This window comes from Anopheles nili, chromosome 3 (genome assembly GCF_943737925.1).
Source record: "Anopheles nili chromosome 3, idAnoNiliSN_F5_01, whole genome shotgun sequence".
NCBI classification, from domain to species: Eukaryota; Metazoa; Arthropoda; class Insecta; order Diptera; family Culicidae; genus Anopheles; species Anopheles nili.
The window spans coordinates 13930487-14046371 of NC_071292.1; the positions used below are offsets into that span (position 1 = coordinate 13930487).

Consider the following 115885-nt stretch of genomic DNA (forward strand, 5'->3'; position numbering starts at 1 on the left):
CTTTCCTTTGATGCAAAGTACAACATCATACATTTGAAACTATACGAATTTCTACTGTCACTCTCGTCACGTGGCACGTGGTAAAAGTTGTTTATTGTTTTTATCGCGTCAATTACAGATGCTTGCAGGTTTTTATATTCGATTATGTATTAATTTGCTGTTTAACCTACCTATACTGGTTATTTTATGTTCACTGGTCGTCTATTGTCAAATAGAAAGCCTCGGCTCTGTCAACTTTGTGCTGTTTGTTTTCATTCGCCGTGTTGTGACTTTTCGACACGTCGATCGAAATTGTCAACAGTGGAAAAGAGGAAAACAATCCTCTCGTGCTCGCTTTCAGTATTTTGTGATATAGAACAGTGATTTTGGCGTAAATCTTGAACAAAAACAACAGAAATTACGAACCACTCCAGGCGCCATGGTTGATGAAGGAACGCGAAAGGCCCTCAGTGGCATTCCCCTTCTGAAAACAAAAGCTGGCCCCCGTGATAAAGACCTGTGGGTGCAACGGTTAAAGGAGGAATATCAGGCACTAATTAAGGTGAGTTCATTTCTCGAATGGAAACAGCTGGTGCAAAAATTATATGTATTTTGTTCCTTTTAGTATGTGCAAAATAACAAAGCATCAGACATGGACTGGTTCCGGTTAGAGTCAAACAAGGAGGGAACGAAGTGGTTTGGCAAATGTTGGTACATGCACAACTTGCACAAGTACGAGTTCGATGTGGAGTTTGACGTACGTGGCAGCCCATTCTGCAATATGTTTCGAGCTTCAGTAATATTTAAGAATTCCTTACCATCCAACAGATTGCCGTGACGTACCCTGCAACATCGCCGGAAATAGCGCTGCCTGAACTGGACGGAAAGACGGCGAAAATGTACCGTGGCGGTAAAATTTGCCTCACGGATCACTTCAAGCCTCTGTGGGCGAGAAATGTGCCCAAATTTGGAATTGCGCATGCAATGGCCCTAGGGGTATGTACAAGAAAACTATAAACATTTCACAGAACGATAATTTTTTTTAAATTACTTACTGTGTTTCCTTTAGTTAGCACCATGGCTGGCAGTTGAGATCCCGGATCTAATAGAGAAAGGCATCGTATCGTACCATGAAAAGGGCACATCCTCGGGCTAGGAGACGCCGCATCCGTTCCACTACTATTTAACGCCTATCGTTGCATTGTTATCCCTGTTTTACTCATTTGTCTATCTGCTGAAGAAGTAAAAGCATTGAAACACTTTCTCGGTACATATGGTTCTGTTTTATTCCTTTCACTACACTTTGCTAATTAGTTGGTATATCTGTGTAGAATTTAGTAATATTAATAATAATATAATAATAACTATAGTAATTTTATTCTCTTTTACTGATAGTAACCCTTCCGCTAATGCACTGATTCTGTACAAGTTTGTAATGATAAACGTGCCGTTCTCGCCCGAACGAATCCCAGCCGCAGTTATGCCGCGTCCCTGCCTTTATCACTGCTTTCCTCGCAATCCAACAATTAAGATTGCTCTAACGCTAATACTTGCTGCAACAGCGGTCTCCTCTGCGCGCCCCCTCTCGACGGGCAGTCAGCCGGAAGAGTTGCTAAGTCCGATCGATCGACGCGGACCGCAATGAGTATACCGCAAGACTGAAAAGCCCTGAAATAGCTCCTCCTTAGACGCCCACATCATTCCTTATCAAGTGATGGAAGATTTGCATAATTTTTCAATACGTTCTATACGTTAGACAGCCTTTCTAAGAAGTAGTTTGATATACACCTTCTATCGATTTTGCCTACAAAAAAACTAAATAAAAATTTTGAAAAATGTGCCTCTCAATATCGAACACGTCTGCCTCCTTGCAAGGCGCTCCAATCGTGCCCGTGTGGTTATTATAGGTGCAATGTGTAAAATGGGGTTTCTTTTAACGCTTTGTTAATGCTGCCGGCAGAGTAACAGACATACCGTTTTGTTAGGGTCAACAGTAGCTAAAAACATCAACATTTTCCTGTCTTACTGTATATTTATATAGACTGTGACCTGTTGTGGTTTTTTCTTCCTAGGGTTGCTTAAAATGCGAAAAAACGTACCCTAAGTGTCAATCCGATGCCGTTTTACTGCACCATTCCCGACTCGCCATCCCATATTGCCAAGAAACCGTTCCGTTAAACGAGCGAAGCTTAGCTTTTTAAGGGGTTAACGCTGAGAAAGACATCCCCCAACCACTTTTGGGGACTTACCCCTAAACGTCTGCTGGATACATTTTTTTAAAACTGTAGTTTAAAGTTTTTAATGCTTTCTACTCTTTTCCCTCCACTCGGGCTGCAGCATGACTGTCGAGTTTGTTAAGCTATTTATTGGTTCAACAATGCTTCACATTTGGTTATCTGATGATGCTGGGTATAGTCGCCTTGTAACGCTAAATCGCACCTGCGCTATTGCACGGGTTTAAATATCGGTTCTATTTTTTTCAACACATTATCTTTCAAGCTTCAGAACGTATAATTTTGCATTGCTATTACTGTGTGCTGTTGTTTTTTTTATATCCAAAAACACGTGAACATATCGAAATACGGCAATCGTTAAACATCGACCGCTGATGGTGGTTAGTATCTGCTTGCGTCCACTAATCTAACATTCTCCTCAAATTCAATCTCAGTTTGTTCGCTGGAGGCAGCTGTTTGCGCGGAGCTAATTTTATTGCAACATATACATACATTTACAAATGGCACACGGGCGCCTTTTTCGCCCGCTGCCAGTAGATAACAAAAGAAAAAAAAGGATTAACCTCTCGATCGAGGCGGATCAACCTTGCTCACTAAATTCTATACTCGTACCTTACGTCGGCGCTGGCGAGGAACGAGGGAACATCAATGGGCTGCAGTGGTACATTTTTCACACTCTTTCATCACCTCTTACTCCTTCTCTCTTCACTTTCACACACTCTCGCTTTGTCGATCACTTCCGGCTTGCCAAACACGAATCCTCGTTTGAAAGGAAATCGCTCGGGCGAGGCTTTCCTTTGCGAATGCTAAACGTGTGAACACGTGGAGTAATAGTAACCTGAATTCAAATATTTTACAAAATAAAACAATCTTTCAGGCGATAGTGTTTAGCCACAGGAAAGCCCCACTGTCCGGTTTAAAAACGACCGCGCGTGAGCGACCGGGCATGCCGGAGGTCGTAGCCTTGCGATTTATACATAAATTTTAAAAAAGGAACGAAAAGGATTAACAAATTTTGGGAACCCATTCAAATGCGTGTTTGTATTTGTGCCACGCTGCGGTGGGTGTGTTTCCGCCATTCCATTCCCGCGCCAAGAGCCAATTTCTTGGGTGTCTAAAACTCATTTTCTTCAAATAAAACCAAAAAAATGGCGCGTAAATAACAGAAAAAAAACCGTTGAAGGTTAGTGAACGCCGGTGACGGCAAAAGAGGATGAAAAAAAGTGTATATACACCCAATGGTAATAATAATCACGATGCCATGGAAGAGAATGGACCAGTCTTTCCATCCGGTCCCGTACTAGGGGCGGAAGAATTCGAGGATCTCGTTTCGTCGATCGCAACCCGGATCGACCCATCGCGGCGCGGTTGGTTTCACGTCGTGGAGCAGCCTCCACTCACCAACGTTGCCAACCTGATGTCAACGGGTTGTGGTTTCGGTTTTTAATAAATAAGCATAATAAATACGACGTCATAAGCGCACGTGCCGTCAAAACTCCTCGGATGCTTCTCTTTTTCTCTCTATCGCGCGCCCGTGTGTGCCTGTGTGCGGAGATTATTTTGGGGTCAACAAAGCTGTCCTCTCTCACACTGCATCCGGTTCCGGGAGTTGCTGAACAAGCGCGCGCGTGCGCTGGATGATGATCCTCCCGCCGCGAGGATACGTATGGTGTGTATGTGTACGTGTGCGTTTTGTTTCGTCACTTCTCATCGATCACCAGCAGCGTCGTGTCCTGCGACCATCCGTCTACTGTCTCCTGTGCGGAGAGCAGCCCCAACTTACTTATAAACCGGTGAGATATCAAGCGTCAGATGGCGCAGCACCTGATTGCGAGCCGTCGTTCGGGTTTGTCGCGAGGATCGAATGATTTCCAGCACCAGACTGCGACAGTCATTGCACACGGCCATCAGCTCCCCGGTGAGCCGCTCCTTCTGCGGGTCAAGCCCACCACCCTGCCCACCGGAAGCCGTCAGCGTGAACGCTTTCGCGAACCGATTCCTACAACGGAAGAAGCGTGGTTGTTAATCCAACCCGGTGATCATTCGTGAAACCGAGGTCCTTACTTCCTGTCGAGCGTGCTGCAGTTCGAGTGCGGCCGCGCTGGACTCTGCGGTGGAAGACTGTTTGGGCCCTCCATGCTGCGGGACATTAGCGAACACCGTTGGGCGGTGGCTGACGTGATGGCGCTTGCTGGCATCATGTCCTTGGCGGTTGGAGCACCCGACACGTGGTGTGAAAGCGAGAGCGCAAGCGTTTCCGTGCCATGAAGGGTGCTACCCGGCGTGCTGGAGGCAGACCGTTGGTTCTTTGGTGAGGACGGAGCACTTCCGACCGTATTTCGAGTCTGTTTCCAGGATGGGTATAGAGACGAACACACACACACACATTAGCACCGGAAAAGCGGGAACATTACCATGTAACCCACGTGCTTACCTTACGATCTAACTCGGGCCGTAACAGTCGCTCCATCAGAGACCGGGGAAAGGATTCGTCCACCATGCTTGTTGGACCGGAACCGGCACCGTGCGCGTGATGACTCGGCGAGGGTGTGTTGGAGGTGCACGGGCTGTTCATAAGCGAGGGCGATAGCAGCACCACGGGAACATTGCGGAAATGTTCGGTAGGTATTCGCATCTGAAAGTGAACCGAAAAAGGAATAGTAAAACAAGCTCTCCATAAAGCTCTCTGTGTCCCTTCTCAAGGATCAAGGATCAACGCACCTTCGTGTTGCATTTATTGCAGACCGTTCGCTGGCAGAGCTTGCAGAGGATGCCTCGAGCAAACAGCGTAAAGCGGGTGCGCAGGCACAGGAAGCACACCTTCCGTTTCTCGACGTCCTCCTTGATGTGTACGTCCACCGGGAGTCCCTCGAGCTCGGCTTTCGTCATTACCGAGCGGATATGTACGATCTCCTCCAGCGTCAGCGACAGCCGATCGTTCAGGTTGAACGCGTCCTTCCACTGGTGCTCGTCGAGCGAGTTTTTGGTCCAAGTGTCGCCAAGTGACGACAGATTGCTCGTGCCACCATCCGCGCTACCGATCGGTGCTGGTCGAATAAGGGCCGGAGCTCCATTTACGACGTGTGGCATCACCACGGCAGAGGGTTTTTCCTTAGGGTTTGTGGCAGCCACACTCGTCGGTACCGTTCCAGATGGGAGTGGGTCCTGTTTGGAGGGTGCATCGCGATCGGATTGGCGTGAAACAGGACGAGATGGGGGCACCGAGTGGCTCGCCAGTGGGTCAAGCTTGTAGTTTTGATTGCACCCGATGATGGTGTGCCGACGCATGGATGCCCGGCGTGATTCGCACTGCGTTGCCAGGTCGTACGCTTTGGTGGAAACGTAAAGAAAAGGATATTAATCCTTTGAATTTGGGGAGGGGTAACACTTTGAGTTGCGTAAAAACCGTTATAAAGCATGTTAAGAAAACTCAATATTAGCCGGTGGGTGGAATGGAAGTCTTTGAAAAACAACAAAAAAGAAACACACACAAAAATGAAAACATAAAAGTAAATCAAAAATAGACAAAAACAACCGAAATGTTAGCGGGCTGTTAGAAAGAAGTCAATAATTCCAATTGAATATGAATACAAAGGAAATGGTTAACGAACGAACTACCCAAACAAAAGAAAACATACAAAAGTTGCTAACCGAACACCTACTTCTTATGCAACAACGGCGATGGTCGAAAACTCGAAACATGTAAAATTAAACCAGTTCTTTAAACAAAGGAACGGAACAACAATTGACATCGGAACGTGACATTTTCAAATAAGCGTTTGTAAACCGGCTTCGGTTACCGACGAAGCCCATCGAAACCAAAGCATTATAAAATGTGCAAAATCGGAGGAAAAACAAAACCGAAACGAAAACCAACCACGTTACGTGAAAAAATGCAAATAGACAAGCGCGTGGATATCGAAAAAGAAGCGAAGGAAAATCTATTCCGGAGAAGATTTTAGGGCTTCCAATCCGCGCGCGCTCAGCTTCGTGTTTTCGTGACAAAATGGAGAAACACCCCACAAGGTGGTTGATGTAATTCAGTGAGAAAAGGCCCATTGGAACGCTAAAACAAAAGAGGCACACGTTGCGCATGGCTCAAAACGCAAGCGCGGCAGTTTAGTACGATCACACTAGCAAAACGAATTAAAACGGGGTGGAAAAATTAATAGCAATCTATGTCGATGAAAAAAGAGCGTTGGAAAACCAAAAAAAAAGAGGCACACAAACACACACGCACACACAAAACACAACGAATCGGAATGGGTCAATAGTTACTTTCGAGCGCCTTATCACAGAACCGATGGTACTCGTCGTGGGTGATGATGTTTTCTGTAATCGAGGCAGAATCCGTGTGCAAGCCGTGACGACGTCGACGATGGTGGATTAGTGACGAAACGAAATAGGTAGAAGAGAGATGGGTCATTGCGTGGGTTAGAAAGGACCATCTTGGGACCGTCCCAAGGATACAAGCAATGTTGTGTATGTCGTTGATATCGTTAGTAACTAACCGATGGAAGTCTAGTTGGCATCCTACGGTACCATACGTCTAGAGAAGCATGTTTCTGAATCTCCCAGCCCCCTACTAGAGGTCTAAGCCCCTCGCGGTTCCTTTACTTACTTGTTCGCCGCAGCACCGTGTTGATGTTGTTCTGATTGTTCTCGTTGTTGACGATCATCAGGCGGTTTGTACTGTTGCTGGCGTTGGCGCTACCACGGTCATCGGTGTTGCCACGCTTAGCCCCCACAATCCCGGACGCTATCCGATGTCCACCGTTCAGTTGAACTCGCTGGCCACTGGAGGCACTGCACGTGCTCGGATCCGTGCCGTCGGTCGCTGCGCCATCGATGAAATCATCATCCTGCACGGGGGATGAAAAACGAAACAATTCGAGGTTTGTATTTGAGTTGTTTTTGGAGCATTTTCTGCTCGTGTTCTTGCCCGCCCCACAACCGGGGTCGGTCTCTTCTGCCCTTCGCAGGCACCCGCCGTTGTTGGCCATGGCAACAATGGAATGGAGCGGACATGAAATTAAATTAGCACTCCGTAAACCGGGGGGTGAGCTATTTCTTTGGGACAGCGTATCCGCCAGTGTTTAGCATAATTCCACCACGCGAAGGTCACCGTGGTCGAGATTTGGAGCAACATGGAGCCACATTCACCCGCTGGTGGGAAAAAAAAATATGTACGCACCCTTTCCCCCCTTCAAGCACCCCCCAGTGGTCCCGTTTCAGGAAGCGAATGAAGTGGGGTGACGTTCGAAGGAGTTTGCTTTAGAATACGGTCACGCATTTTGAAAGTTTCCCCCCACTACGCCGGCGAGTTGGCAGAAGTTGCAGATCACGTTTTGGACGCAACGCAGCCCGCGTGTGCGTTACGAAAGCCCGGTTCCGTACGCACAAAGGTTAAAACCCTTGTCAGGGCTCGCTGGCCTCAGCATTTCGTGAAATCGCTGCAAGTTGCTCGCGGTGCGCCGTTGTCCGGTACCGTCGTAGTTTACCCTTTCGTGGCTCGATGCAAACGGAACCGCAATCTGCGAGACCTCTGGTGAACGGGACATGAGCTTAAACGCACGGGAACCGGGTCTCACGGGCGTGTAGTTGGGTGAGGTTGGTTTTTTTTGCGAAACACATGCCGCCTTACATTTTCCACGCTCTCATTTACCCTCACGCAATTGACCAAGCTCAGGTGCGAATGTTCGCGCTAGGGAGCTGGAAAGTGTAACCGTTCTTGGGAAAAGGAAAACCTAGCAGTATGAATCGTGCCAGAACGAAGATTGAAGCCTACTTTGATCTCGAACGATACGCAGCATTCGAAGAAATCTGGCACCCGGAGTCAACTTTCAACAATATGCAACCCAGCAGACCAGGCAACCTTGGCTTCATACTCCAGTTTCCCCGATCGCGGCCCGGTTAAAACTGGCTGACGGAAGGGAGCACAAAGATTATGCAAACCACCCCCTAACGCGGTGGCGCAGTATTGTGGCGAAGCCGCAAGAAAACCCACCGTCCCTACCAACGTGCAACAACTGCTGCGACTTCGGTTGCTCCATTCAATGCTCCCATGCTTCCGTCATCACGCGCTGAGAAAAATCGCCATCGGCACGCCGTTGTAATGGATGCCCGGTTGCACCACCACGATTTGTAGCACCCAAATCTCGTACCGGTGATCGGCATTTCATGAGCTTTTCATTTTCCTGCAAACCGTCCAAAGTTTTCTCTGCCCCCCAGGGAGGTGTTCTCGGGAATTATCATAAGCACCGAATGCCCGATCCTTCCCAGGAGAGCGACACATTGTAGATCCAACCCAGCCTCTGGATATCAGTGATCATCACTTTTGAAACGTGCACTACCGGCAAGGCATAATCATTGGCTTTGGGTGAGCGAAAATCGCTTCCCCCTTCGTGACCGGGACGTGGACGCAGTTATCTAACGGCGTTCGGTCAACAGAATGGCCACCCACTCGCGCCAAAATGGAACCTGCAGCCACGATGTACTTACGTTGAACAGCGAAAAGTCTACTGGTATCAGTCTTAGGGTGTTTCGGGGCGTGCCGCTGGTGTGCGAAAAAGTCGACCGACCCAGCGTCATCGTTTTGTTGCTTGTGCTGCAGCTGCTACTGCTGCTGATGTAGCCGATGCTGCCGATGCTGCTGCTGGTACCGCTGACCCCGTCGAGGCTGCTCGGAGCACCACCGCTGCTGGAGTCGATTTCATCATCACATGGTTTCTTTACGCTATCTAGTTGGGTTGTGGTAGGTAAAACTGAAAGTAAAAGTACACACCAATCGCGAGGGATGGAGGAAGATGAACAAAGAGGGAAGAAAGAAAAAAATATAGAGCACAATTAGCAACGGTGGGTGGATTTTGAGCGGCGGAATTTAAGTCATTTTTCATTGCAAATGGAGCAAACGAAGAACAAAAACGTAACCTACAACAGACCCCAAATCCAACATATATCGAACAGTTGGTTAACCCCCCATTCTCTCTAGCTACAGGACGATTGTGTTAACGTGTTTCTAATCGACTACGTAACGCAATGAACGAAGACAAGGTTAGACACATTTCACCACACACATAAATAGACAAAAAAAAAACCGCACAGACTAAACAGAAGCAGAAAAGTGTTCTCTAATGTTTTTTATCACTCCCCGAAAGCGAGTACGGTTGTTGGCCTCGATCAGGGCACGGTTATGTCACGGACGACTGATGTCCTAAGCCCCTCGCGTGCTCATCAATACGGTGCTGTAAATGTCAGGCCGTTTTTATCACCTCCAACATGACGACGGGTGTTATGTCTGCGGGTTGCAGGTTTTATCTAGCCGCGTGTACTCACAAACCTCCAGCTATGGAACGGACCCCCCTTTTTTGGGGAGCTTTCGGGCAACCGTTCTCGACAACCGCCAGGTGGTAAGACCCTGGCCCAGAACGAGAACGTGGCGTATAGGGCCCTCCAGTTCTGCCCTTGAACAGCAACCGGAGAACAGGGTCACCTGTGCGAACGTGTGTCACTTTACAAAGGGCAGCGTTCTGGCACGAATTGGCGGTGAAAAATGGCTTCCCGTTGATAAGGGGTTCATACCCAGAGGGGATGTTTCGAGGGGTTTCCCTTCGTTAAGGGCACCATCGATCAGAGACATCGTCCTCGAGCACACCGACAGCAGCAACAAGTGTGATCGGTCACGGGAGCTGAAGTAGAAGCCGCACGACAAGGTTAAATCGAAACGGAAACGATCCATTACTTAACGGTCAAGTCAATAAAACAATGCGCCATTACCACCCACCCGTGATGTGGGCTTTATTTTTTCCCTCCCACGACGAAATTCACGGCTTTACCAAATTCACCGAGAGAGCTTTTTATGACTCCTGACGTCCATACGTCAGTTTGGCCTTCGTGTAAGTTTTTGGTTGGGATGTTAGCGTTCTGATGCCCACCTTACCCATTTGCGCAGTTCAACAATTTCAACGGCCCAAAAGAGGTGCTCGAGTGCCCTTTGCTGTGAGGCTGTGTAAGAGAGCTTTCGGGAGCTTCGGTGTTCGAAGGTAATGAAAAGACGACGCTACGTTAGCAGCGAAATAACTCTTACTCAACGCCGAACGCTGTGTGAAGCGCCATAAAATGGCCCTCCGTCCACAGTTCCCAATGTTGGTCAGCGAGTTTTCATAAAGAAAAAGGACTCCTTACTCCAAGAAGCACATCACAGCGGTGTTTTGGGTCGGGCAGGTTTAAGAAATTCATGAGCTGGCTGTACCGGAATTGGGTTTGTGTGCAAAGGATCCCGAAGCCAACCTAAGGAATGAGTTTATGCCACCCTTAGGAGGACCCTCAATGTTGGGTGGATTACGTGAAGCTTCCCGGAAGCGCCTCGTAACATGAAGGCTCCCAGTTTTAGCACCAAAGACGACCAACGTTTGGGGAAGGAGCCGACGCTCAATTCCCTAATGGGTTACATTTTTGTGAAATTGCATCTTTTTATTCCACCAACCGAACGAAGGGCCAGCTGACGATGCAGCGATGGGGCGAGACTTTTGGAACGTGAGCGTTGGAGCGAATTTATAATGCCACAACCCCAACCCAAAGGCAAGTGTCAGTTACACAAACCGACACCACGGCAAGGTTTGGGCATGTTCCGTGTTTGAGAAGAAAAATCGACAGACAAACAAATGCAATTTTCCGATTCCAGCGAATTACGTACTTCCGATTGGTTCGCTTTTTTTGGGCCACCGCCAGCACCGGCATCGATCTGGGCGTCATAAATTGAATTTCTTTATTTGCCTCAAGCATATGGTGTGGGTGTTTTGGATGCGGTCGCGTTCTTCCGCTCAAGCAACAGCTACCGATGGATTCAATTTCTTGCCGTGTGTGTTTCTGCTGCCACTGCAATGTTTGCTGATCTTGCGCTTGGACGAAGTCGCTCATACGTCGCCTATACGTCAACAAGTCCCCGGGCTCGATATTCCCACACGGATGCTCCGGGGAAGCTCAGACCGAGATGCTTTCCTCAGCGGTATCATTATGTCTCATCCATAACGTCCATTATATCATCATATTCATTACCGTTTCGCCATCGAGCCGGTCGCTCCACCGAGAGTTTCGGTTCGGTTTTCTCCGTCACTCGAAGCGTCCGTCCATTTGGCTCGGCTAAAAGTGCGATCAATAATCGAGCGCAGAATAAACATGACCTCATTGGACCGGACACTCTTCCGACTGGGAAAACATTCATTTTCTTCGCGCTTGTGCGGCTGACGAAGGGTCGAAGCAGACGCTGGAATCATTTTCAAACGACAGAACGACCGTTCTGCGGTTGTTTGACCGTTTGTGCCGTTGCCAAACGCCATGAGTGCGTGATTTGATTTCGATTGGAAATCCCGGGGAATGCATATTTAATGCTCCAAATCTGAGGCTCGAATGGGGACAAATCTCGTCACCGTCACCGTTGGGGAGCTGATTTTTGGTGCGTCCAAATTGACACGTCTGAAGCTTGATGCGACTCGACGTGCCAAAGCGGAACATCCCATCCCCAATTCGAGATGGACGCGAGCGAATGTCAACGGTTTTGTCGCATAGCGGGAGTAACCCAGCTAAAGCCCACGAATGTTGCTTCACTGCTGCTTTTCTTTTGAGTATTCTTTTTTCGAGCAACCCTCAAAGGAAACAATGCTCGGTCACGCCAGCCGTTTGCCAAACAAGACACGTTTTGTGATTCTGACGGGCTTCTTCGCAAAGCCCGGCAAAGGTTCGGCAGAAAGGCCAACGAACTGCGATGCGAACGGGGCGACAATTGCTTCCACATACGCCGGTTTAGTGGGCTGATTAGCATCAACACCATGCGGCTTCACCTGCACACGCCCTACCATATGGAAGCGATGGTTGAAGCGTAAAGATGAGCCCGGAATGTGCGATCACACACAAGGCAGGGAAGATCAAGAACCTGCGTACATCCGTCTAGTTATTTTAGCTTCCAACCGTAACGAACACGGGAAAAAGCTTCCACCCCTGTAGCGGACACGGCACCGGAAAAGTTTCCAGAACCGCGCAGTCATTCGCTAATGGAAAGCGCACACCTCGCTTTCTAAGCGAAGGTTTTCCATAATTGTGAGTCCCCCCTGTTTTCGAAGCGCGGTTGTCGTCTTTTTAAAGAGTTTGGGCAAACGAACACCCACCCCCGAGGGAGGCGCTCAAGTTCGCTTTTCCCTTGAGGTTGGGCCCAACCCCGTGGCTGTCACGGGCGGGAGTTATAAATTGTTTGCCAGCTATTAAGGCTGATTGCCCACTCCCTAGGCCGGGCAATTTAGTTAATCGGTTTGACAATCTTTACTATCCTCCGCAGAACCGGAAGGGCTTTAGTTTGTTCGCCAAACGTGCCGTCGTTGTCGGGGGGTTTTTCTTGCCTTTGTTCCGTGGAAATGCTAGCATATGTTGGTCGGGATTTTAATGACCCGAACACCAAATGATACACCTTTCGGTTCGACGCATTCTACCTACGGTAGTACCTGATCTCGGTTTCGGTGTTGGAGGTTGCGGTGTCGAACGTGGGGCCGCCTTAGGTACCCGATTGATCGGGGGAAGGCCTGCTCCACACGCGGTCAGGCTGTTGCTGCAGTTCTTGGCCACAGCGGGAGGTTTGCGCGGCGATGGAGCCATCGGACCCGTGGAAGAAGCTCCGTCATCTGCCGGACAGTAGGCTAGATCTCGGACAGCATCAACACACGGGTCACCGTCGGGTGATTCGCAGTCAGCCGTCGCCGTAACAAACATGCTGCTGTGTTGCACTTAAGCACCAAAGTTTATAACACACACGCCACACAAAACAAACACGTTACGGGGTTTAGTAAACAAAAATGTCTTTGAACTTAAACTGTGAAATTGAGGAGTTGATTAATAAGCGATTCTTTATCGGTCCGGTGGAATATACCGAGAAAAAAACAACCCCTAAGGTGCACTTCCTTAACGGCTCGTTTTGCGCGAGCCAGACGTGGAAAAAGGAAACCCGAACACCACAAGGATCGCGAAGGAACTGACGATGACATCACCGGCAGGCGAGACCTACAACAAAACCACCCAACGCCAAGCCCAAGAGGGGTTCCGTGGTTTGAGATAGGTCTCGAAGCGGGAAGGACCTCGTCAAGGTGCTTTGTTTCCGTCTTTTCGGTCAGCACTTTCCAGCCGTGTCCACACAGTGTGTTGGTGTGACGAACCGTTGCATAAACGTGCACACACCACCTGAATAGTGGGGGGAAAAAGGCGAGCGTATCCTTGCGCTCGGTACGTTTAGTATATGCAGCGACATATACAGCCACTAACACGATGGTAGGAAAATGAGTCACCAAACAAACGAACCCGCTATCAGATGCTTCCCGCTTGGGGTCAGCTGCTGGGGGGGGGGGGGGGTGGTAATCAAGGATCGGGATCAAGGTGGAAAAACGGCGGGTGGCTATAAAAATAGTCTCCCTCCACACAAGGTCCTGCTGTACGGAAGGAGGCATCCTTGGGGAACTCATAAAACGCGCTCAACACAACCAAGGATACGGATGTGAACACTCTCTCTCTCTCTTTCTCTTTGAAACGCACACACAAACACTCGCACACACAGGCGTGAAAACAAACAAGCCTGGCAGGCTCACAGGACATCCACACACACACACACACGCACGCACGAATGGCACACGCAGAATGCAGCAGATTTTCCCTCTACGCAAGGACCACGTGAGAAGCGACAAGGCAGCATGGCCTCGGAATCGGCACAATGTTGCGTTGGTTCGGAATCGTCACTAACCCACTTATCGATTAGTTCGAAAGTCTACGCTTTTAGCACGACAAAAATGCGAACCATCTGGTTTTTACATGTTCGTCCTTCGCAGACTTTGCCGCCAGTTGACGGGTGACACCGCAAACAGATGGTACGGCAACATTTCCCACAAGTCGAAGGAAAAACCGAACTCCGCGGAAGCTATACATTACAATTCGGGCACTTGAGGGCGCTAAAAATTGCTGCAGCTATATCAGAAGCAAGCAACGGAACACCGCACTTGGCACTTAAAACATGCAGCTAATTAAATACGCGCTCGCATCGAGCGACCGTCGAGCTGACGGGCACGTCACTAACAACCGCCACCATTATCGCAGCACTGCAAATACACCGGAGTGCTGTGTGTTTTCCGTTCTGCCTTTGGCCGAGCTGCGAGCGGCGTGACTCCGCGAACGACTGAGACAGCGTTTTTCGGTGGCCTGGGCTCCCGCGGTTTCCTACGCGGACTGGAACCGCGAGTTGGAGAGTGAATGGCATATTGTGACACCCTTTCGAACCGAACGCGGAGAGAACCACGGTGGCGAGAGTCAACCACCACACGCTGGTGTTGGTGCTTCGTGGATGCTGCCCTTCGAGGCGCATGCGTAGCCTTTCCCGTGGGTTGTAGAGCGAAGGAGCCTTCGCCGTCGCTAGTAGTAACGGCAGCACGACTGCGTGTGTTGGTGAAGTGCAACAATGACACTCGGTCTCGCGCATAAGCGGAACATAAACAAAACATGTCTCGCGCGGTAAGGGCCGCTCCACTAATGCTGCATGTCTCGTGCCGCGTAGTGGTAGTGGAGGCGCCCAACATAAACAACCAGCGCTAGGTGGGGGGGTTGAATATGAGCATATCTCAAACGGTGAAGCGCCGGCGCTGGGCTACAGTCAGGGCCAAACTTTGATCAGCACGGGGGTGGTTGAGATTTTTTTTAATCATCAAACCCTGCACCGATATGTTTCGGAAAAAAGGGTACATAAAAAGTTTCCATTTCCCACGCTGTCGATCGTTACGAGTTTGAGGAGAGTACCCATCCAACCAAAGGGGAAACGAACCCACTGTTATCGGGAAGCTTTATACCATTCGTAAGAAACGCATGATGTATGCTATCTTTACTGATATTTGTTTCGTGTCGCATTACATTAACATATTTTTTTTTACTTATCAAAATAACAACGTTACACGCTACTAGTACTTGCAGTGATAAAAGTATATTCATTTTACATTACGGAGGTTGTGTTATTTCTTTTTTTCGTTCACTTTGTCCCCCGGTTGGGTCCGCTTGTTCTTTTTGAGCTCAGCCCGGGTCCGCTTCGTATCGGCAGCTACTGCTGTTACACGAAAGAGCTTTCATGACAATCGCAAACGAATCTTTTTTTTTTAGATAAATGATAAGGATCATTGCCATTTGGCAAATTCTTGGCTCGAGACGCCTTTATCTGGCCCGGATATGGTCTTGGGGATTGCGTCGCACAAGCTGGTCCCGAATTCTTTTCGTTGGTGTGTGAGTTGCTGGCTTCGTGGGGATTGGCCGACGTGTGGTCGTCATCCTGGTAGTCCTCGGGGGTTTAACGGTTTTCCTTGTTGGTTTGCGATTTATCGTGCTTGAACTCCAAGAAGGAGTAGATCCTGTAGGGAACCACGTGGCATTCGTATCAGGAGTAGTCCAGTTTAGTGAAGGTTCTGTTGCATTCCAAGAAGGAGTTGAGCCTGTAGGGAACCACGTGGCATTCGAATCAGGAGTCGTCCAGTTTAATGGAGGTTCCGTTACATTCCAAGAAGGAGTAGAGCCTGTAGGGTTCCACGTTGAATTCGTATCAGGAGTAGTCCAGTTTAGTGGAGGCTCCGTTGCATTCCAAGAAGGAGTAGATCCTGTAGGGAACCACGTGGCATTCGAATCAGGAGTCGTCCAGTTTAATGGAGGTCCCGTTACATTCCAAGAAGGAGTAGATCCTGTAGGGTTCCACGTTGAATTCATATCAGGAGTAGTCCAGTTAAGCGGAGGCTCCGTTGCATTCCAAGAAGGAGTAGAACCTGTGGGGTTCCACGTGGCATTCGTGTCAGGAGTAGTCCAGTTTAGTGGAGGCTCCGTTGCATTCCAAGAAGGAGTAGATCCTGTAGGGAACCACGTGGCATTTGTATCAGGAGTCGTCCAGTTTAATGGAGGTTCCGTTGCATTCCAAGAAGGAGTAGAGCCTGTAGGGTTCCATGTTGAATTCGTATCTGGAGTAGTCCAGTTTAGTGAAGGCTCCGTTGCATTCCAAGAAGGAGAAGATCCTGTAGGGAACCACGTGGCATTCGAATCAGGAGTCGTCCAGTTTAATGGAGGTTCCGTTACATTCCAAGAAGGAGTAGAGCCTGTAGGGTTCCACGTTGAATTCGTATCAGGAGTAGTCCAGTTTAGTGGAGGCTCCGTTGCATTCCAAGAAGGAGTAGAACCTGTGGGGTTCCACGTGGCATTCGTGTCAGGAGTAGTCCAGTTTAGTGGAGGCTCCGTTGCATTCCAAGAAGGAGTAGATCCTGTAGGGAACCACGTGGCATTTGTATCAGGAGTAGTCCAATTTAGTGGAGGCTCCGTTGCATTCCAAGAAGGAGTAGATCCTGTGGGGTTCCACGTTGAATTCGTATCAGGAGTGGTCCAGTTTAGTGGAGGCTCCGTTGCATTCCAAGAAGGATTAGAACCTGTGGGGATCCACGTGGCATTCGAATCAGGAGTAGTCCAGTTTAGTGAAGGTTCCATTGCATTCCAAGAAGGAGTTGAGCCTGTAGGGAACCACGTGGCATTCGAATCAGGAGTCGTCCAGTTTAATGGAGGTTCCGTTACATTCCAAGAAGGAGTAGATCCTGTAGGGTTCCACGTTGAATTCATATCAGGAGTGGTCCAGTTTAGTGGAGGCTCCGTTGCATTCCAAGAAGGAGTAGAACCTGTGGGGTTCCACGTGGCATTCGTGTCAGGAGTGGTCCAGTTTAGTGGAGGCTCCGTTGCATTCCAAGAAGGAGTAGATCCTGTAGGGAACCACGTGGCATTCGTATCAGGAGTAGTCCAGTTTAGTGAAGGTTCCGTTGCATTCCAAGAAGGAGTAGAACCTGTGGGGATCCACGTGGCATTCGTATCAGGAGTAGTCCAGTTTAGTGGAGGCTCCGTTGCATTCCAAACAGGAGTAGATCCTGTAGGGAACCACGTGGCATTCGTATCAGGAGTAGTCCAGTTTAATGGAGGCTCCGTTGCATTCCAAGAAGGAGTAGAACCTGTGGGGTTCCACGTGGCATTCGTGTCAGGAGTAGTCCAGTTTAGTGGAGGTTCCGTTGCATTCCAAGAAGGAGAAGATCCTGTAGGGAACCACGTGGCATTCGAATCAGGAGTAGTCCAGTTTAATGAAGGTTCCGTTGCGTTCCATGAAGGAGTTGAGCCTGTGGGGTTCCACGTTGAATTCGTATCAGGAGTGGTCCAGTTTAGTGGAGGCTCCGTTGCATTCCAAGAAGGAGTAGATCCTGTAGGGAACCACGTGGCATTCGAATCAGGAGTAGTCCAGTTTAATGAAGGTTCCGTTGCGTTCCAAGAAGGAGTTGAGCCTGTGGGGTTCCACGTTGAATTCGTATCAGGAGTGGTCCAGTTTGGTGGAGGCTCCGTTGCATTCCAAGAAGGTGTAGAGCCTGTAGGGATCCACGTGGCATTTGTATCAGGAGTGGTCCAGTTTAGTGTAGGTTCCGTTGCTTTCCAAGAAGGAGTAGAACTTGTAGGGTTCCATGTTGAATTTGAATCAGGAGTAGTCCAGTTTTGTGAAGGCTCCGTTATATTCGATGAAATAGTTGATCCGTTCCAATAAAGCGTAGAGTCCGTTGAATTCTCAGACGAAGTGGACAGATTCCAAGTTGTATCATGATGTGGTTCATCCCATTTTCCAGACGAAACAGTCTGCACTGTGTTGTCGGTTGCTAACGTTAAATTATGAACTGCATCAGAACTAACAGACACCACTTGGCACAATAATATCACCCACAATAGAACTCGCACTTTACTCACTGATATTTTGTACCACTTAAAATGCCCCATGATAGGACGTACCTTTACGAAGTGACAATCGAAGGCAATCTGTTGGCATAGACCACGTTCCTGCCTTCTTTTTATACCTGTATGCATAATCTGGAACTTTATCGACATGAAATCAATATGAACAACTTCCCAGCGCAATCAGTTGTTATCATAATTGCTTTTTTCCATGATAACTAAGTAAACGATTCTTGTTTCTTTCGTCTGTCGTTTTCGATCTTAGACACAATATACCTCAGTATAGTAGCATGCATGACAGAGTGTTATACTGGTTGATTTAACGCAGCCAAAATAACAGCCCCCATAGTGGCCATTAAACGACCAACTTGCATAACACTAGATAGCTAATAATAACCACTGGAAACACGAGAGACGACATTGTAAAGTTTACAAGTGTGCTGAAATTAATGCTATGACGTCATTGCCATTGGCCACGGTGCCAACAAATCAATAGTGAGAAACTGTGCATACATAAGCGTTGGGCTCCCGCAGGAGCAGAGCAAGGATGCGCTTTTCGTACCGTGATCGCAATAGTTCGTGACCTTGGCATTCAGCAGCATTGGCGTCGGGTCAAATATGCGATTCCTTGCCAACTGTAATCGTCTCTTTCTCTCTCTTATTACTGTTTGGAAGAAAAGTTGCACTTACATGGAAAAGTGAACCAGTTCCAGCCAAACTAGTAAAGGTTGTGGGCATGGTACCCAAATGCTGCACCACTAAAGCTGCACATATACTCCCGGAGCACTATCGGGCGAGCGAAAGTGCCAAATAAAAAAACCGAACGACACACATCAAGATGAAAACCCCAACGAAAGAGTGATAAAATATGCATTTGTGTGAGTTCCCACTCTCCGCCGGGATGAAAAAGGACGAACCCCACGCAGTGCGGCACCGATGCTGGTTTGACCGATGAATAATTGAGTGAGAGTAACCCGCACACGAACGACGACGATGGTGGCGGTTATTCCAAATTGAAACTGATACCTCACGCTCTGAAGACTGCAAATACATGTCGGCACACAGTACGTGATTCAAGTTCGGCGTGATTCACGGTGAGATCCCGCGGAAACGTCATTTCGTTATCAACACCTAGCCACCGGAAGAAACACCACGTAAACCACCGATCGATTGGGACTGTAACAAAGCAATTGATTTGTGAATGGAGCATATTGTTGAACCAGCCGCGAATATCAGCCAGTTATCTCGACAATCGAATGGCAAAAGACTTTGTTTGTAATTTATTTCCGGCTAACGGCCGCCAGGAGAAACAAAGCAGCTTGTTTGTCTCATATACGAGTACGATCGTTCTTGAAGATGGGTTTCTGGTTCTTGATTTAACTCGTGATTCTCATTACGCTATGAATGCCACTGTGATAAATTTTTAATTACACTGTTGACAGTTTAAAAATAACCGTTAGGACGTTAGAGGTTCTTGTCGCCGTAGTGTCATTACGTGTTCCTGCTACGAGAGGTTAATGCACTTGCGATGTGATATTCTTCTGAGTCGCTAGATTTAACGATAAAACACGAGCCAAATTGACGTTGATAGCTCTTGTTGGGCTTTAAGTTACCATTCTCACCGATTATTATCATCCCCACCGTATCGTTTGCATGCCTTCTGCAACACCCATCAACCCGGACCCTGGCAGAACTAAAATCCATTGCGTCACTGCACACCCACCTCACAGCAGGTCATTCTCGCAATGCCCACGCCTAGTGGGTCAGTCCAATCCGGTTTATGCCATCGAATCCGATGGATATATTTACCGTATCATTCAGCTCGCTATAAATGCGCATTCTTTCCCTCGCAAGCTCGGCAGGAACAGGCTGCGTAAATGGGAGAAAGTTTGCTCCGATGTCTCGAAACATTTTGATTCGTTTTCGGTCCCTCTCCGATGGGTTATCGCTGGGTGCACGCAAGGTTGGGCCGCTGGTCCTGCTCGACGAGAGCTGAACGGTTATTATTTCGGTTGATGTCTGGCTTCACCGAACAGGTACGGTAATTCACAATACGACCTGGATGGTAGTGAAACCACCCACTAGTTTTCGATCGGTGGTTTTATGGTACAACTCTGGCACGCAACAATGCCATCCGTTATGTACAATGTCACACTAGATACGAAATTTAGATAGCATGAAGGTCGAACTTTCTTTGTTTTTCTATCATTTCTGATCGTTTCTTTTTTGCCTTAAGCCCACCAAATTAATTCGATTCGGGTTTGTTCAGTGATTTGGGTTAAATATTTTGATAGCACAAAACATGCACACTTTGTCTGAAGTGATCGGAAATGCGTGTTTGTATAAGTAGCACTCGAGGTAAGTAAAAAGAACATCGCATTTAATCCACTTAGAACGCTGTGGGTCCATACCTGACCATGGGGAAGCTCTCAGTTTCGTTGGCTTCAACACCACGGCCTTACGATAAATCATTCGCATTATCAACGGGCAATCAATTTAGCAGCTACTCGAGCGGTGCCAATGGCGAGCTTCTGATACTTTCGCCAATCAATCAGCCAAACACGCTTCGAGAGTCAAGCACGGTCGATTGTCACTTTTGCAGTGTGGTAATTAAACGCACGGCGTGAAAAATTTCCAAGTGCATCCAAACGCGTGACAGCTGGAACTGGTTTGAGAAATCAAGCCTAGCCGGCTGTTTGATTCGTTCGCCTCTAACAAAGCGTTATGAGATTTACTGGGCCCGAGGAAACGGGTTTCATCATTTTCCTCCCCAGGATCGAGTGCATCGACATAGAGCCGAAGGCACCAGGTTCCGAGAGCACGTGCCGACTCCTAATCTCAAGAAAGCTGCGAGAAAAGCAGCAACAAAAGAAGCCCCCACAAGCAGTACGGTAGGCACGAGAATTCCAACCATCCCAACTATCTCAAAGACAAGCGTTGCTGCCTCGGCGTCACTTTCACTTCGAAGAAGAGCTGAACAGCGGACTGGACACCTGCATCTTTTCGACCATTCGAGGTTCACGACGAATTTTGGAAGCCTGCAAAATCTGTACCTCGTCGGCACGATCGAGCCTTCATCCCACGAGATGCCGAATTTAAATACCCCAAAAGCATTAAAAAAGGGGCCTTGCCGATCGCACGATAAAAGCCTCCAGGCGTGCGATGGAGGCATGCCGCCCATAAAACCGCTCTTTTGCGTCGTATCTCAACATTAGCCTGCCGAGGCGATTCTATCTGCCTCGGTTCCGAAAGAGTGAAAGGCTCGCTTCAGGCCTTCCGTCCGGTGGGTCTACTACCATCAAGTTTGTTACTTTTTCGCTTTCGGGAACCATCTCTCTCCGGTGAGGAAAGGTCTGGATATCCTCCCGCGAAGTGTTTCGTGACCCAATTCCGGGTTTCGCCGTACTCCGGCAGTATGGAGCGACAACCTTCCTGTGCTTGTGTCGTGATAGTGCTTCCTTCGCGTAACGTCCGTTTCGAAGCAATCAAACGGGGAAAAGCACAATCAACGTGGTGTACTCACGTGACATTTAAGCCGCTTAACCCTTCTGCCGACCGCACGTTCTCGCATCGGCGCCCTTTTTACATTGTCCACGGTTCAGCAACGCTATCGACCGTCTCGATTTGCGGAGCTGAACGGAAGAACATACGGAGTGGCATTACCTGTCATTCCCATGGCCAGCTGGCGGAGTTTAGCGTTCAGGTTTATATAATCCATCGTTGCTTCCGGCCACAACACAACTGGAACAAAGGGTGCACTGCACACTGCGTCTGTTATCACATCACAAACCCTAGCATTCGTTCAAACAAGTGCACGTATCTCGCGTTTGTCAACATTCGTATGCAGTCAAATTTCACTAAAACAATGCAGCAAGGATAGCTATCAGTAAGGAGTGCTGTGGTTCATAAAACACACGCTACATTCCTTCCCCATTCAGTAGTATGTTGGAAATCTCCACCGGTGTACGGACGATAACGAAACGGACGCACGGTCGTCGAAATCTCAGCGCCAACTGAAGTCCAAACGGTACCGGCATGCGGTGGGAAGCATAAATTTCTTTCCATCCCTAAAAGCCCGCGAAGCATACGTGCTTGCATACCGCCATACCGCCAGGCGTGTCAAAGTAGCGGTTCAGTGTATTTCGTATTCATTTATTCCGCATTAATTGATTTCATCGGATTTTGAATTAAATCTTGATAGATGTAACATAGCAAAAATGAAAACTGAATCGATTAATAGTATGCCCTTGCATCATATAATTTATAGGTAAAATGTATGCAATATATAGTTTTATTAATATAAAAAAGCTTAGAATACGATAGACTTCATTTCAAAATGAAGTTGAATATTATAGAAAATTTGTTTGAAACATAAATTTATATGCTGTTTCGACATATGAGTTTGACAGTTCTGATTTATGCTATACCTCCCTATTGTGGTACAGCAAGCATCGAGTGAGCACCGGCACAGAAAAGCTCGCGGTTGGTATTTGTGCTTGCGCTCTATTGCTTTCCGTAAGCTTACAGGTTCGAGGGTTTTTCCAAGAAAAAAAACCATCACCAGCCCACTGACGTGCGAGATTCATTCTTCATTTCATAATACTTTCCTGATTTATTTCGAAAGGAGCAGAATAAAAAAACCTGCTAGCTCGCAAAACGCGACCGGTGGCAAACGGGACGATATTACACAATCGTTCTGTCAAACCGTTGATTCGTAGCTGCCAATTAACGTTATTCGAGAGTAGGCGAAATGCCGGTTACGGACCGTCTGAGCTTCCGGCGCCCCAACCAAAGGTGGGCGTTATAAAGGCGTCATTTCGTCCTTTTGCTGTTTCCACATGTTTTCTTTGCCGCTTTGAATCGATATGCTCAACACGGAAAGTCAATCCGATGTGGTTAGGAACGCGGAACCGTCCGAGCGGCCGCGCAAACCAACCGGCAAACGGGAATAATTTATTCAATTCGTTTTTGCGGTCGCCCTGTAATGAGGTTCCCATTTCGCTCGCGCTGATTTCCACCCCCACCGGGGTTAGCTAAGGGTTTTGGAGCTCGAGCAGACGTCCGCCGACGTTAATCCAATGAGCGTTGCGGGTGAAAAGATTAAGGATACGCACGTACCCCACCGGGAAAGGCTACCCACGCTTGTGGGGGGTATAATTGAATTTTATTGTCCATAGCCAGCGGGTCAGGTCAAACACTAGCTACGAATCGAGATGTAGCGCTTGGTTGAAATTAAGTCCGCCTGAAGAGAGTAAGTAAATTTTCCGTACGGCCACTTGTTGGATGGATGAAAATAATGAAATTCATAAATAAAATAAAATGGTAAAAGAAACAAAAATAAACACAATCAAGCGCGCTAATTTTTCCAACACGGACCAGGCGTCACCATTGGCGAGCTTTCGAAAAAGCTTCGTCAAAACAACCCTCGCTTAGTACGCTGTTTTACCGTAGAGGGCGCTAGCGCTCGTAAGGAGGAAATATACCCGTTTTGAAGCGTGCATCATTGTAAGCTTATTTGGAGCTTTAACGTCGACGATGGTGACGATCTTCGTCAGTGTAAAACGCCCTTTGATCGCTCGCGAGCATTTTCCCGAGTGAAAAAGAAGGTAAAGGAGACTGTTCGATTATTTTTAACAACCGGCCACATTAATCGCTGATGTCAGCTTCAGCCGTTTGCAAATTTCCCACCCATATCTCAGAGATTAGGCTCTTCTCCGTTGTAAACGGTCCATTTCGCCGGGGTCAATAAGGGCCACGCTTTGTGCATCTATTCAGCGTCCCGGTTTCGGTGGGCATGGTAGTCCTACTTCCCTTTCGCTTTCCGGGAACACTGCGTGTCGCTTCAGTTTGTGTTTCCATTTCATCACGCTCGCCACCGCTGCGACAATTTACGATCGTGCACCGAAGTGCGGCGCTACATAACATCTGCAGTTAAGCGTCCCATTGCGAAACTGGGCACTACGAAAGAAAAGTAAGCCCTTTCCTGACGGCGGGCCGGAAGATTGGTCCGTTCCTGGCCGCGGTCTTCGGAACAAATGAGCAGCCCCGTGACATCCGCGAACGCAATGAGCAAAAGTCTTTGACATGTTTATGAGACATTGTTCCCGCGCTTTGGATGCGCACTTCGCGAGTGCAAAAAAAAACTTGCCCCCTAGGGACATCATCCCGTCGCGAGCGAAACGTCGATCTGCTCCGTACGATAAGCCGTTGCTGGAACGGCCAAGCGAGCTTTTTAATGGGAGGTGGTACGAGTTGGTTTGCTTTATCCACCCATCACTCGAAGCCCGCGAGTTTCGTAACTTGCGATGACACTTCTTCAGCGGCGAAGCTCAAACACTGCACCAGCCAGGTATGGTAATGAAGGTAAGCTGATGGAGATCATTATTATTATGATCATTTTTTTTTCCTTCAGTTTAACAAACATCAAATCATCGCCCGGCTGCACCGAGCGAATGCAACGCGCTCCCGCGCGGCCATCATCGTAAAGGGCTCTCGGGCGGAACGACATTAAACGACGGCCAAGAATGGGACATTTTCGGTCACAAACCTGCCATTCATCATGATGCTTCGCGCACGATAACGGTGCACGCGATGCTGGCGTGGAAAGCAAGAATTTGCATACCAATTTTGTCCGCCCGAGATAGACCACGCGGCGCATCGCGGGCGAAAGTAATAGAAAGAAAATTAAATTAAAAATTCAACCTTCCAGCCTAATAAAAAGCAAATTTCGGCGTTATTTTTACTTTTTTTCATTCCAACACAATCGATGTGGCGTTCTTTGCGTAGGACTCACCGGCGTCTTCGAGAACGCAGCTTTTTCCCATAATTTTCATACGCACAGCCGTAACAATGTGCTGCGACGTTGGACCGGCATCGGTACGATGCCGGCTAATTTAATTTAACAATCAAAACGCACCAGACCGGCCGCCTGGACAATCAGGCGTCCGATGGAGCGCCCGCCGGACTCTCCATAAATGTCACAGTCTATGATTTTTATGATAAAACGCATCCTCTCCCCTGAAGCTTCAGTCGACTCGTACGTTGCATGCTGGATCGTTATCACCTCCGGATGGATTCGGTAGGCTTGGAGCCGTCTGAACGAGAAAATTTCGAAACACTCCCTTACATGGCCAAGCTTCTGTGACGGATCGAAAACCCAAGCGAACGCACGATCAGTCGATTGATGGTCGTAAAAATCTGGACCCTCCGGTGTACGACCTCAGTTTATCGATGAATGTGGACCCGTAAAAAAGCCGGCCGCGCACATCCATAATCAACTCGAATATTTTAGGAGCGTAATATAATAATGGTGGTCGTAAAAAACTGACACTGTGTGGTTGGCTTCGAACAAAGAATAATGTATCGCTTGATCTAGAATGGATACTGAAGGGATCGAAAAAGTCAATCGATTGATTGGATTAAGAGTGTATCTATAAAATGGATTCCAGCTGCCTTTTTCTATTAAATACATGTGCTGTAGCTGTATGAGCGAAAGAATTGTAAAATAATTGGAAAAATCCACATAGAAGCTCAATTTCCTCAGCTAACTTCATTTGTATTAGATTTACGAAAGTAAACCCGAATCTTTTCACTTGAATTGTGTATTGGAGAAACCTTCACTATGCAACATCTGGTGATAGGAAACAGGACGATTCATACACCACAATCTCCTCTGCTTACAGCTGCATTGAGCATCGTCAGCAAATAAAATACCCCACAGTTGTCAACCTCCATCGACGATATTGACAAATGGGCTCGAGATGCAAAGCTCATAACCGCTGGTGGCAATCGTTCCCGTCCTGATTGTGGGTCAAGTTTCTGCCCGCGACAGTTGAAGCTGTTTGCACGGCGCTTAGAAACAGAAAGTGAGCCACTATCGCACCATCCATCGTCCATCGAAAAATGCCTTTTTCTACTCGTTTCGATCCGCGAATGATTGGCAGCGGATGATGGACGGGGTGGCATATTTTAGCATGCACTTAAGCATCATGATGAATTGTTTTTTTTTTGCTCGCTTCCTCTCAAATAACCAACCGAAGTTTATTGGCTTCTCAACAAGCCGTGGCCGGTGAAAGTTGTTCTACCGAGTCGGTTGCATTTTCCCACGTGCACGCTCCTTGTGAGAAACATTGAGACATCTTTCGAGCCTGTTTCCGGCAGAAAACCATGATTTAAAGTCTTAATCATCAACGCGGTGCTCGTACGCTCGCGGTAAATGGACATAATTAATTATCGTCCCCCAGCGTCGGTATTTGTGCCGCACACAATCAATCGCGACATGCGATACGTGACGAGGAACAAGCTTCAATCGTGCGTTTTTTTGCCTTCTTCGGTCTCCCAAAGAAGACAGGGGCACCTCCTTAAAGCTCGCTCCGGCAAAAAGAGCTCGAGGAGGTTCATTTCTCCACCGAAGAAACCGCCGCACTTTAATCGGCTATCATCGATCAGCCGAAGATTCTCGCCGTTGGCAAGCGATGTGCAATGAGAGGGCGCAATTCTTCACCCTGCCGGAAAGAGGCGGCCATTTTCCTTATACGACACACTCACACAAGCCGCTCACACGTCCACCCGGACCGCCCGTGATGCTTTTTGATGGAAGCCTCAATAGAACGGCCCGGACGCAGCGCTGAATATGATTGACAAGCGCTTCGGCGTGTGAAAAGTGCTGCAAAGATGAAGAAATGAACGACATGGGACATGGGGCATCCCGTGCAAGGCATTTGCTAGAAAACGCTTAGATCAGGGGAGGATCGATAAGGCAACATTGTATGCGGTGGCTCTTTCGTGCATGGGAACGAGCTTGTGCGAACATGCTATTTATTCTGAACCGAATACAGGATGGGATGTTTTTCCAAAGCTTTGTCCCGTTGAAGCTGATTTAAACGAGCTGATTTTTAAAGCTAATCATGACAAGCCTTTAAATCAGCTTCTTTAATAGAATACTAAGGACGCCATTTCTTAACGAATCAAACATGCTTGCTGTATTTATCTGTTTTCCTTTTAAAAAACACACATTCTTGTCGAAAAACCCCATCAAAACCCCCGATAGAACATTATAGACGAATCTGCTTTAATTTACACCACAAACTCGACAGCTAAAATTGACCAAAATTAAGACGTTCTGACGTGCACAGGCTCCAGCTCGAATCACGATCCACAGTCGCCAGCGGGTTCGGTTTCGCTCCAAATTGGCGCCCGGATAGAACGACATTTACATACCGGTGCGGTGGTCTCAACTCTACCGCCGTGCCGCACGTCAATTAGCAACCTGCGGTGGTGCCATCGTAACATTAATCAGATTAGCGTCCCGCTCGGGGCGACGCCCGGGAGCTCATCTCCCTTCAGGGATGGGCTTGGGGTTTTTCGAGGCCACATTCCGAAACGCCATCGCGCGCATAAGGGCTATAGCCATAGCCATAAGGGCCGGTTGATCTTGACTCGCATCTCCCGAAATCCCACCCGGTTGCTGAGCCTCCTCTAGCTCGTCGGATGGGCGCGTGGCGCACCGATCCTAGCGCCGAACCCCTTTTTTTACGTTCCACGGAGAAAACCCGTCTCAGCAGACGCTCGTTAGAAGTGTGTTAATCCAATCCAGCGTAAGGAGGTGAAGGAGAAAAAAGAGCAAAGGAAGAGGGAGAGAAAGAAAAGGAATTCAATTTTGTTATGATCAATAATTTCAGATAAAATTATTAGCTGTAAACAAAGCGGAGCTTGCGAGGCACGCTGCCCGAAGAGCCCATCACAAGCAGATGCAGATGCACCGCCCGAAGGGCGAAAAGGGCGAATACGAAAAGGGGAAACCGCGCAACAAGCGACAACCCTCGAAAGGGTTGGGCAGGATCGGGCGCGGCGTGATGGGTGGAATTCGGCCCACGTCTTTGCTTCGAGGAGCCGTTGATTTATCTTATCGCAATGGGCTCGCGGAGACCCAGTAACACAGTGCCACGGCGGTCGTCTTAGATCGTGTGCCTGGTGATATGGGTTTTGGGTGCAATTCGAACGATCTGCCAGCTCTGGAAGGCTCGGATGAGCTTTAGAGAGGTGCGAGAGACGAATCCGAGCCCGAACGGTGGGCTTGCGAGACGGACATGTTAAGGGCGCGCTTTCATTCGCTCGCCCAAATAGCATAATCATTAGCGACGGTGTTTATGGTAATGATGTTGTTGATGCTGAATTGTAGCTGCTTTTCTCCTTCGTTCTCTTAGTTTTTCCCTTTTTTTGTTGAGAAAAAGAAGGCGTAGAGAGAAGAACCCTTTTTCCCTGGGTCAGCCGGCAGATGATTCCCGCTGATTACGCGTTGATTATGATGCAGATGATGCGCGCCTGCAGTGCACCGGGCGGCCCAGACATTCCCTTTGGGCCCCACGTACCGGTAACCTAAAATCCCCGATTCGTTCCCTTTCGAAACGACGACGGTGGCAGGGCTATTGGAGCTGTTGGAAAGTGACGGTGATATCCCAACGGTGCACCTGCCTGCTTGGGGTTCCCCAAAAGGGCATCGAAGGGCAAACGATGCACACGAGCGCATCGCAAACTGCAACCTTCAAGCGGCGAGCACACTAGCGGCCGTACGTCAATTTTCACGATCCTGCGCGATGTTTTGCAACGTGCGCGAAATTGGTCAAGGTGGCTCGAGAAGAGCTTAAGGTTAAGGGTGCGATAAAAAACAACAACAGCCGCTGGAGGCCAGCATGGAAGATGAATGTTAAAATCATACATGCAACAGCATAAAAAATGCGGTAAAGCACAACTGACGCTAATCCTGATGCAATTACAAGACAAGTAAAGGGAGGAAAAAACACTCCCACACACACACACACACATACACATGTGTGTGTGCAACGAAACGAAAGCCATTTTCAATTACAACACACTGCAAGAAACGATGATTGATCGGTCCTTAAAGGCTTAGGAAAAACACCAATCCCCGCCGGAGCACATCGGAAGAAAAACATCATCGAACAAAGGGCCTTTGGTAATCGATTCGAGCGGTGTCAAGATCGTGCTCCTCTCCACAATGCACTGCCTTGCATGCGGCACTCTCTCCCCCACCCCAAGCCCACCTGATAATCGATAAGATGATTCAGGAATGCACCCTGCGAACCCAAGGGTGGGCGATAATCAGCGTCGCGAACACACAGTCGGGCTTCCCAGCGCGCCCGGATGGAAGTGAAAATATAATAAGGAAAGGGCTTTTTTTGTCTGCCTCCTCAGCCGAGAGCCTCCTAGGGCTATCTCGATAGATCTCGCACCACCACCACCACCACCATCACCACCGCTTCGAGATGATAATGAATCATAACCCCACGGAACGCCATTGAAAGCAAAGCTAGACGAAGGAGATCACGCGAGTCGAGCCCTTTTTGTGGTTGGCATCAGGCACCGGGTGCGAACGAACGATCCCACCACCCTCCGGTGGACGCGCGGATGACACGGAAATGTAGGTTAGTCGTGTCGTTTGGAGTGTGTAATAGTTTTCTCCTCACACTCGGTGACCTGCGGCTGGTGGGCTCGTGTGCATGTGTGTCGCGCGCGCGTCTCGTGCCGATGCACCTCGCATGTATGCACCGTCGTGCATTGTGCACCGGTGTGACCCTTTGCTCTTGCTTCTATCCATGCTCACAGTTTATTTTTTATTTCGCTTTCGAGTGTGTGGGCAGACGATGCGGTTGAGACGATCCAACGGAGATGCAGCACAGTGCAGGAACGAATTTACACAAAGCGACTGCATTCCCGGGGTGTTCTATTGGACATGAAAGCCTTTGAGTTTTTACTAAATATAAAACTTTTAAAAAAAGATTCACTGATATGTTGTTACAAGAAATCTATCTGGCGAAAATGGCGTGAATTCTACTGTATATTATACAAGTTGACACAAAAGGGCACCCACTGTATGAAGGCAAATTCCTCTCGGAATAATCTAGTCGTACAAAGCACACCTTTGAACAAAAGGATTTCGCTCTTTTTCTTCTTCTTCTGAACCCCCTGCAAAGTGGCAAGGTGAAATTCCACCTTACGCCCATGATGTCACGGAGGTTCACGCATTCAACACAAAAAAAAGACCGCCCTGCATGCATTATGACAGCCGCGTGCACGTTCCCGCAAGCCTGCAGGCGCGTAATAATAGCACTTTTTTATGCTAATGAAACCCATCGCCAAACGAGACAAAAAAAAAGCTGCCACCGGAGTGAAGGGACCCAAGAAGACAGCTTGAGAATGGGGTGCCTCTTTTCGGCTTCATCATTAAGCCCGACACCGTGTATGAGCCCGGTGATAACGGTGGGGTTGCGACTCGGTCACGAGCGCCAACATAAAAATCAATGACCATTTATTTCGAACATCCAACGAAACTTTCCGTGAACGAGGATGGGGGGCTATGTTATCGCTCGTCCCGAACATAATCGTCAGGTCAGCGCTGATTACGATGCACCGCGCAGCCCTTATCGCGCCACTTGACACGCACACGAGAGAACGCGCGTGCCATCATCATTAAGCGAAGGATTCGTCGTCGATGGGGCGCTGGGTTGGATTTGGGCCACCCTTACGGGTTACCCTTCGCTTTCGTTTTCAAAGCACGCTTGAAGGGTGCTTCGAAAAAGGGAAACACGCGAACATCAATTACACTTCATCAGCGGAAACCCGCCAACAGAGCGGGTGCTTTCGATTAGTTCAAAACACAGCAGGATTCTCGCCTACTCTCTCTCTCTCTCTCTCTCTCTCTCTCTCTCTCTCCTACCTCTGGGTTTGGTTTTTTCTTGAAACCAACGCCATGACCACCTTGCCGAGGCACTTTCGAGTTGATGAAACCGTTCGATTACGATGCAAAACGACCATCCACGACACACCGGGACCAGGTGAGGAAAAAATTAAAAATCATAACTCGTGCACCTCCACACCCGGCGGTGGAGCTAATTTTCATACCAATCCACCCTCCTGCGCATGGCGCGGCCCATAACATCGGGAAGATTATGATAGCGTCCTCACGAACGAGCTCACAACTCGTCGTTGTGCCTGTACCGTTTCCTACCGGTTTTCACTCGAAATGGCCACTAAAGCGCCGAATTTATGCGCCGCCTTTTCGGCCGGCCAGGATGAGTGCAAGGAATTTTCGCTAACAACGTGTGGAGAAGGCTCAAACGAAACGAGGAGGAAAAAGTCCTCTTCGAAGCGGATCATGTAAAATTGCCGCACGAACCGCACACCGAAGGGACACGAAAGACCTCCATCGGCGACAAGCGACGAACAGCATCGAGCGAGTCAATAAACTTTATCTTTCTAATGCTGCTGCGGCTGCTCGACTGTGAATGTTTTAATTAAGACTCATGCACGAGAGCAAGCTGAGACCGGAGCCGGTGCCGTTTATATTGATTAGATTTTAGTCGTTATTCCCCACTCAGTTGCCAGGCATATAACGATGAATTTTTATTCCCCTCTAAGCTTGCTCTAAGCATGCTTGATCTAAGGGTAGCTTTACTGGTGGATTTAAAGTTTAAGATCATTTTGAAAAGGTTCTTCATATTGTTTGTTGCATAAGATGTTTTATTTAAAGTTTTTTTTATTCAAATTGGCACCGCTTCCGTTGCGATAAAAGAGAGTATAAAAAAGATCAAAATAGCCCGTACAGCAATTGTATGTCCCGCCAGATCAAAGCTACCGAAATGGGGTCCGGAATGGCCACGCTACCGGTTCGGTCAATTGAAAATGAAGATCCCTGAGAAAAAATTTCTTCCATAATTTGATCATCACCCCCGCGAGCGCTTTCTTCCTCATGATGCGCTTTTTCTTTTCTTTTCGCACAGCCTGCCTTCTTCCTGTCTCGCCAGCGCTAACTTAATTGATCATTTCCAATCGCCAGCCATACGGCCTTTTCGCTCAAAATGCAGCTCACCTTACATAATGCAGCCACCGTTTCTCTTTCGCGCGCGCGCGCGAACATTCGGATCCGTCAACCTTGACGCAGATCCTCCACTCAAAGAGCGGAGAACAAGACAAAGAAAAACAGAAGCAACCGGCACGAAGCCTGGCCACACAAAAAGCGGTGAGTTATGAGCGTATGGAAAGGCGAACGGAAGACAGTCGAGTGGAGTTCCAGTCGTGGTTTCCAGTCTCGCGGTTGATGATTTTCCCACAGTTTCCCGAACCCCGTTCCCATCCGAAACTGAAATGAGGATGCGCCGGGCATCGTACAGAACAACCTTACGTCATGCGGCAGTCGGTTGTCGGAAGGGTTGGTTTTGCGATCACGATGTCAGTAGCACCCCAGTGACCTAGACACGGGTTGTTGAGGCTGAGAAGCTACGATAAGCAGCATAATAATTTCGATCCCAAAGATGGTGTGGAAAATTTCTACAATCTCCGGTCAAAACGCTTCTCCTGATGAACTTTCCTATCCCATAAACTTTATGGCTGCCAGCCATCATACAGCAGAGCCTTCCTGTTTGCAATTCTCTTCCATCGTAGCGTGCTGCAGAAATGCTTAGCTCGTCAATTCATGACCAAAAGAAAACACGACCAAGCTGCCCAAGGGCTCCCCATCACCAGACGGCATCGATTGGGCATTGGCGGCTCAAAACACGCTCCGGCCACTACTCGAGGGCCACATTCCTTAGCTGACATAAACCGACAATATGTAGCATACCCTCTCGATGTCCGATCAACCCTACCGGCCTGTGCGGAAGCAACCGGGAAAAGAAATTTCTGACAGTTCTCCCTGCAAACTCCCCTTTTTTCTCCAGTAGAGCAACAGTAATAGATTGACGACAGGCCAGCAACCTGGGATACAGCCGAGGTACGTAACAAGCGCGCATGTCGATCGTGATTTCCTGCGGCCGAAGATTCCATCGGATCTTTTCCGGATGCTTTCGACGAAAGGCGGCATCCGGAGAGGGATGCGCGCGTAGGGAAAGCCGCTGTCCGGTACGATAATTAATCTTCGATGCTCCCGATGTTCGCTCGGGACGATCGAGAAGTGAAAACATCACACGGAAGTAGGTTTCGAGCCGGGGTGTGGGAGCTCTGGTGAGCCAGCCGTGCACGCATGGGCCGGAAGAAACGCTGAGGATGTTTAGCACCGGAAGAAGGCTGTTCACCGAGCGCCCAATGCCACCGAAGACGTACTAGCTGAGTTTCCCTACTGCACGATTTATAATTGATTGGTTTGACGTTTCATTTCTTCCCTCGATGATTGGTGAGCTGTCCGCTTTCTAGCGGGACCGTTTTGACCTCCACAGGGTTGAGAGTTTTGTTTTTGTATTTTACTTATTTTTTTTGTTTCCCTTCAAACGTCAATCGCACGCCCCTCCGGTGCAATGAGCCGCACACGAATGCAATTCCAAACAACAACATTCTACGGATCACATTTGCATACCACAGGTCACCAAAAATAAGGTGTGTATTCTTTTAGCGGCTTACGCAAGGGATCGTTGTTCGAGAAAAAAAGGCTCCCGCCGAGGGAGAAGGTTTCACTGCAGAACAAGCCCTTCCACATGTTCAATAGACCCCAGTATGGACCGGTGTCCGATGGGCGCGTGTGCTGACAGGTAGCCCCGGTGCGAATCAACACGCCACGATCTAGGTCACCGCAGGGTGCCTGTCCCGAGCGAACTCTGATCGACATTCGCCGTCAAAGTCACCGACTTCGATGGGTGCATCCAGTGAATGCAAACAAACGACCGTCGACGGTTTCGGAACAATCGACACACGGCGAACAGGTTCAACGAGGTTGCAATAGAGCACCAGAACACGACGGGCACGCGGTGGAATGTTTCGATTCCGATAGCCTACCGCTAGATGGGAACACGATCGCCGAGGACAATAAATCATGTGATGTTGGACGGAACAGAATGCACTAAGCTAAGGACACTCAAACGAGCTACTGGACATGGACACGGACACGGAGCTACTTCGCTGGGTACTTACTGATATCGATGTAATGAAATGGATGGAGTGGGTTTATGATGGTAAATGTTAGCACACTGCATCCTAGAGATGAAACATGTAGAATAATGAAGGTGAATAGTGGAAATGATGGTGACTTTTTTTTGTCACTGTCCCGTAAAACATTGCCACTGCAAAAAAAAATCATATCCATTTGTTAACACACCCAACCGCTGGCTTCGAGTGTTACGAGTTTCTGCCTGTTTACATTTCATCCACTTGAACACAACATTAATCATGCTAATCCGGGTAGTGCGTACGAAAATAATTCACAAAACCTAAAAGAAGCCTTTCACATTTGGCCTACTGCTCGCATGGGCATTAAGCGTTGCCGAGCGGCATACACGTCCGATGTTAAGGCGTTGGGAAAAGAGTAGAAAGAGTCGAGGAAATCCACAAGCGAAAAAGTGGAAAAAATCCATACAGCCACCACATAAAAATCCACACCAGATCGGTGCGTATGAAAATATGCTAATAATATTACATTGTATGAATTGCGTGGTGAACAAGTAGGTACAGGGATGCAGCGGAGGGCCTCAGAGAAGTGGCTGCTTAATGAAGTCATTACGTCGCCATCGCTCGACACTTTATCCCGGAGCCCACACGAACATGCGCGGGAACAGCTTCACCTGCGAACGACGCATTCGCCCGGTGTTGGTCCGCAAATTTCTTTTCAATGAGCCCGACCATCATAATCGCCTTCCGCCAGGTTGCGATCATGGGGTGATTAGCTAATGTGCAACAATGTAGTCGGCTTCAACGCCATCAACGCCGCATCATGCACCGTCCGATCGTTTTATTCTGGCACTTGTCTGCGATGAAAGACATCGGAAAGCTAACGTCTGCAGATTTTTGCTGAGATTTAAATGCACCTCGACTTGCGTGAGCACTTTTGCATTAATTTTATTTTCCCACGCATTTCGGTGCATCTTTCTATCACCTTGGAGCTTGGGGGAAAACGAATGAAAGGGTTGATGGATAGAAAGTGCAAGTTTGGGAAATGCAATTACAAATGCGAGCACGCATATGTACCGGTGCTTAGGCTGCCACAACTAACACACTCTGCTCTGGGGTTTTGCGTGGGAAATATGCAAAGCAAGCGCACGAGGCACTGCTTTATTATGACGTTTCATTTTCGCAACGTCAAGTGAAAGTGAAAAGGCTTTTTTTACATCAACCTCTTTTGCCTAATCACTTTCCTCTGCACTAGTCAAGTATGGGAAAACTTCTTTTCGAAAAATACTACTTAACCTACAGTTGCAATACTACCCTATTTTTGGGGTTCGTTTTTAATAGGACGCATTTTTAGCATTTTCCAATACCCACCACGAATACTAAACTGGGAATCCTTTCACGAATCTTCCCACCTCCGATCGGAAGTCAAATCAGCAACGCTATCGGACACTAATTACTCGCAACGCATGAACCACGCACACGACCGAGGAAAAATATGCGCCAAGCGTTTTGCACCGTAAAATGAAGCGCCGAACGGCACATATTACAAAAGCCCCACGAATCGGCTTAGGCCGGAACGGGATTAGCACAATCGGGTAGGGGGAGACAAAAAAAAAGAAAATGGGAAAACTCCAGCACCGGCGACGGGAAACGGGAAGGCGACTGTAAAACGTCAGGTCGAAGCCGTGGGCCGGATAAAAACAGGAAACAAGTTTCAGTGCTGCTAAGTGACTGCCGACCAATTACCCTAAGGCGGTGGTGGTGTTGTAAAACTTCCAAGACTGCGAAAGAGCACACGAGCAAGAGAGGAACAGAGATGGAGCAGAAGGCAATGGAAAACAGTGGAAAGGATGGATGGGTGGTGCGTGGTAGGAATGCAAAAAAAAACCGAAACAGCAATAGCGACGAAAATGTTGAAAAATAAAACTGGTTCCCTTCCGTTCAACAACCTGCCACAGGCCGAGACACTGAACGGTACTACTGGCGCAACTTCAGGCTCACTGCCCTTCTCTTCCAGCTAGTCCACCTACCCAACCATACCCGCACGGAGCCCGCGGGTCAGATAAAGTGAGACAATTAATCATCGGGAAATTGTTGACGGTTTGCTATTAATTTAATAAATCCCTGCCGCGTCCGCATCGGTTCGCTCACGTGCGAACGAGCGCGCGCACGCCCGGTTCGTGAGTGCGTGCCTTGATTGACACGTTCGATGCATGTGCGTGCGCTGCATACGACGAGCAGCAGTTTTGTCGTGCATCTCCGATGGCTCTGGCACCTTTGCGTAAAACGCAACGCAAAATACCACCGGTGGATGAGGGATGGCATAGAGGGAAACCTGTTCGTGCCCTTCGCCCTGTTCCGCGCTCGGAATGGTGGCGCTTGGCACGGGTGCCACGCTTGATGATGGAATTAAATTATTAAACATCAATTAAAGCCCTCCACGCTTGCGGGCGGCATCTTCAGCCCTTCAATTCCCGGCCGAAGGGAACCGAGCGCGTTACCTGCAATTAATGCTTCAATGACGGTCGTAGATATTTTTACATTTTGTTTGCGTTAACATCAAGGTCGTGTAATTAGCGTTTGTAAGTAGGTCGCGCCTTGGAACGGTACTGAGTGTTACAATCGATAGCAAAAAAATAATACGAGATGAAATTTTAATGTGCAATAATAATCTAGCAAAAGCCAAGATGAGCTGCCGAAATAATGCGAATTAGTTTGTGTTACATACGTCTTGACTTCAGCTTCGGATGCACCGGCTTCAGTACGCGTCCTTTCCGGATCGAATCCAGCAACTGCTCCCGTGGACAGGACACTCGCTTCAGCGGCGCTGGTGCAAGTTTCCTCTCCGATGCCTGTGAATGAAGCGCATTTTTATCCATGTTAATTCACGCTTCGCTCGGCAATTCGAAGGCTCCATTTACCTTTCGCAGAGGTGGTCTCGAACGGATGAACTCCAGTATGACGGCGTGTGCGTCCTTCTTGACCCGCGGCGGAATGTCGCCGTTCACCATAACCTTGCGGAGATTGTACTTTCTGTAACGGGAGGAGAGCAAATGCGCGACATCAAATGCTTGCGCAGCCAGATGAAGGTCACAAAGGAAAAGGGCCCATTACGAGTGCTACCGATCGATATGATTACCGCCGTCGTGTCGTGATTGAAGTGGCGTAGGAATTTGGCTCCCATTCCAATAACGGTTGGCGAAAGTCGACAACAATGAACTAGCACAATGGGCTAGCTAGCATCTCCTTTGTGCGGTTGGACTCGCTCTTGACCCCGACCCAAATCCCGGCCCCGGGCACTCACCTGGAGCGGATATCCTCCATCAGGATTTCGTAAGGTGTCAGCTCGTACTCGATCGGTGTACGTGAGAAGTTGATTTTTTTCAGCCGCACGCCACGCCGCAGCTCGTCCACGACCTGCATCCAAAAGCGAGCCTGCAATAGAGAGTACATAAGTTAGAAAACTATAAATGGAACCGTTTCGCCAAGTGATCTTCAACTAATTAAACAAACAAATAAGATTAAGCAAATACAAATGAAAAAAAAACATCCAAAAAACGACTGAAATCAGAGCGAAATAAGATGAAACGAACGACAAAGTAAGAGTTGAGCACGCGAGAGCGCATTACAACAGAGGCCGAATGACAACACCTCGCCCCGGCGCATTATACTGCGATGACAAAGTGGCGCCTAACCGCCACAGTGGCCTCAGCGGGTCTCATGTTTCATTGGTCACATATTTGCTGGGGAATGCGTAGCGAAACGTTCCATCACGATCAGAGCAGGCGATGGAAGCTGCTGCGCTGGCCGCAGGCACAGCAGCAGTAAAAGGGCGAACCATCGATCGTTCGATCGATCGATCGATGCGAGACAGTGTATCAGAATTTATGGAATCCGTGATAGTTATGAAACCTAGACCGAGCTACCGCCCAAGCCCTCCGATGACAAATCGAAGCAATTTCAATCGGGAGGCGATTCATACTGTCAATCGTGACCAGCGGGAGTCCAAAACGGGGTGGTTATGTTTGATAAACCGCTAAGCATCCATGTGTGAGCAAAAAGCGTGCTGGTGGCCATTGATGAATCCGAGCGACGATAAAAAATGGAATTTTAGGTGCTTGTAAGCCTTTTTAAATTTTTTTTTAACTAATTGCAAAGCACACAGCATCCATTAGTTTTGAAATTCTTCATCAAAACAGGTTTGCGATGTTAAAGAAAAACGAAAACAGCTTAATGGCATTTAAGCCCAAAGGCTTTCGGAAACTAAAGTAGCCGATCTCGATCCTCATATTTCACATCCATAAGTCCGCATGAATCACTAGCCAAACCGCGTACACATGCGATCCTTTTGCGGGTTCATTCTGTAGTGGAACGAAAAAGACTGAACGCAAAACGCACGGTTTGCAAATCATCAGGTTTGCCCACCGGGTGGAACGGGCGGTTTTGCCAAAGTGAACGTAACATCTAGAACCCACCACCCGAGAAGCGGGAGCTTCCAAAAACGGGCGCACATTCTTCAAGCTTGGGTCGGTCCACGCTTAAAGTGCCTTTTTAGCTTAAGCTGCTTATGAAAAATGTTACCGATCGGTGCCGGTAGCGATGAAACCAAGCGAACCAACCGAAGCCGGTCGATCAAACGGGAGCGATTTCAACACACCAAATCGTTTAGCATGCGACAACCGATAGTTGCCGGTGAAGGGTAGAGTTTCCTCGTGGCCAAAAGGAGCAAGCGGTTTTTGCCCCAGGTGTGTGATTAAGCAATAGAAAAACAAAACGTATGCTACTTTTTTGTAGCATCGTTTTTCCTAGAACTCCTTCACATGGGGTTAGAATATTGGGGCGTAATAATTGCAAAACAAACAAGAAGCCATTGAACTGATCAACCGAACGGCAATCGTCGCTATTTCCGTTCGGCACGCCAAGCTCGGCATCGCTTAATCCAGTGGTAATTCATTTATTTACTGCCCGCCCCATCCGGTGGCGTGCGAGATCAAAGTGAAGCATCACAAAGCACCATTCCAGGAGCAGTGCGAGAGCATTGCCATCATCGCCATCTCATAATCCATCGCTTCCCGGTCGGACGAACGGTTCGCGACCGTGATCGACCCCGTTTCCCGGGCGATGGAAGGAAAAACGGAAATAGATCACTTCTCACCGCCAGCGGATGGAGAGGATTTTCATCGTCATCATCATGGTCGGCAGCAGCACCGGTGCGGCCATTCGCCATTCGCTGGAAGGTTGTCATTTTTTAATCAAATAAAACACAAGCCACGATCCACGACGGGGGCAGCAATAAATCAACAACTAGCAACGGTTCCAATTCGCCCAAGGGCTCCGCCGTTCGTACGCGGTCACATTCTGCTCTCCCGTTATGTGCCCGGATGGTGGATCCATTCGGCGGAGGAAATTGCAGCGCCACGGCGTACTGATGATGATAAATGGCGGCCGGAACCCGCGAGCGCAGGAGGGCGGGATAAAAGGAAAATATCAAAATCACTAACATTCTACGGCATGCGTCAACAACCGCGCGATGAGCAGGATGCGAAAAATAATGGCTCTAACAAAACCAAAGACAGGACGCTACGAAGCTAGAACTAATATTTACCGAAGCATTGAAATACATTTGATCATAAATTCAAACGCTCATACTTGCAGTGCCTGCCAGATGCGCTGATCGTCCGACTGCGTCCAATGGGCGACGGAGAAAATCAAAATATTTAAGCAAACAAAACCAAAACGAGCAACAAACACACGCATAATGATGACCGAAGCGATACAAAGTATCCGCACGGTGCCGTTGTTGACACATAGTTTGCGGTCCGCCAATTGGTTCATTTCGTCGATAAGTCGAAAAGTAACGGCCAGCGACAAGAAGCGAACGTATCATTACGCGACAGGTCCAGATCCAGGCGGCAGTCCCGGGAGCAGCGAAATTGAAAAATAAAAAGGAAACGATCGGTTTGGCGCAGACGTGAAGCACAGCGAAATATGTAAACTGAACCGTTGATTTTTAACGATCGTCTCCCATTGCCGGATCGAAAGGGACCTGCATAAAGTGCATCAACGGGAACGAGAGACAGGAAGTGGGTTTGAGTGGCAGGAAAAAAAAACTGCATTATTCGAAGATTAATTAAAGTACATTCTTTCGCATCGTTGAACGCCAATTTCGACCGGCACCTTATCGTTCGACAGCGGCGTTGTTTGCTACGTTTCTGCTTTTGCTCGTTCCGTCGCCCGATAACGCGTGGTGGATTCGCGTGTCGGAAAGGTGAACGATGCAGTTGGACGTGCAATTGGGATGCAGAAGGAAATCAAGAAAACGTTTCGTACCAAAGTCGACCCCATCTCGTCTGCGCAGCGTCTGAATGCAAGTGAATGCTGTTAACGGTGCGTCTACCTCTTTCCCATTTCTTCCAGCTTGTGTGCTGTTTTGTCTGCGGCAGACAAGTTTTCCCTAGAAAGCACACATGACAACGGGTTGATTCGCTTTTTTCCGTCTCCCTTGCTAAAGTTTTCCTCTTTTCTACCCCACGACGGAGGGTTCGGCGACGAAATGAAATCCTTTAATTACCGGACGCAGCATTTGCTGCTTGCCGGCGGATGCAAAAATGGAAGCCGACTTTCACCTTCACCCGCGTCGACAAAACAATGACGCTCGACAGGATGACGGTGGAATCGGTGGTACACTGGCAACTTTCCGGTTGCAATTGTATTGCTTTATGCAACGCGTTACGCGCTGATATGCGTCCTGAAGCACCCGAACGGACAGAAGAATAGAGCCATCAGCAACACCATCGAAACCAGCAGCAGCATTTTGGCTAGGCGCCGGAATTCGATTCAGGCAGGGACGAAACGTAAACGGCCTTTCCGATCGACGCGGCAAGAATTCCGTACCGTTTGCAGTACTTTCCCAAAAACTAACCAGAAAAGGATGAGAAGGAAAAACGAACCCCTGGAGATCGCATCCGGATTGGAAAGGAAATGGAAAGTAGAAGAGAATCAAGTTTTATATTTTTTGCCACCGATCAACCTGACACATTCATTTTCGTTGAAAAGACCTTAATTTATGCCAATCTAGGGCTGGTCAGCTGTCATCGGTTTTTTTCTTCTTTTTCACTTGCTCTTTACTACTCTCTTTTCCTCTTTCTCTCTTTCTCTCTCTCTCTCTCTCTTCCTTTCTTCTTTTTCTTTTTAGTCCCAATTGCATTGGTAAATATTTGTAACATGAAGCAAAAGAAAGGTTCGTCGCTTGAATTTGTACTAGCCACTCATTGAAGTCTTTCGATATAAAGCGTTCAAACCCACGAGGGCCATGGACGATTCGAATCGCTTGTGTCATAGTTTTAAATTGATAGAAACAATATATTAAGTTTCAAGCATTTCACATTCCATTTATACGCTTCGTCTTCTCCAGCATACCTTAAATGTAGGCAATAAACGACGCAAGTGCACGTTCGTTACACATTTCATCCGCTCATCGCTCACTTTCCAAAATAATCTTCCAAGCTAGAAACGCGTCCAACAAGCCGTAAAATGCAGTTTATCGAGCGACAAACGACCCACAAGCGCTTCTGTACAGGAATCGCGGAGAAGCACACAACATCAGACAAAAAAAAACGAAACCACCACAATCTTTGTCGTGATGATGCTCAATGCTAATTGAGCATAATGCTGCAAAACTAGTGCGATGCGAGTTGTCGGCACTTTCTCGAAGCTTAAACTTTAGCTAGACATACTAGAGTAGACAGGAAATCGTTAGGCAAATTGGACGTTTAACCTCCACTTGGTTGCCCATGGCCGGCTTAGGGTGCATCTACCAAAAATACGCTAAACAAATGGAGGTCATTTGTGAACGGAATGTACGCGCTTATGTTATCCACCGACCCTAACCTTTGTTTCGGTGAAATTTCTCCGGTATGTGAGTAACCGCAATACGCAAAGGCCTTTAAAATTTAACCTCGAATTCAGCACAGGCAGCAAAAAAGCCAAAATTAATTTTGCTATGCTAGTCTGCCTGACTATTTTGTTTAATTTTTTATCCATTTTCCAGTGTAAGTTAACGAAATTGGTTTACATAGCATTACACGCTCTGGTGTAGAAAGAAATCAGGCAGATTGAGTCTCTCACGTAGCGTGTGCAAATGACGTTGCTGATCATATGCTGATATAGTGACATATCCATGAATAAAATGAAATAATATATTAATTTCCACCCCCCTTATTTGCCTTGCAAATGATCCTTACGGCAAATCTTGACCATCTTTCCCCACTTGTTCGAACAATGTCAAAGCACAGGCAACAAGATAATTTCATTGCTTTTGGCCATCTCAACCAAAATTAGATGACGTGCACACCAACCCAATGGTGACGGTTTTATGTGCGCTGTATATTTTCTGACCCATACGAGCGATGAAAAATGAGCCCCAAAAGGCATATGGCGCGTTCGGTGATGGCTTATTTGCATGATGTATGGTTTGTTATTCACATTTTAATACTGTGACGACCGTTGCGAATAGTTCCGTTTGCACAGATTATCTCCCTCTGCCGTGAGCAAGCTTTTTCTCTATTGATGTTTCGCTTCGCTATGCCTGCCGGCCGTGGAAGTGATCGCACGAGGAGCTGAAATGACCCTTTTTTTTCTCTTCTTAGCTTTACATTTATGTCGCCCAAATTCCCGAGCCGCGCCGGAGAAAGGAGAATAAAAGTGCCAGCAAAAAGGGCAGTAAAACATATTTTTATGGGTCTCGCGTTTATCAACTCGGAGCTATGATTTCGTTCACATCCACATGCCACCGGCACCAATGCGAGATTGTTCGATCGTCCGCGCTGTATGGATCCGTTCCGTCGAAAGTACCTCCCCGAAACGAAATGCCGCTGCGTAGGGTGGAATTTTTAATAAGGACTCACGTAATGAGCAGCCCTCTTTTCGCCGCAACCGAACGAAGCTCCCCCTTTATATTGGTTCCTTTCTTCGTCATAAATTTCCAAAGCGGCAGCGTTCGCTTGCTCAGCCTGCGAAAGATAGCCAGGTTGCTCCGTTTCAAATGCAACCGGCGTAGTACAAAAGTTTTCATTTTTGCAGCCATTATACCCATGGGTTTCGGTTTTTCGAATATTCACAAAAGTAACCGACCACCCTTGGCTGACGCGTGATGGTTTGGGAGCTTGCTTTGGTTCGCTTTTTTTGTGGTGCGGCTTCCCTTGCGTGAATTTCGCCTTTAGGTTATTATTTTTTACGCCTCAGCATCGAGATATTGCACCGATGCGGAAACAAAGCTGCGAAAGGGTATACTCCCTTGCTATTTTATTTTCACGGTCCGCTACTCTGATTGGTGTGTTTGTTTAGCGATATTACTTAACCCGTTTGCCGGCCGATTATGTCATATGTTTTCCCAAAAGTGAATGTTTTGTAAAACATGCATAGCTTTAACGCTGATGCCAAATTCCATGCTCGAAAGAACTTTCGGTATGTGGCTTATTTAACGACAACAGACCAACACTCCAAATCCTAATCGAGGGCACAAGCTCCGCCAAAGATTAAGCAATCATACAAAAAAGAGATCGTGTTAACTTGAAACGATTTTGCTAAGCATTGGAAAGCCACGATTGCTAATTGTAGGGCTCTGATCGAACGGCATAACCAATTCGCATGCAGCAGACGACGAGAAGTAACAGTTCTAATTATTTTGCTATCATCGCTAGGCAAACGACCTCTTAGAAAGCGAATCGAAAACGGTGATGGAAAAGCGATCCTTAAACATCTCCTTTCAATCGATCGATCGCTTGGCCAATTCACAGCCGACACCAGCGAGGGCAATTAAAGTAATTGAATTAAATTAAATTAATCTAAAACAAACCCAAGCAAACAAACGTCGACCGGGGCAATCGCTCCGCAAAGGGAAAGGCCAAAATCACCGTACAACAGCCGCTTTGCTCTGCAATCAAACGATTTCGTGGGCTTTTCCTGCGCCCCAAGACTGTGCCAGTTTCCCAAGCAAATCCAGTGCAAGATCACTTCAAACGACACAGAGCGCTTGTACGGACGCGCGGCTGGTCTCTCCCTGAAAGGCACTAATTGTACGTTTTCTCATTTCCATGCCCGTGTGAGGACTCGCACGGCGAACGGATTTGAGCCCGGCGAAACATCTTCTTTTGAATGGCCCATCACACGAAACCGGACAGCCGGGGCTCTCACTTTCCACGTTACCATTCAAACGAAACGATAATTCAATTAAACGTGCCCCTTCCGGCTGGTAAACAGATCGTTAGCCGAAGGAAAGCAGACGAGGCGGTTCGGTTGTCAAATTTCCCTCGTGGAAATTGTACGTGCTTTTCGATGCGGCATCACAATTTTCAGTGGCCGCAAACAAGATCCAGGAAAATTAATTCGTTTGCAATTTGGTTACCCTACGTGGGCAATTCGTTTGATTACTCTGCACACGAACCACCAGTAGCTGAAACCGTACAGGCACGCTTGATACGCTTTCACGAGTGGTGAATAAACGCGAGGACCTACACGATGAAGATGTTAAATATGGTTGTTGCAAAACTCCATCGCCCCAGCGGGGGTTCAGTCTTTCTAACGACAACGAAAATGATCGATAACTTACCCAATCGTTGAAGTGGATCTTCTCCAGCTCCTTGCCAGTCGTTTCCGTCTGGGCTTTTAATCGGAGCACCTCGGCCTCACCCTGGCAAACCCGCTGCAGGAACGTGCGTAGCTCGAGCGTTTCCGTAACGAGTGCGCGGCACACCGCCCGATAGTGATCTTCCGGTTTCGAGGGTGACACTCGCGATGAACAGTACTATTGGAAAGAGAAAAAGCAAAAAACAAGAAAAGTTTAACATTAGCGTAAATGCGTGGGAAGAAGGCTATTAATGTTGGGTAGTTTAAACACCAGAAATAGAATCAATAACCGCGAATAGTATGTTTGGCGGGTGAAATTGATTCTCATTGCATCTCTACGCCTGCATCGAAGAGGGCAATAAATTGTCAGCAATCGAAATCGATCTACCGAAAACTAAAAGCCGTTCCCGTTTCTCACGAGCGGAAGGTATTGCTTTCAACCTTCATTAAGACGAGCAATAAACTTGCGAGTGTGTGAAAATGTTACACGCTGCTTCCTTCGTTTCCTGAGTAGCTACGATATGATGGAGCCAAAGAGCTCCCTCGTGGAATGGAATCGAAATGGCATTTCCACTGGTTCGTCAAAGGAAAAATAAGCAGCTGCATCAATTCGACTTTAGCGTTCCCAACCTCCCGTGTATCGGTGATCTTTATGAGTAAAGCGAAAAGTGACAGTAATTTCGGAGCATGCGTACATTTCATGTGTCCGTTCCGTTACAATTTCGAGCCCTTATCGTTTACATCGTATACGCTTACTTCACCTTACATTTCGTTTTTCGTTAACCACGCACATGTCTTTGTCTCGTAAAAAGATAAACGCACATGCACGTGCACCAGACATTTTCATGGGATTGGGTTTTGTTTTCATTTGCCGTCACTTTTGAACGCACGAAAGAAAACTGTCCCATTTCTCTTCTGTGGCCGCGTGGTATCGATGACGGTGCTGCTACCTTTCACTCTGAACCGAACCGGGTGTAATCAGAAACCAACCCTTCTCGATGGCGTCAGGATAGAGCCTCGGCACCACTTAAGAAGCTCATTTCCGAGCATTTCACACGGGAGGTCGCGCCACGTCAAACGCGCAACATGAGCAGCGGTTTGTTTTCCCTTTCCGGCCGGTCAGTTTCCATTTCCCTTGGCGACCCTTGGCGTTGCGGTGGAGTGGCTTCCAGCACCGTCTATCTGGCTGCGGGGAAAAGTGACAAAATCCCGGTCCTAATCTCAAAGCAGATCCACACTTCACCCGGTAACTGACACCGAATGCGCTAGTCCTCGTTAAGCTCGTGCCGAAGAGGACGCAGGGAAAATTAGTTTAACGACTCCATTTTACGGCACGTAGAATCCGCTCCATTATCCAGCGTGCCTAATGATATCGCCCCATTTTGTTCCCCACGAGCAACCTTGAGTGGCCTTCCGCACGGTCAATCGCAAAGATGTGCCGGAAAAAGTGAGTCAAAGCGGATATATTCTTTTTTTGTCATGTTATTTCGGGTACGCCCTTTACTTTCTCGCACCACACGCAAAAGGAACCGTGGGGATTAGGTAGCACCCACGTGGAAGATTCGGACAACTCGAGCCCGATAAGACGCCAACGAAAAAGCGGATCCCATCCACCGAGCGCATCCGCTTCCGCGTGGTAGTGCGAGGGAAACTATTCACGGTATGTGCATACAACCACGTGACGGGTCGAAGTAGGTTACGGCTTAGCGATGGCGATGGTTTATCTCCGACACCGAGAGTGGATGCGTTCGTCGCATCAGGTTGTAAAATAAAAATAATGATACCCACCGAAACGAGCCGTATGTAAACGACATGATTTATCGCTCTCGAACGATTCCATCCTGGGCGCGTGTTTTGATAAGTCCTTCTCCGGAATCATGTTACCGTTCCGTTGCATACATGACGCTCGGAAGTAGTACTAGTGCCCTTTCTGGATCACTAGCAAGTCTATCTTTTTTCATTACCAAGGGCAAAACAGTTAGCGTGAAAATATAAAATGCAACCCTCCCCCTGTTTGGTGACGGGAAACGATAATGAAAACGGCGTGGAAAACGGGCAGCATTAACGATCGCATTAAAATGCATCAGAAACGCAACCTAATTTTGGACAACGAACTATTAAAAATCTCACACCCAGCGGTGAGGGGTTTGCGTTTCGTTTCGGTTGTATCTTCAAAAACAAAAAGAAGAAAGAAACGAGTGTAATGACCTCACGACGCAGGGAGGGCTATTTTTAACCATCGAAAAAACATTGCGGTTGGAACATAGCGTTAATTATTTAAAAGCACGCATCGAACGTGCGCCAGCGACTCGCTCATTTACGATATCAGGTTCCAGGCGCAATAAAACGACAATTGCTAGTGACAAATGGATCCTCGAAAAAAAAACGTCCTTTCAAAATAAAGCTATAAAACATTCCCATAAAATACCGTACCGGGTCGGTAGAAATGTTGAAATTTTTACAAAAATCTCCAATCACTTCGCAGCGTTCCCCTGCGGATCGCAGTTATGCGGCACCAATTTTTACGCAACGAATCATAAAATCGAATCGGCAGCAACCAACGCCGGGCACGCCGGGGCACCGTCGTATTAAATTTCCATAACCCGCCACTGCCGGCAAACTCCCATCCAATGCCGATCGAAGCGTGCGTGCGTGCGTGCGTAAACGATGCAATTTATTTATCGCATACCGCCGCCCCATCTAAAACAAAACTCAACTCCCTATGAGCCCCGGTACAGGAGAGCTAGAGAGAACCCTTCTCCCTTCGGGTGCCCAGACTGGGCCACCGATGCCATAACCGCGCGGTCGTAAGGTCTGCATAAAATATTATGCTATAATTCGATACGGCCGCGCGACGGTTCCCGCTTCAGTCACGTTCCGTTGACCCAATTTTCGCTCGCACAACCCGGCAAAGGAGCACACCGGTTGACCAGGGATTGACTCCGTCTATTATCGTACCAACCGGCCGAACTGGCACATCTTGCTCTCCGCCATGCTCAAGGCCGCAAGACCGGTGCGATGGGCTTCAAAAATTTATTGCATCCATCAGCTGATTGCGATCGGTAATGGATTTCAACTGTTGTGTAGAGAGGATGAAGAAAAAGAAAATCATAACAATCCGCTTGTGCTCATGTCCGCGCGCGCATGTAGGCGTATGAGACCGCATTCCCTGGCCGCGCGTATCGTGCTGGATTATTTAAATTGACCGTTAAAAGCGGCATCGGTGACGGCAGCTCATCGGCGCGAGCCATTTGCCGACGCCATCATCGTCACCGGGAAGCAGATAAGCCCGATCGATGCAAGGTGGCGTAATACGCACTCCGCTAACGATCGGCATCGCACCAAATAGAGAAAAAACAGCCGCTTCTGCGTGAGGCATATGCACGGAAGGAATTCCGAGGCACACATCTTTTATCTAAAAGCATCACGATGCGAGACCCTGTTTTTTTTTTGCGCGATTCTGTATGTGTAAATTGCATAAAAAGCGCACTTCTCCTACGAGTGAGTGTTACACAGCCAGATCATTTATGATTTCCTTATGAAAAGCCTTTCAAGATTATTTCATAAACGATATAAAAAAAGCGACATACCGCTCGTGCGAGGGTGCAGTCGGTTCGAATATTTCTGTCTCCTGCTTTAAAGCGCCTTGAACAGTTTGTAAGCGTCGGACCACCCCGTCCGGTTGCGGAGGATGGATGTCGTCCCTGCTTACTTAAAGGGCTGGCTGGCTTGTTTTCCCCACGTGCGTCCACTGTAGGGCATTAGGTTACGAAACTGGGCAGGTTTGAGCTAAAAACCGATCGCCACCACCACGACGGCGACCTCGCTAGGTCGAATTCCTCGCGCGTAGGACAATTCGGAGTTGCATCCTGCCTGTCGCCCCGCTTCACCGAGATTACGAAGGTGGACAGCCATCCTGCCACGCACCCTTCGTTATGGCTCCAACGCGCGATCAGAAATGTGTCACGTGTTGGGCCAGGTTCGAAGGTTATGTCAGCGATACCGCGTGGCCATACGGAACGCCGACGAAAGCAAAAGCGAATGTGAAGCTGAGCGGGAAACAAAAACAGCCCAAAAAAAAATCAGGTATATTGTCAACCTCGTGGGGGGAAAAATCGGACACCAGCACCAAATCGGGAGAGGTCCGACATTATAGAAGAAATGGTGGCTTCGGTAGCATGTGCCTTTGTTTTCCAAAGGTGCGAGAGCAACTGGGCAGTTCGGACGGCGCATAGGCGTTAGGCGGTGGTTTCTTGAACTGGGCAGGAAATGACCATCATAATTCACAGCCTCCCGCTGCTGGTGGGACTGCGCCTCTCGGAATTCCTTTCAAGGCTGTATTTTTTCCCTCTCTTTCACCTAATCACCTGGCTCCGGGAGCATTTTCGGCTTAGCTAATCGACGGCTGATAGTATTGAAACTACCGCCGACTAGCAACCCGGCTAGAAAACAAACTTTCGCTTTTACCAAAGCGCGAGGGAAACATTTTAAAATACAGTTTCCATGACAAACAAACATTCTGGCGGGCTCGACGAAAAAATGGCCGAGATGTTCGCCGCTGATTGCAGCTATTTATTACACTGCGCTGAGTGAATTTTTATCTTGAAAACAAAACGAGCCTGCTGTGGTTAGACAACAATGGAAATTACAACAAAAAACTCGGAAAACAATATTTTGATCTAACATGATGGATGTGATTTTAGTTGGTTTTATAATTTTATCGCTTACGACAATTATGCGTAGTATAAAAAACTGATCAATTGTAACACTAACCAAATACACATTGTTTTCCAAAAGCAAAGTGCAATTCACGTCAATCCATAGCTACAAAATAGAAACGTTTTACAATGACAACGTGTACAAAAATTAAGAGAGCACACGAAAAGCAACGCGGTGAAACAAAAAGTCTCCCCATTCCATTGTGACACCAAAAATTAAACCGAACCGTTACCATTACCGGTAACCTCCCCAGAAGGAAACCGTTCTTTTACAAACTGAAAACGGTTCCAGATAGGGGGCGAGCATTAAACCGAACAAATTACAAGCACCGCCGCTGTCGGACAAAAAAGCCATTCCGTCGGATGAATCACGAGTAACCGCGACCCCATCGAAGTGGAGCGGTTCTGATCGCGCGAGAACCGGGAGAAAAGTCGCAAACAATACTACGGCCGTCCAGCTGTCGGCCGTTGCCGCAAACGATCGCAAACGGGCAATCGAAACCACATCAATGGTAAGCCAAAGAGGCCGCCGCAAGCGTCGGTTGAGTTCAGCCGCCCAGAACAGCGCCGGTGCCGCCCGAAAAATGCCCAAAAACGGAATCTCCTGCCCCCGGGTTGGATGGTTTTGAATTACGGTTCGAAGACGCCGGGTTTGGTGGGTGGCAAGACTCGAAGGGTGGATGTAACGACCGCTAGGGTGTGCAAGTTCAATCCGTCAAAACCAGGAAGTGCACCAGAAGGTGTTGTTTCACAACGAGACCTTGACGACCAAACTAGGCCTCTGGCCACGACGTTGATGTCTTTTGAGTAAGAAAGGCAACAAAAAAAAACAAGAAAGAGGAAAAAAAGAGACACGTGGACGTGGAAGGTGGTACACTCGGCGAGTGGGAGGGCGCCGACAGCGATTGAGTAATTTAAATCAAAACCAGGTAATTTCCCATTTTCGGTTACGTTTGTGGCGCGCGGCACGAGTCAAACAGGAAAAAAAAAGAATCCGTTTGTAAAATCAACATCAAAAAAAAAGAAAAGAGAAGAAAACAACTCACCCTCTGGGGTTGCAGGAAACAACAAAAGACGCGCAAAAAACGGAAATTTGAATGGCTTCCCACCCACCATCGTCATGCTCCAAGATGGGAAGCGATTCCTTCCATCGAGGGGCGTTTCATCGACCCGCGTTCGACATAGTTTGTAGCGGCACCGTAAGAAAAAGGCTTGGAATTTTCGGCAAAATTGTCTCCGAACAAAAGATTCCACCATTCACCCCACCGGCGCCAGCTTGTGAACACTGATTTCGCCCACTTTTCGTCCGTACTTCTTTCCACGCTTTCAGTACAACAGTTTGGGAACGTTATCGGAACGGAACCGACCGGAGTTTGGTTTATTTTGTTTTTTTCTTTGAGTGGAAAATTGTTTTTCCGCACCCGCGAGTTCCGGCAGACTGGAGGATGGGTTAGCAGTTCCGTTATGAAATGTTTCATCCATGCAAATGAAGCACGTTTTATGAGCTTCAGGTTGGAGAGAGATGGAACACACGAAAATAAATAACACATTGGTCTGATAGGAAACCCCATGCGGTGCCAATGCGGTTCAGCCGTGCGTAAAATTTCTTCACCATCCTAATGTGTCTAAAACTAGAACCACTTGAGCAGTGTCCATATGATTTCAAGTTTTTTTATATACATTTAAGCTTCAAAAAAATGTAATGACATTTGAAATCTCTTTCAGAAAGGTCATTCATTCTCAAAATAACCTTCAAAAAGCCCAAAATCAATCAATGTGTTTGATTAATCTGTGTCTCGTTAGTACGTCGAACACGGATGCGGGCTGCCACCGAGAACAAATTTCCATAAGTCGCAGACAATCCTTCCGAAATGTCGAATCCCGACGAACCGATCACATTTATGCAAAAGGCAAAATCCCTCAAACACCTAAATGCCGCCCAAAATCCCTCTCAATAAGTTCCAGCTCAATAAGTTGTCATGTTTTGAACAAACCTAAACTCTTACCAAGGCTCCCGTTGAACAGCCCAATATGAAATCTCCTTTGGCTGTGTGTTCGGCAACTTCTCTTCCGTACAGCTTCTCGCATACCCGAGAGCATCCGGTCCGGTTCGGACCCGCCAGCAAAGTCGTAAATCTCCGGAAAATAACTCCCAGGCGGGATGAAAGCATAATAACATTGGACGTCGACCAACCAACCAAAAAAAAATACACAGCCAACTGGAACTAAGCATCTACTCTTAAGCCATCCTCGATCACGCTCGATCGCCGGTGTGATCCATGGATTCGCTTTCCGAAACACGGCGACTCAACCGACCGCAGTCTACCGCGCGAGTTCGATCATTAAATTATGCTAATTTTAAATTATTACCCATAAAAATCCGATCCGATCAGCTACCGGACTTTTCGCTCATTTGCTGCCACGGCGAGGAGTAAGCGAACCACATCTTAGAGGCGGATTTCGACCGACCCGGCGGGTGAACCGATGCATTCGCGGGAGGCACCGAACTAGGCCAAACCTCGAACGCTAAGCGCTTAAATTCAGATAATCACCAACGGCTCATGGTTGACCTCCGGAAGCGGTGCGCGCTTCTGTGCCGAGAAGTTGTTCTACTTTTTGTTGCGCCGCCCATCCCGCAAAGGTGGAGAAGATGGCTTCATTATGGTTCACCGCGGTTCACCCGAATTCACGCAGCTGCGAACCCTAATGAGCCATAAAATATTCTGCCCTCACAGACCTATTTTTGATCAGCCATCCATCATCGGTCGATCGGATGAGGTGAAATCTGCACACCACGCATACCGCCGCGATGGCACGCTGTGCGGTGTACGGCCGAATTAGGAGAAAGTTTATGACTTAATCCACACGCTACCGGGGCGGAGATGACTGCAAAAACGACCCTTAACACGAAACCAAAATTCATCCAGCTGGGAATGAATGATTTGCAACTGGCCTGTGATGGTTGCATGCAACCATGTACCATACATTCCCGAATGTGATGGCCGCAATGTTCGACAAGCATGATCATCAATCCCAAAAAATAGCTATAAAATAGTTAACCTACTTCTTTATCCCTTTACTGATACAGCCATAAGGTCCATCGTAAATTCTGAGCTAATTAATTTTGCATGATGATTTCGGAGCATCGCTAGCAAGACATCGATCCTCGACTTCGGCACGGTGACCTCACAAGAGCCCGGAAGAGGTCAACATGCGCTTAGGCCGGATCGGGTTTCGCATGATTGATGCGCCTGATCCGGACGTCGATGGGAAATTTATGAGTAATTTATTCTCATTAAGCACTTAAGCGGCAACGGCATTGCGCGATAGCTAGCTCTCTTCCACTAGCTCAGGCTCATTAGAATGATGATGATTTCCCTTCAGCTTTCACTACGTGGATCTAACGGGAGTTACAATGGGTGGATCAATTGTTTTTTTATTGATGCCGTAAGGTTAATTGCTACCATATGTAGGTCAACCATCTGGCGATCATTTGAAGGCTTGAAAACTATCCTCTATTGCAATTTTCGCGAACATAAACAATTCCGCAATCACGCAAAACATGATCCTCGATGCTCCACTAGGTTTTTTCATATTACTTGACATTTTTTTGCCTTATTACTACTGCCACGGGATATACATTCCTGAAATCGAAATCATTCTTTTCCCTTACGTTTGCGAGTGAAAACCACTGAAATGGTTCATGAATTCTTGCCAGAATCTAGAAATAGAAAGTAATTCCCACCGGCCGGCTCCAACGATGCGGCTTCTCCGACACAATAAATCACTGTCGTTACATTCACCGCGCGGTTTCCGCATGCCGCGAATAATCGCTGGTACCGGCTAGCGAGCAAAACGACGTGCTAACCGCAAGTCTGCCAACTAGTGCGGTCGGTGGCGCCACCACGCTCCGGCGTACTTTCCCGCGTTCTAGCGGTCTTCATGCGCGACCAAGGAGTGGCCCAGCGCACGGTGGTTGATAGATGTAATTAATACGGGCTTCATCCACGGTCGCGCAAGCCCTGAAGCATAGGTCACCGTCGCAACAACGATAAGCCATACTGACAGGTTTCTGACATGTGGAGAAATATGCCGTATTGTACACAACAATTTAACCCGATAATAGTACTGACCTTCTATCATAGAAATGAGTCGCTACAAAACTTTTAAGCACGATGTGTAGTGGGACACAGCGTTGCACATATGAAGGTACCTCTAATATGCAGAACAGTTAGCAATGTCATGTACGTGTGAAGTCAATAAAATGGCTCAAAAAACATACTAGCTCTTGTTCCGTTCTATCATGTACGCTGAAAGCCATCGCGAAAGCCCCACAATGAGCGCATCATCGTAAATTTGTAACCAAACGACCGGAGCAAAGTTAGCATTGGGAACATCTAAATCAACACCGCAACAGTGGAGATGAAGCGGCAAACAATTCCTCCACGCATGGGCGACTTCTCGAGCTTCCGCGGCAAGCAATTGCAGCTTTCCAGTGAGTCAACAGCATACGGCGTCTCGTTCTCGAAACGGTTACCCCAAGATCCGGAATGGTGACCTGATGTTGCGGTCTTGGGGTTCGTGGCGGTTGTTTGCCATTACAATATTGCCATCACCCATCACCCACGACCCACCGTCCAGGAAGAACTCGTGCGCCGGCGTCTTGAGGTGTCACTGGGTGTTATAATAAACAATGCGTACGCGTACGGTACTTTACCGCTGCCAACTGCTTCAAAGATGCAGCACGCCATTCTGCAGCAATGTTCACTCGCAAAATGGACGCCCTCAGGCACACACTGGGGCCACCCACCCTCACGGAAAAGAGGCCACCCCCGCACGGGCAGAGAACGCTATTTACAGCCCCAATGCGGACGGCGTTCGCTGCATTCGGACCAGCGTAGGGTAGGTGTTACACGTAACTTACTTTATGTCATTCCAGCTTCGTTCGCGAAATCCAAGGCCACACATCGGAGGCGATGAATCGGTTCCGCTCACGTAATGGACGGGACCGGCGTCTGCGGCTGCATGGAAATGGATAAGAGCATCTTAAAGCAAACGCCTCGAAAACGCCCCTTCTTCAGACCGTGCTGGAGGATTCACAAAACGTGGAGGAGATTTTTCTCTCCGTTGCGGCTTTTCTTTCGGTGAAGAAAAAACTAACAGACCAGCCGGCCGCGATTTTTCGCTTTCACTTTGGTTTTGTTTCCCCAAACCAAGCCGCATCGGGTTGCTTGATTTGATTTCATTGTTGTGTCGGCCAGGGAAGAACCAACATGCCGTTTCGGTAGCCCACCCGTCGTGGCTCATTATCAGAACCGGTGTTGGTGTTTGGCCTGTGGCCAAGATGGAGGCGTGGGTGTACTCTGTAGCTTATTCACCTTCGACGATAGGCACCGAATGTAATTCAACCCGAAACACAAAGGTGCTTCCTTTTTATCTGACCGTATTACAGCCGATTCGATTATTTGCACGGGGGTTGCATAAATTATGCTGCATGCTACCCTACAGTTGAGGATTGTTTAGGTGTTAAATACCAAAGAAATAAGACAACTTCAAAGCAGTTGGTGACGCGATGACCGGAACTACATCATCAAACCGTGTGTCTTTCTCTTTTGAACAATGATCGAATGAAACAAGTTAAGGCAAGGCAATTGAAAAGTATTAGAAATGAATTAAACGAAAAAACAATCTACAGGTAAAAAAGTTTTTCCGGCTTCCACTTATGCTTTTTCTTATTCCTATTTGCATCGTTTTTCCATCTCATTTCAACTGAAGCATAAAATAAGCCATGAAGCTTATTTTAAGACGCAACTCGATTGTCTTAAGAAAGAAAACTTCAGTTGCAGTATTCGAACTCGTTCGATGCAGTATAAGAGATATTTTACAAATATTAGCCCACAAAGGTAATTTACTGAAATACCAAAGTAGCAAAGCATGTCAATGCACCCGGCCTCAAAGTTTGGAGTTGAATTCAGCTCACTCTCGTTTTGTTGTACTAACGCTACGTAAATAAAGTTCTCTTTCAGGCTAAGTACATATAAACATACACATACTATGTATATTTAACAGTAATGACCTTCCAAGGACAATTTTCAGACAACAACTCGACGATCAAGAAAACGTTTCTAACAAAAAACGTCTTTTTGAGGAGGTGTACTTTTTAAATCCACTTCGTCTTCCCGGCCGCTTCTCGGACGCCCAAAATTTCCCACGAGTACGAGGCAAAATTACCTTCGTGCTCCCTTCCATGTCTGTGGAATGAAATACGATGTCTCCTTGAACGGAGGAAATTGACAGCAAGCGGTTGTTTTTTTTCCTCCTCCTCAGTACATGTGAAACTAACTGCACTCATCAGCTTAAAACACGGAAAGGGGCGACTACGGGAAGTAACTGCATCTTCTACCATCCATGCTCGATTTCTGAGCACACCGCCCGGCTGAAATTAGTTGCCTCCGACCAAAACTTCATCTACGGGTGGTTCGGCCTCCTTTTTCTTGCCAGAGACGAGACAAACCCATGCAAACCGTTCACTTTCCATCGGGTCTCGAAACGCGACGAAGGAGGGAAAATTGTCCGCGCTTAGAAATGGAAACTTTGTGCGAAGGGAACATCCCACCACGGTTCGAGAGCGAAACCCAATTAGCAGGCTACGGACGTGTGGTTGTTGAATAGAAGGACTCTTGCTCTGCTTCCCATCCCTTTGTGTCGAGCTTTTCCCGTCGCGAGCGCCCGTTGACATACCGGTGAGTGATGGCGGGTCGAGAAAATGGTGTTTAGAGCGAAAGAGGAAAAAAAGCCCATCGTTAAACAGGGGTACGTTCGATTTTAATCACTTCCGCGAAAATTTTACCACTTTAACGAAGATCAAACACATGCGATAGGGATGGTGCTTGCGGAAAACGTCAAACGAGCTACGGGATCGCAGGAAGAAGCTGTTTTCCACGCTGCTTTTCGTCTAAATCGATAACGATGCCGTTATCGAACACTTCGATACAGATGGCGTGGAATAACTGAGAAAGACCTGACTTTTTCTTTATCACGAGATTCTCGTAACGTCTGCTTCCAAACCATAATCTCGGACTACTATCAATGATCAAGTTCACCAGTATTTCTCCACCATGGCAAGCTAACACGTGACCGAGAATGATTCAGCATTTATGGCACAAAAAATGACACACGGCAAAAGCGAAGTGAAGTGAACGAGAAAAGTATCTTCAGCAAACTGTATATCTTCATTTAGGATCGTTTGAACATCAGTTCTCTTCAATCCACCTACCAAGCACTCCCGAACAAAATCAACTTGAAACATAAAAGCCCAGCAGGCGACATGACCCCCGCACGAGTGGCACAGCTCTCCAAATTAGATTAGCAACCGGCGTAAGGAGGTAGATGCTCAACCCAAGAAGTACGCCCCCAAGCCACCCCAGGGCCATCCAGGCTTAGCGATGAAGAGAAAGGACAATTCAACCCCGGTGCGCGACTTAGTGCGCGTAATTAATCGTGCATACGATGCGTAGAGCCCGAGAGAACCAACCCATCTCATCCGAGAGGCTGTGCGGGAAGAAAAACACTTTCCTTTCCAGAGCTCCACCACCAAGCCAGGTCCACCTGGGACTTCAATAGAGCTTTCACCAGACGGCTAAATCCAGCGACGCGTTCAGGACGCGCACAATTTCCATACAATTTAGAGCGCTCCTTTTGTGTCCGCGCCTTCTCCCGAAGGGGTTGAGTAGGCAAGCCCGCAAGTTTCGGACGCCCATCCGACGGAAGACGTACGCGTTCGCTCTTTGAAATGATCACCAAATCGCTTACCGACGAGCCATCGATAACAAAGACGCCGAGAGAAAGGCATTCATCGACCAATCAGCCGAAATCAACCTCCGAAATAATAATAATACAATAAATGCCGCCGCCATCACCATCGTACCGGCATCCAGAGATGTTAATGCGTGATGCGTAAGACGCGGCACATGATGTTCGGTGGAGCCACAGATCCACTTACCTCCAGCACATGATCCAGTTCTTTGGTTTCGAGATGCTTTCGGTCACCGCCACCGCAACCGTTGGCAGTGACGCTCCCGGCATCCACTTTCGTCATCACACCACCCAGCGGCCCGTTGCCAGGGCAGCCATCGTCACTGTCGACCGTCACCAGGTCCTCTTCGACTTCTTCCGAGTCACGCTCGATGCCTTCGTCATCGTTATCTGAAAGAGAGGAGGGAACGCAACAAAAAAATAGGGGTGAGTCTGGGTGTAGATCAACATGAATCAGGGCTCATGAATCAAAGCAGGCAAACGGGATTCAGAACGCGGCTAGTGATACCTAATGTTCGATAGGCAATTGAGCCTTTTGTGCGTTTTGAAGCACACACATCTTGTGCTCAGATACAAAACATGTGAGATTGGAGCATGGATTAGCATGTCTTGATCACGCGGGGAGCTTTATTCACGATCCAGAATCTTCAACATTCAAACCCACCGCTGATGGATAGATAGAACTTCACTGACGTTTACATCGTGTAATGATTAATCGTTGCCCGTACAACTCCATTGGGTGTTCATGTCGGTATTAGTTTGGGAAATATCCAGGTCACGGTTGAACATCTTCCAAACAACTCGTACGATTTATTGTCATGTGTGTTGTAGGTGAAGATTGTTGTAAAAAAAAAACCACAGTTTGGCACTTTAATAAACTTGTCCATTCATCCCATGATTATTTATGTCTTCAACTGAGATGTGTCGCAAAAAAATTACCGTTTGAAAAAACAGCCTCCACCCCTCGAAAACATCGTAACCCTTGTGGACCAAAACCTTAGCCCCGTAGAGTGAGAAGAAAGTTCTCATTCAACAACGGCTATCAACGCTTATCGCCACGAAGCAATCGCTAACGTCGCGTTTATTGGTTGGATTAGATCGAATTTATTATGCCACCCCCTGCGCAGAAACGCAAGCCAACAGGCCCGCCTTTCTCCGAACCGATATCAGCTCTAATGGTGCAGTAATATCAGCCGTGTGCGAGACAGAGAAATGGGAAAAAAGCAAACAACTGCGGAGATCTTCACCGGTTGCTGTTCGATCGTATCCCAACCGCGGCACTATCTGCCGTGCGTCGGACCAACGGGTTGCAGCGCACAGGTTGCAGATAGCTGGAAGGATGTCCGCAAAAGCAACACCCCACGTTTCCGCCGGTCAGGCTCACGCAAAACGAAGGAATAAATGACCACCGCTCGGGCACTGGGAGACGAAAGAAAACCGTTTTTCACCGCGTGTTGAGAGATAATGTTAATAAATGATCCCATAACTTGTGCCGCGATGCTCATGCTCGCTATACACCGTCATGGATTATATTCCGCTATCGCCATTGACCGCTGGACGTTGATTCGAAAATAGGCAGATAAACGACGTCCTAGCGTTCCTGCGGCAGTTCCCGACACCGGCTCGCTAGCCTCATCGAACGACGTGCGATCTCCATTCAGGACGGCGGTATGCGCGGAGCTTGGAGATTAGAAATTGCTACGAAAAATCTCTTGATAGCCATGAGTGTTTCGGAACGCGGCGTCGTTTAGACCATTTTTCTGGTTTCAATTCACCCGCCCGACTGCGTCGTTTTTTCACCTCACTGAGAGAAGGCCAATTGGCTAATGGGGGAATGGTATGAACTAACAGCACTAATGCATTATTTATGTTTCACCGCAACTGCGGCAGAGGATCGGCAGCCAAAACTAAACAAGTGCGACGCATTAAAAAAACAAAGGACTAAACAAACAGCACCCATTCAAGCTCGCCTTGAGATAGCGAACAAACAAATACTCACTGTCCCAGACGGCATAAATAAGCAGATATTAAAGTTAATCAACAGGGGATGTATTTATTTTCACCTTCTTGCAACAAGCGCAACGCATGCCCGGGGATAGAACGTTGCGTTCAAAACTGAGTTGTTTGAGCTTGCGTACAGTTAGATTCAAGTCTATTTATCTGCCTAACTAGAGCCAAAGGTGTAACCGTTCATGGTTGGGTAAAGGGCTAAGCTGCATTCACAAGTGGAAAGATTCCTGCGTCTAGATAAAACTCGCTCAGCAGGAATGTCTATTCACCTCTACTGAAATCACTAAAGAAACAATTGGTATTACGATCAGAACCAAGAAGGCCTTTCTGGGCTCCTTATACGCATTGCATCATTGTAAAGGGGTCACTTGTAAGCTAACGGCAGCATTAGCTCCCAATTAAATTCATTGTAATGCCAGTAATGAACTGTTCTCGGCGAGATTTCTTTAAATATTTATTAAATGATAATTGAATGAAAATGTGGCAGGAAAATTGACTGGCACTGTCATTCATTTTCCCTAGAATAAAGCGTTCGCAATGAAACAAACTCATCTTCTATAAATTAAAAAAGGTTCAAACAAATACTTAAACTCGTCGTATATGTGCAATGACTCTAAACCTGCTAGACCTGCTGGCCATGATGAGAAAAATATTCAATTACATGCACTTTAACGAGTAATATACATGTCCAACTAGTGACACCAGGGACGTCAAACATCAAATTCATTACAATAGTCTATTTAACGCCATTACAAATAATGGGCGTCGTACAATCATGACACACAATATCTATCAATTACCACGCTCCGCAATAACCGTTGCCACAACGATTTCTTCTGCGCCCTCTGATCTGCGGATCAATTTTATGCCAGTGTAAACTGTATTCCAAGCACCGTGCCGTGCCAATCGCCGTTGGGAAGGTGTCGCTTTCCACCATCTAGCCCCGTGCATCCCCTTCCAAATGATCAATCAATCCCTCCTACACAGAGAACGTTTCCACGCGCTTGCGGGTTTTCGATTGCAACATGCGCGAAACCATTATCATGCAGCACAGCGCCGCACGTTCTTGTCTTGTTCAGCAGAACCTGCCAAAATCGATAAATCTCTAACGTGTGGGTACGTGTGTCTGTGTTAGACCGCGTGTTCTAACGCGTAAAGGGGTTGGTAAATCGTGTTTTCGTGGCCCGAAGGTTGTTCCCTCGCACCGCAAACCACACTTGCACTCGTCCTTTGCCAATATCCACCGCTCTCAGCGGCCGAAGTTAAGCGAGCGTTGTGCAATGTATGCAAATTGTCCTCAAACACCGCTCCAAATTCCAGTGAATCATACCACCGGGCAACCACCGAGCGGTGACACGAATTGTACGGTCTCTGCAGTCAGAGCCATACAACATGTGCTATGGGTGCTGCTGTTGGAGTTGCTGCTGGGTTACTGACCCCTGAGTAAAAATCCCTCGCTCTCGCTCACTACAAGTACGGCAATTATTTTCGTGTTTTGATTCCCTTCTGATACAATTGATAAACTCAATCATAAAAAAGCGTTAAGGCACGAAAAGAAAAACAAACAATATGATATACAATGAACTTTTGCTTTTATTTTCGTCCGACATTCGACGGATAGGTTGTAATTACCACCAGAGAAAACAAGAGACTTCAACGGTAGCACAAGAAACGAACTTCTTGCATTCACACCCAGCGTGAGCCATTTTTAAGAAGCACCACTAGTTCATCCTGTTGAGTCCGTCGGTAGAATGCAACGCCGTTTCGCCCCACTATATTTCAAAAGGAAAACCCTGCGTCGTTTTGTAGAACGTTTTATATCAAGATAGATTTTTTTTGTTGTTTTGTACCTCTTTGACCATAACTGGGTCTTTGCCATTCTGTCGTGCCTCATGCAACGCGAAGCCAAAACTGCAACTATCGCACATTTCATCTGCACACACATTCGAACGCAACACGAAAACTACGAACGAAAATGCTCGCACGGTTGCCGGTGAACTTGCGCAGGGAACGCAACCTGCCGGCATCGTGGCGTGGGGACCTCTCACATGGTGATGATGGGCTTGCCCATATGTCGTGCAGGGCATTGCTGCATTGCAGTTCGTTCTCCTTCCCTCGCTTTTGCAGTGCGCATGATGGAGTGGCTGTTGGAACCGAGCGCGAACCGGTGTGACGCGGGCGCGATGCAATGGCATATTTATTTTCTCGGTCAGTCAGCCAGACAGCGTGATGTATTTATTATTGTTACAATTTTCATTAGACTTTTTATTCTCCCCACCCAGTGCGATGCTACGCGAGCTCGTACTGCACCTTGAACGCGTCATTTTTTGCTCACATCCGCTCGTTTGCGTGCAGCCATGTTTCGTATGTGTTGCGCATAGGATGTGGGATTTATTTTTACTCGGTTTTGCGTGGAATTGTGTCTTTTTCTCTCTTCGTTCTGGTTTCCAAAGACACAATCCTGCAATCGGAACGGGTTGGAATGAAGTCACCGCGAGATTACCGCAAAAAAAACGTTGATTACCTTAACATATAAGGAAGGAAACCTTCCAGAACATAATGAAATAAAATGTTACGCCACCAGAATGGAAATACCAAGCCTAACCTTCGATCTTTAAAAGCATTAAATAATTAATATATCGGTATAATAACAAGCGAGAAAAAATTATCAACATCTACCAAATATGGCAAAGGTCGCGCAGAAGGATACGCACACCCTACACATTCAACATTCACAATCACATGCAAGGCGTCGTATAAAATAAAATATCGATCTTACCCTGAGGGATCCATTATCGTGAAGGTTAGCTCAATTTACTTTTGAGCTCGCGTATGCACCAGACGCCTCGCTGGTGATTTTTATTGCCTGTCCGTGATTGAAAGTGCGAAATTATTCCTCTAAATTTCAACCCCACTCGGTCCCTCGATAGGGCCCGAACAAGATCAAGCCACACCCTGGTGAAAAAAAAGAATAAAAAAGGCAAACCAAGCTGACTTGCGCCGGCACCAAACCGGCCGAATTGATCGTGACCATTGATCGAAATATTTCCTCGTCCATGCTGAACGGGCACTGCTGCAGGTACTGTAATTTACGAAGCCCTGCATAAGCTGCATAAGCAACACATCGAAATTGTGACCATATGAATCAAATATCGATCCGAACGGCTAACAATGTGCTCAAAATATGAGCTCGAACAAGACCGAACCAAACCATCAAGCTTGCTTTAATTTCTTTTCTGTGTACTAACACAATGCTATCTGAGCACTTTTGCGAGCTTTTAAAATTCATACATGTTTCATGTAGGAAGGACCGCCATTTTGAGGTTGATAAAACAGATTGTTCTTTCGCCGAACGACCTCACATTGGGTGCCTTTTCAATGCTGAACCGTACCCGATCGAAGGACAGCCAGTTAGCAACTGTGCTTTTAGTTCGCCTTCCTGTAGATGGTATAACGAGCCATTTTTGTTTTCTTCTTTTCATTAAGGTACACTTGCGGCGGTTAATATTTTGAAGGTGACGAAATGGACCAAAGGTTTTACCACACGGTTACAGGGCCAGCGTAGTAAGATTTCCGAGCATTTTAAAATTAATTGATTAGCTGAACTAAGTGAAGGCGCAAAGCTACTGCATTAATGTTCTGGTGGGATGAAAAGGCATTCATTTCGTGCGATAAAGCTACGTTCTTCAGGCGTACTGTCGAAAAGATTTGCTGCCAACATAACGGCCAAACGTAGCGAAAGGAAAGCTAACGGCTTAAGGCGACAGTGGTTCGAAACGGCATTTTAAACCGTCAAAATGCGAAAGTTTGCGACAAATGTTTCTCTCCATTACATAACTCAAAGCATAATAATCAATTCAAAGAATGTAGGCGCTCATTCATAGTCCTTTTTTTGTATAAAGTTGTAGTGCATTTTTCCCACCTCACGGTTGGGAGTTGCATTTAAAACTCCTTTAAACAACACTTCACTCAAGGTAGGTTGCCGACCTTAACCGTGCGGCGGGGAGAAAATTTCTACTCAGCATGAAAATTTCATGCCATTCACGAGGCAGTATTTTCTTCGCCAGCGATGGCATTGAATTTCACGCCCGCATACCACCCGCAGTGAGTTAATGTTTTATGCACGAAATTATAATGAAAAAACAGCGGCATGAAATTTTTCGCGCCACACGCCACCAAACCTGGGGTCGAAAACTATGAAAATCACGGAAAACCTCCACGACACCTGTCGAACCAGCGCGTGCTCTTGGTTTCTTGCTGCCCATGCAGGGGTTCAACCTCGCATCTGCCTTTGTCTTGTAAGCGAATGCCACAACCCACCGCCATTTCGTTTCTCCGAATTGCCCCACGGTCTTGGTGGGGGTGAAAATCAAGGCGAATGTGCGGTACCCACCGTAAAAGTGCAAGAGGAGGTGCATACACGCTTTTCTTCTTCTTTTCATTCGCTCAGTTTCTTGAACGTTGCGGCGCAAGGTGCACACAAAACGAAATGGACTGGTGAAACGCTGCTTTGGCGGTTTCCCGAGCAGCGCTTTATACTAGAGACTGGTTTAAATTAGATCCATCCTCAGTGGTGTGAGAAGATACATTATCAGCAGAGCCATAAAGTTCAAATAATTTGCACATAATAATTTCCCACCCACCGAGAAGCCACCAAGATGCACGCGTGTCACGTAATGAACTCGAATGTCATCTCGGGGAAGTACGTTAGAAGGTGTTGGGGAACGATGTACAAGCAATATACCACGCGGTAATTACCACCGAACCGGGAGTTGCAAACAGCACACGCCACCAGAAGAATAATGGCCGTGCAGTTAAGAAAAGATTAGAAGAACTCGGTGCCGGAAATAACAGAACTGAACCGTTCGGACGATCCCGATCACCTTTGCTCTTCTCTGCACGAGAAAAAAAAAACAACCAAACACACGCCCGTTCTTTTAGGTTTTCCCACGATTTTCATACACAAAATGAATAATGAACGTATTAGGCCCGACCGGGGAAAAGGGAGAAATGAAAGCGTCGTCCAAATGATAACCAACAAAGAAATCACGCAAGAAAGACTTCAACGCACGGTAAGCGATGAACCCGAGCGGGCGTGGAAACGAAACATAAGCGCCCTCGCTCGAACACACACATGCACGCACGCACGCACGCACATTGGCGAGAAAAATCTTATTCTTCCCCATGGTGCTGGTGACTGCCTTCTGTGCCTTCTCCATTATCATTTTCATCATGTTGATCATTAACGAAAGCTAATGTGTGCCTCGTCGTCGAGCGAAACGAACCCAGTTCCTTGGGGCTGTTCCTGACCTCCACCAACCACGAGCACGACCATGGGCAGGGCCACTGCATTCTCATTCCACAGGATGGCCTGGGAACGACGCAAGCGAGCATTTTCGAGCCCAAGACACCTCACCACCGCAAATGCAGCCCCAAGTTTGTGGGTGCGTCTCGGTACGTCTAGTGGTTATAAAGGGATGCTTCTTATGCTGCTGCCCTCGAAACTCGTGTCCTCTCGTTTGCTGCGTGGAGCAAGGTACCGTCTGGATATTCTGCGGAACCTGACCCAAGCTCTTTCGCCTACTTCTGCATTATGTTTTGACAATGTTTCGCTTCGGAACTAAAGTGCCTCCGGCACACGGGGCACGTCATGTTGGACGCTCCGCTTCTCATGTTGGGTGAATGGGGGAGAGAAAAAATGGCCTCGACATCGATTAACCCGTTGCTGATGAGTTGGGATAAAAATATCTCACGCTTGCCGGTGCGTGCGTGTCACGGTGCCCATCGTCAGTCTACAACCGCGAACCACAATTAGGTCATCGCACGACATCCATTACCGTACTTACCTTCGGACGTCATGAAGTCGATCAGCTCCTCCAGCTCGTGCGAGATCTGACAGTCTTCACCCGTGGGCAGGTTGTAATCGAGCGCCCGGTATACGACGATGCCCAGCTTGAGCAGGATCTGGAAGTGAACGAAACGGGAAACGGGAACGGTTAGCCAAGCGGTAAATGACCAGCAAAAGGAGCGTAAACAAACAAGCATCGTGATAGCGTACAGGGCGTCGGTGGGTCAGTGGGTAAGCATGGTCCACCGTAAAACCGATCCAAGTAAACCGAATCAAACTAACGTGTCATGGGAAGACTGGAAGAAAATGCCCTGTAACCACCAAATGACTTCAACGGGCTTCGAGCTGCAGTAACCAGGAATGGCACAGCACCGTAGCCCCACAAGCAGACAGGTGAAAGCGTATCGCAAGCCACCGAAAGCCCAACGAAACTTCCGAGTGTAGTCGGCTCAATGGAAGCTGTGGCGGCTGTTTTTTTTTTGCCTCTCCCAACGCAACCGATTTCCGAACCATTCCATTCCCAAAACAGGGTGTTTTGAGGTCCGCCTGAGCTCGTTAGCAAAATCGGCAAACATCAGTTGGGAAGGAGGTAAAAGAGAGGCTTCGCAGCCAATAAAGTGCGTATCGGGAACAGAGCTTGTTAGGGTTTGAATTTCACCGGGCTGAGGTCGCTTGCGATACTCGACTCAAGGTTGCGTTTTCTATGCGATTATCGTAAAATTGATCGTTCCAAATTGATCATCGAAAACATGGCATCTAACTAGAACGGGTAGACCTTCGCATTGGTTTCGCCCTTTTGCGATCTACTTCACACCCTTAGACGAAATTAGGGCTTTTCACATTCACCAGCATGCGCTAGTGAATGTTGAGATGAGATATTTGAATGCTTTAGTATACTTTCATCAACATTAAATATCAAAAGTTTCAAACTATCAAGCAATCTCTTCACACTAAATTATGCTACCCCCTAGATAGATGTACCCCCTCGATCAGAGCATCTGTTGAACACTGTTCATGCCAATTATTGATTCATAACACTTCCCTTGAACAATCCATGACGGCATAACCTTGAATTGGTGTGATAGAAACCAGCTTTCCTTCCGACACGATCTTCAAACGATAAGTAAACAACCACTTAATCCCGTCTGATCCACTTACACCCAGCCCTATGCTTCTGCGCGCAGACTAAACCAAACATCTTAAGCACCCTGTTCAACATTCATCTGCATCATTTCGTGATATTTAATCAAAAATCATAAGAAGCGCCAACAAAGTTGCTAGCATTGCAAGACTCATTTTGACGATCCTATTTGAGTGATGGAAGCACGAGTGAAGAAAATGATTTTCTTCCAGCATTTCCACCATTAATTTCAGCCTAAAAATAGTGCATGTTTTACTGCGTATATTCCATGGGTGCAAGAAAACAAGCTGCAGATTCGAAGGCGAGATTGCACCGAATATACCCATTCATCGGCCCATTATGTGCTTTGTTCGAACAAAGAAAATGTGATTTGATGAAAGGCATGAATGAAAGATGAGCCACCACCTGGGAAATATGCATATCTTTACGAACAACAGCATCCTGCTGAGCCCGGATGAGCGTAAACTTATATTCGGCATAATTAAAATCAACGAAAGTTTGCTCAAGATTCAATGACCCTGGTGTCGAGTAAGTAGCCAAACATAGGAAGTGAAAGCAGGTGTTTCTAGTTGTTTCAAATGTGCGCTTGATGATTAATGAAGGTCGACTTCGTCAAAGCCACGCTCGATCCACATTTATTTGGTCAAACTTATGATATGAATATTCAATTGTTTTATATTGGTTAGAGAATGCATTTAAAGAATGTATTAAATTGCTTTCAACAGTTGATGATTGAATCGTTGATGATTCATTCTTACTAACAAACATAAAATGGTCACAATTTCAAACGACTTTGTAGAACAACAAAATTATTGATTACTCTTCTACTCAATGGCTGTTGCCTGCAACGATTGATATCTCAAAAACGCGAGCCTGAACCGGCGAAATATACCACGGTGCGAACTGAACAATCCCATTAAAACGCTCTAACACCGAACCAAATTGGTGATGAGATCTGTCTGCTGGGTCTGTCCTGTCCGAGGATTTATTTCTGCTGGAATTTAAAAAATGAACAAACGGCCAACCCGGCTACAGGTGGAACCTGTCGATGCGATCCCGATTGGTGTCCGTGGAGGTGTAAAACAAGAAGCGAACCAGCCGATCGTCGACGACTGATTACCGGCTGATGGATGGACGCGATCAAAGGGTACGATAAACATTCCGTGACCATGAAATAACCTCCCGCCGGGATTCTGATCGCGTATGGAATCCAGAAGAACATTCTTTTCGAACAGGGAGTGCCTGTCTGCTGATTGAGTCAGTGCCACTCGAGTCGAGCGACGCGTTGATTTCTGAAACGCTACGTAAACCTTTTCTTCATTCTTCGACGAGGTGTCTGAAGGCACAAATCAAGCAGTTCGATCGTGTGAAAAGATGTAATTAATCAAAATTACAGCTGTAATTTAATTTAACCGAAATCAGTAAGTACTCGCTTCCAATTAAAGCAACAGTTACACGCTCACATGCGTAATACGGAGATCGCTCATGATCAATGGCAAAAAAAACATGCGTACGTTCGTACTGTAAATCGCAAACTTGGTATCGTTCATGATTCCATATCATCAAAAGTTAATACGATTCTGCAAGGAGAGCAACATCCGCATGACCTTTGGGAGTTTTCGCAGTCCAGCTAGCTGTTTCGGAGTCGTTTCCCGTTAGCTTGAGCTTCGGTTTCATCATCGTCATAATGCTTTTCCACCTCACCGGTAAATAAAATCACACACGCAACCCGATCATTTTCCGCTGTAGGTCAGTCGACGAGATTACGAGCTGATCAATCAGGGTAGCGTGAGTGGTGTTTTTTTTTTGCAAGGAGGGAAAATTCCGACATGAATAGAGGAAAGAATCGTGCGAAAAATAATACCAAAAAACCGCAAACTCATACCAGGATTGGCACACTTTTAGGAAGCGCTAGCGTAAGCCTGCGTGTGTAGAGAACGAACCTGAAAATTCTAGCTCTATCGTCGTCTGCAGACGATCAACCGAACCTTCCTAGACAAGAGTGTGGTAGGCGGCGCGAAAACAAACGCACAATGTGGCGTAAAATTATCTCCAGTGCAAGGCCCTGTCGCGTGATGTCTATTATTATGCAATCAAGAACCTGGTGTCGAATCGTCGCAAAGGCAGCAGCATAAAACAACGAAAAAAGAAACAAAACCAAGAGGGATCATTTCAAGCACGTCCGCAAAATTATAGGCTTCATTTTCAAGGGTGCCTTTAGGATTCTTAATGAGCCACAAAAATGTTTAAACGCTGAGTACAAGGTGAACCCAAACCCAGCAGATCTTCTGCTAGCGAATTCATCGGACGAAATTCTCGTTCGGCATCCTCCAATAAATGCCACGATCCAAGTTGTAAAAAAAATTAAACGCGATCCGCTAGTTGCGAAAGGGTTTACATTCCAAAATGAAGCCATGTATCTGCAACCAATACGGGTTTGAAGAACAACCGCCATATGTAGAAGGATGGCGCTCTAGAAGCCTTGTGCTAAGCATGTTCCGAAGCCTGTCGAAGATGATAACCTGCCCTGCTGGGCAGCTGCAATGTTTAGCTTCGCTCTGCTTAACGGTGGTCTGACCGTCCCGATGTTGCCGAGGATTTATTGATTTACGATCGAACGTTTAAGCGCTAATGAACTGCCGGTAAACCGGTGCCCTCTAATCACCGGATGCATGAAGATCGCGTCGGCGGGGTTAGGTAATAATACAGTGACCAATTAACGGTTAGCATCTTTGTGATTCAATTAGCACCCTACGCTGAGAGATGAGCAGAACGCAGCTCTGTGGATGATGTCTACAACGGGAAACTGGTAGTTACCTCCAGCAAGCCGCTTAACTTCGCTGGCGAAAACTGGAACAGGTTCCAGTAGTCAAGAGTGTTTTTGAGCTTTTCCGCATTAAAGAAACTAGCTGCCACTAAAAACATCTGAATACAGCGACGAAACTGCAGCACAATGGTGAGCAACATTTGCATCTTGCACCTATCGAACGATTCAATTGGCATGTCAGCAGCAGCAAAAGGCAAACATACAGCTTCATACGCTTCCATCCATCTCCAGCATGGTCGCTTTCATTTCACCGCTTCGAAACTTGACCTATACGCTCCAATAACTTCGCGCAACCTCACCGATTGGCTCATTCGTCATCCTCCAAGCGCACCACAGGACCAATGCGATCTCTAAAACCCGCTAAGCAACATCTCCAGCAGAATATGACGTGGACGTGCAGGAAATGTGGCAAGCTCCTGTTTGCCGAACACCCACCACCGAAGGATTGTTGTGTCCGTCAGACGGCAAGAGAAGCGGAACGGGTGTCCGCGGGCAAGATGGATGGGACGAGAGAGAGAGAGAAAAAACGCCGCAAAACCCACTCGCCGGGTCCAGTAAAGCACGCGAGTTTTGCAAAAGCAAACGGATGCAGCATTGCGCCAGCGCGCGCTCGGCAAACAATCGCCAGCTGCGGGGATGCGTCTTTTACAGTTCAGCAATTTCTCCAAATATCACCGGCACGAAGCGAAGTGTGGCTATCTAGCTGTTCGCATCTACTGCGATCTAGCGTCGCGGTTAGTACGATTGCCAACTTCTCCGGCCTCCGATCTACGCCTTGCACTGCTGTACACGGGATGGTCGTTGGCTTTCAGTGTCGGTTGGATGACGACGGATGTGAGCTGGAAGTCTTCGGGAGGAACGAAAAATAAACCGCAACCGATGTACCTTTCAAATGTTCATATCCGTGTCGATCCGTAGAATCGATAACGAGTTCTGCAATTACTCATACCCCCATTTCGAGGTGCAGAACAACGACCTGTTCGAATTCTCGCCTTTAGAGGCGTTATTCAGGAGGCATACTAAGAGGCGTACTGCAGACACTCCAGCGCCATGAACAGCCACATTTCGAGCTGGTAGCTGTACCCAACAAGTCTTACTCTCACCTCGACGAAGGGATTTCGGAAGAGGAACTACTCCGGTGGCTTCCTGCCTGCCAGCACCATAAGAGGTGAATGGCACCGCCTGGCAGGCTCACTGCCATTTCTGCAGTGAGTGTGGCCCAACGACAAACAGACCGTAGCATGGTAATTGGATGCGCTTCGTACACGCCGTCACCGGAGTTCAAACAGCGCGTTTCACGTGGCCAGTGACATACGACGACCATTAACCCATAATGCCAGGCGTTCGCCTCAGCTCGGTAGCTTCCTGCAGCCAAAGCGAGCTGGTCGGTTGGGTAGGCAGCGTGGCGCGGGACATCGACAGCGCCATCATGTCGAATCGCCATGTTGCATTTCGAATTTCACCGCAGCTCACCACGCGAATGGCAACGCGGAAAATATCGTCAGCGGCGTAGAAACCTCGGAGGCCCCTGCGACATGTCGTTCCATGTCGCTCGCACAGTGGTACATGAGACAACCTGATAAGATAAGGTGTATCGAGGGCTATTTCGCATTACAATCTGATGATTTCGATGCAATAAATACAACAAGCAAAACAAGCGCTACGTCAAAACGGGATTGATACAGTTTTCTCACTAGTTGTACGAAAGCTTTAACCATTTGGTCCATCGGCTCGAAGCGGGTTTCATTTTCCTTTTCTGAACGTCTAACCCACCCCAGATTAAGCTATCTTTGTGCCAATTCACGTCTTTCGATCAAATTAATGCTCCACTTCATGATCGTTAGCATTCCGTTCCGAGCGTTTCAGCTAGCAAAAGGTTGAAAGGTTAGCGCCGTAACGGTTTGGTATGAGCTAGCGATGAATTTATTGAGACGAAACCAACTTCTGACAACGCTGAGCATAGCCACAGGGTGCCCTGACTGTAGTTCCTGCAAACGGTGTCTCTACCCCTAACGGCAGGGTTCGCAAAAACGAAACGCCACTTAGAACTCGCTTCCACCGTTTGCAGGAAAAGAAGGCTCAAAATCGTGTCCCGCTTTCTGAGCGGTGTGTCGAAACGGCCTCTCGGACCTAGAAAGGGTACACAAATTTTGACTCAATTTTGCTTTCCGAAACGATTCTGGCCATATTTCTTTAGCTCCCTCAATCCCGGACGGGTTGCTCGTTCGTGTAAAAGGATCTACTGAAGCCGTGTCGTCGGGTGAATATATATATTTACCTCCTTGCTATGTCTTGCCGGTTCGATCGATCGCGACACGATGGGATACAGGAAGAAATGGAAACCCCGCGGAACAATGGAGCCCATGGCGCGGCTCGATCGTGATAATTTATGATCGTATCGCAGGCAACTTATTCACCCTCCCGTTTCGGTGGTTCCCATCGATGGTGCCACATATTTTTTTGTTTTATATTCATGCAGCTATTTTACAGACCTCAAAAATACTGTCTACACTCAATTACCCAGCCACCTTGATTATTGGGGTTGATCGTAACGCTAGCCACCCAATCGGTACCGACGAGTACTCCGCTCCACCAGGACCTCTTATGGGTCAGTGGGCCAGCATCTGCTAGGTCGCACCAGAACGGTGACAGATGGTGTTCCATGCTCTACATACCCAGACGCAGTTAGGTCTCGTGCTTCGTACACCGCCCAGTGAACCCGCGTAACCAGAAATCGTGAGTTCACAAATGTCACGCGGAGTCCCAATTTGCGTACCGTGATCGATTTGACCTGTCTCTTCCTTGTGGTGATCCCGAGCCAATGTCCGCTCTGTCATGGTTGCTAACGATCGCGGCCAAATGGCGATTATAGCGAGTGTACCGGAATGGTGCGTGCGCTGACCAGTCATTGCTTAAGCTCGGCGTCAGTCCAACCTCCGTCGGGTTCTCATCCACGTGTGCGTGTGGCACACGACAAGACACCAACAGAGCAACAGAAGGGGGTTGGTTTGACATTGACATTTACGGCCAGACCCGGCGCAACCAGGGCGCACACAGCCAATCGATAAACGGACCGAAACCGGCCAAAACAATCGTCATCTTCGGCGCGAGTTCCAGTTCCGTCAATCAATCGATACCGCGAACGCGTCGCGTGAGCAGCAAATCGTTCCGAATGCGGCCACGTTTGGGTAGGCCCGAGTCACCTCGATATGACAACCTAATGACAGACTGTCATTTTGAAGGTCCGTGCCGGTATGCCTCCCCAAAACGATCCCCCATCTGAAACAAGCTTCTTCTGGCCGCCATCGTGTTCTGATGATCGATCGAAAGTGCGCCCGGTAGTGTACTTTACCGGTCTAGATACGATAAATCGATCGATATGGGCTTTGATAGAGTGACGATGGAAAGGCAGCGGGTGGAAATTGACCATCCCTTGTTTGGTTGTTCCCTTTGGTGACACATTAACTGGTGGAAGCACATTAGCTTGGCTGGTAGGAGCTAATTGACACGTACATGGCTCCAGCTGTGCACGCACATCGTAAGTGTTATTAATATTTGCTAGGTCCTTGTCGCTGTGCAAGCAATGGAATTCCGTATCTATTTCCGGAAACATGTACTTTCCGCAGTTTATCACAACCGAGAGGGGATAGCACCTGATATAAGATTCGCACTGTACTAACGCATACTCTATTTTTGCTATGAAATGATTTGCTGTTTCAGTTATTCATTGACAACATTTCGAAATGAAATCACCATAAATCTTTACTTTCAATTTTCAACATTTCCATCGATTGCTAGTACAATTGGCACAGTAACCTTAATACACACAACAACGCAAGCTAACAATTTTTCATCTCATATGTTGCAAACTACATGCGTCCAAAAGCTAAAGGTATTGCAGGTGTACTCACTCTTTCTACGAGCATGATGATGCCGCAAACATCAGCATGCTGGTCAATTTCATGCCCACTCATCGACCAGCAAACATTCCACAGTAATTCGTTAGCTCAAATTATCAGTGAATGGGGCCAATTGGAGCATCATACGGCTCATCAATTTCATGTCGACAGTTACGACATTTCAAATAATTTTTGACACCCCACTTGAAGCACGTTGACTTTATCTTGGATGAAGTCTTTTGAATGTTTGCACATTGCCTTCTTAATAAACCATACTTTTTGTGGTACGGAATTTCATGAGACTGTTTTAATGAAGGATGTTTTTTTATTCTATGTGACAAGATATGGTATTCACACCAAGAACCCACGAGTCATCAATAATAATTCAGAAGACACACGACTTCCTTCCTGCGTAAAGCTGAACCATTCCCTATTCGAGATGATCTGTAACGGAATGAGTTCGTCTGTTGAACCCTGCCCGACATCAGCTTACAGCTAAACCCTCATTCGCTAACGCTGTAATTTGTGTTTACGAAATTATTACCCCGAAATACGGACGCCGGAGCCCCAGCATGGTATGCAATTATACGGCGCCTATCTATTATTCGGAGGGAAAGAAAGACGATTAGGTTGGCCTGTGCTCCAAAAGTCTGCGAAAGCAGCTCCAACAGACAAAACAACCAATCGCAGGTTGAAGTAAAGAACATCGACGTGCTAGAAGCACCGCGAGACTGCGCTACGGTACGGTTATTGGTAATCACACAGATGGAAAGTAGAGAAACACTCCAGAACCACCTATTTTCTATTTCCTCAAAGTCAACCCATTCATATACCGAAGCGCTACGCGCCCAGGCATCTTTCATGAGAAAGACGCAACGGACTCAGCCAATTACAAAATGTGCTCAGCTGCACGAGTTCTTCGCCGCGGAAAAGCTCCACCGGGCGCAAGATGCGAGAACCGGTGTGCTGCTGTATTGTTATGCCAAATAGACGGTGAAGGTTTCTACCACACCACGACCATATGTGCGCCAGATCTTGGCCGCGGTTCGGCTCGGCAAACTTTAGAACATGTTAATGGGTTCATTGAGCTTCTCGGAGGAAACAATGTGAACGGATCGCGCAATGACCGCAACGTGCTCTCCCAAAGAGGCAATTTTGCAACACCCATATACACGAAGCGAAATAAAATCCACTCCAGACCAAGTTCGGCGCCAATCATCGTCCGTCTGACTGCACCACAGAGTGGCCAAACTTCACGAACCTACGCCCAAGAACGGGCCTATTCCCGGCACGCCACATACGGCGAGAATGATTCATACTGAAGCTATTAAAACGGCCCCGGCATCGTACAGCGTTCACGTGCCACACGCTCTTCAGGACAAACGAGGTACTGTTGGCGTAATCGCTGGACGTAAGATAAATGCGCTAACTTCAAGGCACGCCGAAAGTGGCGCATGTAGGATTCTTACCTCGAGAAATGATCTAGCAATTGTACGGTTCAAAAAAAAGGCCCAAAGCTCTGGGAGCGCCCGGGACGTGTTCTTTTGGTACGGACAAGATCAACAAAAAGTCGCTTTTAGCTTTCTGGTTTGAGTGGGGGTATATTCTTTAGCTAACTCTTTTACCACGGCCAGTATCCTGCTGCTTAGTTTAATAGTTATATGGCTACCCATTACAGATGCTAGATACACATCATGACATGGACGTTCAGCTTAGCAATAAATGCATTCAGGCTTCTCATTAGTACCTCTCAAATTGAAAACAAGCCATGTAGAGCTAAACTGTTTTTCACGTGATGCTCCACCGCAAGTAGCCACTCAAGAAACCAAGCATTCTCTCCTGAACTCTCCTGATCTTGAAAGCCTATTGATGTGAGAAATGACCATAACGACAACTGATATTAATCCGACCTGCAGCTTCGGCTTCAGCTTATCCTGCCGAATCGCACAGGACCCATGCTGGCCCCTGGTAATGAGCAGGTTTAGCTGCACGAATTCGCCATATAATTGCAAATGCATTTCACGCGAAACCAAGCGAAACTGAATATGAAATGAAGATCGCGTTTACATCCTGACGCCACGGGCAAACTTCTGTACAGCTTTTATATTGTTCCGATCGATTGTCCGCGCGATGCAACGCTGGCAGCGGACGAACACGAAGGGTAGCGATTTCCCAGCTATCGTGACCTACACGTTTCCTTGGGGGTTTCCTTGCACCAAGGTGCAGGGTAGCGCGAGACAAATTACGTAACACAAAGAACTATAAGGAGCCCTTTTTGGGAGAAAAACACAAACACGAACGATAGCATTCACCACCCTCGGAGTTTCCCCTGAAGCTGGGAGGAGTAGTGTTGGTGAGTCATGGTGAAATGTCCACGTTCACACAAGATGCCCACACAAACTGACCGCGAACCATCGAAATGCATAAATTTTCATACCATCCGCGGCACTTTTCTCAGTTGCCTTGTTTGGAAAACGTGACTCAAGCGTTTGTTCCATGAGCTTCCAGGGGGACATCAAGCGAAGCAGTATTGTTTATGCCACTCTTTTTCTCGTATCCACGATCCACGAAGAAACCCTTCCAAACAACGTTCCACTGCAGCAGCAGCAACGCAACATCGGTCCAAGCACAACTTGGAACACCAAGACCAGAGCCTGTGAGCCGCAGTTTCCACCATCCTTAGTACGTTTATAATAGCGCCACATAAGCAGTATCACCGTACCGGATTCGGCGACAATTTTGGCGCCAGTTTTCGCAACCACCAACCAGCAAGTCAGCTGGGAATGCTCGTGGACTCTAATGGCTCACACTAGCGAGCAAGTAAAGGTCAGCGCCAGGGCAAACCTAAAGGAGTTGGATGTAAATACTGGCGCCAAGCAGCTTGTCGGGCAACACCGTAAATCATGAAGCTGTGGTCTAGAAAATGAATTCATCATACCATGCCGTAAGGCTCTTTAGAACGGTGTTAAAGAACAATGCCAAAAGGGTACGACGGTTTAATGAAATGAATTCTAACAATCACTGAATAAATACATTCCGCAAAATCAGCAGGATTGCGGAAATGATTTGAACATTCAGATAGGTTATCAATCACTTTGATGCCAATGGGACGCTTATCTAAATGTCATTAACAGCTTGCTTATCGCTGACAAGAGTCGATAAAAAGAGTGATCAAAAAACAGAAACAGGAAAAATCCTCACCACTAATTCAGCAAGACTAGGCTTTTCAAGACTAGGCAGCATGAACCAAGCGCACGTATTCCCAATCGAATTTTCGAGATACTTCGAAAAAAATCTAACGCACCTCGAACACATCGATCCCAGAAGGGCTGCTATTTTGAGATTAGGCCACTGTTAGCTTTTGGAAACGGCACCCTGCATTAAAAATAAATTTGTTCCCGCCGGCTAATCGAACGTGGCCCAAACAAGAAAAAAAAACACTAAGAGCGCCAGAAATAAACGACTCTTCTCAAACACAACCACATCGACCGTGGCAAGGCGCGATATTGGAAAGTACACGACCGCGATCGTGGGTCGTCCGATGCACCACCGGAGCCGTGGTGTATTTTTGGGACCCATTTGGCCTACTAAGTGCCCTTACCGGTACGAACTCGCACACTATTTCTGGAGCATGACGTGCCGTTGCACCAATTAACTTTCGGTTAGATAGTTCCGTAAATTCTTCCCAAACCTTGCACCAGATCAGATCGCACCCGTTCGCCCGGTGTTATCTGGTGCAATGACTGTGACATTTACGGCCGGAATTCGACCGCGTTACGAACCAGCAGCGTGTGGTTCGCGTTTCGTGACTTAAGAAACACCACTCCAGTGAGTCGCGCCAGACGCGGATCGGTTTCGCGCGGCACCGATTGGCAGGCGAAGTGATAAATTGTCTACCAGAGCCCTTCCGCAATGCGGCAAGTAATAGGCAGTCTCGATCAAACTTGCCAAACGGTTTCCTCCCTCTTGGCACGTGAGAACGAAAAAAAAAACACCAACCACCCGACCACCGATTGCCGAAAAATGCAAAGTAGTGCAATCTTTCGCCATTCGCGCTGTCAAAGGCATGACAGTTTTGAGCCGCTCGTTACCCGTTCCGTGCTCGAACCAGCTCCGATAGGGCTCTATTTCGATCGAGAGTTTGAGGAAAATCGTGTGGCCGGCAGCGTCTAGCGTGAATGGAGAAATTGAGGCGCCCTCTGGCTGAATGATCTAACGTTCGAGCGCAAGCTTCCCATCCTCTTGCCCGGTGTTCCGAGGTTTGCTGTCCCTACTGGGGGAGGCATCCTAGGGCACGAGGAGCGCAAAAACCACCGCAGAGGGCCACCGTCGAGCTGATGCATGTTTAGCGACACTTAGCCCTTGCCCGGGCATTGCCGCAAGCCACGGTAACGAGCAAAGGCGAGCCGTGAGAAATTTTGTGCTCCCCAATATACCACGGATCTCTGCCCGTGTCCCGTGGCCAAGGTGAAGCACTCCCGCTGGAGTAGTCTCGTTTCGCAAACACGGTTCTTTTTTACGGATTTCTGTCTGCTTTTTTTTGTTAGAAGAGAAATAAACGAGCGCCGACGTGGCTAGAAGAAGGCCTCCCAGCACAACGCGGCAACAAAAGCTTGGCAGCGGCCATCAATCGGCGGCAAAGCTTCACCGCAGCTTGAAATGGTAATACTTTTCGGCTGTTTATCGGGAAGGGCATAAGAAGAAAAGCACACAAAAAAAAAAACACTCCCGCAGTTACCTCACCGACCAGGCAAGGCGCTCGTAGTCGCCAAAGTCCGCACGGCCAGTTGCTGGCTTCCAGGTTCGCACGGCACAACTCCGGGCGCCGGCGGCTTGAAATCGAAAGTGCACGATTTTAATTGTCGTGATCAATTAAAATGCAAACTTCCCGCGTATAGACCTCCCTTCGCTCGTGCGGGCGCTACCGAGGGAGCCAAGGAAATCTAAGAGGCGTTGCAGGACCACGGAAAAGGTTATTTTGGATGCGTTGCGAAGCTTTGCCAAATTGATACCCCGCCACGCGGTGATCGCACGGTGTAACGTAACCCTTCACGCGCACGGGAAACCGACGAAAAATGCCCATGGCCCGGAAGTACAGCACGCGCAAAAGGTTGCGTCCGATGTGGAAGGGCGGTCTACGTAAGGCTCCAACGGAACAGGCCGTTTGCCAGCCGAACTTTCTACTGTGAACACCCCTAACGCGTGTGTGTGTCTGTTTGTGCTCACGCAGGAGGATGTGATTATTGCTAAAATACCGCTCAAAATTACCCTCTCCAATCGATGCGGACCTCAGCCGGTTGGGATGCAGACGCGATCGCATGTGTGCAAACAATTTGCCACACCGCATTCGGGGTTTTGTAGCTCCTTCAATCTTCTCTTCTCCGGTCGTGGATTGCAAAACATCATGAGTACACCCTTCTGCATCGGCCACGAATTGAAAACGAAAGTGAACTTCCCACCGCAGGTCGGCGATAACATGGCTGGCCGGTTGCTGGCCTACACCTTGGCCCCCAAAAGCCATCCCTTCGGTTCATGCTCGCTTGCTGGTTCAAACACACACGGCACAGACCACCACCGTGGAAATCCACCCCACTAATGTGCACCCTTGAAATGTCTCGACATGGTAGCACGAGGTAATGCCACCCAGCCCACCCCAATCATGGGGCGGAATCGGAAAATCACCACCACCGTAAGCGCGAGTAAATGATGCGCCATCGAGACCTCACCAAATTACATGCGCCACTGATGGTGTAAGTGCCATGGGGGGGGGGGGGGGGGTGAGACGAATCGATGGCGAGGGGGCGTGTGTGTGTAACGCCGTTGTAACGCTGACCGATCGGGTGCTTTCACTGGACGCAGGGTTCGCTCGAAATTGAAGGCGTTATCCGACGGGTACCGAGCCCATCAAAACCACACTTAACGCACCGAAAGCTCAAATTCTTTTAATAGCTAGGTGTGGTGTGTATGCACACCGTGTGGGTAATGCTGCAATGAGATAATCACACACCTCGACCGAACCAACAATCCGGTGGCTGTGACTGAACATTGCCTACCTACCGGTTAGTGTGCCCTTCTGTCAAGTCAACCTCGAGGGCTTACTGTTGCATTATATCTGCAAGTGTTTCGCAGGCGCCTTCAACCAAGGCGAACGAACGACTACCGGCTACACCTCGAGATCCTGGGCAGGCGACATGCTGCTCCGGACGGAGTCGGCGAGGCCACGTGCGATCGCGAGAGAGTGTGTGTAAGTAATCATTAATCATTGCCATTTCACGGCTGGTTGCGTGGTTGACGTTGCCTGAAGGTTGACTCCACTCGCACATCCTTTGCATGACAGATTCATTTTTCTTTCATACCACAAACAAGTTCCACGCGCAGGTTTTGCCACTCTTTTCGACCTCTTCACAATCGACAAATGGGAATCTCTCTCTCTGGTGTCGAACGGCAGCCATCGTTCCAAGCTGTCAAGCTGTCCTCGTCTTGTTTGCTTAAGCATGTACAAGATCCTGACGATCGGGTGGGACGTTTCATTCTAGCCCCGTGTCCTTGTCGACAGGGTAACTAAAACGGGTGGTTTAACAATGCTGCATAGATGCTCCCGTTCACGCAGGCAGTGTTCCACATAATGACTTGAAATAGAAAGGTACTTGACATTGGCTTGGAGGTGTTCTTTCATCAGCTGCGCTCTGTTTGACGTTTCGCTTTTCTTTGCAACGTCCTGCCACTAATGGGTACCTGTCCATAGCAGCTTCTGTACTGCTGTGTAGCCGCTTTGAAGCAGTTGTAAAACGACAACTTGATCGCTAGTATCAAACACGCCCCGGACTTCTAGGTGTGCTCGCTCGCAAATCTACCTACTCTTGCATTCCTGACTAATTGCCACGGCCAGCCAGCCTGCTAGATCGTCATCGAGGTAACTCATGCACGCGGGCACACCTTTCCGTTGATGCTGCATGCAAACAGAAACCAACCGTGATGACCGTGAACTTTCGCCCACACAATTTGGCACGCGAGCGCGACGAACAACAGCGCAACGGGTTCTGTGTGCAGGTCAACACTCACGCGCACGATACCAGCACTTCTCTCAGTGGGAAAACCCGGGCACGTCACCAATTTCACCCACCTATTTCAGGTTCAATTTCACCCGCGCTTTGATCGAAAAAGGGGTTGATCGCGAGATCACGCGCGTTTGCGTTTCTGAGGCGGAAAAACGATCGCTGCATTCGCACGCGCGATGCATCTCGTGCATTCGTCGTGCCATTCTATCGGACAGGGAGCGTGCGCTGAGCCGCGGAAATCTTGCTTGGGGAACAGCTAGGGGACGTGTGTACGTGCGGCAGGAGCACATTCCGTAACGGAGCGCTCGATTTCGTTGACCAGCGGATGGTGTGGCAACTGTGGAAAAACTGTGCCATCGGTGAACGTGCATCTAGAAATTCGAGCCCGACACACGGTAACGTTCCCGGGAAACTTTCGCTCTCGGAAATGGGGAGAAAAATGGGAAAAGTAGATTTACCACTTTGCTGACCAGCAAAGCCCGTGGCATTCCATCAGTGGGCGAAAGGCGTTGACTTTGCATTGACATTCAAAACCCCGTTGGCGCTTCGGTACTCTTTGATCACTTGAGGCTCCAAAAAGAGTCCCGATTTTCATGGATTATCCTTCAACAACACCAACAGCCAAAAAGCTCGCGCCACAAATATACGACGCCACCGACGATGCCGCACGATTGCGCTATCAATTATGATGCCCATATTGAGCCGCACTGAGAACTTCCATCCGAAATAGGCCATAAACGCGGACCATTATGCCCGATCGAAAGCACCTTCGCAAGGCGCGCTTGGGAACCGTAAGATCGCGAATGCCCTACACCGACGACAAGGGGGTGGACCGCCGGATCACGCTGGGTGGAGAAAAGGGTGGCGCTTTCCATCTAATCAACCATTGACTTTCGTAGCCAGCTGCAAGAGACTTTGGCCGCTCTCCCCAGGGTATGCAAAGTCCCATTCACCCACCGCCCAATCGATCGCGTCCTGCGATGGTTAATCGTGAGTCGCGCGATCCCAAATATGGGTCAAAAGAATCTTTATTCTCACGCCCCCAAACGGAACGAACTCACCCGCCCGGGGGGGGAGCTAGAGAAATTATCTTTCGCCGCACTGCAACCCAACAGCATACAACATATGGCCCGCGAGGCTCGTTGTATCGTGAGTTTCACCACCACCAGCACATGGCCCGAACAACACGACCGTGGGGTCGTATTTCACATCATCCCTCTAGAGGCCCTAAGGCAAACAGATGAAGGGAAAAAAAAGCACAACCCACCCCATAGGCAAACCCAACGCCAGTTGGGATAGTGCGCTGGCTAATTTGGAAGCACACGCCACTGCAGCACCCGAAGCGATTGTGGTGTGCAATATTTTGCGGTACAGCCCAGCCATCCCAGCTGCACGCTACGGGACGCATATTGCAGCAAAATATGGAAATGATCCACATCGCACCGGGCCTGCAGCTTCAGGGACGGAAAGCACCCGATTCCCATGGGCAGCCTAACCTGGCTTTAACCTTGCTTCGTCATCTCCATCGGGGAGCGATCTTCACCGATCAACAACCTTTCTCCGTGGCTCTGCTGTGGCCATATCCATCCGTACACCAACCGGTCGATAGCCGGGAGCGATCCTGAGCAAGCGAGATCGAACGACCGCACCGAGTCACATGGGACCTTCAAGCCGGTTCCGGGAGAGAAATCCCGCGGAAGGTTAGCCGTTCCGTTGGCTAGCGAGACTCCACCGAATATCGCGATAAAGCCAACAAATACTTAGTGCCACGATGGCTGGCCAGCCGTTTGGGCAGTATCGCGATTGAGCGATTCATGAATGGCAGCGTTCCGTGGCGATTTCGAGAGCTCCACTTTCGGGCCGCGTTGGACCGACTGCCTAATATTACACCTAAATAAATGACCCACCTTTCTTAATGGCAGCACCGGGAGTGCTGTGGTTCCCTCGAGGGCAGAAACCATCGACGCGCGGGATTAGAGAACCTGCGAGCCCGCCGCGTCCAGACACATTAACGTAAGCGCGATCTGCGCACCTTTTTCTTCCACTCGCAGGCTGGTGTGGCTGGAGGCTTTCCATTTCCTGCCTCAATAGCACGCGTTTCGTAAGGTTTCTTAGTCGCACAAGCGCAAGATTACAAGCAATGATACGGATGGACGTCGTCGACCTCCCGACTCCCGATGGTGTTTGCCTTTGAGCGTTTGATTCAGCTCGCTCGTATCACTGCGGTATGCAGCTGTATGCCCGGTACCGGGCCGTAAATGCATGGTAATCACAATGATTAGTCCCTCCAACGCCTCCACGAGCATGGACGGGCTAACCCAGACCCGCAGGCGAATATCGAAGATGCCGGACGTGGGGCGCTCTTCGGAAAAAAACCAGAATGAAGCATGCAAAACTGCTTTCTCGCGCAAATCACGTGTGAGAGCCCCTTTGGAGCGTTACATTGCGGAATTTCGTATTGATCGCTAGCTGAATTAACGAGCAAGCAATAGCCCCCGGTAGCCGGAGGCGGTTGGCAACGAAACAAAATAACATTCGCGATTAACAAAAGGACGCAGCGGATACAACCTGTTTGCTACAATCTACTGACAGCTCGTTCCCTTGGGCGCGATTGGAAAATGTAGCAATAATCATAAATGGGTTACCCGGGCAGAGCCGTTTTGTGGCAAAGTTCACCAGCAGAAACATGACGGCAGTGACGAGTTCCCTTAGGAGTCAAAAGCCAGCAGTTAGCTAATTTTTATAGCCTGTTCAACATGAAGCTGTCTGGGTGGATGAGAAAAAAACGAACCACTGCTACTGGCAAGCACCCGTCATCGGGTGTGACCTGGTTTGGCAGGAAATCCCAAAGGAACCTAAAGCGTTACGAAGCTAATTTACCTAAATGCAGACACTAACCGTGCTCGTCTCTCGAATTATGCAGCCAGCGCCGGTATCTGGGCTAGCAGTGCCAGGACCATCAAAAGTGAAAGGAAACACGGTTGGTCGCCCGCTGAGTTCCTTTTTTTATCATTATTGGCAGTCGTTAAGGAGTTTATTTTCCGTGACCCCAGACCACGCAAAGCGTCGGCCTCTGTCGCAACACCCAGCCCAAAGATGACCCTCCAATCAATAAATCAATCCATATGGTAATGGATTATTTAAGGCCATAAAATGATAACCTTACAGGTTTCAAATTTTACTGCCTCATACTGGCTAACTCTAATCGCCTAGGGGGTAACGAGTGCGAAGAATGGTTGTGGTTTTTAATGATCAGTTCGGTCCTTCGAACCGGATATTATAAACAAGAACAAAACGACGGACGAAAGCGGAAAGTGCAGCAAGACGTCCCACGGGATGCACTCGACTGAAGCGCGACCACCAACGTCTAGCAGTCGATCTTGCGGGAATATAGTCATCCCATTAGGCGCATAAAAAATCTAGCCATATTTCATCCAATTTAAGACCTTTCTCCGCTGGTCGGGTTTCTTTTCGTTTCTTTTTTCCTGCCTACGGCAATGGAGTAAACCACGGCAGGTTGTACTACTGGTGGAAGCCGGGGACAGGTGCCCGGACCGAGATTCTTTTTATCGTCACTTTGAATCACAACCACCCTAGATGCATCCAATAGAGTCCATCTCATGTTTGTTTCGCTCAACTTGACCTTTTCTCGATTTAATCGTATTCCATCCTGCACAGTCTAAGCTCCTGCGCCGTGAGGGTCTGGAATCAATAGCATTTCCTATACGCTGCTCGTAAAAAGTGGTCCCATTACCATACTCAAAACGACTCAATTTGATTACCTTTCCAACAGCAGACGATCGTGTCTGGAATCCTTACCAACAGAGGAACCCTCTAAAATACCTAAAACCATCCATGCCAATTAACTCGATTTAAAAGTAATAAAAATCCGAATCAATTTCATGCCACAAAATCGTGCTGAAGACGATAACCTTACAGATACACTCGCTGATCGGACATCGCGAAAAACGGAAGCTTTACTAGTCGCGTACACCTTCCGAACATCAATTCCATTCATCCAAAAATAAAATGCTCTAATGGCCCGCTCGCCACCACCAAACGCGGAATTGGCTTTATAATTAAAATTCACGACATTCTAACGGTGCCGGTGAATGGCTCCCGTGGCTCACGACCCGTGTAGCCGAAAGGCGCTATCACTGATAAGCATCACCCAAAACGGCCCGAGCCGATTCGAATGTGCGCATGTTTTTTCGCTGATTCAATTATCATTCCAGCGACACCGGGCGCTGATTTACGCCTCGCGGGCACACCGCCAGCTATCGCAACATCTACGAAACAATTCGGGCTCGGCGATCCGCGGACGGGTTTTCAGGGAGGCAGCCGCAGGACTCGAACCGAACTGGTGGTGCATCGAACCTGCCAGACGTGCGAATTCACCCCATGAAAGTGAAACTGCCTTCGCCGCATGCACAACCTTCGTCGGGGCCGTCGATTTATGGCTGCCCGAGACCCAAAACCTGGCCAGGAGGCGATGGATTTCGTTAGGCAGCGCGCGCGTGCTCACCCGTCAGGTCGAAACGGTTCAACCGAGTGGAAACTTCAACGCGAGCAAGCGACGAACTTGACCGTGACGGCTTACTCAACGGATTCCCGCGGATCTTAGCCACCGAAAGCCCGCTAGAAGACTTAGAAAAATGGCTACATTCCAATCAACGTGAGGAGAAAGAGCTAAACGGTAGTAAAAATGCTTCTCTTCTCCAAGCTTCCTGGTTCAAAAACAAATATACTGAGCTCTTTAAGGCTCCGAAATTCGACTCCCAAAGTCCTCGCGCTGGCGTCTAACGGGAAATGCAAACGCAAACGGCACCTAACGTCTCGTCGGTACGGCCTCCCAGCTGAGGTCAGCCGCTATAATTACAAGATCGCGATAGTGCAGCTTATCTGGCACTTTCAATCGGTTGTGATTTAATTACACACATTGAAGCGCTCGCAGCGACGACGCCGGGTTGCGCCAAACCGACGCACGCATAGTTCGTGAAGAGTTGTTGGGCAAGCAGAGCCACCAACCGTCACCATATGCGCACACATCACTCTCATGGTGCGCGTATGTTTACCCCATCGCGGTGGTGAAACCTTCCATCAAGCGATAACAGCCGGTGTTGAGAGAATGGCGATATGGCGTTGTATGTTTAGGACCACCACCTATCGCATCTGCGCCGGCCGTAGTGCAACCGAGCACAACATCATCTCCGACGTAGGTGACGAATGTGAACGCAGAATGCTTACCTTTTTCTGGGTCGATGGAACGCACAACTCCTTATCTGTTAGAGAGAAAGACGAAAAAAGAGAACAAACAAGCGTTAGTATGGCGGCCAACGATGACATCTCGATGACAAGATTGTTTCGAAAGTCCTTCTGGCGATGATATCGCAGAGCTGTCGCAAGAGTTAAATATCGTACTAGAGCAATATCAGAAAACAGGAGGACGTTGAAGCTTCCCAACAACCAGAGAAACTATTGCCAGCGGAAGCTGAGAGAGTGATCCAAAATTTTGATCAATCTACCCGGCGGAAGAACTTCTGGATCCAGAACCAACATCCAGCTTATTATCAGCATTTTCAATCACGCTCGAACTTCTACGGTAATAAACGCACACCTGGGCCATAAATTCACCTACATCCCGATGCTACTCAATCAAGAATTTTATCACGCGAGGAGCAAACCCTATTAAAATAAACACACACAAAATCGAATCGTTACAACGAACGCTGGCGGCTCCCATGCTTTGATACGATGACAGCCATAATTCCCACAACGAATCGAGGAGCCACGCAAGAAGCCCTTTTCCGGTGGGCTTTATCAAATCGCATGCCACCCGAAAACGTAGCAGCGACTGCGTACAGGTGCACGAGAAAGAGAGACTTTGAAAGAAAAAGGCACAGCGACCGGGAAAACATTCCATCCCTACCGATCCGATCCGATTCGTTTCATTTAAGCGTCCATCGTCGACAACTCACTCTCTCGATCCCATGGCCAAAGTCTCGCGACCATTCGAAAAAACAAAAACACGATGAAACAGAACCGGTCGAAGTGATGTGACCGGACATACGACCGTCGATGGCGTAGACCACCGCCGCGGTGCATCAGCATTTCGGAGATGTCGACAGGCTGCTCTCGAGTGGTGTCGGTTCTGGGGCGGCCCTTCCAAGGGCTGATTTATTGCCATCCAGGTCGGAGATACTCGCAGGCACCATCAAAACACACAAAAGAGCCGACCTACACCATCCGGGCGTAGGACAACCAGGACGGGATCGGACACGTCACTGGACGTTGGATTACAATTTATTCAATTCAACGTCGCCTTTAATCGCTCCCGCGAGTGGTCCTGCAGGATATCCCTTACCGACCGTTTCCCAGGCACTGACAGCTACCGACATCGCGACGATGCCAAGCCACAAGAGACAACCGGTCCGGCACTGGCACACCCGGCGAACCGAAGGTGTTGTCCAGGACGGCTTCTTGAGTGGCTGGTGTGTTTGTTTGCTTAATTATGCACGATTATTTGCCTCCGTAGCGAAGGATTACAATGTTGCCATCAGGGGCTGCATTCGGAAAACGATCGCTCATTTTTGCATTTCAACGCGTTTTATTTTCCTACCGCGCGGGCTACTCGTGTTTGGTTCCGCCTTAAGCGTGGGTATTGTGCTGCTTAAGTGCATCGAACTCGGCGGATGCTTGCCGAGAGGTCGTGACGATCACACTCGTCCTGGAGGTCCAGTAGGTGGGACAAATCTCACGACCGATGCTCATTTTAAAGTAAAATCAGCTTAACCATGAATTAGCAGATGATATTTCACGGCTAGGGGCACAAAAAGTGCTAAAGCTATGCAGGACTCTTTAAATGGATAAAAAAAAAGCGTTAAGCTAATGCTATGAATAAATCTAGTCATTACCTAAACTCTAACGATACGGTCGTCACGTTTCGCGAATGTTGTAACAAAACTCATATGAAGCTTCCGCTCCATAACGACAAAGGAAAGATGCTTTTAATGGCCCTTGCCTACTTTCTACCACACGAACATCGTAACAAACACGCGTCATAGAGGAAACTCCACAAACGTAACCTCCAAAAATCGCGCACCCTAAGCCCTCACCCGAGAGGATGGAGGAGTGGCCATCGCTCCAATTTTCACCCGAGTAAGACCATTTTCACAAAAATGTAAACATCATCCCTCAGCAAACGCTCACCCCCATCGGGCGGAAGCGGTCCAGCACCAGCGCCGTATGCTACTTTTCCAAACGCAATTCTTGCCCTCAGCTACGCCGCTGAAGTGGTTGGGCGATTTTAGAAACCTTGGCCTCGCCTAGACAATCGACGGGGCCGCCGATTATCGTATCGCTGCTAATCGCTGCCATTCCGCGCGATGCACAACACAAACACCACCACTTGGTTGCCTTCGCGCTCTCTCCCAGACGGGCGAATCGATTTTCGATTGCGACCCGGTGAAACCATCCTAACCTAGATACTAACCTCAACCTACAAAAAGCGCAACCTCGGGCGTGAAGTTACCATGCTAGGCGTTTTATTGACCATCGCGCACACACATCGCGTCGTGGGAGGCGCTGTAAAACGCCCACCCTTTTTAGCCGACCCTTCCATGGTGCCGTTCTGAAGAGATGCAACCCTTATCCGCCCGTAAGGTATAAATCACCCCCGACTACGTAATTGAAAATCGAACACCAATCGAATCGGCACGCTGAAGTGCATCGGAATGACATCATCCGGACAAACTCACGGCTGTCTTTGGGCCTTTTTGCTGTAAGCCATCCACTTCCACGGGCCCAGCTTAGCTATCAGTATTTAATTACCACCGTGTCGGAACAATCGCATTGTTCTAGCGGATCGGGTACCGAATAGCCCAACAGAACAGGGCGTTTAGTGTGCCCAAGATCGAGCTCGAGTGACACGCGGGAAAACGTTCGAAGGTGCGTCGTTCGTTCGAGCGAATTCCTCGCATAGCCAGGCTGAGACTAGTCCGTTAGAAGCAATTCCCCGTGTTGGTGTCAGCTGGTACTTCAAGACAGCGAGCCACCCTGATGCAACCGGCCAACCAGCATACGCTGCACACGCCTGGGTGCGCTTAATGAAAACAGACACCGGTGGGCTTGGGAATTAAAATTCCTCTCTCGCTAGAATAACATTGCGCGGAACTTTTCCAAACCGAAATCAAAACAATCGCCCGGAGCATTACATCCCGCAGGGTAGGATAACGATTTATTTCCGCATCAGAAAGATTTATGCAATTAATGCACTCCCTACCCATGCGCTACTTTCACCCAATTTTGCTTTCACTCGAAGGTGCAAGTGCATCGGTTGCAGCTCTTACGATTTTTTTTATGTACCATTTTTATTTTTCTTAAACGAGAACGCCCAATCGGTAAAAACTGGAGCAAGGGGCAAACCGAAATGGAGCCAAGCGATGAAAAAATGTTAACCACAGGGTGCACACACGGTCAATAAATTTAATGCACTCCAACGCGGGTTACCACGCAAGGGCGTTCTTATCGTGACCGAATCTGGCCGGCCACTGAGTGGGCACGGCCAAAAACCACCATTGCTCTGTGACCGAAGAATTTCTCTTTCGCGGATGGATTTGTTTCTTGTTCCATTCGGTTTCCTGCCCTGCCCGACCGGGGACGCTTCGATATGGTTGCGGAAAAGCAATAAAAGGAACCTGTTGCTCAGAAAAACCAGACTCGTCGCTGCAGCTGCAGGACTCGCCCATAAATACGCTTCCGTGGCAGTGCAAATGCAACGCGAATGGAGAATGGGTTAAGAAACAAATCGAGGTCAGTTGGTTCGGGGTTGATGAATGTTCAGCTCCATGCGACGGGTAGCTTGAAATAAAAAGAACACAAGCATATTTTTTTTTCAACGCCACACAACACCACATCGCATTAAAGGAAACACATTCTCTTTCGGATTCTTCATTATTGAAAAAACACTCAGACTCAGGCATCTGCATAAAATGGTGCATTATTTTCCAATCCCTTTACAACACAATCAGCATCCATTCTCTCTCACGACCCGAAAGAAGGGCAAACGATCGTGCCTTCCTGTGACCGGGACACGTAACGAGAACAGGTCATCGGTTGCCACCGACCTGGGATGAAAAGAAAAACCTGAACTCTCATCCGCACAACGAACCGGGAGCGCCAAAGAGCCAGCACATCATCACGTGACATAATTGTGCGGGTTAAAGTGTACCGTAACCTGCTTTGCAGTGGGTTAATAAGGCAAGCGTATGCACAACAAACCACCGCCTGGGGGGTAAACATGATCGATTTGCATGCCCCTTGGCAAGGGCCAGAAGAAAGAAAAGAACACCTCCGTTTTCCATTACGCACGCGTTAATGTAGTAATCGAGAGTGCGAAGAGCCACACCGTTTGAAGGAAGTCTAGTTCGTGCGATGCGCATCTGTTCAGCAGGCCCTTAATGATGATGTCGAGTTGTCGAACGACGCAACGGTGGGTTTGTTTGATTGCGTACCGATCGGGTGCGGGAAAAATCCACAACAAACACCCGCACGGTGCATGCGAGAGGAGCGCCATTTTCCACGCCGGAAAACATGCCCACGTGAGATGGGGCGGCCCCATCGAGGAAAGTGGCTCGCGATGGTTATGCTGATCGAGACGAACCATCATGCACCGTGCACACTTGCGTAAGTTTGTTTGCGTAAGAATAAGGGCGCATACCGTCCCGATTTAGCTTCCCTTTCCCAGCGGGATGCTTCTCAGCGTCGTGCGAGCAAACATGCTTATGCTATACACAAGCTCCATACCGCTCTCAACCGGACGGGAGTGAATTGCGAGTTGATAATCGCTTCTTGACAGATTAACGACGCCTACTTGTTGCATTCCTTACGGGATAACGAGCCACAAGGCGAATTCCTTCCGTGTATGAACAATATCGAACAGAAAGAAAAAAAAACATGTTTCAAAATTGAATGATTAGCCCAAGGCCGACCAGCTTTATCCATGAAATGAATTGGAAACGCACCTTTAAAAGCAAAGCCCATTAAGAGCTGTGCTGCTTTAAAATCAATTGCCAGCATGTATCAACAAGCTCTAATTGATGGACTAGGGGGAAAAAAAAGATACACGGCACGCACAGACAGCCGTCAGCGTGAATCATATTGAATCGAATCGCAAATGGTTTGAAATCCAATCTAATAAAGCAACCCACCCAGCGGCAAAACCACGAACCGTGACCAGATTAAGGCGCTGGTGACACACGGCTCGTACCCGAACGCGACACGCGAAATTTTCGTTCCATTTCCTCTACCGATTTTCCACCTCACCGGCGCCTCGTTGCGCAAGGTTCCGCGAACCATTGCCGTACGTTAACCTCATGTTATGCTACATTTTGTGGCCTCGGACGGGCGGGAAAAAGGGCGAAGAAAAAAATCCACCCCTTTCAGGGTGGAAAATTGCCATCGGTGGCTTCACCGGCTCAGACCGTCAAAATCTAGAACACGTGCTTCGCTTGGACACGGCATGAACGAAAAAATCAATAACCTACCGTCGTTCGTAAGTAGTTTGTATAGTTCCGATACGCCCTTCCGAACCAATGTGCACAAGCACCGTGACGTCATGGAACACGTTTCCGGTGCGCCCGGAACGGCTCGTCTCCCCCATCGATCGTTCGCTATCACGTGGTTAGCCTCGGCCACAGGTCGGGAAAACTGCACGTCATGCTCGCGGCCACAATTGTCAGACCAAAGTGGTGTCCCAAAGGGATAGCTCGATAGCTTCCGCAGGGGAAAAAAAAGCTCCAGCTGTGGTAGATGAGGTCCGTGAGGGTGAATATTCATCGAATGTCGTGTTTCTGCTCATGCGCGGTACGTGGCCCGAATGTGGGCAAAAAAAACCACCACCACCACCAATTTCCTTTTTGCCGATTGACCTTGAAAAGTGCTCGAATCGAATCGGGGAAGCTAAAGCTGCTCGAAAATGCCAAACCGGCGATGGCAAATGAATGCGGCTTTTTTTAGCCGCATAATGACTTCATTCCATCGATTAGAACGAGATGCCGTCTCCATTATTCTCGCTCCCCACCCACCACGGGTCGGAAAAATTCAAATTGGACAGTTTTTTTTTGGGACACAACAAAAAATCTGATTGAACGCGCGCACGCACGGTTTGTGTTGCCGTTTGTTCTACGTTCCCCGTCACGATTCATGCCCGCGCGTGCATCACTGTCCCATATGGAGATGCTGCCTCCAGCATGACTTTCTCTCCCATTGTCGCGCTCGAGCCCAGCGAAAGCCCCTCATCAATCACACTGCACACGCCCCGTGCCAAGTATGACCCGGCCCTTCGTTCACCTTTCGAGCGTTGATTTCTGTTTATTGTTTATTCTAGACCCGCTCTTCAGCCACGATCCCACGAAGCCCGGCCAGATGGTCTATGCTCGTGGGACCTGGGAACGCGGTTCGATTCCCAAAAAAAAACACATTCAGGGAGGAATGAACATTCAAAGGGAGTTCAATCTCTCCCGCCAACCGCTGCCGGAAGAATGGTACGTCTTATTTCTGTTTTGATTTGCCGGCTCGGAGTTTTCCACCCAACTTCGGCCATCGAGCCCATCAGTTCGATTTCAAGGGCTCTCGGTGCTCGTGAATCGTGACACTCCGCGCGCGCATCGACACTGATGCGGGAGGCTGGCGAGAGTGCCGGGCTGGCAAGGGAGCAGGAATATGCTCCAAGTCACGAACCACCGAAGCCGATCCCTTAAGTGGCCACTTAAAGAACCACCGCCTGCTGAGGTCCCCCTCCCATGCCGGCTCAAGTGCACTTGCGCACGGGGCTTTGTTTGGGAGCGCGTGTGCGCACGTACGCAATCGCCTCTTATGTACGGTGCATCTTGATGAGCGCAGTCTCGGCTTGCCAGCGATTCGAGACAGGAAGAAGCATCATTTGGGCTCGAAATTGAATGAAAATCGGCTCGAAAATACACTTAGTTGCGTACGCACGGGCACGCAATGCATCGTACTCGGGACCGGCGCGTAAGCCTTAGTCAAAAGGCGAATTTATTATGCGCATCGTTGCACTTTTGTTCAAGTCGAACAAAAAATTCTTCGACCACCAACCACGGGTGAGACCGCTGTTTTTTATTTAATCTACCACACGAGCGGCTCAGAACGGCACGGCGGCTTGTACAACATGGCAAAACAATGCACCGTGGCCAAATTTGCAACATTCGTTCGCACATAGCACAATGCCAAAAAGGGAAATGACGAATAAAACGCAGCCGGTTGGAAACTAATGGAGTAGGGCAGCGTGTTGGAATAAAATTTACCACCTTCCCGCGAAATGGTTTTGATAAAACTACAGCCAAACACCATTTAGGCGGAGTTTTCAAATGTATTTACAGAAGTAACAAAAAAGGGAACGACAAAAAATATGTAGCTGGTTTAGTGTCTAACCCAAAATCAAATGGCTCAACCGTAACGCACTGTTTCATTTTCAGGCTCGTTGACACAGTCCGCAGTGGAACCATTCTACCGAGCCATGTTAAGCTCTTTCAGGTGGATTTGTTTCCGTCCGTGCGAACGGTGTCTACGGCCAGTTTACGTGCGAATGATTTACGGTGCCCACAAGCCTCCCAACAGTCGAAAGCAATATTATTGCTACGATTTTCCATCTCCTTCTTCCTCGCTATGGCAAATGGTGCAATTTTACTGCCGTTCGAATGTTGCAATATTCAATCAAAATGAGCACTTAAAATGAGCAACCCACCTCACGGAATCGTCGTAAAAGCACCTGTTAAGGAAATATTAAGCTGACAGCAATCAATTCTTGCCTAATTTATAGAACGACAAAGTGATACCACAGCTAGAGCAACAAATTGTTCACCAAACAAGCTCGGCCGGTTTGTAAACCTGCTCCGTTTGGAGGGGTCCAACATGAAATACAAACGGTCGCTTCCTCATTGCGCGTAACGAGCTGATCGCAAACAGATAAAACCGTTATGAAACTACCAAATTAAAAATGTGCGAATTTCCGACCACGCAACAAATTAATTACAATTTTTATTTGAAAATGGAATCCTCTGAAACCGTGACGGAGTGGGAGACGCGGCTATCGCGATCTCATCGATCAGTGGCGTAAAACTGGAAACCCCAGCCAATGAGTATGTTGTCCCGTCCGTTCGGGGCTACTGGTTTCCTCCATTTAGAGCAGGTATTCATCGGGCTTCGATTGGGGAGCAGAAAAAAGGCACCCCCTCTGATCGTCGCCTCCGGAAAGCAAATGAAGATGCCCTGCGGAAAACAGATGGAAATGCCACGGACCGATGACAGCTAACATGCCACCGGACAGCCAGATACCATCACTGGGATGGACGGCGACCCGATGCACCATTTCCAAGCTTTTTTTAAGTAATGCCACAGCCGATGCTGGTGCTCGATGATCGATGATAAGATCTACACGCGTTCGCCAGTGCACCAGCGCTACATGCGTCGATAGATCAGTCCCGGTGGGTCAGTCGGTTGTCAGCAAAAATGCAAATGCATCTTCTCCGCACCACCCGGTGAGAAGACTCCGCTCAAATGGGAGGACAACCCCGACCTAGACACGCATGCCAGCGGAACCAGCCGGATCCAAGGCGGCCTCGACCATGCCCATTCGTCACGCAGCGCGTCATGGAGCGGGTCACCGTGGTTTGCATCGACATTGATTTATAAATTGCATACACCGGCGTGCCCGGAGGCAAACTAACGGCAAACCGACGAGCTTCTTCTATAGGCTAGGAGGTTGCCGAGGGGTTGGCAGAAATGGCCGTGGTAAAAACGAAACTTCATTTTCATCTCCGTGCTCTAAGCAACGTACTGTGCCGTACACTCTCGCTCTCTTCTCTTGAATGGGTGAGGTTTTTTTTTGTTTGCTTACAGAAACCACTTTCTTCCGACGATGCTGTACAGATTGCGCGACCTAATGGGTGGTTCATCTAAAACGCTTTATCCCCTCCTAGAAATAGCCGCAAAAAATTGCGAAAAAATAATTCGGAAACGATGTTTTTTTTTGTCGGGATAATAAAGGAGTCCAGGCGTCGGAAGCGAAATCCGATACGCGATGACACCCTGCTGGGAATGCGGTGGTAATTAACCGACGCCGGGCCAAGGTTTCTCGCAAAGGAAAAGAAAAACGAAAATAAAAATAAAACACGAAAAGCTGCGACAAAAAAAATAGCCCTCGACACACGAATCGAATCGCTGGGGACGTGCAAAGGCGAAAGTCAATTAAATGCCGTTGTTACCTTCACCTTCGGTCAGGTCGGCACGGCTAATCGGGCCAAACGATGCGAAAGGCTGCGACATGACGCCAGATATGGAAACCGGTGGCACTACGGGAGCGTCGGTTTCAAATTGGCCCGGGAAAAGGCGACAACTCGCTGGGACTTTCAAGCGTCGCCATTGTCAATACTATTTGAAAAAGATCCACTTTAAGGCGAAATTTTGCGTTTGAAGAGTTTTCGTTTTACGATTTCACTGTCATCAATGACGCCGAATTCATTTACAAATATTAGTTTAAAGCGTACATGACTATACATGCCGAAGCTCAAATAAGAATACAAATTCCGTCACAAATGCTTTTTTATAGAAACATTATTAGATTGCTCCATGGCTAAAAGCAAACCAGCTTTTGTAAGGATCATTAACGGGCGATCGTTTTTGCAACTAAGCTATAAAACTAGAAAAGAAAGCAAAATAAAAGCCCCAAAGTTACCGCCAGCATACTGAGTACGCAAAAATGTACAATTGATGCTAAAACCCGGCCACTTTTTACGTGCGTTTAGCGTAATTTCTCCGCCATTTTCCCGTAACTAGAGACACCCGCCGGGTGCAGCATTAGATTTCACTTTCCATCTCAACCGCAACGAAACGATCCCCTTTCGTTCATTACGTTGTTTCTTCTGCTCCCGGGTAAATTGAGCACCCGAAAACAAAGTTCCAAAACGCTCACGTGTTTCGGGCGATAGAAGAAATGCAGCGAAAAGAAGAAACAACCACCCATCTCATACCTCCCACGGCTTGACGGATGCAAAAACAAAAAGACTTGCGAAAATGTGCACACAATATCACCCACGCAACGCTGAATATTCGCCCGCACAAAATGCGAAATTAAATGGGCAAAAACTGTGATTAGCGGATGGCATTTTCCGGAAGACGGATATTAATTTGGCCACTCCGCAGTTCCGGTGCTACCCCGAGATCGAAAACGGTAGCACTTCAGCCGGGTGCCACTGGCCAATGTTTGGCCATTTCCTAAAGCGAGCGCAAATAAAACGCTACCGAGAAGTGCCAAAACCACGCGTCACCAGCCAAAACCACGATCGACTGGAGCAAGTGTTTCCTCTTTCGCAAACACGGCAGCGTCTTTGGCGGAAGACAGTAATTTTCCGTAACCATTCTCTGTCCATTGTCTGCACAGCGTCGGCGTGAGCTCATTAACGACGAGCTTAAGAAAACGAGGGCTGCCAATCAGTGGGCGCGTTCGAGATTTCGAGAGCACTATTATCAGGCCCCCGTTAGGAGCGATGTTGCAGATAACAAGCTACAAACGATCTGCAACGTACCTTTCCAGTGCTGGAACCTTTCTAATGCGTATTGGAGATAAAAGAAAATGTTCACAGACATTAAAGAGACATTTGTAGAAGCGATTCTGAGTGAATCTATACGATACAAAGCGGTTATGACGATGAAATCCTAAATGCATCAAAAACCGGACGCATCATCCCACGTGCTTACGATGGCAGTAATATGCTCATTTCCTTCGAGTAACCTGATTTTCAATATTTTTCCATCCGCAAGCAGAGGTCAGGAAAGCATCCTCCTAGTTGCGGCATTCAAGCTCCTGTCATCTTCTTCGGCTTCCTGGGAACATTCTTGCAGTACGGCGCTCGGCCACACCTGCATCGTTTCCTTGTTTCCGCTGCATGCTCCCCATAACCGGCACGAGAGTTCGTGACGATGCGCGTGAACGGTATTTTCATATTTTTGTAGTCATGTTTATTTTTTTCTCAATTCATTTTTTCCTTTTCATAAAAAAACCCATGCAAAACACGTTCCAAGCGAAATGGGAACCACCGAGAACCCGTTGCCCGGCCGGAAGCATCATCGATAGCGGCATGCGGCAACAGGAACCTCCTGCATTCTGAGCATTCCTTCGCCGGATGGTCCACAAGCCCCCAGAACCGGTCCTCGATGCACTTGGCGGCTGGGAAATGCTATCCCCAACGTACGCTGATACGCGTAGCCAATGCACCTTAACCGAGCCCGATTCTGGCTCAACCAGACCCGGTTACAGCATCAGCACACAGGAACGGTTGTGTGCCTCCTGTTACAGGTACAAAAAGCACCTCCAGCATGCCATGATAACTTGACGTGATCTACGGCTGCGCGCTACCGTTCCGGGAAAATCAACGCAGCGGAAAATGCTGACAGCATTATCAACGGAAAGGGGCTCACACAAAACCGCCCTACATGTTTTTTACGGCTCGCTTTTTTTGTTTCATTCACTCACCCTCGCAAAGCACCACCTTACACCGAGCGGCAGCATAAAACATGACCCCCAATGCTGCGTTCAGTCAGATCGCAGGATCGAGGTGTTTCGAAAGCGACAAGCAAACGGGCCCGAGAGCAGCAGTACATGCAGAACAGCGTGCTACCGACATGCGGTGGAACATGCACACCAACCGTTACACACATACACTCGCGCGAGCGCGCGCGTATTTGGAACCAATGGAAAGTACCAGCGTCGGAACACGGATCAGAACGTTCTGCGCGTGGGAAGGGCGCGAGGCGATTGCCCATTAAGTGTTACGCTTCGGTGAGTCGCTTAGGGCAGTGTGGACCGGAAAATCAACTGCCCTTTAGAAAAAAAACCCTCCGCGTATATATAGAAAACTCCCGCACGCGGCAGGGAAAATGCACTCGAGCCGTGCGCTAATAAACAGCGGCGCACACTGCACAGGAACTATGGGCCAGTCGGTTCTAACCGGCGAGGAAAGGTGAACGTACCGAACGGTTACCAACCAAAACAAGCAGCCTGTGCCGTGGGACCATAAATGCATCCGAACAAATGGAAGGGCTTTCGAAAATGGACGGAATGATTTATGAAAATGATACCACATGCTGGATAACTTCATAAACCGAATAGCCATGATCTACTTACGCGCATGAGCCTGCCTAACAGAGGCAGACTAGTGGGTTCAGGTTAATGCACATCAAAGCGAGCTTTAATTTTGGCCTTCCAAACAAAAACATTTCTCCCTCACACTTCTAAAACATGATAAAAAATCAAAATCCTCATTTTATTCTCTTCTTGTGTGATTTCCGTTCTGGCGTATGAAGAATTATGTTCAACAGGGATCAATCTGTCCTCTGGGTTGATTAACGATCTTTTTCCCGTGCGTTTTTCCCGTGTACTTCTGTTTTCTCATTCATTATATTATTTTAACAAACGAAATCATAATAAAACGCCCCATCGCGAGCCCCATGCCCCATTGTATACGGCTGTCTAAATATTAAAAACGATCGTCGCACATATTTCAAAAATCATCAATCACACCTTTATCCCACTACCGAACCATTGACGGCGCCCGTTGTTCGGGCTCTTGTGAAAACGAAAACAAAACCACGCACATCCCAAAACACGCCCCGTACGGTTACAGAGCAATTTAATTACAAATTTTCATCACACAGAGACCACCCGGGAAGGGCTCGGGAAGCAATGGAGTTGACATCTCCACAAATGTGGTTCCAATGTTTCCCCGAAACGGGCGCCGTAAAAACTAACGACCTGAAAACTAGCTTCACTTAGCGACGCCGGTTGGTGTTGGGGAAAAATCATTTCCCCGAAAGTAGAGAGAAAAAATTATTCATCTCTTGTTATGAAAAAAAAATCAAATGCGACATAAAAACTACGCACGACACAACGGCTTAGGCCCTGCAGACAGGCACCACAAATCCAATCCCGCGGCTCTTTGGAATCACTATCATGTTCCTCTCACCACTCGGAGGGGTGGCCACTTTTCCACGCGCGGGAAAGCCGCACGTTTTCGGGAGAAAAACAACTTTCAACGAAAGCGACAACAAATGCCGGCAAGTGGACGAAAAAGTTGCACCCACAGTGGCGCATTAGTCACACAGCGCCATGCGGCCATGCTGCGCACCTTCACCACCCCCGAGCATAACATTTCCTTCGCCCACTCCACCACCACGCTCCCTTCGGTGGACGAAAAAGGGAAACCACGTGCGGAACGGGAGAAGAGAAGCAAAAAAAAAGGGCGAAAATAAAACAAAACCCACCCCCCCAACGGCCGGAAAAGTGATGGTGAAAAATTTGTAATTTATAAGAAAACTCGCGCAACCAACAAAGGCCAGCCGACGACGGGGGCGCGCGCGTAAACCACGTCGCAACAAACCGACGCGAACGCCTTCACGAGGCGGTTCCTGTGGTGGTTGAAAATTAAAAATGCCTTCAAACTTTCCACCGATGTGGTGAACCAAAAATACCGGCGAAAGAAAAACAAAAAGAAAACAATAACAACGAGCTACAAACCATTGGCTAATGACATTTCTAATTAATTCGAAAGCATAAAAAAAATCCGCTCCAACATGACAGTACGCCGCGACCCGCGCGTCACCGGAGACGCTTTTCATCTGAGGCGCCCGGCCCCGGTGGTTTGGAAATTGATTTTCAACCCAGAAAACGCACCCGCCGATCGTTTTTTCACGGCAAGACTCGGACGCGCACAGCTCGATCTGGTGCAAATATTCCACGCTTCCTTTGTCGGCACCAAACGGCGCTGGCTGGCGCGCTGGAGCGTGGGGTGATCGTAAAATGTTCCCAAGGTTACATTTCACCCCATGCGGATCGCTGGGAGCTAGCATAACTCGCCATCTTACGTGTGCCATAATTTTTCATCACTGCAGAAATTACAAAAACATTTTCACAAATTAATGCACGCTGCTTATAATAAAAATCAGATGTTTTTTTTCCCCCAATCCACCAAAACCGGAACACAAGCTTGTAAAATGTCAATGGTGCCAGCTTCCAAGCGATGATGCTCTTTCGATCTCAAATGAGAAATGAACCGCCATCACCCTGCCATCAGGGTATCGTTGATCTGCCTATTCGTTGGTTATTAATTTAACCTAAGCCCAGTAGCACTGAAAGGCATCCAAATGAGCCCGCCTAAAAACCGACAGCCAATAATTACTATCGCCCCAAGCGGCCAGCGAAAGTGGATTCCCCGTGGAAAACTAGCTCGGAAAACACGACTTCGAGTATAGCATGAAAGCACACCCGTTTGGGTTGGTTTGTGGGGCGCAAAAATATTTATACACAAAACACAGATGACGCCGAGAAGCATGGGAACGATATCGTACCATCCCGTTTGACGATTCCCCGGGTGCGTGCATGTGAGGCTGTGAAAGGCTTTCACATAGCGCGACCCGCCTACAACATGACCGGTGACAACACGCAGATGATCAGCGATCACGGAACGGATCTGGGAGATGTTACCAACCCTACAGCGCTCCAACGATAGCGGTCTGCGCTTGATCCACCCACTCAATTCACGCAGCCGCTCGACTATCAGCGGCGCACATTTTCACAAGCTTTCCCGAAAAATACGGGAACCGCCGGAGGTGGCAGGCGCTAGAAGCAAAAAAAAAGCCTCATCAACGTCACGTCTACACACATGCGCGCTAGATAGATGATGCATGGGTGTCTTTTAATCTTTCACCATGTGACGGAGAAGCCCGCCATGGATCCGCTCGGGAGAAAAGACCATCTCGCCGTTAATTAACGTACCACAAATCACACCGAAATGCAATCATGCCTACGGGCTGGCTGCGCTTCGATGGGAGATGAAGAGGCAGAAAAAAAATCGGAGCCGGCGTAGAAAGTACCTCGAGGGAGGGAAATTCTGGTTTGGCCGTCACCATTCGCTCTACGTCTAGAGGCACGCGAGCGATAGTGCGACTTTATGGGAAATTGTGCGGCAAATCAATCCCGAACCGGACAACGATAGCTCTGTGGGTAGAAGGGCTTGTACAAAGATGTGCAGTGAATCTATCTGCTAACGTTAAGCGACCAAAGAAAGCAACTATGACGCTTTAGCAAATCTAACTCTTTGTCGGGAGGAGATTTCATTCGTCGTCCGACTCCATAGCTCCATTCCAGTCCACAATCGCCATCGTGACGAGTGTTGGGACACAAATCTGGGGGACTTTTTTACGCCTTTATTGCACAACGCCACCCTCATCGCGTACGGCAATCATCATAATCATAAAACATTTCCCCTGCTTGCGGCTTGGTTGAGCATCGCTTTGGCTTTAAGACTCCGCGCCGGGCAAGTGCTCATGTATCATACATTTTTGTCATACCATCGCAGGCTTATTTGTAGCGTTTTCCTGCCCCCAAACGCTTCTCCACAGTACTTCCCCAAATTAATTGATCCCATAAAAACCAACGAGCCTCGCGTCCCGTACCCGGATCCATCATCGTCATGCGGTGAATGATTGCGTGCACTAAGTGGCAATGAAACAGTTCCATCTCGTACGAAACGGAACGAAACGTACCATTTGTTTAGCCATTGCTGGATCAGATTGAAAAATCGCCACAACCACCACGCACCTTTATGTGCTGTGCGATTTTGGACAGCCCGAATATCTGCAGTTTCCCACGCCAGGACATAATACCGCACCGGACCGACGTGTGATGTATCTTACATGACGTAAATGTGTCGGAAGAGACCTCTTAGCGATTTTTGCCACCACGAACAAGCGACTCCGTCTCCTCTCAACTACTCCGGCAACTCCCACCGAATCTTGGGCCGTGCAAAAACCCGGCCACGGCCCGGAAGCGATGAAATGAGAGCAATCACTCAACGTCTTAAAGCTAACTACCAGCCTCAGCGAGGCACACTGAAAGCACGCAACGCGAGTCGGACGCGAGCGAAAGGAAAAGATCCGATCTACATTTTAACCCATCCGATGGGGTTGGTTTGCGCAAGCCCCTGGTGGATTCAAACAAGAGACACCGACGGAAAAAAAGGCAAAGATGGCATAGTAAATGCACCACCCAGAAATCCGTCCCTGTCAACAGGCCCCAGACAGGATGGAAGAGCAAATTAAATAATACCAATAAAACAATGAAATTACACGTTGATATACCTTCACGCGGGCTTTCCTTTCAGACTGCAGCGGAACCTTTTTTGTAGTGTGGGAAAAAAGCACACACACCTTGCAATGGAGGAGCTACTCTTTTTTGGGGTCGAAGATTGTGACATGTTAGAAAACTGAGCAGCGGAAAGGGTCATCCACTTCTAAGACGTCACTGTCAAGATGATCTGCACACTCGGGGTCTAGATGGGTGATTTCAAGGGCCAATTTGTCCGCAATTTGATCAACAAACTCAGTCGCTATGGTAGGTTAGTGAGGTAATTTTGGGGTGCCCTCAAAGAGAATGTCACAACGAGTTTTAAGTCACAAGAATAACTGCTCCAAGCGAGAGAACTAAGATGTCTCCCAGTACACATGGGGCATTTATCCCTTGGGAAACGAACGATTTAAATTCTATTCCATTACGCCCCCCTGGGGAGATAGCTTTCACACAGTGCTCTTGTGATCGCCAAGTCCCGATAGGAGGCGAAACCCACTTTAATGTCTGCCCGTGTGCCGATAAGCTGCTTAGATGACACCTTCAACCGCCATACCTAAAAGGGTGTCGAGGAACGACTTTCCACAATCGTCCCGGCATGCCTCTAATGACTCAGGCGTTTGTAAAGACTCATTTAAACGGCCCTTCGAGAAGGTCCACGACTGTCAGATCGCAGATCAGCGCTGTTAGATCGCCCGAAAGCCGCCGGAAGAGAACGATTCATGCTCCCTCCCCAACAACCTGAACCAAACTCGGACCCACGCTTGACCTAAGCGTAACCACAACCCCATGCGCGATCCGGTCGGTTTGGGTGCGAAAGCTCTAATTAGCACATCCATTGTTCTTGGTGATGTGTTTGCCCTTTTTGCCCTCAGAGCACACGCAGCGCATGCGAGCCACATCGCGCAACATCGCGCACATTCGAACGCCGTGGGGAGGGAAATTGTCTGAGCATAAATTATTCTTCACAATTTTGCTTTCCGGAGCGGACTCGTCCTGACTGTCGGCGTGACCGGCGACATCGACTCGCGCTGCTGCCTGCTGCCAATATTATTCAGGCCACCGACCTTGACCATGGGAGCTCCGGGGCCCAAACATATGCTGCGGCCCATCGTGCCCACTTTAATTTTTATGGCGCTGGTTAGTCATTTCCATTTCACTGCAGGCAGCTGGCAGCTGACCCATTCGATTCGTGCGCGGAACATCCCTAGAGGCTACGGGATGTCACCGGTTGTCTAACATTGTAAGTTTAATAGCCTCTACGCAGTATATAACATTTTTAGCTTTTTCTCACAATAAAATATTCATGGGTTTACCCATAAAACTAAGAGAAAATATTACAAAATAGTTTCCATACAGCTACTATAATAACTGCTGCATTAAAACACATTGTGTATAGTTTATGAACAGTGATATTGAGCAAAACTGCCTGATAGGGATACATTTTGATACTTTCATGTAATACTCAGGGGGAGTAGAACTTTGTTTTTATCCTTTATCTTCTAAAAATATCACGAATATAGTATTGCAGCTCTAGCTGTTTTACTTCACCCTTGCCTCGCGCATGCAAATATTGATGTTAATCGTCGAAAAATGCAAACGACGCTCGATCTCTGCTGACCACATTAAAAGAATTGGCCATTAGCAGCAGCAAAAAAAAGAAAAATATTACTCACCCACAGAACAGAACAATTCTGTTCACGATGACTGTGAATATTCATAGACGGCTATGGATGGCTGTGGATTTGCGAGCTAGTTTCAATCCTCAAAATGTATCATTTAAACCAGATCATTACATTCTCAAATCACCATCACTCCATCTCCAGTGGCGTGTGTGCCGGGGGCGCATTTTGTTTTGTTTATATGCTAAAACCGGTTGCGCAATAGTTGTGCTCCAGCACTAGCTCCCCAACCACAGGTGCATCCATCGTATCGGTCCTGTTTTTCCTTATCCTAAATTCACATCTCCCAACGCAACACAACCGGTGCCATCGAATGCAACCGCTGCGGGTCCCAATCTGCAATCTGCAGATCGCCCAACCGCATTGTTCCAGCAAATCGGAGATTTTGTGCAACAATCCCAACGATAGGCAAACGATGACGATCGGCTCCAGTCTGATATGTACCGCTTGTATTCCCGATGGCGGAAGCAGGCGCAAAATAAAACAATCGCTCGACTAAACCAGTCTCGCTCATCTTGAGGGTGATTCTCTCGAACAACTTAAGTGAAACAATTTGTTTGTTTTCCACCGGTGTACCGTTGGAAGCCACCCGGTGTAGCCCGGTGGCATTAGCCCGGGCGAGAAACATGACGATGCGCAGCTAAACCGATCGTTTGCCGGTGCAAGAAGGTGGAAAATTGCATAACGTTCGTCTTTCGCCGTGGCCCTAAGCAGAGCCGGTCGCGATTGGCGATCAGTTTGCCGTTGCTTAAGGGGACAGAGAACAGAGGAACCGGGACGGATGGGAACGTCGCCGGAATGTCTGTGAGGCTCGAGGTCGTCTTCCTGCGATGGGCGACAGGTTGGAAATCGTTCCCTTCCGTCCCTTTTCGGAGCCATTGCAGCTTAAGGGGAATGGAAGCCAGTCGCTGACAGGGTACAACTGAAGAGCCTGGGAGCTGAAGCGTGACACGTTGTTGTCTCGCATGGGAATTCGCAGGACCACTTTGACCTCTAGGCGGAGCTTCATGAGCCAGTGTATAAAGGTCTGACGATTCGCGGTTTGGAGTTATATTGTGTGGAAAACGGCGGAGTGATTCTTAAAGATGATTTAATGTTGCACTTCAGTTACATTGGGCCTTCCATTCAAATAAGTTCTTGCAATATTAACTTCATTATAAATTATTGGTCTCATTTTAACCTTCTAGTTAGTGGAATTTTATATATGGCACACAGGGATAAATAATACACCCATTGCGGTCGGATTCTCTCTCGATCACGATAAGATAAAGCAGAAAGCGTTTTTAGGTCCGCATTTCCTTTTCATATCCATATCCACTCGACTCTAACAAAATCTCACTCGGTTTCGTCGAACAGAACGCTTCCTAACTCACAATCGGATCGCGTTTGCTAACAATCATAGCGAGCTCCTAAGTCTACTGTTGCAAATCAACCACATCTTACATCTTGTCAACCGGCCAATTCGTCACAGTGTGTCAAAAAAAACCGCAACCACCACTTAAGGCGATCTCGGGGTGTAATAAACAATGTAAGTCCAGTTCCAACTGTAACGTTTTAAACCACACCGTGTACGCATCGGTGTGTGATTGATCACATTTTCAACACCACGCGCCTTTGCGGCAATCCAATCACTCCGCTAAAGTAGACCGATGTCCCGAAAAATCCACCGTTCCGTGTGCCGGTTTTGTCTGCTCGCTGCATCTTACCGAACAGCTGGCCGCGCAACCTGCCACAAAAATCGTCAACCGGCGGGCCGACGAATTAGATCGATTTAGGGGCGATTTGTTTTCTGCTTCACCTCCACCGTCCCGTTTGCGTTTGCGTAATGATATTACTGTACTTTTGGCTCCCCTTTTTTTTTGGCCCCTCGCGTCCATTTGTTAGCTCGCGTCCTCATCAACACCTCAAGTGACCGAAAACAAAACCATTTACTCGGACCGCTTTTCCACCCGCAGCACCACGCGGTCCACATGCCTTCTGCTGGCAGGAAATTTACTTTGCGGAAAAGACGAATTTAACAGCCTCCATTCCACGCGCCGCTTAGTTCCCTCTTCGCCACCACCGAATAAAAACGGCAAAAACTGGAGCAAACTGGTCCGGGTGGCCGTTCTCGCAGGCAGCACCGTTTTCGCGGCAATCTAGCGGATTGCGCCTTTCAGGCTTCAGACTCTTCGATCCGCTACGATAGATCGTCCCGCACCGGACGTCATCGTTCGTATTCCATTAATTCACTTACTTTTGGGTAACTGGGTCAGGCTCGCGGGCACGCAGGTTCGAAATATCGCGCCACCAAAAAGCCTACCATCAACTGGACCGGGCTCCACACCTGCCCGTTGGGGTAGATTTATTCGCCCTACGCGAACGGTTCTCGTCTTGGTGCACGGTGTCCCTAATCCATCGCTTTGGAGCATGACATGCGCTGGTTTGGTCGTCAGTTGAAGAGAGCCCAAATCGCCCTTCAACTGGGCAACAGCAAACCTGGATGAAATCGTACGCGCCGATCGAAGATATCAAACACCGCGACCAGAACTGCCGGGAGCCACCGGGAAGCGTACGTGTTCGTTCGGAATGTGCCCCGTCACATGTGACAGCAGAGGAAACGTTAGAGGAGGGTCGAGAGAGAGAGAAAAAAAAGCATTCCGAACAAATCAAACACTCAAATGCAACCCCATCGTCGGCAAACCGTCGCTTTTAAACGCACACGCCGAACCGAGCAGTTGGCGTTATCTTTTTCGCGCGTTTGCGGTTTTCCTCCGCTGGCACGGCGAAGAAGCGGAAAAACACGGAACACCTTCTGGCCGGTTTCATTCATAACAACACGCCCGGGTTCGATCGGGGGGGTTTCGCCGATAAAATCAAGCCGGTTTTGGAACCAGCGATGGAACCGCTCGATGGCAAACACCACGGAACAAGAAACGGCAATAATTGCGGGCTTCGCAGAATGCCGTGTGGCGGGAAAGAGAATTCGATCTCCTAATAACGCGCGCCAGAAATGTGCTTTGGATTTTATTTAGTTTTTAATAACCACCCGAAACACACACACCCTGGCGAAGAATCGCACAAGGCGACCAAACGGGAAACTGGACCTGGTCCACTTTCTTCGCGAGATGCGACGGCTGCGACTGTTAAGCTCATCAGCAGGATCGGTGGCCTCGCCTGGCCTGGTCGGTGACATTTTTATGTGTTTTTTGGTGAGGCGCAAAAAGGGCCATCTAGAAAAGGGTTGGATGGCGAAAATCGATCGAAAATAGAATCCAACCAAGCATGCATCGATTATGAGATGTGTTGAAATGGCGATGCCAACTGTGGCGACATATTTTAAAGACATTCTTGTGTGCCATTCGTTTCTATTGGGAAGCTTTAAGATAATCAGACATGCTTGGTTAAAATCAAACGGAAGGACAAATTTTCATTCTTGTTTATGACTTTTAAGAGCATACTTAGAAAGTAGACAGTAACAAGGTATGCATCAACTTTTGCGCGTCATCGAATCTCCTGAAAGGGTTCTTGATATCAAGAACATTAACCGAGCAAGCTAACGGTTTAATTTTAAACACAGAATACCAAAAACAGGCATGCGATAAAGAACGACCGCGGAAGCTGCGATCCGTAGAGAAAACGGTCCTGCCTCATTCATGGCAATCGGGATTAGCGAAAGAAAGCCGCCACACCGATGATGAGATCAGCCGGCGTCTAGGCTTCGCTTCAAAGCCAACCGGGCGGCAGAGTTCTTTCGCCACGATTGACCGATATATTTCCCCAGCACAATTCGTGCTGTTTCGGTGCGGCCACTCATTTATGGTAAAATCCAATCAACGCGAAAACAGTTATAAAAATCGCCACTCGATAGTGCGCTCGCGGGTCAATGAGCTCCACACGCGATAGGATTTATGGACTCTCTATGATTATAATCCCCGATAACACCCATGAATCTTCAGATCTGCTCAAAATGCATAACAAAGAAATTGTTGGCGGCAAAAAAGCACCCAAAACTGCTCACGCCTAGGAGATAGCCGACATTGGGGACCGCTCGCTAGTTATGGGCATGCAGAAGAGAAGATCCGAAATGAGGCACTCCCAGGCAGGCTGTGATAGAGGGAAAAAAGACTCCCCAAAATAACCCCCAACAACCAACTCATCTCAATTATGAGCTAGTGTGAAGAAGGGGTTTTTAGTGTGGCTAGAACACGATCGATGACACACCAAATCGCTCCCGGTAGAACCAATCGCCTGATGGAATCTGTCAAACTCGTGAGATCGCATTCCTACCACGATCCGGGTCCGGCTTCTATGAGCCTCTCCCCCACGCAATCAGCTACCTTTTATGGACGCTTCGCAGCAACCGCCCTCTTAACCGATCCGCCGAAAGACGCCCGAGAAGATCGCCCGGCAAAAGGTGCGTTTCGAAAGCAACCAGCAGCGGCACCGAAATGAAATCGAACTTTACGATGCCCGGCGGAAATGGGTCGAGAATTGCATCATCGTTTTTCCTTCACCGCGTTGCGTGCACCGTTTGACACCCGTATCGAACGAGTGCACGCCATTTGCTGCATTTTTCCGCATAACGACCGAAGGCGAGGGAAGGAAAAAATGTATTTTTGGTCGCTCCGGAGCTAGACGCATTACACGCGATCCTCGCTCCTCTGAAAAGGAGGTTCCGAATGATGCGACACGAAAACACCAAAATATTACACAAAATGCGACAGAGAGAAAGAGAGAGAGAGAGAGGCGAATATGAATAGTTTTGATTTAATACGCAAACCTTCCCCCTCTAAAATGGATTTCTTCAATGCATTATCGCGCACCCCACGATCGCGGCTTTCGAAAAGAAAACTAGCCCCGAGAGGAAACGCTGACAATTTTCACACCACCCCCTGCTGGGCGCGTTGAAGCTCGGAATTAGGTCAGCGTGTTGCTTCTTGCCCATCGCTATCACACCCCAATCACGACCAAAACAAAAACCCGCGCGCAGCCCCAAGCAAGATAACGACTCCCCGATCCGATGGGTAGAAAATCAATTTTCTTTTACCACCACCCGCGCGCACGTGCTTGCATCAAAATGGTGAAATTTAAATATAAAAAACCCACCCCAAAAGACGCACCGTGTCACCGTCAACGTGACAGCCGGCAAAACAGCTTGTGTTTGATGAGGAAACGCGGCCAGGAAGCCGTCAGGCTCGGCGCATCTCGTCATCGTCAGGCCTCCCATTCCGTTAGGCCACGCTGATGCACGGTGTGGCACGAAGGAATGCGTAACTATTTCATAATCGCATATTTTTCACTCTCTGTCTCTCTCTCTCTCTGGCTTACCCCACACGCATCGATATGTATGGCACCTCCACGCAACGTTTGGGTGGTGTGCAATGGCAAATAATAGCAAAAATCACGCTGCACCCCCGAGGCGGGCACGCGATGGCAAGAAAACGCGGCCGTTGTCTGGCGTGGAAAAAAAAACAAAACGCCAACCGTCGGCACAGTCGGCGTTATCCGTTCGCCCACGCTAACATCCGGGCGAGTCTCACGCTTGCGGATTCGCGTCACGAATGGGTTTGACGACGCGTGAAGTGTTAATTCATCAATTTCTAGCCTCATGCAGCCGGGAGTGTGAGCGAGTAGTTTTATCCTCTTGAATTGGAAATCATTTTTTCGAATAATTTCGCACTCGATAACCTCTCGGCACGATTGTTGTCAGCTCTTTTTGGCAGCTTTGCGCTGCAACTGGGTCACTTGGCTGTCGCCAACGGCGATCGATCAATCCATCGATCTCTCAAGCCTGCGAGTGAGCAAGAGATAATTAGAAATATTTCGAACGCATCTCACTCGACGCCTACACGTCTTTCCACATATTTTACATGCTCGCCGGTGAACCGCACGTTGCACGCCCGTTCGCCCGTCGAAATGATCGTCAATTTTATGTTAGATGAATCGTAAAGCAGACGATCGAGGAGAGCATAAAAAAAACCCACCCAAATGAGTGTGCCACTGGCCGCACGGGCATCCGTAATGAAATCGGTACCAAAAAAAATCGTACCGAACGCGCACACGCAATCTTCCGAAGAGGAGTAGGCTCATTTCTTCTCACAGAAGTCGCCTTTTGGTCTGGTGGCGTTACACACCCACCTACTCGACGGGGGTGTTGGGATTCAGATCGCGAGCCATTTCGTAACATTACATCGTACGGCGAGAGTGAGAGAGAGCACAAACGAAACGCCTTCTTATGGCAAAATTGGATCAGAAAAGAAGCGCCATGGTTACTTGAATTGGGTTTAGAAATGCATAATCGAAGAAAGATTAAACACAAATACAACGGATCGTCGTCAATGCGCCAAACAACCGAACAAACATTCTCCCAACATAATCGTTGTTCCATAAAGCATAAGCCACACCGGAGAGTGAGCATAAATGCTCCCTTCCTACCTTCTTTAAGCGAGGATAAATTTCAAGAGTGTTCGCCACAGGTAACATCCTGCTGTAATAAATCATTCTTGTTTCGGTGGTGATTACAGCGACACTTAAGGCCTTCCACCCACCCGGGGGGGGGGTGAGGGATGAAAACGCTGCCAGGAGGGTGGAAAATAAAAGCTACCTTACGCGTGCGCGCGTCCGGACGAACGCCAAATCAAACCACCATTACCATAAAAACCGTGCCCTTAACAATTAACAATTAAGGGCGCACGCAGCTCGGTGAGACGCGGTCTTGGGTGATGCTGTTTTCACCGTCCCGATTTTTTTTTGTTTCTTTAACTTTTACATCTTTTCCTCCCCTTTTTCACCCTTTTCAAGCAGGCACTTTACCTTCGTCGAGATTTTAATGCGCTTTCACGCACCTTTTCGGTGTTACCGTCAAGAGTTTGCGCACCCTTTTTTTCCCAGCCACGCCACCGCCGGAAGGATTCTCGAGATGATGTTTTCATTTTCTCCTCCACGCCATTTCCTTCCCCGTGTATGTATATATTCAAATGAGAACGTTTTTTTGTTGTCCACGCAACAACCGGCGAAGAAAAAGTCATGATGGCATTAAATTAATGAATGCCGGAGAAGACCCGGACCAGGTGGTGGGACAGAAAAGGAGGTACACTTGTGGCGCGATAAAGCAAATAACACTTTAGCTTTATTTTTTCTCACATTTCCCACCGCGAACCCACTACGCAGCGAAGCCCCAGCGGGTTCAGACGGTCGGGTGCGTTCCTGGAATCGTCTCGGTAAACGACGAAATGCGCGACTTTTCAGCTTCTCACCGGTGAGCCGAAATTCCTACCGTACTAAACGGTGAAACAAGCCTCGCCTCCAAACGGCCGTAAGACGTCGGGTAATATTCTACAGCACCTGGCGGAATAAAGAACCGCCACAAGTGTCAAACAGGAATGCGTGCCCGTATATGTGCACCCTTCGTGAAGAGGGCCTTCCAGCTGGAGGATGAAATTTTGATGGACACAACCAACAGGTGTGGGGTTTTTCATGGGGTTTTCCTGGATGTATGTAGCGTGGAACAGCACCCCTTGACTTTTTGAGCTTCCATCTCATCAACAGATTGAATAATTTTACCCCGAAACCACAGCCACGGTCCTGGCAGACAAATAAACCGCAAGAACGACCGAGCTTCTCTTGCCACGGTTGGTTCTTTTACATCCCACAGGAAACAAGGGCCCGACGAACTTTGATCTTGGTTTCTGGCGTTGGGAACCATAAGCGACACTGCGCAGAAAACCCACGGAAAATGTTACATTTCCACCTACAAAGCACATAACAAGCCCTTCTCCAAACAGCAATACCCGAATATGGGTTCAGAAAATTTATGAAATTCAACAAAGTTCAAGCAAATATTATTCTTATTTTGGTAAATGATCCTCAAAACCAAACCCATCTATAAATTAGCGCTACAGCGATGAAGACGTTCAATAGCGACATTCAAATGCTTCCCTCTAAATGCCAAGGGAAGCACGACCCAAGCTCCTCAAACAAGCAGTTTGAACAGAGGAGGCGAAACAAAAAACAGACATACTCAGAATCATTACCAAACGATCGGCAATGTTTGACTTTCTCTGCCTCATAGGACGTAAAACGGACGGTTCGAGCCGTGGTGGAAAATCGACATCCAAGAACGCCTGACCCTGGTGCTCTTTTTGGAGGGCAACGCGGCACGGAATCGATCTCCAATGGTCAAGGGAAAGCCACAGCACCGGCGGGAGTTGGCTGGCTTTTTTGGAAATTGGGAAGTCACTTCCTTCCAATTAGGGCCAACCGGTGGAGGTACGACACACGAGCCAGCACACTTATTCAACCCTACCGTACGAATGGTTCTCGAACGTCGAAAAAGCACCGAGCGAAAGGTAGTACGGTTCGTTCGTTCGTTCGTTATTAAAAACCGTGACCGTGAGGCAGATCATCGAAGGGATCGAAGCGAAGGGGGTGCCCAAGCGATCATGACCCATCAAAATGGATGCTTCGAGGAGCGTCTTCGTTCGATCGAGCAATCGAAAGTACTTCGGCGTTCCGTCATGACCGGTACTTATCTCGCGCATGCTGGCACGGGGCTTTATAGGGAAACCGAGCCACCATAAACTAGCCCTTGATTGATGTTTTCCTGCACGTCCGTTCGGGCGATGGGCCGCAAAGTCGTGAGGCAAGCGCACTTGCTGGGGCAGCAAGTGTACCATCGAGAGCACTGGAGAAGGTTCCCCTCTCACTAAGTTCATCATTAGCATTAGGATGGGGTTTGTTTTTACGTCTACCGGCTCGGTTCCTTTTTGATTATTTGGTGGACGTTCTGAGGCCAAGATCGAGCAGCTTTAATCTTCGGCTTAAACATTTCTTCAAGCTCGGTGTTTTCCACACCCAGGAAGCGAGCATCGACCTTCGTAATTGTTCTATTTGCGAGCTGTTCCGAGGAAGGCGCACCTACCCACCGACGATGCAGCCCATTTGTCCGGCGCATTAAACTTGATTGGTTTAGCCGAACAGGCAGCCAACCTCATGATGATTTTTCCGCCCCGCATCTGAGCCCGTTACCGTTGCGTGAAAACCGTTCATATGCAAGAAAAACAACACCTGCTTGCGGCCAAACGTAACGAAACATCGCAACATGTTTGTCCCGCAACACCGGAAATGCGCGGTCCGGTGAAGATATTGCGATTGGTTTTATTTCCCATTGCTTCCGGCGCCCACCCGGCAGACGGTTTAAAGGGGCCTTTTTCCACCTCCAGGCTGCTAGCGGGTTTATTCTAACGGGCGCAAAACGCTGCTCAGCTGCAGAAAAATGGCTCTAAATTGTTCCGATCATGTGGCCGCTTCTACACGATTTAATTATAATTACCTACAGCCCGGGAAATTCGGACACTTAACAACCGCTCGTCGATTTTGACAAGAACGGCCGCGAGATTAAACGCAAAGCACGTTCTGATTCTAGAGCCCGTTCACTAATTGGCTCACGAACTTTTCGGCTCGGTGAAGTTCTACCACGCGTTGATGAGCCGATCAATTTTCCGTTCAGACCCACGGTAGCCCGGCGAATGGCTTCATCTGTTTGGAACCACTCCCTTCGATGGTCGCACTCTATTACACCTATTCTGATCCGGTGCCTGCTTTTGGGTACGTTTGCCTGTTAGCAGACCCCCCGAAGGTGTCGAAATAAGTGAACCCAATCAAGGCACACGATTCGAATTATTTTCAAATAACAGAGAGAGAGAAAAAAAAGCCACAGCTGCCTTTAGGCGACCGGAAGAGCACACTTTACGTATTAAGAACCGAACTGAAACCGAACCGAAGTGAACTTCCACACACCCCAAAAGGGAAGTCCCAGCATCCATTCCGAAACAATTCTTTCAATCTATTTTCGAGACGTCTCCAAATTGAGACGGGTCCGGGCAGGATATGCGCCCGGGGTTTCGTGTCGAAACCCATCCGGGATCCGGTGGGGCATTGTTCAATTTCCCATCCTCGCGTGGGTGGTTCTAGACTGGCCTCCCAAATAAGTTCGTTGGCACAGGGCGCACGGCGGGTAATTGTACTGGAGCTTATGAAGAGTTATATCGATTGCGACATACGATTCCGCCGGCGCAGAGAACGCACGTACCCGTTTTATTTCCATTTACGCCGGCAGTGGTGGTCGACGTACTCAAAAAAACCAACCCTATACCGCCCAAGCCAACGAGGGCTGATTTATGTATGACCCTGCAACCCACGTGTCTTGCCAGCATGAAGAACCACTGAACAGATGTACGATGTCATTCTTTCTTTATTTTGGAGAACAACCGCAGCCAAAGGCGCACTCAAGCTGGACCCACAAATAACCCATCTTAAGCCTTGGGGAATTCAGAAAGCCAAGATAGCAACACTCGATACGTTCGATGCAAGGGCCAACGGTTGCCAATTGGAGCGAATTCCACACCAATAAATCCTTGAGATCTTTTCGCCCCGATTAGGTCATATTGTTGCCCGAAAGAAAGTCCTTGAGCAGGCCGTAAAGGCGCTGACATCATTACCCGCAGTACCGCGATCGATTATTTGTCATAACCTTGGCGAAAGGGTAAGGGAGATGGAAAAAAAAATCATCGTCGCTGTAACGCAGAAATGCGCAGGGAACTGTTAGGAAATGGTAAAACAGACATACAAAATAAGAAAATCAACACAATGTTTCAAATTCGTGACCGATTCGGTGTCAGCATAACCATCTGTGTCACCCAACAAGAAGTGACCTCATGCATTTTAAAAACGTGTTCTAATGTAGGGTTGAAGTAGAGAACAAAAAATCCCCGTTTCTTAATCCGTTGAGAGATCGTACTACAACAATCCAGAGGTTTAAGTCATGCAGATGGCTGACGTTGCCGCTATCAGTGCTGACGAATTTCCGTCTTTAGCGTCCTCTCATTGAAAAACGGGTTAAAAATACTAAAAACCCTAATCTGAACCACTCCAGGAAGAGGGCCAGCTCAGAAAGCACCGCCCTGTTCCGTATCTTGGCGAACGTGTTGTTTGCTAGACTCACCATTCATTAGTAGGAACACTTGAGGGAGTCACAACAAAGACAAGCGCCCTGTTAAGCCGTCAGGACGTGTCGGCGGTGGTTATTTGTGGAGCCCGCGTATGTCACCATCTTCAGGTGACAATCGCATAGGGGATGGAATTACGACTTGAAAAGTCCTCGAAGGGTTTATTTTATGCAATCCAAACCCCTTTTAAGAAGTGCGATTAATTTCTCTTGCCATATTGCCCAGCCCCATAAAACGTACCTGTTCGTGCGGTGATGACACAACCACCGTCCTTTTGCACATGTAGCTGATGCGGATGCAGGGGTATCCGGAGATCCCGCAACCGGCCACCCGGTTCCTGCAGCCGAGTCTTATACATTCGCGCCGTTTGGTAAATCAACGCCCACGCTTGATCCTCGGAGATGGGCGCATTGAACGTTTTCAGGATTTCCTCGAGTGTTACCGCACCCGCGGGGACAACTTCGGCCACCGGCCCGATCCCACCCTCCGTCCCCGTCGGACCTGTCACGTTGTACTTCGCGTACTTGTGGCCCTCCTCGGGCGCCCCAGTGTCGGTCTCACCGCACGTCCTGGATGTCCTTCGACAGGTCGCGACGGGAGCCGGCAGTGGTGGGCAGACCGGGATGGGGCTTTCCGCTTCCGACGATGCCATCCTCGCTCCGTCCTCCGTACGATCGCTACTGGACAAGTCTAGGGACGAAACGGACCGTTATCGAACACCATCAAACTGTGCTGCCTAAACCGACGCTCTGCTCACAAAGTAGTTTCTTTTTCGCTTGAAGGCGCTACACACGGTTCGGTTGGGCCGGTTTTAGGTAACTTGTCAACGATCGGGCGCTCATTTGCGGGGGAAATCGAAGTGTCCACCGTTGCGGTCATTCCGGTTCCCGGGTGCAATCATTTCCCGGCCCGGTGGCACTTGCGAGTCCGTGACGCGAGCACCGCGAAGGTGCGATACATTGGATACCGGAAGCATCGTTGCTGTTTTCCCTTAAACTTTATCTACCGACATCCGAAACGGCATGTATTCTACCTGGGAATGCCACTTGCCACACACCGCTACACACGCATATGATAAACGCCACACGTCACAAAACACACAACAAAACAACACGCATGCATACGATACCAGACCGGCCTGTTATGGCTGTTATAAGAAGATCAGAATGATCGAAAGGACACTTGCTTTTGTTATTGCTTTTACTTTCTCCAAACAGAAGCCAGCGCTGTTCACACCTGAAGGTCACAGACTCAACCGCGGAACGTTTCAGAAGGATATTGGGAATATGCAACACCGCTAATCGGAGGCTACTACGATTAGTTTTGCCACCGCACACTACGATCTCGCGCACTTGTCACTTCACTTTGACAGCGCGCGCCTTTGCGATCCTCGCTATCTTGGGTTGGCTGCCTGTCACACTAAGCGCCACACAATCACTCACACGGAGAATGCCCCCTCAGAACGACTCATCGTTTGGGCTATCATTTAGCAAACACCCGTGCGTTACCGTCGACGCACTCGCTTCACTGTCGTACACTGGCGCTATCTCCGGTGTTGATGCGGCTAGCACACAATGGCACCGAAAAGCAATGATAACTGGGCACAAAAAAAAATCACTAGCCACTAATTCACTCAGCGTTAGGCTCACGATGATGAGCGACGGTGTTTCTGTGGTACGCGGCACCACGGCACTGTTCCGTGGAACGACCTAGTGGATGCTGCAACAAAATCTACGAGAACGATAGAAACATAAATTACACTCACACATCGACCAAAATGACCCAATGAAAAAAGGCAGAGAGACGCTCGCTGGTAGGGTAGATATTTTTGGCTCAATGCAGACAAAAAACCACGCATAACTGGAAACAGAAAAGGACACGAGTGCGTTGAATTCTGCAACGGCCACTGAAACACGAACGTGAATCCTTGCGCGTAGTTTCTTCGCGTTATTCGCCCCTTGTTTTTCTACAGAAACAAAATGTCACCGCACTGTACCACCGACGCGATGATTCGGGGTCGCTGCTCTCGGCCACTGGGCGGCTGATTTTCCCACGGTCGCACGCAAGGAACCGGAGAAAGGCTTTACGACCCGGCGCCATCTACGCACACACATACACACACCCGCTCAAACTCGCTCGCTCGCTCGATATTGATTGCACACGTGCTGCAGCCGC

The 115885-nt window shown here is 48.3% G+C and overlaps 3 protein-coding genes across 3 annotated transcripts; 1 reads left to right on the plus strand and 2 right to left on the minus strand.

Moving 5' to 3' along the window:
* The first annotated feature begins 317 nt into the window (after nucleotides 1-317).
* On the plus strand, nucleotides 318-1243 carry LOC128723065 (ubiquitin-fold modifier-conjugating enzyme 1). The gene is made up of 4 exons (XM_053816772.1): nucleotides 318-541; nucleotides 605-736; nucleotides 808-975; nucleotides 1049-1243. The coding sequence occupies exons 1-4, from the start codon at nucleotides 419-421 to the stop codon at nucleotides 1133-1135; spliced, it is 510 nt and encodes a 169-aa protein (XP_053672747.1). The 5' UTR covers nucleotides 318-418; the 3' UTR covers nucleotides 1136-1243.
* Nucleotides 1244-3992: 2749 nt separating this feature from the next.
* On the minus strand, nucleotides 3993-114362 carry LOC128722820 (protein spire). Its single transcript, XM_053816501.1, has 17 exons — nucleotides 113951-114362; nucleotides 85092-85126; nucleotides 64918-65035; nucleotides 57249-57451; nucleotides 44512-44706; nucleotides 39552-39584; nucleotides 37207-37337; nucleotides 36824-36935; nucleotides 36629-36754; nucleotides 12707-12947; nucleotides 8715-8977; nucleotides 6835-7075; nucleotides 6492-6545; nucleotides 4935-5542; nucleotides 4648-4848; nucleotides 4278-4558; nucleotides 3993-4212 (listed from the first exon to the last, which is right to left on the minus strand). Exons 1-17 carry the CDS (start codon nucleotides 114360-114362, stop codon nucleotides 3993-3995), a joined length of 3474 nt encoding a protein of 1157 aa, XP_053672476.1.
* On the minus strand, nucleotides 15303-18059 carry LOC128726955 (mucin-2-like). The gene has a single exon (XM_053820805.1). It carries the CDS (start codon nucleotides 18054-18056, stop codon nucleotides 15438-15440), a length of 2619 nt encoding a protein of 872 aa, XP_053676780.1. The 5' UTR covers nucleotides 18057-18059; the 3' UTR covers nucleotides 15303-15437.
* Nucleotides 114363-115885: the final 1523 nt, after the last annotated feature.

Coding starts and splice junctions, on each gene's coding strand:
- LOC128726955 (XM_053820805.1), bottom strand. CDS start 18,056: ATGGGGCATTTTAAGTGGTACAAAATATCAGTGAGTAAAGTGCGAGTT.
- LOC128722820 (XM_053816501.1), bottom strand. CDS start 114,362: ATGGCATCGTCGGAAGCGGAAAGCCCCATCCCGGTCTGCCCACCACTG. Junction 36,755..36,823: donor CGAGACCACCTCTGCGAAAG/GTAAATGGAGCC, acceptor CTTCATTCACAG/GCATCGGAGAGGAAACTTGC. Junction 4,559..4,647: donor GGCCCGAGTTAGATCGTAAG/GTAAGCACGTGG, acceptor TCCTGGAAACAG/ACTCGAAATACGGTCGGAAG.
- LOC128723065 (XM_053816772.1), top strand. CDS start 419: ATGGTTGATGAAGGAACGCGAAAGGCCCTCAGTGGCATTCCCCTTCTG. Junction 542..604: donor AATATCAGGCACTAATTAAG/GTGAGTTCATTT, acceptor TGTTCCTTTTAG/TATGTGCAAAATAACAAAGC. Junction 976..1,048: donor CGCATGCAATGGCCCTAGGG/GTATGTACAAGA, acceptor TGTTTCCTTTAG/TTAGCACCATGGCTGGCAGT.